Source organism: Polypterus senegalus, chromosome 5 (genome assembly GCF_016835505.1).
Source record: "Polypterus senegalus isolate Bchr_013 chromosome 5, ASM1683550v1, whole genome shotgun sequence".
Taxonomy (NCBI): Eukaryota; Metazoa; Chordata; class Cladistia; order Polypteriformes; family Polypteridae; genus Polypterus; species Polypterus senegalus.
In genome coordinates, this window is record NC_053158.1 from 69,345,431 (window position 1) to 69,489,609 (window position 144,179).

Here is a 144,179-nt window from a genome sequence, read left to right on the forward strand (position 1 = left end):
ATAAAAGGCAAAGCCCTCACTGACTCACTCACTCACTGACTCACTCACTCACTGACTCATCACTAATTCTCCAACTTCCCGTGTAGGTAGAAGGCTGAAATTTGGCAGGCTCATTCTTTACAGCTTACTTACAAAAGTTGGGCAGGTTTCATGTCGAAATTCTACACGTAATGGTCATAACTGGAACCTATTTTTTCGTCCATATACTATAATAGACTTCTGCTCGATGCCCGTGGGAGGCGTAATTTAGTGCCTGCCCATATAAGGCCGTCCGTCAGCGGCAATCCAATAGAAACACTGCCGCTAAATATTCACGGGTGAAGGACTGTGCTTATGCAGAGGAAGATGAGATGGTCAGGGTGGTGTTTGGTACAAACTCAGCGAAACTGCGAGAGAAACTTTTAAGTGCCGGGTCTTAGCTAACATTAAATACAACCGTTGACATCGCACGAGATGGCACCAGCACAGCTGGGAACCTTCGATGTATGTACACGTGAACTGACGCAGTGCACAGACAAAAAGCAGCAGTTCCAAAGAGTGCTGAACAAAAACCGAATTACACAACTGCGGAAACAAAGCACGGTGTGAACTGTAAGTTTAAATTAAGTTTATAGACACACTCCCGCTGCCGTTTGTCACGCCTGCGACGAGTATGGTATTCGCGAGATACAAGTTTAATGAGAAGACATGAGGTATAAATGAGACTTCGGGTCACTTTGTTGCGGAGTTAAAATTTCTGTAGCAAGAAACTTTGAAGTGCCGGGTCTTAGCTAACATTAAATAAAGTGGTGGACATTGCGAGATCGCATGAGCACAGCTGAGAAGCTTCGATGCATGTACTCCGAGCGGCTCACGTCAACTGACTTTGCAGGACTGGAAAAGATTAAATTAAGTTCATACACACGCTACCGCTAAATATTCACAGGCAATTTCCACAACTTACTACCGGGAATGCCTGTTGAACATCTTACATTCACGAGTTCCAATTTAGGTGGTGAACACTTCGATGAATGAAACCTGTAATCTTTACAACGGTTGACAAACACGGAATAAACTTGAACATAACGCGTCCTCCAAATACGAACCTGAATGAAAGAAATAATGATAATCAAATCCTTAATGACAGCAACACTCATAACGGTCACAAGGCTATTACATTGACAATCATGTTACGTTATTTTTAAAATGTTTCCTTTTCTTAGCACAAGCACAGCTGAGAAGCTTCGATGCATGTACTCCATAACGCGTTAAAAAATAACGCATTTAATCACACTTTGCATTCCAAGCAAAGGATAACTTTTGTCAATGCATGATTTCCTGGTACATCGATTACATTGATGCACACATAAGAGCTACAACAATGTAAGAGTCGGAAGAAAGCGCGTTGTTAGCACTGCTCGGAGGCAAATTTCATTTCAAAAGACTACCCGACGAAAGCCTTGATAAAAGCGCGGTTTGGTGCAAACTGTGCAAAAATGAATTTGCATACCACCGAGGCACTTCTACCTTACGGTTCCATCTAAATGCAAAACATGTTACAGCGAGCACAGAAACTGTGTATGCTGTTAGCACTAGCAGTACGGGTTCGAATACCAACAACAGGTGTCGGCAGCCCAAACCTCATGAAATGACTGGCTTCAGGACCAAAATTAGTAAGTCAACATTGGTCAAACTTACAAATTCTCTCGCAAAACACATTGCTTTGGACTGTAGACCACTAGTGCTGGAAGATAGGGGGTTAGAAAATGTGCTACAGTTAGTGTATTTCAAGTAAAATTCAACAGCTTTATGACATTGAAAAGCAAGCAAAATTAGATGCATTACAGAAAGCGGACTTTGTGGCTCTTACTGGGGATCACTGGACTTCCGTGACCGTTAGTAATTCTAATTATATCTAATTAAAAAATGTTCACTGATCACACTGTTTTAGCCTAATGTACAAAATAATTTTGGCTAAGGTTACTCACAGTTTAAAGGTGAAGCTGGTCAAATTACCTTTTATGTTTCTGCCTTATTTTTTTAAGAAGAAAAACTGCACTTTAATGTTGAAATTTTTGTTATTATTATTTAAAGACAATACCATTCTGAAAATGTACTTAAAGTACTTAAAATACCACTTTTTTTTTTTTTTTTAAGTCTGTCCAATTTTAGCCAGGGATCATATTTTTGTTTCTGTTTTGAAATGAAATGCAGTTTACTGCTGTTTACCATATTCATGTCCATGTCTATTATTTGATTCTGTCGCCCATTAAAACCCTTTTAAATTAAAAAACAACATTTGTGATTTGGGGCAAATTTTCATGTGTGATTACATACGATTATCAAGATTAATTATTACACAGCCTCTAATTAATTAGATTAATTTTTTTAATCGAGTCCCACCCCTAATATATATATGTATCTATATACAGTATATGTGTATGTGTGTATATATATGTTTATATGTGTGCGTGTATATATATATATATATATATATATACACATATACAGTATATATGTATATATATATATATATATGCCAGCAACACTCATGACAATGACAACACAATTACATTGTCAATCATGTTACGTTATTATTAAAATGTTTCCTTTTCTTTTTCATTACTTCTTTAACACAATACTTTTTAAAATTTTGCTAGTCAAGTGTAAATCTAAGGATTCTAAATGTGCAGAGAGTTGGAATATCATACATTTAATGTGTTCTGTGTGGTGATTTGTTGCTGTTTGCAGCTGCTGTCAGGTCAGGAGGAAGCCCCAGAAAAAAAAGATGGCACAAAAGACGGTATGTGAGACTTATAAAATGTATCGTGTCATTACGATTGGGAATATGCAACGCTTGAATATAAAAGCACCACGAATGCATCAGTATGTCGGCATTTTGCTTCACCACATCGAACCATTCATCAAACATCGAAGTGCGCACATTGATCCTACTAGGGGCCGCATAGAGGCTTTCTGTTACATGTAGATAGTAAACAGAGGCTCCGACGTCACGTTTCGACTTTTATAACAGTGCACCTGCTGGAGGATGCTGCACGTACCCCATCTTAAAGGCAAGTGTTGGCAAAGAGAGGTGCAAAGCGCTTTTAGGTAAGAGCGTGCATGCAAGAGTACGTGGAGGGAATTCCCAAAGAAAAGAAGTACTTACTTTTGTAGTGCGTATCGGCTCTTCCAAGGGAGCGTGTAGGGATGCGCTCCAGGTCACGCACGCAAGGCCGCTAGCCCTGTTTATTACAAGCCTTGCAAAGGTTGAGAGGAGCACCTGTGCAGAAAGCACCGGCATCTGCCGCCAGTGCTGGATTAACCAAATTAGCAAAGTAAGCACATGCTTAGGGCATCAAGGGTAAGGAGGGCACCACAAAAATTTTTCATTGCAGAATTTATCACATAAATTATTAAATTAATTAAATTTATACCCATTTTCAAAATTTAATGAAAAATGAATAATGCCTCCCTGTATCTCCCTATGCCGTCACTGTTCGTAGATGGCGCCTTACACAGTGCGTTCTGCATACTGGTGCTATCTCCGATGGGGAATTCCCATTTCATGGTGATTTCCTTAAACGTCATCTTATGTCAAAATATTGTGAAAATAATTCGATTCAGAACAATATGTTTTTAAATTTTTAAATAATAGTTGATTAAAAATTACTATCATGTAATTGTTGTGTTTCGTGAATTATCTGTTATTTAACTTAAAATAAATTTCTAGTGCGTAGAAAGCGTTATTTTCTGTTTTAAGCAAAAATAAAAAATTCACAGTTTGAGGAAAAAATATTCTGGTAAGTCTATTTAATTCTATTCTTGGATATTTTTAAATTCATTTACATTATGTAATAGTGAAAATCGTATGGCTGATTACCATTGGATAAAATTGCTTATAACTTTTTTACTAATAAAGATTTATTAACAAAATTTTCACAAAATATTCTTCAAATCTTGTACTAAGAATATGTGTACATAGCTTTGCTAAATTGACAAGATTCAGTCATGCAGAACTTTATAAAATAATTTTAAAAGACAATATTAAGTATGCTTTTCCAAATGTAGACATTGCCTTTCGTATATTTCTAACATTAATGGCCACAAACTGCTCAGCTGAGCGCTCATTTTCTCGGTTGAAATATATTAAAAATCCTCTCAGAACAACTATGCATCAAGGCAGGCTATTATGTATAGAAGCAGATGTGTTACGTAAGATTGATTATGAAGATCTAATCAAAGAGTTTGCAAGGAAAAAAAGTAGGAGAAAATTATTAAGACAAAAATAAAATGAAGCATACAAAAATAAATATTATTTTCCTTCTTACTATATATATGTTTTGTTTCATTTTGAATTTTCGATAATAAAATTTAATTTTATTTTCTAGTTTGTTATTGTTTTAATATTTTGAATTACTAGTGTAAGGGGGCACCAAAATTACTTAGTGCTTAGGGTATCTAAGGGTCTTAATCCGGCCCTGTCTGCCGCGATTGAATAAAGGGAGCAATGTGTCGCGGGATTGGGTGAAGACTTGTGCCCAGACTGTAAGAGGCACTTCTTGCCACGTAAAGGGGTGTTTTTAGGCTAGGTGGTGTGGTTGGTATAGCTTGTTTCATTTAGTTTACCAAACAGCCTTATTTTTGTAAATTTCTTGTAAATATATTATAGATATCTCCAAGTTTAGCTTTATTTTGGTGGAGTTATTTCTATAGATTTTGGGTTTTGGTGCACTTTGTTTTTGTTCTATAGACTTTCTTTTCCCCTTATAAATATTTTTCCCTTCTTTTGGACTTTGTTATTTGTGTAGCTTCTTCCTGAACTCCTTTTCTTCATTTAGGAAGTGTATAAATTTTTTTCGTTTATATACATTTTTGTCTGTATTTTTTATTTTTGGGACCAGAAACTTCACTGTATATATATTGCTCACTATTTTTAATCGGGACATTATTTTTGTTGTACCTGTAAATAAACCCACTCTTGTTTCGAAATACCATCTTTTTGTGTCTGTGTCTCCATGTCTGACTTCTCACAGATCTGATCCCGGTCAGTCCTGCACTACAAAACACCCACTGCATGGTCTGGTGCCAACTTTTCCACTACACAGGGTATCACACCAAGCTTTTCACTCTTAGGGCTGGGATATACTTCACATGCTGCAACACGGGTGCGTGAGGTTGCTGCTGCTACACAAGCCATGTATTGACTATACTTGTGTATGTACTTTATGTAAAACTGGAGGATTCCACTAGGTGGCAGTGTGAGAAATCATCACAGTGAGAAAACTATTCAATTTCACTGTGTTGTGAGTTGAGAAAGACTCTTTACATTCTCATGCTGTTGCAAAGGTGCAAAAAAGACGGCAACAGAGATACAGAAGATGGTATGTGAGACCTTTAAATGTATTGTGTCAATAAATGATTATTGTATTGCCTATGTGAGAAATGGAAGAGGAAAAGCAGCACAAATACATTCACATGTGTGCAGTTAAGTTTGATGATTTGCTTCACCGCCTTGAACCATTCATCAAATATTGAAGCACACAGATTTATTCTGTTGAGAGTTGCACTGCGGCCTGCTGTTACATTTTTATAGTAAATAACGATGCTGACGTCACATGCCAAAATTTGAATATTTTTGCTGGTACTGTACCTCATGCACACATCATGTTAATTTCTGATAATGTCCTCAGAGAATACGTCAAAAGAACACTAGGAACATGTGGCAGTCTTGCTGCGTGCGTGTACACATTCTGAGCTTGAAGTATATACTGGCCCTTAACTGGGTTTGTGCAACATACTTTTAGCTGGGTGGTCGTATTTTCATTTATTTTTAAAGCTCCCCAAAAGTGCACTCATTAAATCCACACAGGCTTACCCCTAAAGATATCCAATATCTGTAAACTTGCAGGAGAAGAAGACAGGAGGATGAATAAATAAAACACACACATCCTTAATACTCATTTAAGAAAATAATTCTACATACGGGAAAAACTAGAGAATCAAAGCAAGACCCCTGTACACTAAAAAATAACCTAATAATTCTTTGCATTTATATAGCGCTTTTCTTACTACTCAAAGCGCTCAGCAATTGCAGGTTAAGGGCCTTGCTCAAGGGCCCAACAGAGCAGAGTCCCTTTTGGCATTTACGGGATTCGAACCGGCAACCTCCACATAAACAACCTGGGAAAATTCCAGGTTAAAGGGTACATTAAAGATTTTTCAAGTCAAAGTTATTTTTTTACAATCTTGGTATATATTAATTTGCCACAACAAATTGTGTTTTAAAGTGAAACATTTCTCCCTATTATAAAAAACAGTCTTGGAAGGAGACGAGACATGATTTTCTCGGAGAGACACTTATACGTCCCATGAGACGAGTCCACGCCCGGAGCCAGAAATAAAGGACAAAGAGTAGATGACAAAGTAGAACGTCGTAAAGAATTAAAAAATGTTGGCACGGCACACATGCAGAGCCAGTTAGAGATAATGGAAGTACAAAAATTTGAAAGTCTGAAAAAAAAGGATAGGAAAGATTGCATTAGCACAAACAAACGGAAATTATTAGTCTGTGAAATAACGGAACAGCGAAAAGAGATCAAATATATTGTTCGGATTTAAACTTTAAGTTGGAGACTTGTAGATCGTCTAATTTGTGTTGCCAGCGAGAATTAAAAGATTCCAAAAACGTTTGCCTCGGTATGAAGTCCCGGGAGATGGAATTTTTTAACCTGAGATTCTTTCAAGTCACACCCTACTTACAACTATTTTCAAACTAGACCACGGTCATCTAACCTCAGTCGTGTGAAGGCTTTTGTTAGACACACTTCCTGTGCTCTCAGCTCTTATAAATTTTATCAGGACATTAATTTTATATGTTCTAGATGACACGTCAATGACGAAGCGAAGAAGAAACAGCATGGACAAACGTTCAAAAAAGTTGTTTTATTTATTAGCGAGAAAGATACGATTTTCACTCACAGGGAGTTATACGTTGCGTTGTTACAATGCAAGTCCAAGCACAGAATCAAAATTCAATGCGATCTTGAAAAAAAGTTAATTCCAAATATTGTTTTTACTGAAGTTTTGAAGTAAATGTGAAAATAATGCATATGTAACAATTCCCATGAAAATAACAATCTCTAAAAATTGTATATCTGGTTAAACAAACCCAGGGGTGGGTGAGCAAAGTGAGCAGGGAGCGGAGCCCCCTAGTTTTATAAACTTAAAAAAACACCTTGGCTCTTCTTGCATTTTAACATGGAGGACACAAACTTGAAAACAACAGCCATAAAACTGCATATCATCCTACTTTGCTCTCTGCAGTTCTGTTTCTTCAACTGTTCTGTTCTGCAATGGTTTGTAACTACATGCTTCCATTAGGTCAGGTTATCTCGAGGCACAATCTGAGTTACCAAAGCTATGCTGATGACACACAGCTGTATTTATCAATAGCACCTGATGACCCTGACTCTGTTGTTTCACTAACACACTGTCTTACTTGTGTTTCTAATTGGATGAATAGTAATCTTCTCAAGCTAAATAAAGAGAAAACAGAAATTTTAGTGATTGGCGATAATGGAGACAATGAGATTATTAGAAATAAACTTGATGCATTAGGATTAAAAGTCAAGACGGAGGTAAAGAACTTAGGGGTAACTGTTGACTGTAACCTAAATTTTAAATCACATATTAATCAGATCACTAGGACAGCATTTTTTCACTTAAGAAACATTGAAAAAGTTAGACCTCTTATATCATTGAAAGATGCTGAGAAATTAGTTCAGGCTTTTGTTTTCAGTCGTCTAGATTAGATAGATAGATAGATAGATAGATAGATAGATAGATAGATAGATAGATAGATAGATAGATAGATAGATAGATAGATAGATAGATACTTTATTAATCCCAAGGGGAAATTCACATAATTATTGTAACACACTCCTCTCAGGACTACCCCAAAAAGACATAAATCATTTGCAACGAGTGCAGAGTGCAGCTTCTAGAATGCTAACTAGGAAAAGAAAATCCGAGCACATTTTTCCAGTTTTAATGTCACTACATTGGTTACCTTTGTCATTCGGAATTGACTTTAAAATACTGCTTATGGTTTACAAAGCCTCCATCTTATATATCGGAGTGTCTGACATCTTATATTCCAAATTGTAAATCTTAGATCTTCAAATGAGTGTCTGCTTAGAATTCCAAAACCAAAACTTAAAAGAAGTGGTGAGGCGGCCTTCTGCGGTTATGCACCTAAAATATGGAACAGCCTGCCAATAAGAATTCACCAGGCTGATACAGTGGAGCACTTTAAAAAAAACTGCTAAAAACACATTACTGTAACATGGCTTTCTCATAACTTCACCTTCATCTAATCCTGATACTCTGTGTATTCAATTTATTATCATAACTATTCATGGTGGCGCTAAGATCCAAACTGACCTCTACTCTCTCTTCTGTTTCTTTTCCCGAGTTTTCTGTGGTGGCGATCTGCGCCATCACCACCTAATCAAAGCACCGTGATGTCCTACATTGATGAATTAAAAGCCAGAAGTCTACATGACCATCATTCCAAGAGAACCCTAAATCCAAAGAGGACTGTTTCATTTATGTTAGGTAGAATGCCCAGAGGGGACTGGGTGGTCCTGTGGTCTGGAACCCCTGCAGATTTTATTTCTTCTCTCCAGCCATCCACAGTTTTTTTCTGTCCTCCCTGGCCATCAGACCTTACTCTTATTCTATGTTAATTAGTGTTGTCTTATTCTAATTCTTACTTTGTCTCTTATTTCTCTTTTCTTCATCATACAAAGCACTTTGAGCTACATTATTTGTATGAAAATGTGCTATATAAATAAATGTTGTTGTTGTAGTAACAGGTGACATGCTACACATAGGTGTAACATCTGTCTGACAGAGCGGCACATCTGCCAGTATGTCCTGAAATCATCTTTTGTGATTCACAGTGTGTGTCAGCGGCACTTGCACCTTCAAGTCATATTTCCTTATGCCATATACTTAAAAAAATATTTAGATACTGAATGCTATATAAACAGTCTTAATGTGTTTTGATTGAATATTCAAAATGTGTGACTTATTCGAATTGCTTTATAAATACTTTCTGAATTCTTTCAGGAACTGATGTATTGCCTAACTCATAAAAATGGTATAAGAAGTTAAAGATATTTAAATTAAATTTTGACATTTACTTCAACCTCACATGAAACAGAAGCTCTGTTTTTTACTCTTCCTCAAAAAAGGGAAAACAACATTTTCAGGAAATTTGAATTAATGAAAGCTGAATATTAAACAAAAAAATGACTGTACCGTGGAGTGTGTTTTAGCCATTTCACGTTTTTGAGTTGTACCGCTTTTAAGAAACAAATGTAACAAACAAAATTATCATTAAAAAAATAAAGTTATTATGCATTTTTCATGTGGCATACTTAAAACTTGACTAACCTGCCAACTATGTAATTCACTAAAATATTAGTATTTGCATGTAACCTTACACACATCCTCACATATATTTAAATTAAGTCAAGTAACATCAATGATTTTTATTTTCACGTTGAGGGATTGCACTTTACGGTCTCTTTTAGCATTTAAAGGATTGCTTTGACTACTTGTTTTTTGAAATCATTTTCTCACAGAAACAAAGGGTGCAAATGTAACCCCCCTTTAACACGCACATGTGTGTAAACTCCAGATGGTGTAGCAGTCAACCACAACCACAGATCGCCATTCAAATCACCTTTTTCACTTTATGGCCTCTTTCAAGCGCAATTAGGAAGCAAGAAGCGAAGAAGAAAACATAACACCCAGAATCGACAGTGAGTTGCAAACCGCTTCACATCTTCTCTGCGTCTGTAGCGCTGATGCTTAAAATATCAAATAATAACTTAACTGCTACTTTTTGAAGCACAAGCAAATATGAAGCAACAAACACACACTTTAAGAAAACTGAACAGATAGAGCAAAATTTAGGAATGAATCTAGCTCACCTCAAAAGCAAACAGAAACAGCCAGAATCCGCAGCATGTTGCCAAATGATTTCCATCTACAGCGCTGCTGCTTCCAGTACGAGAGACAGAGAGAAAGCAAGCACTAGGCTATCTAAAAGAAAACATTTAAAACCCAATCTCTCTATGCTTGAACATTACATTATCCAGCCACACAAACAACACAAATAGCAAAAGAACAACACACAAGGCGAACAATGCTCAAACAGCAAGTGCTGCAGAGAGACTGAGGAGCTGTAAACTGTCTGGAGACTACAATGTGGTATGCCTATAAATTACTTCATTTGCATGGATTCAGCATAGAGTTGAAATCAAGTTTTGCCTTTTGAAACTTTATGGATTCTTTGTAAAATTTTTGATTGTTGATTAAATCCATGAATGCAGGGATGTATACTGCTCAAAAAAATTAAAGGAACACTTTTTAATGAGAGTATAGCATCAAGTCAATGAAATTTCTGGGATATTAATCTGGTCAGTTAAGTAGCAGAGGGGGTTGTTAATCAGTTTCAGCTGCTGTGGTGTTAATGAAATTAACAACAGATGCACTAGAGGGGCAACAATGAGATGACCCCCAAAACAGGAATGGTTTAATAGGTGGAGGCCACTGACATTTTTCCCTCCTCATCTTTTCTGACTGTTTCTTCACTAGTTTTGCATTTGGCTACAGTCAGTGTCACTACTGGTAGCATGAGACGATACCTGGACCCTACAGAGGTTGCACAGGTAGTCCAACTTCTCCAGGATGGCACATCAATACGTGTCATTGCCAGAAGGTTTGCTGTGTCTTCTAGGACAGTCTCAAGGGCATGGAGGAGATTCCAGGAGACAAGCAGTTACTGTAGGAGAGCTGGAGAGGGCCATAGAAGGTTCTTAACCCATTAGCAGAACCAGTATCTGATCCTTTGGGAAAAGCAGAACAGGATGAGCACTGCCAGAGCCCTACAAAATGACCTCCAGTAGGCCACTGGTGTGAATGTCTCTGACCAAACAACCAGAAAGACTTCATGAGGGTGACCCAAGGGCCCCATGTCCTCTAATGGGCCCTGAGCTCACTGCCCAGCAGCATGCAGCTCGATTGGCATTCGCCATATAATACCAGAATTGGCAGATGAACCACTGGTGCCCTGTGCTTTTTACAGATGAGAGCAGGTTCACCCTGAGCACGTGACAGAAGTGAAAGGGTCTGGAGAAGCCATGGAGAACATTATGCTGCCTGCAACATCATTCAGCATGAGCAGTTTGGTGGTGGGTTAATGATTGTCTGGGGAGGCATATCCATGGAGGGTCACACAGACCGCTACAGGTTTGACAAAGGCACATTGGCTGCCATTAGGTATCAGGATGAAATCCTTGGACACATTGTCAGACCCTATGCTGGTACAGTGGCTCCTGGTGCACGACAATTCCTGGCCTCATGTGGTGAGAGTATGCAGGCAGTTCCTGGAGGATGAAGGAATTGATACCATTGACTGGCCACCACACTTTCCTGACCTAAATCCAATAGAACACCTCTGGGACATTATGTTTTGGTCCATCCAATGCCACCAGGTTGCACCTCAGACTGTCCAGGAGCTCAGTGATGCCCTGGTCCAGATCTGGGAGGAGATCCCCCACAACACCATCTGTCATCTCATTAGAAGCATGCACCAATGTTGTCAGGCATGTATACAAGAACACGGGCCATACAAAGTGCTGCGTACAATTTTGAGTTGCTGCAATTTAATTTTGGCAAAATGGACTAGCCTGCCACATAATTTTTTCACTCTGATTTTTGGGGCGTCTTTGAATTCAGGGCTCTGTAGGTTGATCATTTTCATTTCCATCAAACGATGTGGCATCCTTTCGTTCCTAACACATTACCCAGTCTATATCAGTATAGATATCCAGGAGGATTTCTTTTTCCCATTGAGATCTGATGTGTTTTCAAAGTGTTCCTTTAATTTTTTTGAGCAGTTTAGTTTAAAAGAATTCAGTACAGTCAACCCTCGTTTATCACAGTTAATCCGTTCCAGACTCTGCCGCGATAAATGAACTTCCCCTTCTTTATTTATAAATCAAATATTTTCACAGTTAGAGCATAGAAAACATGTTTATGACCTTCTAAATACATTATCAAACATTATTAGAGCCCTCTAGACATGAAATAACACCCTTTAGTCAAAAGTTTAAACTGTGCTCCATGACAAGACAGAGATGACAGTTCCGTCTCACAATTAAAAGAATGCAAACATATCTTCCTCTTCAAAGAAGTGCACGTCAGGAGCAGAGAATGTCAGAGAGAGAGAAAAGCAAAAAATCAAAAATCAATACGTGCTGTTCGGGCTTTCAAGTATGCGAAGCACCGCACAGCGAGCATATTGTATATCATTGAGGAGTTTTATTTAATATGTAATACGTGCTCTGATTGGGTAGTTTCTCAGCCATCCGCCAATAGCGTCCCTTGTATGAAATCAACTGGGCAAAACAACTGAGGAAGCACGTACCATAAATTGAAAGATCAATTGTCCGCAGAAATCCGCGAACCAGCAAAAAATCTGTGATATATATTTAGATATGCTTACATTTAAAATCCGCAATAGAGCGAAGCCACGGAAGTAGAAGCACGATATAGTTAGGGATCACTGTATTAAATACTAGGGGGCTTTGCCCCCTGCTCATTTCGCTTGCCAACCCCGAGGCCTGTGCTACGCACCAACCACTTCACATCTGTGCCGCTCGCATATGTTAAATTCTACTCCGTACTTCTAATATTTTTATTTTTATACTGTATTGAGGATTTGTTCTGTTCTGTGTATTGTATTGTATTGTATTATATTGACCCCCTTCTTTTTGACACCCACTGTACGCCCAACCTACATGGAAAGGGGTCTCTCTTGGAAGAAACCTTGGGAAAGGCAGTTAAACTTTTTCCCTACAAGGGTTTTTTTGGGAGTTTTTCCCTTGTCTTCTTAGAGAGTTAAAGCTGGGGGGCTGTCAAGAGGCAGGGCCTGTTAAAGCCCATTGCGGCACTTCTTGTGTGATTTTGGGCTATACAAAAATAAATTGTATTGTATATGTGGATTTCATTTTCACCAAACAACAAATCTTTTAATTCTCACAGATATGCCTTTGCATTGGGAAGAAGCACCACTTTTCCCTGATGGCAACACAAATTAGACGATCTACAAGAGTCTCGGACTTAAAGTTTAAATCTGAACAATATATTTGATCTCTTTTTAATGCTCTGTTATTTCACCGAGTAATAATTTCTGTTTGTTTACTCTAATGCGATCTTTACTATCACTTTTTTTGAGACTTTCGAATTTCAGTACTTTATTCATTATCTCTAACCCGCTCTGCATGTGTATCACACCAACGTTTTTGAATTCTTTATGATGTTCTACTTTGTTATCTACTCTTTGTCTTTTATTTCCGGCCTCAGGCGTGATTAGATCTCTTGGCACAAAGTCTCATCTCGCGGGGCATAAAAGTATCTCTCTGAAAAAGTTTCGTCTCGTCCCAGGATTTTTTGTATTATAATAGAGAGATTATTGAGTAACGGTATTCTTGAATATGTCATTAGAAACAGACTGCAAGCTGAATCCTGAAAATGTATTTTCTATTCTGAATATGTAATGGTGGTACTTCCCAACCCAATGCTGACACACACACTGAATCACATAGAGACACAGTCGATTAATGATAGATGCACACTCAAATTGTAAGGTTGTTTCCTAAACAGCACATTTTTTCACCTATTGCAATCAGTGCTCTTTTACGTGGCCTACTGAGTAAGAATCACAAACGGCAGTGTGGTGCATGTTGGTAAAGCGTGCATAAAAGAGTTTCATTGTACTTTGCACATATAATAAATATGAAATTAACTGATTACACTACACTGCATTTTTATTATGAAAGCCTAAGATTTTTTTGAAAGAGTCAAGGCCACTCGCACTTCCATACTAAGTTCACACTGCCAATCAGCACACAACATTACACACTGTGTTGTGTGCACACACAATAAAAGAGAAAATGAAAACAATATGAGCCAAACCACAATGAAACAGACTGATGTGACACAAACTATTGAAGTTTATATTGCATGCTGAGTCACTCTTCCTGAGTATAAACCATATCTGATGTCATTCCAAATAAAAGTAAGGGCATTGCATAGGTCATTTCAAAAGATGGCACATCACAAACATTAACACTGCTTTTATGAATCCCATACCAAATGACATATAACAGACATGCATTGCATGGTGTGCTGCACACCTTAATGCCAAGGTCTACATTGATTACTTCGATTTCAATCCGTATTAGACAGTGTGGCCTGCAGAGGGTGTGCCAGCTTCCCAAAGCCAATACAAGGTCCAGTACAACACAGGATTTTTATTTTGCCGTGGGAAATTCTTCCTAATTGTTTCCCACACAATAAGCACAGTATAAAGCACAATACAGCACTTTCTCTTCTCTGTCCACCTCCAATCCTTTTCCAGCAAGCTTCATCACCTTCCTCCCGACTCTTGCTCCTGGAGTAGTGGCAGGCAGCTCCTTTTAAGTAATCCCTAGAAGTACAGGCCCAGGAGCACTTCCGGGTAAGACATGGAGCCCCATAAAGTAAGGTTTCCCCAGTCCCCACAGCACCCCATGGCAGCATCCTACCAGCTCAGTCAAAGAACTCCAATTCCCATGATACCCTATGGGAAACCGTGGCACCAATGCAACCAATGTTTGGACACCAGTCCCATCACCTCAATTTTAAAATGCAAAAGGCTATGGTATTTCTTAAAATTTATAAAGAATGCTTCACTTTAGAAAACAATTCGATAAATAACTTACTTGAAAAATGTCAAACCTATACTTTTAAGTAAAACAGGAAATTGATACATGTTTCTTTACACAGATTTACATGTGAACATTGTGGTGCCAAAAAATAGGTCCAAGATTGTAACAAAAAAGGTCTGTGATTTAATCAGTGAACAAAAAATAAACTGCACAGCAGCAGAGATTGTATGCTTTGTTTTATGATTTTACTTTACAGTAAATAAATGTAATTGTGTGACTTTAGTAAAGTGTGTAAACTCTGTTATAAGAAAATATAAAAGGTAAAGCCATATGCAATCATGACTCGGTCAACAGCATCCTGACTACTAATGCCATACTTTAATGGCAGAACTTTCATTGAGATACAATAAATGAAATGACACAAAGGCACGTTCCTGTCTTCTGCTGGCACGCGGCTAGACTAGATGTACAGAATGCAGCAACACAAATGTGGTTCTGTAAATGTTGAAAATGACACCAGACACATAGGCCCAACCTCGCCTCCTTAATATGAATCAATTCGCTTAACAACCAAATCGAGTAACGACACTCTGGTCAAAACCATATGCTGTCATTAAGCGAGATACGGCTGTACTTTAGAAGCGAGAAAGACCAAGATTTGCAAGATCCTGGCAATGGAGACAAACTTTGAGAACTTGGAACATTACCTCTTGTGTACAGAAGGAGCCTGAGCTGGAGCTGGAGCAGGAGGTGTAAAAGTACCAGCTAGATGTAACTGGCGTCTCCTCCACACATAGCACAAGTTCTTGGTGTCTCTCCTCTTCTGGAGTTCCTACAGTGCATCTGGAAAGTATTCACAGCGCATCACTTTTTCCACATTTTGTTATGTTGCAGCCTTTTTCAAAAATAAATTTAATTCATTTTTTTCCTCAGAATTCTACACACAACACCCCACAATGACAATGTGAAAGAAGTTTACTTGAGATTTTTGCAAATTTATTAAAAATAAAAAAATTGAGAAAGCACATGTACATAAGTATTCACAGCCTTTGCCATGAAGCTCAAAATTGAGCTCAGGTGCATCCTGTTTCCCCTGATCATCCTTGAGATGTTTCTGCAACTTAATTGGAGTCCACCTGTGGTAGGCATGGCAGTATGTACATGTGATTTCTCAGTTTTTTATTTTTAATAAATTTGCAAAAACCTCAAGTAAACTTTTTTCACGTTGTCATTATGGGGTGTTGTGTGTAGAATTCTGAGGGAAAAAATGCATTTTTAAGGCTGTAACATAACAAAATGTGGAAAAAGTGATGTGCTGTGAATACTTTCCGGATGCACTGTATGTGTGAAAGACCTCGGGGAGGTGGGGGGGATGCTCAAAAGCCCTCAATGGAAGTTCTTTCCAGTGGAGGAGAGGGTTAACTTAATGTGGCTTCAAATCACAGAGAGGAATACTGACTACTATTTGTGTGTTTGCAACAAACAGCTGCTCAGAGTATTCGGCCTTCTTAGAGAAGGTGTATGAGGTACTCGACTCACAAATTGATAGGCTGGATAGACTGGGGAAGCCTACACAAGCAGTTAGGACTTACTGAGAAAGTTTATGAGTTCATGACTTGTTCAACTCCTACCTCCCATGTGCAGAGTGAGGTTGGGGTCATTGACCCTGAATGGACACTGTTCAAGACCTCAGTTGAGGAAGCAGCTGCTAAACGTTGTGCTCTTAAAGTGGTCAGAGCACCTCATTGTGGCAACCCTAGGACCTGATGGTGGACACCACAGGGAAGCTGTCAGACTGAATAAGGTGTACTTCATGGAACTGCTCTCTGTGGAATTTTCTCACTTGTTTGACAGGTACAACAGGCTAAGAGGACTGCTGCAAAAGAGGTTCTGAAAGATACAGTTCAAATCTGGGAGGAGTCTGGAAAGCCCATAGAGAAGGACTATCTGATGGTCTCAAGGTTGTTCTGACAAACTGACACCTTAGTGGAGGAAGGTGTGACCCAAACTAGGATTAAGAAAGGAATCTGGAGGTGCTGACCTCTTCAGATAAACTGTTGAGTGGTGGAAGGTATAAACTGAGGAACTCCTTAACCCAGTGGACATAATCTCCTACCAGGAGGCAGTCTTGGAAATGTCTGGTATGGGATCCTATCACATTTACTGAAGTCAATAGGGTGGTGCAAGGACTCCACAGTGGTAAGGCGGCTGGGGTGGATGAAATTCAACCAGAGATGTTGAAAGTGCTGGACATTTTTGTGATAGCATGGTTAACATATCTATTCAATATTGCCTGCAAGGCAGGTAATGGCAGAATGTTGGAATTTTAGACTGTTGTGGTAATCCCCAAATTTCAGAAGAGGGACTAGAGGATGTGTTCCCACTACAGAAGGATCACACTTCTCAGCATTAGCTAGTCTCCTACTAGGTGCTTCACCAGTCTTGTTTAATGTACCTTTGTACACTAAACAGCTCCCTGTACATTTATTGCATATATATCAAGTTTTGTGTTGCAATTATGCTTCCAAAGCGTAGGTCAAGTCCTTCAGGCTCTAAGCCCAAGTGGGCAAAGACAGTGATGTGGCTTAAGGAGAAAATAAAGGTGCTCGGTAAGCTTCATGCTAGAATGTTGGCAGTCACCATTGGCCATTACTGGGGTCGGTGGGTAGGGCTGGCAATACAGAAAAAAAAAATGTAATAATCATTTTTTTCATATCAGTATAAATCAAATAACTATTTCTGTCAAGCTTAAAGTTTCCTTTTTACTCTTAAGTGAGATGTGAAGATATAAGGTTAATTTTGGTTTAAATATTATTTATTTTCTGTCAGAAGTTGAACATAACAAATGTACTGTAGAACATTATACAACTGTATTTCAAATAGGTAAAACAGGTATAATAAGCTCAAATCTCAATTTTGACCAGATAAAAGCTTCAAGTGTTACAAAAAGAACACAAACAAAATGCATAACTAAATTCATTTTTCAATTCCAAGTAAATAAAATAGGTAATACAAAATAAAAAGTCTCAATTCCAACCAGTCAAAAGCTTTCAAGTTTTACACAACACACTAAATTTGTTGGTCAAATTAAAAAAAATAATAAAATCTTATTTACAAAATTCTAAAATCTTAAATCTCAAACTAAAATTTTAACTTTCAAGTTTTACAGGAGAACACAAAGAAAAATTCTTTGGTCATTTCAAAACAAATAAAGCCGGTATTATTACAAAATAAAATCTCAAAAAAAACTAGCTCTGTGATGTATCCTTCTCTTTGTATAGACTCAAACTGTTTTAAATGGCTGGGAAACAAACCCACACAAACAGACAAAACACATTCTATATATATATATCCTCAGTACAAATTCAGGCAGCTTTCAAAATGTAAATGAAGAACAACATAAACAACAAACACGTATATGACTCAGAATAAACCAAACTGACATATATTCACTCAACTGTGGTCGGCTTCTGCACCAAGGCAAATGATGGCACTGCTTCATTCAGATGGTACAAAAGATTACTGGTATTACCTGTCTTTGTGGGAACATGCTTTCGACACAATTTGAAGTGCACGCTACTCTGGTTCTTGTCAGAGTTTAAATATCCAAAATATCTCCACACTACCGAATTCCTTGGAATCTTCTTTTCAACAATGTCCTCATCTTTGGATCCTTGGCTCGTGTCTGTTGGGGTGCCTTCTACAACACTGAGATTTTTCGAGTTTTTGTTGACATTTTCGGTCGTCGTTTTCTCTTTTTATCTTGCTCCCAACTCCGGATGTGAGTGGATGCTGCCAGCTCCGTGATGTGTGTCAGCCTAACCCAACGTGGCTGTAACTCTATTCTAGACACAAGATTGGATTGCTCTGGTGTTGTTGGTATTTTGTGAGAATTATCTTTGTTTTATTGCCCAATCCTACCAGAAGGATAGGGTCACTGAGGCTGCCAATCACAAAATTGACTGCAGCCTCTAGATTAAACATTGGCTTACCTACGCTATGCTCACATTACTCCAAGCCCATTATACATGAAGCAGGCAGTGTTGATGGATAATTTGAGGCTGGTGTGACCTTCATGATGTCCAAAACCATCCACCAGCCATAAAGGACAGAGTATCAAAGGTGATGTCGAGATTTCACCAGTCTCGGTATTTTCTGACAGAAGTGACTTTTTTTTTTTTTGTAATTGCGATATTAGCACAACAGGTCACATAACTATAGGGAATGGCTTGCGAGAAAAAAAGTTACTTATTTTATTTTGTGTACTGCATTTTAAGGGTTATTTCATTGTAACTTAAGAAAAAGTGCATATCAGGAATGTTTTCTTTTAAAGAATTATATGCAGAAAAGTGTATTTTAAGCCATTTCTAGCAAAAGATTACATTTTTTGATGGTCACTAGAACCACAGGTTTAATGAATTAATATTGCTGTCTTTTAACTTATGTACTGATTTCCAGCAACGTTACCTACACAAAAGTTAAGGATTGACTGTACTAACTTAGTGTATGTAAAGTCTGACATAGCAATTAAAAGTTGAAATAAATCTGTCTCTTAAACTCATTACTTTGTGGAAAATTTGTTATGAAAAACAAGTAACGAACTAATTGACTTGACATACAAATTGCTGGGTAAAGCAAATATGTGGATTTGTGGATTTTAAGTTTGAAAGTTTTTAGCGAAGGTGTATGTAAACTTATGGCCTCAACTATATGAATTGTAAAGGCGTAAACTAACTGCAATTTAGGGTTCCCAATGGCTGCATAAAGCTAAGTTTGTAGAAATGAGCACTACATGAGCACAGTGTAAACGCTGGCTGTAAAGTGTCAGTTTGTATGGCAGTAACCAAGGTTAATTTGCTTCTCAGTTTGGATTGAGAAGGATTCGAGATACTAGTTATTACCTTTCCCCAAACTTTTCAAAAAGCTTACCTTAGTAAATAAAACTATTAAATAGTAAAGCTAGTCACTCAGGTCTCTCATTACTGGATTGTGTCTGTTTTTTCTATGCTTCACCTTGCAATTTCCTGGCTTTTTCCACATATTAACCAAGGAAATTTCTGGGGCAGTTCCCCTGTGATTCTTGACTTGAACTTTTCTTAATACATGTATATGACCCAGAGAACTTCAGTAAACTCTTCTGAAAGTGAGCGTCTAATTTTGTTTGCCAAATGTCACTTTCATGGCATGTCAATGAATCATTTCCCTATCCAATTTTTTTTTGTTTCCCTTACAGAATGCAATATGCATTTCTAAAGCACTAAAATTAAGATTTCTTTTAACTTTACCTCAGCCTATAGATGCTATGCATTCCCATGCTGTGGGTAGAAGGAGGAAGGGTGAATGGGTGGGTTTTGGGGCAACGAAACACGTTTGTTTATTTGCTGGCACTCCTGTCCTATTGCCTCTAGCACTGTACTGTTGAAACAATACATGAAAATCCTGCCTCTAGCCAGCAGGCCATACCTGTGTAACTAAGGCTCAGATAACATTCCATTTTATAGTTCCAAATCAACAATAACTCTAAGCCTAGCTAGAATTTGCAAACTTTTTCAAATGTATGCAGCACAGGTTCAGAATTCAAAAAGGACAATAAAAACTCTACCAAGCAGAATATTTTTGTTTAACTTCTTTAATGTTAAATACCATGGGACAGGATTGTAAGAATGAATAGCTTTTATTCAGTCAACAATTGCCTCACAAAGGATATATAACCAGTGGCAAGAAAGAAAAAAAAGTCTGCATTGACAGGAGTAGAAAGGAATAAGGTGAGCAATTTACAATGAAGGAGGCACCATTTTCCCCGGCATACCTCTTGACATTCCCAGAGAAAGATTACAAAGTGGACTAACAAATTGAATATCAAGAGGCAAATCCAGCAACAGGTAGCAAAATTTGTTTTTAAAAGGATTAAAATAACATTTACAAGACACTTAACATTTCAATCAACTCTTATTAAAACCACAGAAAGAGAGGACGATTCTTTATTTACGACTTTCACCAAGGTCTTTGTATAACCTTGACATTCTGGTAACTGATGTTTGACAATATACATCTTTTAGATTTTCCCCTACCCAGAACTGAAAAAAGAATACCTTTATCTTTTTCTGTGTTAACTAACCGTGTGAGATCGTTAAAGGCAAGGCCTGTTGATGATGCTGTACACAAACATGTCACTGTGGGCCATACTACCAATGATATGGCAGATCAAAGAGGAATAAAGAAAAAAATCCCAGGCCCAATGACCACAGTTGCATGCTTTTTCCTCTACAAAATGAACTTCCCTAGGAAGAATCCAATGAAAATGGCCGCAATTACAACAAGGAGAGAAGGGAGTGAGTTACTGCTGTTGTCTCTACCCATCAATCCTCCTGTATTTGGTACCATGTTGTCCTGTCGGGTTACCTTCCTCATTCTCAAGCCTTCATCCTAAAAAAAGGAAAAAAACATTATCATCAATTTTCATATCCTTATGTATTTTATCATTTTTTTATTACCTGGATTTTGATATATTGCCACGTCAATGATCACCAAGTCTTCTAAAAAGAACTCTCCTTAGCATGATTGAAGATGACAACTTTGAAATCTTAATCCGTTTTCAGGCAGTAACAAAAAGCAAACTGATCAACAAATACAATAATAAGTTTAGTTTATTAAAAACTGCAGAACAGTAAATGACAGTTTTAAACGAATACAAATAAAAAATACTCAATTGTCACTGTTTACCAAGCACATAAATGCACGATTTGTGCATTAATTATTCTACATATAGCACACCTTGGCAACGTTAAACAAATCAGTTATATATTGGGATAGCTTGATTGTTTGCCGTAACTGTATCAAAACATCATTTTGGAATCAATTTTTTCAAATTAAAATATTCCTAAGGAAAAATAACTTAAGTTACTGTAGTCTGATACCTTGTCCATAAGGCTATAACCCATGCCTTCTGAATAGTTCATAAAACCAAGGCTGCATCATATAAAAACTGGATATAAATGTATGAAAGTGCATGAATACTATATCTAAGCATCAGAAAGACGTATATTAGTATTCATTTTGGACAATTTGACATTTTCAAATCCAAACTAACATTATTCTTTTACCATTTTTGTCATATACAGTGGAACCTCGGTTCACGACCATAATTCGTTCCAGAACTTTGGTCGTAAACCGAGTTGGTCGTGAACCGAAGCAGTTTTCCCCATAGGATTGTATGTAAATACAATTAATCCGTTCCAGACCGTACAAACTGTATGTAAATATGTAAAAATATGTAAAGATTAAGCACAAATATAGTTAATTACACCATAGAATCCACAGTGTAATAGTAAACTAATGTAAAAACATTGAATAACACTGACACAAAACACCCAGGCTCCCTGATCAGCTACACTCTCTCTCTGTAGCACACACACCACCAAAGCCCCTCCCTCCCTCCCTCAGCTACAGGAACAGGCTGGATCACGCTCTCTCTCTGTGTAGCGCGAGCGCGCGCACACACACACACACACACACACACACACACCTATCCTCCCCCCATCCCTTCCCTGTCAGCTGCCCGTGCTCTCTCTGCGCTTTGCTAGTGCTCTCTAATCTCTCTGTAGCACGTGCTCGCGCAGCATTTTTTTTTAAAATGAGTTTTAAGCACAGCAGAAAAAAAGGAAGAATTCCGAAGCGCTTGCAAAAAACAACTCACAAGCAAACAAGTCAGATTGCAGGAGATCGCGCTATTAAACCTAAAGCCTGATCGCTGTAAACAATGTTGTTCAAATGAGTTTTAAGCACAGCAGAAAAAAACATCGCACAAATCCGAACTTCATTTAAAAACCAACTCGCAAGCAACCAAAAAAGTAACATTGCAACAAATCACACGATGAAGTCCTCCATGTAAACAATTTTTAATGAGTTTTAAGCACAAGGAAAAAAGCGAACATTTGAAAAAGAGAAATGTAACATCGCACCTAATCGCGCTATGAAAAACTCCATCTGTAAACCTTTCATGAGTTTTAAGCACAAGGAAAAAGCGAACATTTGAAAAAGAGAAAAATAACATTGCAACAAATCGCATTATGAACTAAAAAATTAACTTTTGAAAAATCCGTAATACAAAAACCACCAAGAAAACTAACCTTGCATGAAACGAGTTCTGGCATGAAGTGTTTTCCTTCAGGTGTTTTCTCTCTTGTGATTTCTTGGGTTTCTGGTGCTTTTAGCTGTTTAGCTGGTGGGAGTGAAAGCCTCATGCAGCCATTCCAAAAAGAACGTTCTTGTGACCCTCCACATTACTGGCAGTCTGGCTTTGTTTACATTATGCTGCTTGAAAGCATGAGGGTTCTCCGATTGGTAAATGAGTAAACTGGTAAACATTTTTTCCACCTTTTGTAATTTCTTTCTTTACTTCGATTTCAATTTTCTTCAAAACTTTCTTCTGACAACTCTCCACTTGCTTAGAAGCCATAGTTAACTGCAAAAGCACACAAAATACTGTAGAGCACAAAGAGAGTGCACGTCTTATTGAAAACAATGATCAAGGAGCGGCTTTGCTTAAATGAAAAAGCATGGCCGCTCTCTTTCTCTCTCAGGCTGTCTGTGGGGGGAGGGGGATGTTTTCGCTTGCACTACAGCCTACAGATAGGCAGGCAAACACGTGCAGCAATCTCCTCCTCCCCCTTCCCAGCAGGCAAGTGCTCGCTCGCCCTTTCTCTCTCTCTCTTTCAGCTCAGCTTGCAGGCAGGCAAGGGAACCTGGCTTGTTCGTATACCGAGTGTGTGGTTGTGAACCGAGGCAAAAGTTTGGCGGTCTTTTTGGTCGTGAACCGAGTTGTACGTGAACCGGGACGTTCGTGAACCGAGGTTCCACTGTAATTGTTTTCATGTTTACTTCTTTCTTTGCAATAAAAATTTGATTTCAAATTTTGGGAAAATCTGAGTCCTTTTTACCTTGCTCATTGCACAGACTGCCCTAGGCAGCTATAGTAGCATGCACACAGGGAATAAAGGATGCAGTATGTATCAGGCTCAAATGCCGAACAATGTTATATTATACTGCCCATAACGGCTGGAAGATGATTAAGTATAGTTGACTGGATTAGTAAGCAAAAAGTTGACCCATTAAGTAAAACATTTTTAACATTTTACTTGTGTAGAGGCATGATGCATGAGGCAGCATACAAGGATGGTGTTAAGAATCTATACTTCTTAGTTTAAATGATGCAAGAGGGTCATGTCCAGCTCTTCTTTCTATGAATAATCTTGTTTTATTTATCCATATTTATATAAAATGTTTTAGTAGATCACTTTACATTTTTTAGCTGCTAGTTTAAGATCATATCAGCTCCTTTCAGATACAGCATTCAGAGATTCCTGTATTCATCATTCAAAAAATTCAGCTAGATTTGCAATTTAACTTTTCGGGACAACTTTGTTATATCCTACATTTGATAAGAGTTCACACAAAACACACAATACTTGAGATGGTTCCAGAAAAGTGTACAGGTAGTCTTCAATCTATGTCTCATGTCTTTTATTGTTTTAGTAAAATGGGCTTGCAAAGAGAATGAAATAATTCATATAAATTGGAGTTTTTAAATTACCTTTTTTTTTTTTTTAAATAAAAACTTCCACATATATGAGGCACAAAATGTTTTGCTAAGATAACAGTAAAAGCAAAAACATTTTTCTACACTACCTATACTGGTGTACCTACCCTTTACATATGCTGGCAAGTTTTACTACATGTAATGTGCAATGTGAGTAACTTGCAAGTAACTTCTGGCATCCTAGACGTCTGTTTAGGGAGAAGCCTGCACGTGAAAGACCCTCCTGTCCCTGGCTTTCCAAAGCACTACTCAGTCAATGGACTGAGCGCAAGACAGCCGAAAGGAAATGGAGGAAGTCAAAGGCTTAGGTAGACCTGGCTAAGTATCAATCCCTTCTTGCATCTTTTTCTTTTGACACCACTAATGCTAAGAGTGGACTACTCGATACTCACCAGTCCAGCTTCAATAGGAACCACTCGACTGAGAAGGCTCTGCTAATGTTAGACAACCAGTTATGACTTGCTACAGCTACAAACATAACATTGATCCTTATCCTGCTGGATTTCTCCTCTGCCTTTGACACAGTCAACCATGAGATCCTTCTTGCCACCTTTTCTGGCCTAGGCATTATTGGAACTGCTCTCAGATGGTTTGAGTCCTACATCTCAGACAGATTCTACAGTGTGCCCTGGTGAGGAGAGCTGTTAAAAGGCACAGCAGACATGCACAGGTATACCCCCATGTATTGGTGCTGGGTCCTCTACTTTTCTCTCTGTACACCAGCTATCTGGGCTCCATCATTCAATCCCATGGTTTCTCTTATTAGTGCTATGTGGATGACACACAACTGTACCTGTCATTCCCTTTGGAGGACAATACAGTATCAGTTATTGTTTCTGCATATCTTACTGATATCGCAATCTGGATGAAGGACGACCATCAACAGCTCAAACTAGCAAAAACCCGAGCTTCTTGTGACCCCAGCCAGCCAGTCTGTTCAACTCCCCATCTCTGTACAGCATGCCTCACTGCAGCTAATGGGGCTGGGTATCAGCGCTGATTAGGGAATCCATTCCCAGGAATTCGGGAATCCCGCATGTCATTCCACAGTGCACGGGCATCTCACATGTAAACGGTTTTAGAACGACCGGCAATTATTTTTAATAAAAATACTGCAATATGTTGACAGCTACTTTTAAAATGATCTACCTACATTAAATAATGTATATATACACACACACACAAACACACACACACACACACAGTGGGTACGGAAAGTATTCAGACCCCCTTCAATATTTCACTCTGTTATATTGCAGCCATTTGCTAAAATCATTTAAATTAATTTTTTCCCTCAATGTACACACAGCACTCAATATTGACAGACAAAAAAAGAATTTTTGAAATTGTTGCAGATTTTTTAAAAAAGAAAAACTGAAATATGACATGGTCCTAAGTATTCAGACCCTTTGTTCAGTATTTAGTAGAAGCACCCTTTTGAGCTAATACAGCTATGAGTCTTTTTGGGAAAGATGCAACAAGTTTTTCACACCTGGATTTGGGGATCCTCTGCCATTCCTCCTTGCAGATCCTCTCCAGTTCTGTCAGGTTGGATGGTAAACATTGGTGGACAGCCATTTATATATATATATATATATATATAAAAATATAATATAATATAATATAATATAATATTATATTATATTATATATAGATATAGATAGATAGATAGATAGATAGATAGATAGATAGATAGCATAGTTTTACTGTCATATAATGCAAAGAGTACGCGACACATGTTTCGCCCTAATTCTGGGCTCATCAGGCGTACACACTCACTGCAGGTCAGCGTCAGAGGCGAAGTTCGTTTATTTGACAGCATATAGATCGGTGTAATTACATTCATGGTATTCATAGTCTGAATCACAATCTGATTGTATAGGTGCAGGTGGGATGACCACTGTGTTAGAAGGAAAGAGATCTCAGACTGGCAAATGCCATAGGGAGGATATATGATAGACTAACGTTTTAAAAAAAAAAAAAAAACTTTTTTGAATGCAACACGATCTACCTGATCAGATACTGATACACTTGTTCTAAACAACTCCCGCGCTTGCCGTTGCTCTGAAACACCGCCATTTCAGCTTTTACTGATGCATCCAGTTTCTTGTCATCATTCTGTGATGGCAAATTTCTTGGCACAGATAATGAAGATGCAACAGACGCATTGCAATTTCAAGTTGCTGTTCAAAGCTGTTGTCTGACAGACGTCAATGAAGTCTGCCCTCTCTTGGCATTCGTGAGCTGACGAGTGCAGACTCTTCCCAGTCCACTGTGCTCAGTCTTAGTGGGAGGCGGGAGACTGACGACTGCTGCTGGTTGACTAAATTAATCTGCAAAAAACACTACACCGTGGGCCAAAAAACCGTGCCACTTAATTATTTTCAACTATAACTCGGTTATTTCTTGATCGATTTTTACACGCTATATATGCGAGCTTGGCCGTTCCCGGTTTCCTGGGAATTACAGCAGTTTCATTCCCGGGAATGAAAAATATCTAGTGAATGGATTCCCTAGCGCTGATGTCCCAAATCGATTTGATTCTGATTCACAATGTACCAAATCAATACAGATTTTATCTTGACTGAATAAGCATGCATTGATATATCTGAAGTGGTGGCTTTTTCAGAAATTACTTAATCAGTCATAGAGAACATTAATATAATGTGACAAATTTCAGTGACGCTTTATTTGATGGGTGTCCACATAGTCACTTCATAACATATGCCTAAGCATGGAATGACATTTAAGAAGAAATAATTGATTAGTAATGAATAGTTTACCAGTATTTGGAAGATGTGGAATAAAATAACCTTTGCTCTTTAAGAGAGAAAAAAAACAAAACAAAAGTTTTCACAGCACTGAACTCATTCAAATTCATCATAATTTAACATATGATTGCCACATCAGAGACCACACATTATGGGGGCCCCTTGTTTTAATACAATGTAATGACATCTTCTTTATAAAACATCTATATCATCTTGGAAATAAACTTTTATTATAAAATAATCAAATAGTGCTTTGTAAATGTTATTTAATAACTTACTTGTATGTTATGAATCTCCATGTAGACACCCTTCAACTAAATTGTTAGCCAAATTTATACCCCTATTGTACATTTAAAATAACCCTGAATTAGTAGAAATTAAAAATTCAGTGGGAAGACTTGTGTCCTTTTATAATTCTACAAGTTACACATATCTTCAGTTGCTAAATTGTAGCAATCACATTAATCAGACACGAAAATGCACCCTGACAATCCTTAGACAAAAAGGTAGCATTTTAAAACAAGGATCTAGACCTGATGCTTGTTGACAGAGGCAATGAATGAACGCAACATAAAAGAAAAAGAACCATTGTGTCTGAAAATGTCACTATTATGGAGCTACTTCAAGTCGGCTGTTTGGAACATATGCTCACTTTTGTATCGCAGGCTGCTCTGAAAATTATAATAATCGCCTGCTTGGTTTCCCCTGTGTGGCAAATTGTAGGGTTTCTTGTCTTTACAAATACAAATGCTATACATTCTGTTATTTTTTGGGCATGATGCGAATTAAACCAAAGCTTGGATCAAAAAGCTACCTACAGTATACACATCTGATTTAAGGGTCTATCTAACATTCCATTTCATTTAAAGAGGACACACCATTTTATGCGCAATAGTAAAGCGCTTTTCCCATAGAAAGCCTTAACAGGTGCATTCGTGCCATCTACTGGATTGGACGGCAAAAAAACGAAGATAAGCAAAAATCTGCATATAGTAGTTGAGCAGGATAGAGATTCACAAGATCAATCTTGAGACTTAAGCACTGATACCGAATTATTTAAATGAAAAAATATTAATCAGAAGATTTTTTTTTTACCTAGGCCTTGTCGCAAACACCTGCCAAATCAGGTAAATATTCAATCTTAAGATGGTGACTGATGAGCAGCTATCTTTTTCTGACCAAATTTCAATGGTTTCTCGTTCATGCAGGTTCATTCTGTACAACATCTGCAAGATCAGACCTTATCTGACGGAGTATACAGTACAACTTCTGGTTCAGGCTTTAGTCTTCTTGCGTCTGGACTTCTGCAAATCGCTTCAGGCAAGAGAACCCGCACGTGCTATCAAGCCTCTGCAGAATGTGGCAGTGAGTCTTGTATTTAACACATTTCTCTTCAGGTTACTACATTGGCTCTCTGTAGCAGCATGCATTAACTTCAAATCCCTGATGCTTGCCTACAAAGTATTCAATGACTCAGCACCTTAGTATATGAAGACACAAGTGAAGTGCTATACTCCTTCTTGCTTCTTGAATACAATGAGACCCGAGGGGGCACATTTGAGCACCCATCGCTTCTGTGAATATCTGTGTAATTGATGGAATTAAACCTTTACTCTGTGATATTTTATATGGTTGTTTAATTTGTTGTTAGACTAACTTTAATTGCTTTATTGATTGTAATCTATGGTTGTATCTTTTTTTACTTGTGGCAAACAACATTTTGTTACCTGTCCTACTAAACTTGCTGAACAGACAGTCCCCTAGCTTAAAGTTACTCGATTGCTTTCCTTACTTGTAAGTACCTTTAAAAAGTGCCTACTAAGTGTATACATGTAAATGAAATGATACTGCAATATTGCTGTTATCCAAAAATTCTACAGTAAAATACAAATTTTGTTATGAATGCATAAAATCAAAGGGTTATGACATCACTTGAATAATAGCAAAGAACTTTGTGCCATTTATAGCAAAGTTAATTTTAAAATCACAAGATCACAAAGCAGTAGGAAAGAGCTCATTGTGCTTTAAGTAGGTAGTGAAGGCAATTTTACCAGCTATTTATGTACACAGAAAAATGATCACTCTCAGAAAAATAACACTCCAATCCTTCTATTTTTAACATTTCAGCTGTGTAGTCTTCATTAGCCTATACAGAATCAGATTTATTGGCCAAGTATACAAACATACAAGAATTTTGACTCCTGTTTTTGTGTGATTCTCCAATTATAAGTTGCATAATTAACATACACACAACAGTTTATCACATAACTGAGATGCTTTTCTCTTGAAGATAGTAACATATACATCTTTTCTTTTACTGATACACACTGATACAGCCATTCACTATTTCATGTCAGATAAAGGTTTGCTTCCATACCCAAAGTATGGAATAAAAAAAAACTAAAGTATACACTGTACTCCCGAAGACAAAGGTTTGAAAAAATAATTTCAGGTTACCTTCAGTTGTCGGTTTTCATCTGACAATTTAACTACTTCTGACTGGAGCCGCTTGCACTCCTCCATAAGTTTCCTCATCTCAGTGTCATCCAGTGACATACTGGTTGGTTTTGGCATAGAAGGGCCATCTTGTTTAGAGGAGTTGAGTACTGGTGTTGCTTTACTAGGTTCAATATCATTCTATTAGAAACACACACAATGCAAATTAACAACTTATGCAATTACATAAGAACAATATCTTCTGTATAAAAGTTGAGATGGCCTCTGTATATGCGCATGTTTATTCTGGCATCACACAAAATTGGACAATAACTCTGGCATAGCAGTAGAATATCAGCTAAAGGGCAATACAACAATATAGGAATATTTTACATTTAAATATAACTTGAATGAAATAAAAACACAACTTGCTTAAATGCAAAAACTGACACTCGGATGTAAAACAGTGGTTGCTTGTTTACTTTACACTAACTCTGGCATCACATTATTTCACACACACTGTGTAGTACTGGATAATTTTATAGATCTTTTTCATATCACTTCCAGGATCTTTTCTGTCTAGGTTTTGAATGGTTTCCTTGTATCATCACTGGTAAAACAGACAGGCTTTTGCTTCTTACAGTACGCCTCTTCACAACACATTTTGGGCTTATTTATTTTAGTGAGCAAACTCACTATTTGCTGTTGGATTTACAGTTGTGAAATAGATATTAAGGTCACATGTATTACATTTGTGCTATAACCGTAAACCGGCAACATTTTTTTCCCCCATCAGTTATGTCAATTTGTGCAAACAGAGATTTTGGTTTGTGAAGAGCAGTGCTTTGAAAATGTTACCATTTGAAAGCTGCAGTTTTCACTGGCTGTTTTTTTTAAACATGACAAAAAACATTTATACTTAAGTTGTATGAACTGGTTTCAAAATGGAAGTGTGAACTGACTTTAAAGTCCTGGTGATATACCTATACATAGGTTACAGTACATGTTAAAGCTTTCAGACAACATTTAGTAATAGTAATAATAATCATGGATAATTAACTGTGCAAACCACAACTCAAAAATAAAACTACAGTATATATACATAATACACATTAGCACTTCATATGGAATATTTTTCTTTCTTCAGAAGAAGCTTTAAAATTAGCAGGTCTAACATTTCCAGATAACCTCTTATTTCAAAACAATGTTTTCTTTAATATAAATACTATTAATTTGAATTATTTTTAAATCTAAATGTATAGTGATTTTAGTTGTTAATTTCAACTTACATTGACTATTTTACACTGCTGACAGCAGGCTTTTACTATATATACTGCTCAAAAGAATTAAAGTAACACTTTTTAATCAGAGTACAGCATAAAGTCAATGAAACTTATGGGATATTAATCTGGCCAGTTAAGTAGCAGAGGGGGTTGTTAATCAGTTTCAGCTGCTGTGGTGTTAATTAAATTAACAACAGATGCACTAGAGGGGCAACAATGAGATGACCCCCAAAACAGGAATGGTTTAACAGGTGGAGGCCACTGACATTTTTCCCTCCTCATCTTTTCTGACTGTTTCTTCACTAGTTTTGCATTTGGCTACAGTCAGTGTCACTACTGGTAGCATGAGGCGATACCTGGACCCTACAGAGGTTGCACAGGTAGTCCAACTTCTCCAGGATGGCACATCAATACGTGTCATTGCCAGAAGGTTTGCTGTGTCTCCCTGCACAGTCTCAAGGGCATGGAGGAGATTCTAGGAGACAAGCAGTTACTCTAGGAGAGCTGGAGAGGGCCATAGAAGTTCCATAACCCATCAGCAGGACCAGTATCTGCTCCTTTGGGCAAGGAGGAACAGGATGAGCACTGCCAGAGCCCTACAAAATGACCTCCAGCAGGCCACTGGTGTGAATGTCTCTGACCAAACAACCAGAAAGACTTCATGAGGGTGACCCAAGGGCCCCATGTCCTCTAATGGGCCCTGAGCTCACTGCCCAGCAGCATGCAGCTCGATTGGAATTCGCCATAGAATACCAGAATTGGCAGATGCACCACTGGTGCCCTGTGGTTTTTACAGATGAGAGCAGGTTCACCCTGAGCACGTGACAGAAGTGAAAGGGTCTGGAGAAGCCATGGAGAACATTATGCTGCCTGTAACATCATTCAGCATGAGCAGTTTGGTGGTGGGTTAATGATTGTCTGGGGAGGCATATCCATGGAGGGTCACACAGACCGCTACAGGCTTGACAAAGGCACCTTGGCTGCCATTAGGTATCAGGATGAAATCCTTGGACCCATTGTCAAACCCTATGCTGGTACAGTGGCTCCTGGTGCACGACAATTCCTGGCCTCATGTGGTGAGAGTATGCAGGCAGTTCCTGGAGGATGAAGGAATTGATACCATTGACTGGCCACCACACTTTCCTGACCTAAATCCAATAGAACACCTCTGGGACATTATGTTTTGGTCCATCCAATGCCACCAGGTTGCACCTCAGACTGTCCAGGAGCTCAGTGATGCCCTGGTCCAGATCTGGGAGGAGATCCCCCACAACACCATCTGTCATCTCATTAGAAGCATGCACCGATGTTGTCAGGCATGTATACAAGAACACAGGGGCCATACAAAGTGCTGCGTACAATTTTGAGTTGCTGCAATTAAATTTTGGCAAAATAGACTAGCCTGCCACATAATTTTTTCATTCTGATTTTTGGGGCGTCTTTGAATTCAGGGCTCTGTAGGTTGATCATTTTCATTTCCATCAAACGATGTGGCATCCTTTCGTTCCTAACACATTACCCAGTCTATATCAGTATAGATATCCAGGAGGATTTCTTTTTCCCATTGAGATCTGATGTGTTTTCAAAGTGTTCCTTTAAATTTTTTGAGCAGTTTATGTAGGACAGCCTATGATTTATCCTGAAATTCTAGTACTTTACAAATTCACTTACCTATCTTCTAATGCAATGTTGTTCCTCAGTTTTAAATATCTGTTTGTTTTGTAAAATGTCACAAACTGATTACTTAACAAAATCAAGATACAGTTTGAGTTCCACTGAGAAAATAAAGGTTTGTTCCTCTACCTTGCAATTACTGAGAATAACAATTCATGTGACAGCCCAGAAGCTTATTTAAAAAACAATGAAAGCTTTAGTAAATGGCTGAAACGGTAATACATTACTCACCACTTTCTCATTTTCAGAAGGTAGCTCAAAAATGCATCTTAGTTTGGAATCCATTAAGTCATCAGATTTTGCATCTTTCCACTAGAGGACATGAAACACATGCACAGAATACAATTTAAAAATTGCAGATAGATAGATACCAAAAACTTAGAATGATCTTATACAGTTAGGTCCATAAATATTTGAGAGACAACTTTTTTCTAATTTTGGTTCTGTACATTACCATTAGGAATTTTATATGAAACAACTTAGATGCAGTTGAAGTGCAGACTTTCAGCTTTAATTCAGTTGGTTGAACAAAAAGGTTGCATAAAAATGTGACGGAACTAAAGTATTTTTTTTTAACAAAAATACCTTTATTTCAGGGGCTCAAAAGTAATTGGACAAATTAAATAACGGGAAATAAAATACTTGGTAGAAAACCCTTTGCTGGCAATGACAGCCTGAAGTCTTGAACTCATGGACATCACCAGATGCTGGGTTTCCTCCTTTTTAATGCTCTGCCAGGCCTTTACTGCAGCAGCTTTCAGTTGCTGTTTGTTTGTGGGCCTTTCTGATCGAAGTTTAGTCTTCAACAAGTGAAATGCATGCCGAGTTGGGTTAAGATCAGGTGAATGACTTGGCCATTCAAGAATTTTCCACTTCTTTGCTTTAATAAACTCCTGGGTTGCTTTGGCTGTATGTTTTGAGTGATTGTTCATCCGTATCATGAAACGCCGCCCAATCAATTTGACTGCATTTAGCTGGATTTGAGCAGACAGTATGTCTCTGAACACCACAGAATTCATTTGGCTGCTTCTGTCCTGTGTCACATCATCAATAAACACTAGTGTCCCAGAGCCACTGGCAGCCATGCACGCCCAAGCCATCACACTGCCTCCATCGGGTTTTTACAGATGATGTGGTATGCTTTGGATAATGAGCTGTTCCACGCCTTCTCCATACTTTTTTCTTGCCATCATTCTGGTAGAGGTTGATCTTGGTTTCATCTGTCCAAAGAATGTTTTTACAGAACTGTGCTGGCTTTTTTAGATGTTCTTTAGTAAAGTCCAATCTAGCCTTTCTATTCTTGAGGCTTATAAGTGGCTTGCACCTTGCAGTGCACCCTCTGTATTTACTTTCATGCAGTCTTCTCTTTATGGTAGACTTGGATATCGATACGCCTACCCTGGAGAGTGTTGTTCACTTGGTTGGCTGTTGTGAAGGGGTTTCTCTTCACCGTGGAAATGATTCTGCGATCATCCACCACTGTTGTCTTCCATGGACGTCCAGGTCTTTTTGCGTTGCAGAGTTCACCAGTGCGTGTTTTCTTTCTCAGGATGTACCAAACTGTAGATTTTGCCACTCGTAATATTGTAGCAATTTCTCGGTTGGGTTTTTTCTGTTTTCAAAGCTTAAGGATGGCTTCTTTCACCTGGATGGAGAGCTCCTTTGACCGCATGTTGTCTGTTAACAGCAAAATCTTTCACATGCAAGCACCACACCTCAAATCCACTCCAGGCTTTTTATCTGCTTAATTGATAATGACATAACGACGGACTTGCCCACACCTGCCCATGAAATAGCCTTTGAGTCAATTGTCCAATTACTTTTGAGCCCCTGAATTGAAGGGATTGTGTTAAAAAAAATGCTTTAGTTGCCTCAAAGTTTTATGCAATCATTTTGTTCACCTCACTGAATTAAAGATGAAAGTCTGCACTTCAACTGCATCTGAGTGGTTTCATTTAAAATTCATTGTACAGAACCAAAATTAAAAAAAGTTGTCTCTCAAATATTTATGGGCCTAACTGTATGTTCGTCCCATGTAAATAAACCTTACAAATAGCTGAAAATACTATCCAGGACCATACTAAACAAACTAAACATCTGTTCCATTAATAAGCATATTATTACATTCTTGAATATGGGATCATGTATATGAAAGCAAGCAAAATACTTCAGCTACTAACATTCAGTATTACTTCACCACTGGTTCAACAGTTCTACAGTTTACTTGTCCTTCACATTTTCTTACCCCTTAAACTTATCTTTGGATTTAAGTGGAAAAGAAGTGCACCACAGAAGCATTCAGTAAAAAATTTTATCCCTTAACTTACCAGTCCATGGTTTACAAATCAACAGTAAAAAACAAAAAGAATATTACAAATACAAAATGTTAGAAACCTTAATTTGGAAAAATTATATACTACATCCCCCAAAAGACATGCAGGTACTGACAAAATTCTATGAGAACTGACATAATGTAATGAGCTTCTGGTCACACATCACTGCTATAATTTACAAAAATGGCATTCATTCCTTATTAAATGCAAATGTTTTACATGCTTTGTCAAAAATGATTCTTGCACTTGTTTGAAATGCTGTTCTACTCTTCCTGTATTTTTTAATAGTTTTCAAAATATGTTAATAGGCCACCTCATTTCTTTCTACAGATTAAAAAAACCTCACCATACAAGAATGCAACTGTCTAAGGTCTTCAGTAACATCTTCAGTCTGTTATTGGCCCAGGCTGTCGTTCCTACATGTCTTAAGTCCATAACAATTATACCAGTGCCTAAGTATCCTCTCCAGGTAGTCTAAAGGACCACTGACCTGTTGCACTGACCCCTATCATCGCCAAGTGCTTTAAGAGACTGGTTCTGACCCACCTCAAATCTACTCTACTTTCCACGCTAAAATCCCTACCAATTTGCCTATCATACCAAAAAGGTCAACAGTGGATGCCATATCCTTGGTTCTTCACTCTACCCTGACAGACCTAAATAACAACTCCTCCTATGTCAGGATGTTACTGTTGTTCATTTTAACTCCATATTTAACACCAACAATCCCTCCCATCTGGTAAATAAACTCAGAAACCTCAGCATCAGCTACTCTCTTTGTAATTGGACATTGGACTTTCTAACCAACAGACCCCAGGTCTGTCAAGTTAAACAACCAGACATCCTCTACCCTGATCCTGAATACTGGCATTCTGCAGGGCTGTATACTCGGCCCACTCCTCTACACCCATGACTGCATCCCTTTATATGGCTCCAATTCCATCAAACTTCACAGATGACACCACGGTAATAGGACTGATCACTGACAATGATGAGTTGGCCTACAAAGTGGAGGTTCAGCACCTAGCAATATGGTGTGCTGACAATACCCTTGCCCTCAACACCAAGACCACCAAAGTGCTCATTGTGGATTACTGGAAAACTAAAGGCAGTAGACGTGCTCCCATCCACATAAATGAGGCTGAGGTGGAGTGTGCTTCCAGCTTCAAATTCCTGGGCATCCACATCTCTGTGGACCTTTCCTGGACAATAAACACTTCCGGTCTGGTTAAAAAAGCACAACAGCGACTTTACATCTGTGCAGGCTAAAGAAAGCCTGCCTGTCTCATTAGATTCTGTTGAACTTTTACTGCTGCACTGCTGAGAGCATATTGGACTATGGTGCATTACGGTGTGGTAGAACAACTGCTCTGTAGCGGACAGGAAGACCGTGCAACAAGTGGTGAAAACTGCCCAGCACATCATCAGCATCCCGATGCCGACTATCAATGACCGACCTGCAGCAGAAACAGCATCTGTAATGTGAATGTAGCATCATCAAGGATGCCTCACACTTCAAACATGGGCTATTGTTAGCCAGTATAGGACCCTTTAGTACCACACCAGCAGGCTCAAAAACAGTTTCTTTCATAACACTATCACCATTGTGACTCTCAACCCTTGCCATTAAATGGCTTACCTTTCTAAATGTCAATAACTTCTTATTGTACTCTATATTTTCACCTGTTTACAAATGTATTCTGTACATAAAAATATTTCATATATCTATATTTATTCAAATCATGTATCTGTACTTACTGATCAGTATTCATATCTATATACTCCTCCTTGTATATACTACTATTCAAATACTAATATATTACTCTACTATTTGCACTTTCTGTTTAGATGCTAAACTGCATTTCATTGTACCTGTTCAACAACAATATATTTGAATCAAATATAACCTAATGCCAAAAAAGACTACTGAGAACTGAGATTGAAAAAAGCACTATAATTTGAAATGTGGTGGGAATGTGTGGTATTGCATTTATAGCCAATGGCTATACATATGCATAAATCTTTGGAGCAGACTGCTTAAAAACTTCTGTAGCATATCTATTTGAACAATCAAACAAAATATACAAATGGCAGATCGCACATTGAATCAAATGAATTCAATGAAAATTATTACTAATTAGCCATCTTTACAATTTTCTTAATTACTTCTTAGAAATAAATATTCACATATGAATAAAAGTAACAGGGTATACAGACAAGACGTTCTTCAAATCACAATGCCATGCTATATTTTTAAAGCGAAAATGCACTATTAGGCATCGCAAGGTTGAGAATGTCACAAAAAGTTATTACATCAAACAATCTAATAAGCAAAAAAAAAATATGTAAAAGTAAGAAATGCAGCCCAACAAATGTATGTCTAACTTAATTATTCTGCCTTGGGTTTTCTAAATGTATAAAGTAGATGTATTGAGAGCTTTTTTAGTGCTGTTTAAGGATATGGTTAGTTTAGTTCAAGTGCAACGGGAATGGCCGATTTTAAAAATTTGTATTGGCGAGTACTATTGTAGAAGAGCTCAACATTTCTAGCATAGCACATTTTTTCGATTAGTAAAGAACACACATCTTAAATTGCATCAGTGATGCTTTGCCAATATAACATGAAGCAGTGTCACACACACATTCATATTTCAAATTTAGAAATCTGTCACATTATATTCCAAGAAATGCCCTAAAGCATTATCAAATTCTATTATCTTTATATAACATGTTTCTTAAAGGGCAGAATCAAGACAATTAGTATAATTAATGTAAAAAATGCTAGTTACTGCATACTTTTCAAATTGCCTTAACTTTTTGATTTATCCACACATTTGATATACAAGGTGTATAAATATCTATATAATTCACTAAGGCAAGACACCCATGGAAAGCACGCCAGAAGGGGTGTGGATTCACTAAGCCGCCAACAAGTAAGACACCTATGGCGCACGCATTTTCTTGCTGATTTATTACATTACCGATTTTTCAAATGATAATTTTCTCCCTGTGCTTAAAAATCATTAAAAAAACCAGCCTGATAATGCGGCGTATGGTACGCCGCGGGTTGGCTAGTATTATATACACACATAAATCTTTCTCATCGGGCCACTTTATTGGTACACCGGTTCAACTACTTGTTAATGGAAATAGCTAATCAGCTAATCGCATGGCAGCAACTCAAAGCATTTTAGGCATTAAAAGTTGTCAAGACGACCTACTGAAGTTCAATCCGAGCATCAGAATGGGAAGGAAAAAAGTGATTTAAGTGACTTTGAACATGGCATGTTTGTTGGAGATAGACAAACTGGTCTTTGTATTTCAGAAAGTGCTGATCTACTGGGATTTTCAATTACAACGAACCCCAGGGGTTAAAGAGAACAGAAAAATATCCAGTGAGTGGCAGTTCTTTGGGCAAAAACGCCCAGAGGTCAGAGGAGAATAGCCAGATGGGTTCGAGCAGATAGAAAGGCAACAGGAACTTAAATCACCACTCGTTACAACCAACGGATGCAGAAGAGCATCTCTGAAAGCATAACACGTCAAACCTTAAAGCAGATGGGATACAGCAGCAGAAGACCATATCTGGTTGCCACTCATTGAGGCTACAGTTTGCATGGGTTCATCAAAATGGGACAATAGAAGATTGGAAAAATGTTGCCTGGTCTACAGAGTCTCAGTTTCTGCTACGAGATTCGGATGGTAGGGTCAGAATTTGACATCAGCAAAATGAAAGAATGAATTGATCGTGCCTTGTATCAACGATTCCGGCTGGTGGTGTAATGATGTGGGGGATATTTTCTTGCCACACTTTGGGCCCATTTGTACCAATTAAGCACTGCTTAAATGCCACAGCCTACCTGAATATTGTTGCTGACCATGTCCATCCCTTTATGACCGCAGTTTACCAATCTTCTTATGGTTACTTCCAGTAGGATACCATGTCACAAAACTCAAGTTATCTTTTAACTGGTTTCTTGAACACGACAATGAGTTCACTGTACTCAAATGGCCTCCACAGTCACCAGATCTCAATCCAATAAAGCACCTTTGGGATGTGGAGGAATGGGAGAGTCACATCATGGATGTGCAGCCAACAAATCTGCAGCAATTGCATGATGCTATCATGTAAATATGGACCAAAATCCCAGAGGAATGTTTCCAGCACCTTATTCAACCTTTGCAATTCAGTTATTAAGTTTATATAATACTTTTATTTTCTCATTAAGCTGCATCACTGACTTTGCACACTTGGGCTTGGCGTCAGAAGAACTTGCACTACACTTTGGGTGCATAATTGCAACACAAAAGTTTATAATTTAAGCAAAAACACTGAAAATATGCAATAAATGCACCAAGAGCTCTATGCAAAGGCAGGGTGAACAAGACCAGTGAAGAATCTAGCAGGATACTAGGCACTCCTAAAACTTGCATGCATTGCGCCTTACATTTTATTCTCTACTGTATACAGTCATGAAAACCGCAAGGTTACTAGCACAAAAGCAAAAAACAGTTTATAAAAATAAATAAATTAGAAATCACATGAATATTTGAAGTCATTTTGGTTAAATGCAGGAATGATGACGACTGGTACGAATGAAGTAGTGGTAAAAAAAAAAACAAAAAAAAAAAAACTGCAATTTTTGATTAATAGCATGCTTTATGAAATTAAGTTTCAAAAAGTTTTTCTAAATTATATTCTTTGTCCATTTCAACATAAAAAAATACTTATAACTCTTGAGCAGCTTAATACAAATTTTAACAAAACAGACACTTCACTATTTACAGATTTATTTAAAAATTCATTCTCAGCTTTAATTATGGCTTTGGAAAACCTAAAATAACAACATGCAATATTTTAAACATAAATGTAAAGTCTACTGGTAGGAGAAGTATGTAAGCTAGGCAGTACAATGTTTCCCCCCAGCAGCTTCCTAAGCCATCACTCTCTTGAATAATGCTAGGTGATATATTGAGTTTTTAAAAAACAGACATTTTCATACAAGATATAGGATGAGGCAATAATCATTTATATCGATATAGTCTGTTGCATTAAAATTACACTTATACAGTCGCCAGTTCGCCTTTCTTTGCTCCCAGTTTGTCTCTCGCACTTCACCCTGCTCCACCTCTTTCTCACTCTGAACACAACTCACCCCACCACCACCACCCCACCACCACTTCAAGGTAAGTCCTGCAGGCAGCAACAGGATGGAGATGGATAAAGACACGAAGGAAGCTATCGAAGAAGAGCTGGTTGGTAAAAATGAAAACAATGGCTCAATTATTTGGAGATGGTTTGGGTTCAAAGTGTTAGATGAGCAGCAGAATAACCTATTCTGTAGAGAATGCCGAAAACAAGTCCTGACAAAAGCTTCAAGTACTACTAATCTTTTCCACCATTTACAACAGAGCCATAAATTGCAGTACAAAGAGTATGTGAAAATGCGTGCTGAAGCCCAGACCGTGAAGCCTTCCCAGCCTCCTGCCGCGAAACAAATCCTGTTACAAAACTCATACCCATGCTGTTCCATATGAGAGAAAAAGTGAAGCAAGGGGGAGACAATACTAAATCAGTGGCTTATCATATCGCTAAAGTCACACACCCTTGACTGAAGATACCAGCTAAAGTAAGAAGTAAAGTAGTACTGCCAAAATGCATACTTAAGATAGACAGAGTTTCACCGCCCAGCTCGCCAAGGTGTCTCACTTCACACTCACCACCAATATGTGGTCCAGCAGGACCAGCAAGCCATACATGAGTGCGACGAGGGATTTCATTGGAAAACTGGGAACTAAACAGTGCCTGTTTCCAAACCAACTACTTTCTCCAAGACCACAATGGGGAGCATATAGCTGAAGCCTTACAGGATGCCCTCACAAGCTGGAAGCTCAAACTGACAGGACTGGTTCCTATAACTACTAACAAGGGAACAAATGACATCAAGGCAGTGCAACTGAACAAGTGACTGAGCATACAGTGTTTTGGTCACAGACTTCATCTAGCCATTAGTAAGTGCAATATATTTAACCAGTTAATTTGAAACAAGAAAATATGCCATGCATAATGTACTCTTTTAGGGCCGATTTTTTGTCCCTTTTCCTCCCGGGGCTGAATATTTTTCCAGAAAACTCAGGTTTCTAAAAAGTACTCAAAGGCAATAGTTTCTCACATAAATCAACATAAAATGTTTGTTGCTGCATGCAGTGTGTTTTTGCTGCATGTCAGAGATGCGTCGGCTGGGGATTGATCAGTTGATACCATTACCTCACTTTCGTTTTAGATTTCGATCTCCAGATCACTTGCACCAAATTGTAGTCCTACAAGTCCAATTCAAAATAATAAAATATACGCAAAATGTCATCCACAGAGTATTTTCCTTTGCACATTCACTTCATTCTCTCACCCAATGTCGATGCCATTACAAACGTTTACTCTATGCTACTCACACACATGCAGGGACTCAATGTCAAGTCAACGAGTCTAACAGTCCTCCAAGCAAATAGGGTCTACCTACAACATAACAGTGACTTTTATCGACATTTGCATCTTTTTTTCACCCACTTACAGAACTAAATATGCCTATTGACAAAAAGATAATCTATTTAAAATGTTTAGGTTTATACAGCTACCACTTATGAAACTGAAACTTTGTTAGGTAAACTATCAGCCCTATTTGAGTGTGTGCATGTGTGTGTTAGACTGAGGATTGTGACACCGAATATGAGCCCTAGCTGAGAAAAGGCAGAAAAGGTAAAGGGAGCGTGCGCTGTGTACAGCACGTGGCCGCACCCGTCAAGCATGACGTGCAACGTGCGATGCCTCAGCACCACGCATCTCCTTGCAGAGCTGGGTGAAGGTTTTTTACAGTGGCTGAAGTGCCAATTCTGCCACCAACCCTCAAGTTTTCCCTGCAAGTTGGAGGACTGCTTGCAGGGCAAGATGCAGGTTAATGTCATACCCAGGATGAAGCAATTGTGGTTAAGGGTCTTGCTGAAGTACCCAAAGAAGTGTTCCGGCGGTTGCAGGATTCGAACCAGTGACCGCCAGCAAATTTTTACCACCAGAGTCACCACTCCACTTAACACTAGAATTACCAGAGCCAACAAAAAAACTCATAGATCTGTCCCACCTTAAAATCGCTTCTTAAAATCGTTCACAGCTCTCCACCAGCATCTTTTGTCATCTAAATGTGCTGATAAACTCAAGCTGCAAGCAGCTGGCTATTCTATCCCCACACTCGTGCCATGACTGAATTTCTCTTAGTGAAGTGGAGTTTTAGAGTGGAAATAATAGATCGTTGCTTGGAACATACGCATTTCATGTGAGTTCCGTTTCTACAGTAATCTATGTAAACACATTTTTAAAACAGAAACGTTTTGCATATTCTAGTAGTAAATGACAAAATGTAGGCATAAACTCTATAATGTATGAAGCCTGAAGTCCAAATATCAAAGAAATACTTTCACAAAAGGTACAAATATAACAGAACAAATGCGTTTTTATTCTAAAGTGTAACTACAGGAAAAAAAAAAAAAGGCGCTTTAGCAGGCCATACTGACACATATTCACTACAACTGGTGCGGTGGCGTAAATGTATCAGCTGCTGACTGGTAATCAAAAGATCATGAGTTCGATCCCTCATGACTCCGTTTTGAGAAGTAAACTGATCTTATTCTTACTATTTTAGAATAAAAACATACATTTGATTTCAGTCTGTAACAGCCGGTGTAATTTATGATACTTGTAAAGGTTTGCTTTGGTGTATTTTTATTCACTTTTTCATTCTCTCAGTCACGTTCAGGATCCTTTCCTATAAAACCATTCTGACTCTGCTGTTTTCACATAAAGACGCGCTACAGCTCTGCAGGGTATAACGATACATTCTCTTACCTAATGCTAGTGAAATTAAGTGTCTGCATGCACTTTTTGTGGCATTACACGTGTATTTTTGGGCATGTTCGTGCCAAATAAATAATATTTGAGCTATAGCGCGTCTACAAATAAATAACATTCGAGCTGTAGCGCGTATTTATGGAATACAATTTTTCACATAATGGCGCTCTATAGGTCAAATGTTATTTATTTGGAACACATATAGACGCGCTATAGCTGGAATGGTATTTATTTGGCTGGAACATGCTCAAAAAATACAATCTCAAGGACTCGGACACCATCTCTGCAATATATAAAATTATTTTACAGTCCCTCCCTTTCAAAGATCTAATAGGACACTGGGAAAATGATCGCTCAACTAATGTATCAGAAAAGGAGTGGAAAGTAGCAATGCAGAGAATTCACTCGAGCTCCATATGCGCAAAGCATACAATTATTCAACTCAAAATTATATATTGAGCACATCTGTCTCATCTAAAACTCTCCAAAATGTTTCCAGGGCAAGATCCAACCTGCGAACGCTGCAATCAAGTCCCAGCCTCACTGGGTCACATGTTCTGGGCCTGCACCAAATTAACATCATTCTGGACCAAAATTTTTAATTACCTTTCAGACAGCCTTGATCTCACAATTCCTACTAACCCATTAACAGCTGTGTTTGGGGTTCTTCCAGATGGGTTTAAAGTGGAGCTAGACAAACAAACTGTGATTGCATTCACTATACTTTTGGCACGCAGACTTATTCTGCTAAACTGGAAGAACCCAAACTCTCCTCTTTTAAGTCAGTGGGAAACCGATGTTTTATACTATTTGAAATTGGAAAAAATCAAATACTCAGAGGATCTGTACAGACTTTTTTCAAAACATGGCAGGATCTAATCGGTAATATTTTAAAATAACCTCTTAAAGCACAGAGGAAGCAATTATTTCTGTATTTCTTTGCCTTCTGCATTAATTTCTATTGGCTTATCAAACTTATTAATTTAGGTGTGTTTACAAGCCTTAAATTTTACGCCGTTTGCCTTGCTCTCTCTCTCAGGGGTGGGGGTCAACTTGTTCTTAATTTTACTTTTTGTAAAAATTGATTGATTTGTATGGAATGATTGCAATAAAATTTAAAAAAAAAAAAAAAAAAAATGAAAAAAGAAAAAAAAAAAAAAAAAAACCAAAAAAAAACCAACAACTCACCAAAGCTAACCTTTACAAGTATCATAAATTACACCAGCTGTTACAGACTGAAATCAAATGTATGTTTTTATTCTAAAATAGTAAGAATAAGATCAGTTTACTTCTCAAAACGGAGTCGTGAGGGATTGAACTTGTGATCTTTTGATTATTAGTCAGCAGCTGATACCTTTACGCCACTGCGCCAGTTGTAGTGAATATGCGTCAGTATGGCCTGCTAAGGCGGCTTTTTTTTCTGCAGTTACACTTTAGAATAAAAGCGTATTTGTTCTGTTATATTCGTACCTTTTGTTAAAGTGTTTTTTGGATATTTGGACTTCAGGCTTCATACATTATATAGTTTATGCCTACATTTTGTCATTTACCACTAGAATATGCAAAACGTTTCTGTTTTAAAGATGCGTTTACACAGATTACTGTAGAAACGGAACACACATGAAATGCGTATGTTCCAAACGATTTATTATTTCCACTCTAAAACTCATCTTCAATCCCAGAAAAACAATCAAGGCATGAGCTGGGAGAAGTTTCTAAGCACGTTCTAAGTCGGTGGGGGGATGGAATAGCCAGCTGCTTGCAGATTGAGTTTATCAGCACATTTAGGTGACAAAAGACGCTAACGGAGAGCTGTGAACGGTTTTAAGAAGCGATTTAAGGTGGTACGGATCTACGAGTTTTTTCGTAGACTCTGGTAATTCTAGTGTTAAGAGATAGGGTTACATTTTAACTTCAGATGTGTTAATGTATATCTGTTTCACTCATTTGCTGGTGATTTTACCAAAACGATTTAACTAAAACCATTTGCAAGTTACACATTTAACAACACAGGTTACACACGTAGTTAAATCTTATACACCCCTACTAAACACAGATGGATGTTAATTTGCCTTTGACCAATCTGCCTCTTTACACGGAAATGAAAATGATTTTAAAACGTTTTATTTTGTGTGTTACAGGTCATGGTATGGATGATGCCTGCATCACCTGTGCCATTTCTCTGTGTAAAAAAGTTGTCACTTCTGTTTTGTCAGTTGTTACATATTTTGTTATTTGCACAAAGTCGTAGATGTTTGTGCAGGACTACATACAGGAGGAAACACTTTGGTAAAGAAAGAACTCTCTACTTCAGTGGAAACCCATTTCTTAAAATTAGAATCCATGAAGCGTACGAAAAAACTCGTAATCCCAGCCCACCTTAAATTCCTTCGCACCTCTCCATCAGCATCTTTTGTTTAGGAAATGTCTCGATCAGCACAAGCAGCCTACTATCCCATTCCCCCACAGCCGGAGCCAAGTCTGGCACAAAATTCTCAGAGCTCAAGTTTCGTTATCTGAGAGCAAGTTGCCTGTAGTTGTATAGGGTAAATAATAATTATTTGCAATGAATACATTTCATGTGTGTTCTGTGTCTACAACTATCTGTGCAAGTGTAGGATGACAGGAACTGCTGAACACATAGCTAAAACAGAAAACATTTATCCATGTTATACTAATAATGACATGAAGTGTGTAATGCGAGAAGACTTTACTCCAAATATTAAATAAACACGTGTGCTTTTATTCAAGAATATAAGCAAAGAAAAAAACATTATGCAATTTACATATTGCTGTCAATGAGTTAAAAACCCAAGCTCTAATGTCAATTTTCAATCTTGGAGCATGATACTAAAAATGCAGTACAGGCAAGAACAAAACAAAATAAATGTTCAAATGGCATAGCTACAGGTGAAAGTCCCATTTTACTTATGGTACCAAGCAGAGTTGTGTCGTGGTGTAGAAGTCTATTAGCCAGCAAAATAACTATGAAGAAGCTGTCTGTTATTACGGTTCCAACTTTGTCAAGAAACGACTCCATCAGCTTTAAGACCACAGACTCAGAAAGTCTTTACCCTGCGTTGTAACTCAAAACACAGTTCTCAACAAAATATTGCCAGACGTCCGATATCGCAGAAAATCTGTTTTTCACATGTTCTGCATGGGTGTCTTTGTTGTCAAATCCAACTATTTTTAAAGGACAAACTTTTACATTGCATTAAAGATCTTTAACATAGTTTCATACTTCATAAATGATGGCAGGGTAACTAAGCTAGAATCTTTATGTATTAACGCGAGATAGAAGCAAGCAAGAAAAACACAGACTGAGCTCATTTTTACATTTGTCATGCGATGTAGGAAGATAACTGTAATAAACACTCCAAACTGAACTTGGTTCACAGATCCCTTGCTCCAAATTCAAAATGAGATGAAAGACTGTACTTATACATTGTGATGTTAACAATGGTTATTTCTTTAACTTGTATTTAAATGGAACAATATTGTCCAATATACAGTAAAATATAAAATGGGAAATTAAATTACCTTTATGAACTGCAATAGCTTCAGGATAACATTAAGAAATATTTTTCCATCTATGACAATAGGGCAATATTTAAGTAAATATTTAAGCCTGAAATTGACCAGGGCAGGTTTATAACTATTTTCTGAAACTGCTGGGGTAGGCTTCAGCTCTTTAAAACCCTGAACTGGATTAAGCAAATTTATTTTTGTTGTTGTTGGTTTACTGTTTAATTACATGGCCGCTTTCAACTACTTGTTATTAGATATTAGTGTTTGATCAAAGTTAAACACGTATATTAAACTAACAGAAAGAAGCTTTACAGATATGACAGGTGTGTTGTTGGGCTACGTGCCTGAGCAGTTACAGAAGGCTACTTGAATCTTCATTAAAATAAGTCTACCCAGCATGCGTCTACATGGGCTCAGGTATACAGAGCAGGATTATATTTTACTTGTTTTCCTAACACCACAAAAGGATGAAGGGACAAAAAGTAACAGAAAACAGAAGGTAAATGCCAAAAAGCTATTTCAATTCCATCTGTACAGAGGACTGTAGTTTTATAGATTTGATACATTGTGAGAATTGCGCTGGATGTTTGGCGTCCCGACCAGGATGGAAGTTGGGTCCTTGCCAGGGAAGAGACCATAATGGAGGGACAGAGATGGACTGGCATTCCACCACAGATGGATGCTCGTTCCTTGCCAGGATGGGAGACCTGCTCGGAAAGACAGTGAGTGGCTAATTTCTGGGGCTGTTATTCCCCCATGCAAACAATAGCAGAACCCCTCTGGTGGAATTTCAAAAAGGAATACAGTAATCCCTCGCTATATCGCGCTTCGATTTTCGCGGCTTCACTCTATCTATTTGGGGGAAACAGGCACATAGTGGGGGGAAAAAAAAGCACGAAATGTCTACTTTAATATTGAGATTTCCACTATTATCGCATAGTTTATTTTGTCATTAAAGTAGAACATCATAAACTTCATCTTAAAATCGTTTAATTTACTAGTTCCTCAAATCTCATCGTAACTAAAGTAACACATTAAATGCTTTGTTTTGGATTTGATTTTCTACGTGCTCTGTGTGTGTGAATCACTATGTGCTTCTGGGTTTTCTCTTCCTCTGTCAGGACACAGAATCCACTACATTCATAATATTACAGCTAACTGAATAATTAAAACACTGAGATGTACACTTGATGATATTTTCATGATGATAGGAGTTAAAGCATGTTATTAAATATGGGAACATAGTGGTGCAGTGATTGTTCATGTCTCACGCAAGATGCCTACTGCGCCATTTGCTACCTTCGATGAAATAATTTATTGTAGCAGTACTGTCTCTTTCAAATGTACTAACTCCCAATTCCTAACCTTACTTTTCTATCTCTAAATACCTAAACGCCACACAATCAGCTCTGTAATAGACGTTAAGCCATCTGTAAGCTTAGAACGCCGATTCTTCAAAACTTTTAAGGAACACTGAAATATCTTCGTAGTACATGTTAAATTATTCTATCCATCCAGTGTTGTGCCAGTCCCAGCAAGAATACACAGGGCTCCAGACACAAACAAAAAATTTGGGAGCCATTGGCTCCTAAACCCAAAATATTTAGGAGCCAAATGCTTTTTTTGGGAGCCATAATCTCTACCGCATGCCAAATGTGAAATAAACAAATAATATTTACTTGTATTGTTCATTTGTTTCTTCGGTCTACCTCACACTGCCTTTCCTTTCTCCTATCTGAGCTAACTGACCTGCCTACTAGTGTCATCTGCAATGTCTTATAGATGATAATAATAACAGAATAATAAATGACGCATAAATGTGAACAGTGCAAATGTTTGCTAATAAGCAATACTTCAAGTCCAGAGTCTTATACACAACATGTGTAAGGAACACTACAAATACAAACACTGCAAATGTCTTACACATAACACCACAAGAATTAACACAATAACAAACATTATAAACAATAATTTCTCAAATAATCATTTCGCAATGAGTGTACAAATATAACAAAATTAATTACTCTTCAAGTTCACTATCACTAACCATTACAATGTCAGCATCATTAGGCCAGCCAGTATACTTTGGTCTGCGCTTTTTTTTTTGCTGGCTGACAACCAGCACTTTACACTGGGCTCTGGGTCAAAACGTTCAAGTGTAGGGCCCTCTGTACTGATCCTTACCAAGTCTTCCAGTGTTTCTACACTTAGGGAGTTGCGTGCTTTTGATTTTATTCTGTTTTGTGCTGAAAATCCTCGCTCACACTGAGCTGCAGATATCAGAAGCACCAGCATTATTTCGACTAAGTGAAGCAAATTTTTAAAATCTGTACAGAACGGCTCCTTGCTCAGCATCACTGTCCATAGGTCACCATAAGTCTTATTCATAAACTGACCCTTCACTAATATTTTCAACGTTAGCCATTCCTTCTGCATAGCTGTGACATCACATCCATTGTTTGATAAGCGCTCCCTGTACCATTTAACAAGTGTGTCTATCTCACACTTGCCATAGCTATCAATGTCCTCTGGCCATGCATCATGACAAAACACTGAAAATGACTTGATGATTGCTGATCCCTCTGAAAGTCCGTGCAGTGTAACACTTGACATCATGTTTGCAAACCTGATCTCCAATTCTTTAACAGTAATGTCAACCTGGGGCCTTTCAATTTAAACATTTTGGAAGGTTATGACTGTGTGGCTACTTGCAGCCCTCTCACTCCTGCTTGTTGATGGCCCTTCCTGTTGCACTAAACCTTCAGGCTGAGAACCTATGTGCTGTAAGAATTCCCGCAGCTTCCCTTCTCTCAAAGCATTTTCCTTCAATCCTTTGTCACCACACAGCCCACAATTGCAGTAACTGCCTGAGGAAGTATATGAGAATTTTTTTGAAGCATAAGGCTCAGCTTTGAGCCCTTTGAAATAAGGTCATGTAAAAAGTGACAAAAGGCAACGAAAGACAGGCTTTCCATTTGCTGAACAATGTGTTTGGCTCTTCCCTTTATGTCTATGTTTTTGGACATGACTGCAAGGTCCTCCAAATGATGATGCACAGAAGTGTACTGCCCCTGACCTGTTGCATAATTTGAATAGAGAAAAACTGAGAGTGCCCGATAAATGTGTGGCAACCAACGCAGAGTTTTTACTGCTGATGGGTTTCGTACTGTGCATCCTAACTCTGCTCCTACAGCCTTCAGCTCCCGCTTGCTTTTGGGACTGAAATGATACGTTTTCTACACTAGTTGTAGAAGGTCATAACCGTTTTCAATCATTGGCACTGACCTTTGTGGGTTTAGCATTGCCAGTTCCAGCCGATGGGGTAGACAGTGGAAAGACAGAGCATGTTCACCTCTCTCTTTTCTGAAAAATGCCCCTATTCCCCCTGTTGCACCCATGTGCACGCTTGCACCGTCTGCTCCAAAAGCACTCATTTTATGTACCCACCAATTTGGGTTGGTTGGGTCAGCATTCTGAAGCAGTGAATTAATGGTGTTTTGAATCCCTTCTGCATGACCATAATCAATCTCAGCCAAACCTACTAGATGAGTCTTAGGTGTTCCATCAGACAAATTCCTACAGTATGTGATGACATTGTCTTTCCCTGGGACATCTGTTCCACAATCAGTTATAACAGAGATGTAGTTTACCTTTAAAGCTTCTTCCAGCACATTACTTTTTAATTCATCTACAATGCAACCTACACACTCTGCACATGCTGTATCATTATCATATGTTTTTGACACATCCATGCCATTCTTCATCAGCAGAATTTGAGATTTAAACTTTGTGAACGGTATGGTATTTCTTCCAGTGCAATCATATATGCTACATTGAATTTTATTTTTAATTCTTTCATCTTATTTTCTGTCACTTTCTCACAAGCACGTTGCACTGTCTTTCCTATGGGGGTGTCACGAAGAGCAGACCTAGCTATCACACAGTCTCTGGCATTCTTGTGTTTCTTACTCTCACCATGCTTTTTCACAGTTTCCTTTCTAAAATGGCTCGTACCACAAATTAATTCTGTTTTACCAGCAATTTCTTGTCCGGCTTGTGCACAAAAGCTGCAATAAACCAAGCGAACTCCTGTAACCAAGCCGCTTTAAACTGTCTTCCAGGCGTCGGAGCCGCGGGCGCAGAAGATTTTGCTAACGGGACGGAGTTGTCATCCTTTAATAACTGTACATTTCCGGACGCCGGTGGCTGTACCTCAGATAACCCACTGACTGAATTATCTTCGGTTCATTCAGAAGTAGACAAGGCTGGATTTGGACGAGTGGGCATTTAGAAAAAGTCAGAAATTTTTCGTTTGGCCATTTTGCGTGTTATATGGAAAGTTAGGACGGAATTCGAGAAGTAGTCGTGGCCCGATTCTCTTCTATTTCAGATCCCTATCCGCAGCAGTTAGCGAGATGACGTTTGAAGCAGAGTGGGCGTGTCAGATGATGCCTCGCTTCGGTTTGGCTTTAATCATGTGATAGTGTAATAGGAAAGGCAGACGCGGGCTGAGAGAGTTCGCACATAATTAAAAGCCGCTTCTGCTGCTTTAAATTTAAAACTTTTCTTAGATTGAGGGAGAGAGAGTCGCCACCGGTGACTGGAATGAAAAAACTAGTCGCAAAATAGAAAATCAAGTCGCATTTGGTGACCATTTTAGTCGCCATCTGGAGCCCTGATACAGCGCGAGGCAGGAACAATCCGCAAACACCAGCTTATTTATTAACAATATAGATCATTTTCATAAAGTGGCTCAGGTTGTGCAATATTATAACTGTATCGCAAGTTTACAGTGAGGTAATTGTACTTATAAGTACAAACAGTTCTACATGGAGCATTTGATGGACTGATTGAGTGCATTTATAGTTCTTGGGATGAAACGGTTTCTGAACCGCGAGGTCCGTACAGGATAGGCTCTGAAGCGTTTGCTGTATTAGAGCAGCTCAATAGACAGCATGGCTAAGGCAGCATGTGCTTGATGCTGTAAACTGATAATTCTCTTTCTGATCAGCTGCTGTACAGCTGTGATTCCCCACTCAGATACAGTGATATAAATACTCCGAGTGGTGCAGTGAGAGCAATATGGAAAAAGATGATCCACTGTGGCAACCCCTAACGGTAGCAGCTGAAAGAAAAAGAAGGTAGAGTGAGAGTAACAACGCTAAAGCAGCTATTGTATTTAGAATAGTTTAACCATTCTGTGGACCATTATATTGTTACAGGTTAATTACAATCAGATGCATTAAACTAACAAACAATATGCGGTTAATTTCAGTGTATTTATAAAGCCACGTCAGGGATGTGAATCTAAAAAAGAAAGGAAAACCACACTGGAACAGTAGCACTGCTTTGACGCTGGGTGCCGCCAGTCTGCAAAACCGAGCACAGAACCTGTGTACGCCAGGGTATGAGCTACCGTGAAAATGTGTGTGGCTTTATGCCAAGTTTAGGTTTTATACATCGCGATTTGAACGTGGAAATGTTCTTACCCTAAATTTTTGTGCGCATGCACCATTTATACATGAGGCCCCTGGTCTTTTACTAGGGATCTAGCCTTCTATGAATCTCTATCAGAAGATGAAAAATGAAAAAAATGATTACAATCGAGAATACTTAACATTTAAGCACACATTTTACATTGATTTAAAATACCACTTTTTAAAATTTTTCTATCATTTACACGGTTTCTCTCAAGATAAGAGTAACATTCCATTAGTGAAAATCTGCTTGCATAACAGACTGCAGAAGGGCACACAAACTACTTAAAAAAAATCTGCAGAGTCAGTCCTGAAGGGAGTGTTTTGCTTAAAAAAATTCATAAAAATCAGATATGCACATCACTGTTGTACCATGGGTTTTGAGTATATGCCTATTACCAAATCAACATAAACGGAGAGAAAAACAGACAGAACTATTATGCTTACGGGCTATTTTAAAAGCCTTGGGCTCATTCACAATAAAATAAAAAGGTAGTATATTTTTTAGTTTTTAACCTATCAGTAACTTTATTTAAAAGCAGTGTCAGCTTTAAACTAATTTGAAACTGAGTAAACACATCTACTCAGGTCTGCACTTGCTTTTCTTATTTCTCCTTTACAAAGCAACAGTTATTTTCGACTTGATGTGGTTAATACCTTCACTTATTATGGAACTAGCTATTGGCAGGCTAACCTTTCTATCGTTTTGGTATTCCTATCCACTGCTACTTTTATAAAATTATAGTTTGTTAACTTTGTCTTTATGGGTAGACATCAACACAGGCACTAAGCTTATGCAAAATTTTAAGGGCACCTCTGGAGGAATCACAAAAAATCTTTAAGTGACAAATCTTTTACTCTTCTTACAAGTGAAAGATATATATTCACAGAGTCACACTTCTAGTTCAGACTACCACTCTAAGCTTTGTCACCAAACAAGACCTGCACTTGTCAGGGAGAATACTGTGATACTAACTGCCCCTCTGACTGAGTTGGAAGTTTTGAAAATCATGAATGTATCCTTAAAAACAAAAAAAATCTATTTAAAGAGAAACTTTTTTTTGTACAGTGCAATAAACAAAAGTATTAAGTCTCAATGAAACCTCAAACGGTTAACTGGAAAGATATTATTTGATACCAGTAACAGCGCACTGCACGATTACGTGCAGTGAATACACTGGACTTGGGCATTCAGAGTTTTCATGCTCTTTCTCTGTACATTTAGCATTCATTTGCTCAGAGGTTGATATGCTTGCTGCTTCCCGAGCAGCTCTTCTTTTCTCCACCCTAGCAGCCCGCTTCTTGTCTTTTGTCGGGATCTTTTTGCATTAAAACTGAATAAGTCCGTGTTTGTGTTGCAAATACTCCGTATGTTTTCTTTAATTGGTTACTTAAGCTGGATCTTAAGTCTTCAATCTGCCTCAAGAATGATTTAAGATATGAAGAGGTAGGGAATGTGACGGCGAAGCCAGTAGGGATAAGAATGCTGCATGTAAAAAGAGGAATAACCTTGGAGGCCAATCATCACCCTGAAAGCGGACAGTAGACATCATGTGGTATATGTGTACCAAATTTCAGATCAATAGGTCAAACGGTTTGCGAGCTACGGGCGATTTAAAATCCCGGACAGACAAACGAACAGCCACAGTAGCATATTATATATAGAGATAATGTTGTTTCTATTAAAACAAAGCACTTCAATTATATAACAACCTGGGTAATTCCATAAATTCTGGCGACTGCTATTCAGTCTCGTAACAAAATAATCACCATGCATCTTATACACAATAAAAGTGATCTATTTATAAAAAAAAAAAAAAAAGCTCCCAATCCTGGACTTAGTTCAGTACAGCTAAAAACAAAAAATACATTATACAGAAATTCGAGAAAATGAATGGCATAATTAGTGCCAGTTTTGAACTGTTCATCATTAAGTGTAATTTAGCTTATATATCAAATATTTAAAAATGAAAAGGCAATTGTACAATTATTTTACCTAGAAAAACACAATTCCTTTAAATGTACCATGTTCTAAAAATGTATTTATTTTTTTAGGAAGTTAAATAAGATGTACTCACCACTGCCTCCATGTCTGTAATATTAGGAGGAGCAAAAATAGTCTGTACCATAAATTTGTGTTTACTTTTTTCATTCGGATCATAGTCGAATGGCTGTAGCATCACTGAGGGGGAAAGTATCAGAATATTATAATGTTAATAAGTGTAAACTGTTGAAAGATTTAGAAAAAGCATAAATTAGCACAATTTATCTTCAAAACTCAAAAAGCAAAAACACCATACTAGCATTTCACCATTAACTGCTAAGCTCCCTTGACAAAATCTTCTGAAGAGTCTAAGATAGTACGATTTCCCTATATTTACATTAACTTAAAAAAAAGTGGTATGCCTATTTAATAGATTATACTTCTCTGAACAGATCCTTGTTAATGACACAGGCTACACTGATGATTTATACCCAATGTTATACCCAGATGTAGTTTTTAGGTTGAATCTTTTACTGCTTTAAGTCTCTTGCTTCAGCTCAAAATACTAATCATTCAGTCAAGCATCAGCATTTTTGGTCTTCTTTTCAACTAGCTTTACCACTGATTTTCCTATCAGAAGATGTCCAACCTACATTTTCTGTAAATAACTAGGGACAATAGTGTTACAGAAAGTATTTGAAGACATTCTGTGTTTTATGCCAGGTCAGGCTGGTTTTCTACATTAACACTAAAGCCATCAGCACTACAAAGGCAACTTATATAGCTTTTAAAACTCCTCTTCACTGGTTCACACCTCTGGATCATACAAGACTACACTTGAAAATAATATGGATTAAACACTTCTTGTACATGAAGTGTCCAACTGCTGAGACATAAGCAGTATTTTTACATACCCAAGAAGGTCTTCGTTCAAACAAATCACATTTTATTGTGTTAACTGCTCTCTTTTATTATTAAAATATAAGCTTTGCACAGGTATATATGTTGTGTCTAGAGTAAATTATGTACACACATTTTCATTCAGGTTGTTCTAGTGCAGGGTTAAGAAGGTGGGAACAATGCCTTTGCTGGTGTAAGGCAGAAAACTGCCCTGGACAGGACCCAGAGATAGTTACACACCTAAACTATCCACTTTTCGATTGCAGGTGGCCATTGCTGGATTGCAAGCACATGAAACTTGTTCACAGTGTAACATGCAGCCGCTGCCAAAGGTATGGACAATGTATTCAGTTCGCTTTAATTATCCTGGATATATGACTAGAATTTGACTGGAGTTCACCTGTGGAAAACCAAATTGACTGGACATAGATCTGAAAGACAAAGACTTGTCTATGTACAGGTCCCATAATTCACACTGTAAGTCAGAACAAAACCAAGCCATTAAATGCAAAATAAGAAAATTTTACAACAAAACACAAAATGACTAGCCCTTAGAAAGTAACGAGTCAAGTCAAGTTGGGGAGCATGCATTGGTACAGTGCGTTGCCACACCCACTACACAATGAAACAACTTGGGATCCCGGTTTGCAACCCCCCAGGCAGACACACGGTCCAGTCCCATCCTCCAGAAATGACCCTCTATCTGCCGCAGCCAGGTGTTACGTGGGCGACCCCTTGGCTTGGTCCAGCCACTCGGGTCCCCAGCAATGAGGATTTTACGAGTCGGATCACCTTGGGTGAAACACGCCACATGGCTGTAGTGCCGTAACCGACACTCCCTCACAATGCAGGTAATGTGCCTCATTCAGGACTCCGTGAGGAACCGCTCATTCGACACAAAGTCAAACCAACGGTACCCAAGGATTTTCCGGGGGGAGACAGTACCAAAGGAGTGCAGTCTTCGCTTCAGTTCACTGGATAGCATCCACGTCTCGCAACCATGTAGCAAGACAGGAAGCACCAGGACTCTAAAGACTTGGACCTTCGTTCTTTTGCATAGCTATCGGGAGCGCCACACACCCCTTTCCAGCAACCTCATGACCCCTCCATGCTCTCCCAATCCATCTACCGACTTCATAGGAAGAGTCAACAGAGACATGAATGTCACTGCCAAGGTAAGTAAACCTCTCGACAAGGTCAACACTCTCTCCACAAACAGACACACTAAGTAACAAGTAACTAAGTAAGGCTAGATAAAAATTTACACTCTACTAATTCCATAGGTGAATGATGATTCGTAAGGGTTAGTGCAGGTGCATATCCAGTGGGGCAGAAAGCTGAAGTGGTCCCAAGGTGTTTTGCAGAGGGTACTTTAAACAGATGCCAATCATTTAGATCTGTTTCCTCAAGATATTTTTGATGTCCATCTTTAACTTAATTAAAACTGTTTTTTCTTCCCAAAAATATGTTTACTGTGCTTTTTTAGCTCAACAAAAGTAATAAATAAAATAAATGAATAAAATAAATAGAGAAAAATCACCTGAGACAACAACCGTGGTCCCTGGGTCAATTATTCCACTGTTTGGTCGTACACAATATCGACGTGGTGCTGTTGTCTTCACTTTAAAACATACTTTTCTGTCCGAGGGGTTTTTCAATTTTAAGTTTGTAGTAACAACATCTGTAAAGGGTCCTGTAAATTGAAGAATAAGAGTATAAGTGATCAATACAAAGAAAAAAAGCAAAATCTCCTTTTAACTATAAAATTTTAAACAAAAAAGGGCAAATTCTAAACTTTTTCTCTCACTGGTCATAATTGAGTAAGTGGTGCAGTAAATGGATTTTAAGGGTCACAGGGAATAACAGCATACACCGGAAGCAGCAGGCACAAAAAGGAAATTGGAATGGAAACTTATTCAGGGCTAGTACAGTGCACACACAGTCTCACTAATATACACTGAAGTAAACGCTTTAAAGAACATAGGTACACAAATTGTAAATGCACATGGCAGACTGCTGGGCTACCACCACTGCAAACCTAGTAGTTCAGGTACGCTTTCTAATAGCCCAGGTTTAACATATGGGGTGGATGATACCAGCAACCTTTTATAGTAATGCTCATTTGTAAAGTTTTGTTGTACATGAGTGCATAGCACCCTTCTGTCACATATAAATACCTTAATAGAGAATTTAGCAAACAAATGATTTTGAAAGAATTATGTCATACTGATGCATGGTCTTCTTTCCAATATAAACAAAAATATTTTATAAAAAAAAAAAATTACTGCTGGACCACTTATTACTAGGACAATGCAAGAAATAAACTATCAAAATTCATAAAGACATTTATTAGAAAGCAAAGCTTTCATCATCAACAGTTTGTCAAAAATATAAAGAAACTTAACTTCATTTTCATCAGAAATGTTTTTTTCTAAACATCTCCATTTGAATGAGAGTTCTAGAAGCACTGCACCATGCTTAACTCCAACGTTAACATTTAGAACATTTTCCACAAGTAACAGGTTTCTTTGTGTTGTCCACACTTGTTTAACACAACACATTTGGAAGTTGGTGGCTGTTTGCAGTCAGTGAGTGGCAGAAAGTCCATGTAGTGCTGTCCTGACAGCTGTGACAAGTCAGACATCTTGTGTTGAGAAAATGCCTTTGGGGTAGCTACACACGTGGACAAAATTGTTGGTACCCTTCAGTCAATGAAAGAAAAACTCAAAATGGTCACAGAAATAACTTTAATCTGACAAAAGTAAAAATAAATAAAAATTCTATGAAATTTAACTAATAAAAGTCAGACATTTCTTTTCAACCATGCTTCAAAAGAATTAATAAAAAAACACACCTCATGAAACAGGCCTGGACAAAAATGATGGTACCACTAGAAAAGACTGAAAATAATGTGCCCAAAGGGACATGTTAATCCAAGGTGTGTCCACTAATTAGCAACACAGGTGTCTACAATCTTGTAATCAGTCAGTGGACCTATATATAGGGCTCCAGGTAGTCACTGTGTTTGGTGACATGGTGTGTGCCACACTCAACATGGACCAGAGGAAGCGAAGGAAAGAGTTGTCTCAGGAGATTAGAAAGAAAATTATAGACAAGCATGTCAAAGGTAAAGGCTATAAGACCATCTCGAAGCAGCTTGATGTTCCTGTGACTACAGTTGCACATATTATTCAGAAATTTAAGATCCATGGGACTGTACCCAAACCTCCCTGGACGTGGCCACAGGAGGAAAATTGATGACAAATCAAAGAGACGGATAATACGAATGGTAACAAAAGAGCCCAGAAAAACTTCTAAAGAGATCCAAGGTGAACTTCAAGCTCAAGGAACATCAGTGTCAGATCGCACCATCCGTCATTGTTTGAGCCAAAGTGGACTTCATGGGAGACGACCAAGGAGGACACCATTGTTAAAAACAAATCATAAAAAGCCAGACTGGAATTTGCCAAACTACATGTGGACAAGCCACAAAGATTCTGGGAGAATGTCCTATGGACAGATGAGACAAAAATTGAACTTTTTGCCAAGGCACATCAGCTCTATGTTCACAGACGGAAAAATGAAGCATATCAAGAAAAGAACACTGTCCCTTCTGTGAAACATGGAGGAGGCTCTGTTATGTTCTGGGGCTGCTTTGCTGCATCTGGCACAGGGTGTCTTGAATCTGTGCAGGGTACAATGAAATCTCAAGACTATCAAGGGATTCTAGAGAGAAATGTGCTGGCCAGTGTCAGAAAGCTTGGTCTCAGTCGCAGGTCATGGGTCTTGCAACAGGACAATGACCCAAAACACACAGCTAAAAACACCCAAGAATGGCTAAGAGGAAAACATTGGACTATTCTAAAGTGGCCTTCTATGAGCCCTGACCTCAATCCTATTGAGCATCTTTGGAAAGAGCTGAAACATGCCGTCTGGAAAAGGCACCCTTCAAACCTGAGACAACTGGAGCAGTTTGCTCATGAGGAGTGGGCCAAAATACCTGCTGAGAAGTGCAGAAGTCTCATTGACAGTTACAGGAATCGTTTGATTGCAGTGATTGCCTCAAAAGGTTGTGCAACAAAATATTAAGTTAGGGGTACCATCATTTTTGTCCAGGCCTGTTTCATGAATTTATTTTTTTAAATAATTCTGTTGAAGCATGGTTGAAAATCAATGTCTGACTTTCATTGGTTAAATTTCATAGAATTTGTATTTATTATTACTTTTGTCAGATTAAAAGTTATTTCTGTGACCATTGTGAGTTTTTCTTTCATTGACTGAAGGGTACCAACAATTTTGTCCACGTGTGTCCAGTACCAGTGCCTAGAAGTTCCACTTTATAACTGATTGCCTCTATCTCATATACTGTCATGATCATCAAAATACAGCTTTTTACCTTTTTAGTAAGGCTGTCAACTTGGAACACTACTGTATATTTCACAAGTTGGATTAAAAAAAAAATAAATAAAGAAAAATAAAAATTCTATGGCTATCCACTAGGTGGCAGCACTGTAGTAGGTAACTGCCAAAACAGCAAAATCTCCAGTAAGCCTGCGATGTCTACAGTGGCTGTATGGCGAGTCCCTTAAATTTGAACGAGTTCCATTTTGAGAACATGTCCGCCAGTCCCATTTGTTCGTAAACCCAGGAAAGTTAGCCTAGGCATCCAACGAACATAATGCAACCCTCAACACCTATTTGTACATAAGAAAGTGCTTTTAAAAAGTTAATTTGTATTTTTTGTTATAGATTCTAGTGCATTTTAATAGCAATCCACTGAAAGCTATTTTTTATTCCCATTGTTTTCCATCAGTTGATTTTTGTACAGTAGACTTGCTCACCGCTAGCAAACGAGCCTACATATGCAGACCTACCATACCTTTCTCTACTCAACTCACATTGACATGTTATTTGAAATGTGCGTACAAGTGCAAATAGCTTTTGAAAGTCAATACTTTTACTGTGAGATTTGAGACCCCAACAACCAAACCAACTGAGATGTGCACCAAAACTGTTAATGCAGGCAGGAACATTTAAAACCAGCCACTGACTTGGCTGTGTGTTCACCAGCTGTTTTCTCACTTGTAAATGAAGTCTGAAAAGGAAGCGACTGCAAAATAAAGACAGCGTCACTGCATACATGCTATATTTTTTTTGTGAGTGCTGAAGAGACAGATCCTGTTTTGATAACTGAGATGACAATACAATTGATCTTTGTTTTTAGAAATATGGACTCCCCTTCTCTCTTGTGCAAGTCTGTGACCCACATGTTACTTACATAAAGTATTTTTGTACAACAACCACCAACCAAGTGTTTTGTCCCCATGTTTTCAGTCAGCTGATCTTAAGACGACTCGCTTATGCCTAGCAAACTGGCATATTTAGCAAAAATATGTTCCACAATCTTGTCCTTGTTTATTAGAATCGTGCCAATGGTTGAACCGTTCACTTATACAAATGAGCGACGTCAACCATCTTTTCACCTCGATCTACTCTCTCAATTATGTTCACTTTTGTTTCCATCCTTATCACCTGCGCTTCTTAGCAGCACATCACTGCTACTTTTACGCTAAATTGGGCTTGAAATAAAGCATGTTAACTCTGTGTAAACAGTGATACGGCCAAAAGCAAACAACTGAAGAGGATGCATGTATATGACTGAGAACGTATGTAATGATAGTGTTGGTTTTGCACTCCACCTAGCAGAAGACACATAAACCAACTTGCACACTGCCAGGAAATTTGAAGTCATGCTTAGACCATTAAGAGGGTCATCATGTTATTACAGATGAGGTTTAGGCCTGAAAATACATCTTCACAATGGAAGTTTTTACCTGTTACAACCCCAAAGTACTGTACACAGTTAATGGTGACAATCTTATTTTTAATCCTTTCACTGCCTTACTGCGACTGCGTATGACATAAGATCTTTTTCTATTGGAGTATAGCATTACAATTTCCAAAGGTTGATGTCCATTGCCTAAGGTTGAACATGAACGCTTCAAACATTTGTGAAAGGAGCACTGTTTGAACATTCAAGCCATCACAAGTGATTTAAAAGCTGCTCAATATTTTAGTTTATTTATTTAGAAGTAGTAATCCCTGTCAGTTGAAAAGAGATACCCATCGCTTCAATGTACATCTTTGTTTCCAAGTTGTACATTTCATGGAATGACTCAGAACTGCACATTTGTTAGATACTGAGGGTTTATCCATCCTTCCATCCATTTTCCAACCCGTTGAGTCCGAACACAGGGTCACGGGGGTCTGCTGGTGCCAATCCCAGCCAACACAGGGTGCAAGGCAGGAACCAATCCCGGGCAGGGCGCCAACCCACTGCAGGACACACACACCCACACCAAGCACACACGGGACAATTTAGAATCGCCAATCCACCTAACCTGCATGTCTTTGGACTATGGGAGGAAACCCACGCAGACACGGGGAGAACAAGCAAACTCCATGCAGGGAGGAGCCGGGAAGTGAACCCGGGTTTCCCAACTGCGAGGCAGCAGCGCTACCACTGCTACTGAAGGTTTACTAGTGTATTTTTACTGTCTTAATGCTTCTTTTAACTATGATTCCTTTTACTTGTAAATGATACTGAAGCAGCAGTAAAATAGTTTACCATGCCCCCAATATTTAACAAAGTACAGGCAGTCCCCAGGTTACATACGACATAGGGACTGTAGGTTTGTAATTAAGTTGAATTTGTATGCAAGTCGGAACAGGTACATAAATTTAATAAATGCGATTGTTGAGCAACTGTAACCAAGTGCTCTGCCAATGAATGAAGCGAGTTTCACCTCTCTCTGACCTTTTTATTATTTCTACTTTATTTTCAATGGTGATGGTTTTTCTCTTTTTCACTGTATCACCAGCACTTGCATCAGATTTGTTGTTTCAGAGACATTCTTGATGGGTGAAGACAAAAGATTAAGATGAGCTCTTCTGTACAGCGCTGTACACGCTATCACAGCAGGAAGGCACCAGTCGTCAATATGTCTGATGTACTAACAAGAGACAACTTCCTGGTATGTGTGTAACAGTACAAGTAGGCTTGCTAGGGCATAGACGGGTGGTTCATCACCAGCCCGCCCCACAGTCACCTCCACTACAGTATGTTGCCAGCAGCGTCCACCCACCGAGAACAAACACGGTGCGGCCAAAGGCAGGTAGTGAATCGCCCACATTCAATAGGCAGCCATCCGATGCACACTAAAATGCTACCCCCCGCCTCCCTGTTCACCCTGAATGACCTCCGTTCAGCCACAACCGGGTCACCGCTTGCAGCATTACCAGCCGCCCACCGAGAACTAACGGGGCAGTCGTGTGTGGGCAGGCAGTGAAACCACATGCTGCCGAGAGCCACCTGAGGGACACTACACTGCGCAGGCAGCGAAATCACCCCCCTCCAGGCTCCATCCAGCCACCGCTTGCAGCGCCCCCAGGCCGAAGATGATGTAGCGGCATGCTAAGGCACTGATGCGCAAGCGTCGCAGCTGCGGCACTGTTAGTGAGTCACAGGTTGGATGTTCAGAACCATTAGGGTAAACACTGCCACACCCACGTCACTGGGCAGTTAAAATCCAATGAAAACCTATCGCTGGTCACTACATTCAAAATCATTTCTGACACGCTGCCCTTGCAACCAGCACAGACATGTCAAGTAAACCAGGCTTTAGACTAAGGTTAAAGCAGTCTGGTAAAAGTGACATCAAAGTTAAGAGTGCATAAAGAACTGAACCGTTTATTATCAAATTATTTTTGATTAGGAAAATATTGCATGGACCAAACATCTGGAAGTCTGCTGGGTTTTGAGAGTGAGTAGTTTGGTTGCCTGGAATTAAACACTGGCAGTCCTAGATTTTTGTTCTACCAATTTGTCCTGAAGAGGCATTATGTACTATTAAAACAGCACTTTTTTTGAAAGCAATAAAGACAATTATCACTAGAGGGTCCAAAAAGTGATATATAAAATCAAACCAACACAATAGTATTAGGAAATCCATCTAATGCCACTTTATTGCCTGAGGAGAGGGAAAGATTATGCCAAGAATAAATCTATCCAAAAAAAGCATACTAATTAAAAATAGCATGAATAAATAAATAAAAATTTCACATTAAAAATGTGATGCATTTAGAGTGACAGATTAGAAGTAGTATCTTTTAGAAGCATTTTGGACAACTGAACAATTAATCTGCAATAAATAATAGTAACTTTTTTTTTTAACACAGACTGTACAATAAAGCAAACCATGCATAAAGCAATGCATGTTACTACCACAACTGACTTCTTAAGCACGTCTTTTCAGGTAACTAACTAGTCTTACATGACTAGTAAAGATCCCTATTTCAGAACAATGCCAACACTTTTTAAGAACATTCTAATTCTTCTTCTCAGCCAGTGCTTTGTTCTCAGGTGCATTCTGAACTTTGGAGAACATCCTTTCATGTTTTCTTTCAGAACTACTAGAGACAGTGATGAACCAACAAATGCAATGAATCAAATTATGCCCTGAATTGCAGGTAATGTCTCACATACAAAGTTTCAATCTTGCCATTAAATGTGAGTGAAGATAAATGCACAGTCCAAAAAAAAAAAATCTTGATTTTGCAAAAAACCAAACTGGTCCCTTCTGTGTTTTACACAAATATTAGAGAAAAATTCCAGGCAACAGATAACGTGATAAAATCCTACACTATCCTTCCTGATTATTTGATTAATAATCAATATGACACCCACCTCAGGACTGCAAATTAATGCAGGTAATAGGGTGCAGGATCTGTTTCATATTCCAGCCAGGATACCAGAAATATGAACAGATGTGTACAATTTATGAACAAGGTTCATAAATCAGCAAAAGTCTACATTAACACTTTTGCTTTGGCTTAGGAATGTGAGATTTCTGTGTCCTGGAATGATAGGTCAAGCCAAAGCCAAAATTCCTGATCTGAAACCTATTGAAATGTTGTGTCAGGACCTGAAAAGAGATAATCATGCAAGATATCCTTCAACAATTATAGAGTTGGTGGAGTTTTACAAACAAGAGTGGAGTTTTATAAACAGGAGTGGATAAAAAGACAAATAATTAGTTACTGACAGAATCAGTTATGCAAGGTACAATGATAGATACTGTACAAGACACAATTAGAAATTTGTCAACCATATGAAATTTTCATATATCATTTTTGCCATAGTTTAGCACATCAGAAGTGACACACGTAGTGCAGTAGCATGGTGGGGAGTTGGTGTCCTGTTATCGTCTGATGTAATGTGACATATGAAGGTACAACTTTGGAAACATGGTTAAGCAAAGACGGAGCACCCAAGGTTGCCTCACATTCACACAACAAACAATGAAGAGAAGATTAGGAAAACGGGTACGTTTCAGCACACACAGGCTTCAATTTTCTATAGCTAAACTTGAATATTCACAGTTAAGTTATATCCTTGCAATCCTTTGGTTTAAGGTCTTTTAATTGATTCATTTGTTTTGTGTGTGCAAAATACATATTTTTTTTGTTTAAAAATAGACTACTGTAATTAATCCTGCTTAATAAAAAAATTAAAGTTTTTTTTATGGCAAATCTTTGATTCAATATAGTAGGTATTTTCCACAAGGAATGCAACATCATATGCAGAGAATGCTATTAACTCTTTGAGGGCTGAATATTTTTTCCAAAAAAAGGATGGTTTCACACAGAAACCAACATAAAACATCTGTTGCTGCATGTTGTGGCTGCAAGTTTGCCAAGAATAAGTGGCAGGCTTGCTGCCAGGCTGTCTTCACATGGCTGGGACAGCAGCGATGGCGGTCACGGTCGCAGTGCATTACAATCTGGTTTCTACTTCTTATCGTTGTTAAGTGGCGATCGACCCTGGCGAACATTGTCAGTACCACGACTAGCTGGGGACCGATCAGCTCAAGCTGGAACCTCACATTCGTTTTCGATCGCTTTTATCAAAATCTGAGTGCAACAAGTTATAGTCCAGTTCATAAATAATAGACAAGACGTCATCAACGCATTATTTTGCTTTTTGCATTCGCTTTGATCTCTCGCTAGATGTTAGTTCCATTACTACCATTGTGTGTGCCTTGCTACTCCGTGAGTGCAGGGAAGCTCGGTCAAATCTAGCTTTCCTTCTAGCAACGAGAGTCCAAAATATCAGTTGGTTTTGTCACAGTTTACAGTTGATTACCATCGTCAATCCTCCTTTTGACAAAAGTCGACATCAGCCCTGAAAAAGTTAAGCATTCTTTTTCTCTAGTTAGTAACCAGTTAAAATGAAATAAGAGTGGTTAAATGATAGAGCAGGAATGTAAAAATGCCCTTTCTGTTAAGAGTGAACCAAAATGAAATTGTTTCAAATCCCCAAATACATTACATTTTTTTCTCATCAAAAAGTTCAAGGTATCGATTTTTGAAGGGGTGGATTCAAATTAATGTGCAACTATCGCATTATCAAATAAACTTCCTGCAGAATGCTCACATATGCACTTTATAAATGTTAAACAAGTGAGCAAATAAAAACACAGAGATAGGAAAAAATGGGGAAAAATTCAGTTCTTCATAGCAATAATTAAAATATTGTTAGGTTAGGGCACTGCCAACAGAAAATATATTTGTGATGGGATTTAATGTATGCTTACAAAAACTTTGAACAGTCTATGATAATGATAAGTTGGCCCTGGTTTAACCATTAAGCACCACCAAGTGAAAGGGGGCACAACAGAGTTTTTAGAAATAAGGAGTAAACCAAGTAGAACAAAAGCTTGAAGTAGGCAACAGTAAGCATTATTTTTACATCTTATGAACTATGTATATTTAAATGTTATACATCTTCAAGGTTAGAAAGCAATCAAACCTATGAGTTTTAGTACAAATAATTGTATTTCTTCAGTATACAATTAAAAACAGTAAACTAGTATATATTAAAAACTTGTTCACCAACATCAACTTCTTTAGAGAAAGAATTTTGAAAATTGAAAGTTATGCTTTCAGTATCACTTAATTTTAGAATGTAGTGTGACAACTGTGAAAGCTTGGTTTAGTAGGCTAGATTGTAGAACTTGTTTTGATAACCTCTGTTAAGGTAGTCTTTAGTCAATGCAGATTTACATTTTTGCCTTTAATTTTGCCTATCGGCTTTGTGAACATGAAGGAAAATGATTTAAAGTCTAGATATGCTTGCTTGTTTTTGTTCAATGTTGAAGCAAAGGAATTGGGAAGAATAACTGTTTGACTGCTTATGCTTATACTGTCAATATCATTATATTTTTACAGTATAGTCCATACAGTACATACACTTAAGATTCTATGTATTAAAACGCATGTGCAATATGTTTATTTCTTTTCTGTACATTTATTTTACACAATAAAGATGTTTTGGAATTGCTTCAATTAAAATGGCCCTTATGAAATACTTAAACAGGATTTAGTTTAAAAAGTGCACGTGCACAAAGATTATACCATCATACATACCATAAATATGATGATTTTTAATTTTATTGTAATAGACATTTTTGGCAATAGTGCCACTCCTAACTTGTTCTATTTAAAGGAGGTACCACAAGTTACTGACTAAAAAATGCTAATTTACATTTACCCACAAGAATCCAGTGATTTGCTAAATATCACAGTCTAATCATCTATGAGTTCAAATTCAAGTCTTCATGTAGCAGATTCATTATTTAAAATTTCCCCTTGAGGACAATAAAATAAAAATCTGTTAACAGTTCAGGTTCATTATCTTCATAACATCTAAAATAATGGACCAACTTAAGAATTAAACTTTTAAATATGATTATAAACACAGTCTACAATACAATGCAACACACAAGAAACGTTGAATATACAGAAGATCAGCATAGTTGTGATTTGGTATTAGATACAATGTCGGATGCCAAAGATATTCAACGCTATGCCATTATATGGTATTGCAGCACCACCTTTCGTGTGACAATGTTTTTATACAGCTTCGCCATGCACATCATCTGAAAAATAACAACAGAAGACATTGTTTTTTCTGATATATTCACCACCACCAAAAAAGTTCTTGAATTCCAAACAAAAAAAGCCTTGACAAGCAACACATAGTGACCTAACACTTATGTAACCAAAGGTTGTATATAAACAGCTGACAGCGGAGTGATTCTTAAGGTAAACATTCTAGTGCCATGTTACTGTATTAAGTTATCAGCACTTAAGGAACACCTCTTGTCCAATAACTAACTTTTGCATAAGGATCAATAAATAAAGTGAGTGCCTAGTGTGTAAGGCTTAGTCTACTTAGGACAATGATCAGTGTTGTCAAGGGGAGGCATAACCTTGGAGGGTCGCACAGACCTACACGTGCTAGGCAAAAGTACCCTGAACGCTATTAGGTAATGGGATGAAATCCTCAGAGCCACCATCAGACATTATGCAGGTGCAGTGGGCCCTGGGTTCCTCCTGGTGCAGGACAATTTCCGGTCTAATATGGCCTCATACGTGTAGGCAGTTCCTGGATGAATCCAACTGAGAACCTATGGGACATGATGTATCGATACATCTGATACCACAACTAGTGCCACAGACTCTCCAGGAGTTCACCATGCAAGTTGGATCAGTCAATTTGTGACTTTTATTTTCAGTGTGATGTTGAATTTAGCCCTCAGTGGGTTAGTGATTTTGGATTCCATTGACCGTGTGATTTAAATGTTCCCTTTCATTTTTTAGAGTAGTGTATATTTTGTTTATGATTTCTAAAGCACCTTATTGGAAATTTGAGGATATTTACTACTTTAGGTTAAAGTAACTAAAATTGTACTGTTAGTCGAGTATATTTTTTTAGAATGCACTTTTTTTTTTACTTTTACTGGAGTAGTTTCAATGAGTAAAATTATTTTAATATTCTTTATACCTCTGGAAATGATGTGCAAACACTGCATTACAGAAGACAGGGTGTTAGTTGAAAACAATTTCAGACTCTCCTATTTCAAACCAGTATCTTGATACATCACAAAAAGAACTCTGATAACAAAGTCATTATGGCCTAATTAAAGGAAAAGTATGGTGATCCTGCCACTCAGTGCTACTGGTAGTAGTGACATGCCACACTGTATGTCTTTTGCCTCCATAAGAAGTTACTCTGCCTGTATTTCTCTTTTTTATATTTTTATTGATTTTAATTAGAAATGGGTAATATTCCATACAGTCAAGACAAACTTAACAAATCAAAGCAAAATTCAACCGCCACCCAAGAGAAAGAGAGAGGATCCAGCAACCAATAAAATGCCAGCACCTATTCAATGGAGTAAGAAAAGGGTATCGGTTTCCCCGGAAATAAAAGCTTATTCTAAAATGTTATTGATTAGGTCCTGCCATATTTTCAAAACGTTTTGAACAGATCCTCTAAGTGAGAATTAGATTTTTTTTTTTAACACTTTCATGTAGTATAGAACATTGGTCACCCACTGACTGGGGTGGGGGACTTTTCTCAGGTTCTTATATAGTAAGCTAGGCTCTACTCTAGTAAAAAATATCATTGTTGCTTAATATTTATTTTTTGTTTGTGAGAAAGCTTTAATGTTACTACAATTACCATCAGTCTACGTTTATTCTGGCACACCCAGATCACTGGAAGGATTATTTCTCCCAAATGGCCTGTAAATATCTTGGGAGTTCACAGGTTTGAGATGGCAAGAGTGGCCGGTGGTAGAGATGTATGGGCCTCGCTGCTAAAATTGTTGCTGCCGTAACCTGGCTTCAGTAAAGCGGTAGAAAATGAATTAATTCATTACTTAACCAGATAAAACATTCCATACCTCCTGGCCAACACAAGTAAACTTGTGCATGTACAGTAACCATCAAATCCAACTTTTTTTTTTTTAATCTTCTGCTTTACTAATAATTAGTGTTGATCAGCATAATTTGCTGCTTTCACCCTGGTTCGTAAAATTATTTACTGATAATTTGGCCAGTTTAGGAGAATTTTTTTCTTTATTAAATACCAGTGCCCCATAATTCTTTCAAAGGCCAGTGCAACATCCTCTTCAGCTGTAACAGCCAACTTTGATGGGACTGTCCCAGGGGTATGATCATTTGTATTACAGACTCTGTGGGAGGAATTATCTTTGCTAGTAGACCTTACAACCCCCCTTCATAACAACAACTAAAGATATATTACTATTTACAAGACATGTCCATCTTTTTGGTAGAATAAAAAGTGCAAAGCATCAGCACAGACAGTTTGAAGTTGCAATGAAGGCTCTCCAAACAACAGAACAAACCAGGGGCTTCAATCATTAAAAGGCAAATCTGAATTTTCTGCCTTTAAAAAACCTACATATTTTATCTAAATTTTGACTACAATTTCGGCATTTCCACTTTGTTTTGAACAAATATATGATTGCGCATCTCTGTCTGCAGTCTTTCTTCTTTGATCTAACTGTGGCATGGTAGTGTCGTGGTTGGCACTGCTGCCACACAGCTCAGATAACCTTTAAGGCCACAATCAGTCCAGTGTGGTTGGCAGACATTTCCCTAGCCCTCAGGGACACTTTAAAGATGATTGCACTGTTATAAACCAGGCAAATCAAGTTCAGTTAGTCCTTCTCCACTGACTTTAATGCAGTTCACCAAGTTTAGCGAAAATTTCCGTGACTTCGGAGAACTAATGCCAAAGCAATCTCAGGAATATTCACTCATCACTGTTAATAGTGACAGCTGCCAAACAAATAAATGTACAGTCAACCCTCGTTTATCGCGGTTAATCCGTTCCAGACTCTGCCGCGATAAATGAATTTCCGCGAAGTAGAATTCTTTATTTATAAATCGAATATTTTCGCAGTTAGAGCATAGAAAACCTGTTTACGACCTTCTAAATACAGTAATCCCTCCTCGATCGCAGGGGTTGCGTTCCAGACCCCCATAGATAGGTGAAAATCCGCGAAGTAGAAACCATATGTTTGTATGGTTATTTTTATATATTTTAAGCCCTTATAAACTCTCCCACACTGTTAACATTATTAGAGCCCTCTAGACATGAAATAACACCCTTTAGTCAAACGTTTAAACTGTGCTTCATTACAAGACAGAGATGGCAGTTCTTTCTCACAATTAAAAGAATGCAAACATATCTTATCTTCAAAGGAGCACCGTGAAGAGCAGATAATGTCAGAGAGAGCGCTTGCTAAGAAAAGCAAACAATCAAAAAATCAATACGTGCTTGCTAATTAAGCAACCAGGTCAGAACAAAAACCTGCAGCCACTGCGGCTCTCCAGGACTGGGATTGAGGACCCCTATTCTGGAGTAATGTTCTATGGACAGAGGAGTCCAAAGTAGACCCCTTTGGATGACACAGGTCCCAGTACACCTACTGTAAATTGAGAACATAATACAAGGGACTCTAAACTTTTCACTACACCAGCAGCTCAACCAGAAGCAGACTGTAAAAGTGCATTTTGCCCGACCCAACTAAAAGTAATACTTTATTAACTACATTAAACAAAACTCTTATGAATGGTGATTTTATAGTGATTGTAACAAACATAGGAAAATCCTGAATATGCCATTTATTTTTCACTTTGGGTAATGCACCAATGTTCAAGGACAAACTAACTGGCATTAACAACAAACAAAACTTTGTAGGGGGTGTACCAATAGCACTAGTAAGCACCTGAAGGTTGTGTTTAGCAGTGTTGAATAATAAATAATTTGATACCAATTTATTTTTTTATTGATGTGAATTTGAAGCAGATAACATTCAATACTATCAACTCAAACTTAAAACAGAATACAACACCTACCCAAAAGAAATAGAGGAGAGCCAACAACCGAAGCTAAACTTTAAAAGCAGCAAGAAAGGAAGAGTATCCTTTTCCCCGAAATGGAAGCTTATTCTAAAACTAGCAAAATACCCGCGCTTCGCAGTGGAGTAGTGTGTTAGAGAAGTAATGAAAAAGAAAAGAACGTAACATGATTGTCAATGTAATTGTTTTGTCACTGTTGTGAGTGATGAGTGTTGCTGTCATATATCCATACATACACACACACACTCATCTAAAGGATTATTAGGAACACCTGGTCAATTTCTCATTAATGCAATTATCTAATCAACCAATCACATGGCAGTTGCTTCAATGCATTTATGGGTGTGGTCCTGGTCAAGATAATCTCCTGAACTCCAAACTGAATGTCAGAATGGGAAAGAAAGGTGATTTAAGCAATTTTGAGCGTGGCATGGTTGTTGCTGCCAGACGGGCCAGTCTGAGTATTTCACAATCTGCTCAGTTACTGGGATTTTCACGCACAACCATTTCTAGGGTTTACAAAGAATGGTGTGAAAAGGGAAAAACATCCAGTATGCGGCAGTCCTGTGGGCGAAAATGCCTTGTTGATGCTAGAGGTCAGAGGAGAATGGGCCGACTGATTCAAGCTGATAGAAGAGCAACTTTGACTGAAATAACCACTCGTTACAACCGAGGTATGCAGCAAAGCATTTGTGAAGCCACAACACGCACAACCTTAAGGCGGATGGGCTACAACAGCAGAAGACCCCACCGGGTACCACTCATCTCCACTACAAATAGGAAAAAGAGGCTACAATTTGCACGAGCTCACCACAATTGGACAGTTGAAGACTGGAAAAATGTTGCCTGGTCTGATGAGTCAGAATTTGGCGTAAACAGAATGAGAACATGGATCCATCATGCCTTGTTACCACTGTGCAGGCTGGTGGTGTAATGGTGTGGGGGATGCTTTCTTGGCACACTTTAGGCCCCTTAGTGCCAATTGGGCATCATTTAAATGCCACGGGCTACCTGAGTATTGTTTCTGACCATGTCCATCCCTTCATGACCACCATGTACCCATCCTCTGATGGCTACTTCCAGCAGGATAATGCACCATGTCACAAAGCTCGAATCATTTCAAATTGGTTTCATGAACATGACAATGAGTTCACTGTACTAAAATGGCCCCCACAGTCACCAGATCTCAACCCAATAGAGCATCTTTGGGATGTGGTGGAACGGGAGCTTCGTGCCCTGGATGTGCATCCCACAAATCTCCATCAACTGCAAGATGCTATCCTATCAATATGGGCCAACATTTCTAAAGAATGCTTTCAGCACCTTGTTGAATCAATGCCACGTACAATTAAGGCAGTTCTGAAGGCGAAAGGGGGTCAAACATCGTATTAATATGGTGTTCCTAATAATCCTTTAGGAGAGTGTATATTGAAATAGTTTTACTGTGAAATAATGCAGAGAGTACGCGACACGTGTTTCGCCCCAATTTTGGGGTCATCAGGCGTACATACTCAGTGCACCCCCTCTCGGGAATCGAACCCCGGCACTAGAGGCGAAGCCTCTTCACAATGCGCCACGGCGTGTGGTTTGTCTATTTGAGAGTATGTAGATCGGGAGATAGATATATATATATATATATATGTATATATACACACACACACATATACACACACACACACACGCACACTACGCTTCGCAGCAGAGAAGTAGTGTGTTAAAGAAGTTATGAAAAAGAAAAGGGAACATTTTAATAATAACGTAACATGATTGTCAATATACAGTAATTGTTTTGTGAGTGTTATGAGTGTTGTCATCAAGGATTTGATTATCATTATTTCTTTCAATCAGGTTCGTATTTGTAGGATGTGTTGTGTTCAAGTTACATTCCGTGTTTGTCAATCGTTGTAAAGATAAGAGGTTTCATTCATCGATTCGTTTCTTACTGCATCAATAAACAGCTCGTCTTCCTCTTTATCTGAGACGTGACACACTGCATGCACGGGTTTTTTTTGGACACTGTCTTCCTTTAGCGGGACATTGGCTTTTTCCACTGTGTGCTTTGTTTCCGCACTAGTTGCACTTATGCTTGTGTGTGTCAGACGCTTCATATTTTTTTGCTTTTTTTTTTTTTTTGTCTAAATTCTTAAGACAAACACTATTTCACTTGTCCCTTTTTTCATTTTGCTGCCTTCTCAATTGGGTAATTCGGTTTTTGTTCTATAGATTCTATATCCCTAGTCTTCAGCACTCTTTGGAACTGTTGCTTTTTGTCTGTGCACTGCGTCAGTTCACGTGAGCCGCTCAGTGTACATGCATCAAAGGTTCCCAGCTGTGCTGGTGCCATCTTGTGCGATGTCCACGGCTGTATGTAATGTTAGCTAAGACCCGGCACTTAAAAGTTTCTCTCGCAGTTTCGCTGAGTTTGTACCAAACACCACCCTGACCATCTCATCTTCGTCTGCATAAGCACAGTCCTTCACCCGTGAATGTTTAGCGGCAGTGTTTCTATTGGATTGCCGCTGACGGACGGCCTTATATGGGCAGGCACTAAATTACATCGAGCAGAAGTCTATTATAGTATATGGACGAAAAAATAGGTTTCAGTTAAGACCATTACGCGTAGAATTTCGAAATGAAGCCTGCCCAACTTGTGTTAAGTAAGCTGTAAGGAATGAGCCTGCCAAATTTCAGCCTTCCACCTACATGGGAAGTTGGAGAATTAGTGATGAGTCAGTGAGTGAGTCAGTAAGGGCTTTGCCTTTTATTAGTATAGATGTTATTGATTAAATCCAGCCATATTTTAAAGAGGTTTTGAACAGATCCTCCAAGTGAGAATTTTATTTTTACCAATTTCAAATAATATAGAACATCAATTACCCACCGACTTGAAAGTGGTGGGGTGGGGTTCTTCCAGTTGAGCAAGAGAAGTCTACATGCTAGTAGTGAGGTAAAGGCAATTACAGTTTGTTTGTCCTTCCACTTTAAGATCATCTGGGAGTACATCAAACACAGCTTTTAATTGACTCGGGAGTGATTGCTGAAGCGTAATTGTTCATAGGATGTAAATGCATCATCTGCGTACAAGTCTGAGTATTCTAATCCCAGACATTAAATACTGTATACGTTTGAGAGGGTGGAAAAAGGTGGTTGTAATGTAGAAGTGCAACAGAAAAAAGCTTCTCTGTCTCAAAATGGTTCCTATATTGGTTCCATATTCTGAAAGAATGAAGGGCAATTGGATTATTAGTGAATTGACAATAATTTGTATTTACTAGGGCACAGAGCATGGAATTTAAGGAAGTACTGCAAGATTTTATTTCTATTGCAGACCAGTCTTATATTCATTGTTTTGCGTTGATTTCCAGGTCTTTATAGCTTACATATTTACTGCCCAGTAATAAAACTGAAAGCTAGGTAATGCCATACCTCCTTATGGTTTAGGTCATTGTAGAGTCGCCCTTTGAATGCATGGATGTGTTGTGATAGAATCTAATTTCTTAAATTATTTGTTAATGCATATAGGGATGCTTTGAAAAAGGAAAAGCATAGGAAGGATGTTATTCTTAATAAATGTTGATTCACCATACTAATGCAAGATGGAGGGTAAACCATCTATTAAACTGCAGTTTAAAAATGCATGCTGAGGGGCCGAAATTTATAATGATTGGCGAGTATTCAAGAACAACATGAACCTTTATAGGTATCAAAGTACAAGTGCAAAATTGTCTCATCAGAACCTAGCATTATTGGCCAAACGGGTATTTCAGATCTGTTACATTTACAATATTGTGATATACCCATCCATTACAAAACTGTTTACTCGGTTCAGAATATTTCTGATAACCCAAGAAAAGGCATACTCTTTTTTTTCTTTTTCTTTTTCAAAGCTGCAACCTGGTAAACCGCATAATCTCAAATACTCTACCGCATACTTAAAGACATTCTTGATAACTGGTGACTAAACTGGCCCAGTGAGTACAAATGGTTCCCTATTTGTGCTCTTTGCTGTCAAACAAACCCCAGCCTCTGAATTGGTTTGGGTGGATCCGAGAAGGTTATAAAATTGAGTAGTGTTGCTTAATTTCTCACTTTAATAATCAGTTTTGTCAGACCTTCCTGTACTTCAAAATAAAACATGCTTTTCTACCAAAATGTATAGTGATGTTCGCTTCCATTAGTCCAGAAAAACAGAAATTGTAGTTTCATCTGCATTTTCAGCAGATTACTAAATAGCCATTTTTCTTTTATGCCAGGAGGTAAACCAATATATTCTATCCTTTTGAAACCTACAGGTTGTGATCAGATAACCCATCTTTTTCCTGTTAGGTCAGTTAACAGTAAGCAAAGCCAGATGCTAAAATAATTGTATACCAAATTAACCATTCACCAGGACAGAGATTAAGATTAATCTTACTGTGTAAAAATAAAAATCCATGACAATGTGAATGATTCACTTTCAAATATTATAGCTTACCATTAGCGATTTACATGCTTACTAATCAAGAGGTTGTGAAACCATCCTTTTGTTACAACGGAACAAAAGCTTCATTAATGTCATTAGTAACACCTGTGCTTGCCATACTATTTCATTTCAAAATGGCTGCTGTGAAAGGTGCCCATTCCAATGTGGCTAATAAATGCCAATGCTCCACCCTGCATTAATCAGAGGGGAGTGAGGTGTGCAAATCAGTCAGGTGTAATCAATCAATAGCAGATGCTGGCAATTGCCTGGTGCAGATAAAAGCACTGCCTTTACTGCAGCAGCATACATTTTCACAATGTCTTCGGTAGGTTGTTTAGATTAAACCAGAAATTCTGTTGTGACCCTTTCAAATGTCACCTCAAGAAGATAACATGCTTTAAAAGATGTGCCTCAGACAGCATTACAGGATCACCCAATTCTCAATTTAAGGTCAGGTCAGCGCCTTAGTAGCAATTGCTGTTTGAGACTATCAAAAGTCACACCCGAGAACAAACAGATCTGTCAGTCTGACTCTTCCAGTAGTGAGATGAAGATGCATGGCTAGGATGTGTTGAAGAAATTATGTCCAGCACTGGAAAGTTGAGACTAACTTTTTATATCCTCATGGAACATTTCCATCCTACTTATTCCCATAATGTCCGGATACACTTGTCACGAAATCATCAAGATGTGCTTTTAGTAATTGAACCTGCGATGGAAACAGTGCAGACATTCACAATTTCAAGCAAAGACACAGTTGCTGCATCAAAGGCTCTGATGAGAGTATAAATTGAGACTGTAGGCATTGTTTATGTTCTTACATTCCCACCTTACCATTCAAAGAGTATAGCTTGTACTTAAACTTATTCATGATTCCACCAAACCTGAATTTCTTTCCTCATTCTAGTGGTCTAAGAGCCAATCTAGCTTCAGTTCAGCTTTTGTGTTAGTTTTTCAGGTTTATGAGGAAAGGCTCGAACTATATTTTCTAAAAACAATGAAAGAGTGCATGATCTCAAATATGACTTACCTAATTCAAGGCCCTTTTTAGTAGAACAATGTCTTTCAAGAAGTCAAAACTGTGAACTGAAGAGAAAAACAAACTATACCGATTATACCATTATATTTTGTTTTAGTTACTTTGGAATTATTGTCTTTCTGTACTCATTTTTATTGGTAATTTTTATTTCAAGTAAAATTATATTTTCACTGCTACAGTAGTTCTGGCTTTAGTCTTAGTTTTCATGAACCCTAATAGCCCTGTACCATTCACTGATCACTAACTGCTATTCAACAGCATAATGAATTGTGGTTTTGATGCACACTTCAAATAAGTAATGATACCTCAGCAACAACTCAAAAAGTTGGAAAAGAGCTTTAAAATAATACTGGAACCATTTCTGTGTAACTTATATTTAGGGAGATGGCCTCCACTGATGACCTTGCTCCATGTGAAGCATTCTCCTCTTATCTGTACGCTTGGTCTCCTTCTGGTTAACCAACTTGATATCCACTTTTGTAGGTCACCTCTGTTGCCTACACCTTCTGCTTTCAGAATTAATCTTTGATGTGAAACTGTATGAAATGCTTTTTAAAAGTCTAGGTAAATTGTGTCATATGCTTTTGTTTTAGTCAACTATTCCTAAAAAAATAAATAAATAAAAAGATTGGTTTGGCAAGACCTTCCACTAATAAACCCACGCTGGCTGCTCTTTAGAATACTTTTATTTAGGTCATTTTCTAATTTACTTCTTATTATACTTTCCATAATTTTCCATGACACAGAAGTAAGACTAATTGGTCTGTAATTATTAGGATCCATTTTGTCTCTCTTGTTGAAGAGGACAGTCCTTGGGTTCTATTACTTTCTAAAATAACATCTCTGGAATATGCCCAATAAGAGTTTTTAGGTGGCGTCTCATTTCTTTCAATACAACTGGTAACAGCCCATCAGGTTCAGGTGTTTTATTAGTCTTCAACATAGTCTTGAAGTAGACTCTATTTTATAGTTTAACAACTCGGAATTTGTTTGTACTTCTGCATGAGGCAATCCACTTGTTTCTTCCTTTATAAATACTTTGGTGAAATATTTCTACAGCTCATTTGCCATTTCCTTCTCATTTTCAATGATTTCTCCATTTGTGTCTCTAATGCTTCTTAACCTTTATCATCTTTGTACTGGAATTGAACAGAAAAAATTACTTCCTGCTCATTTTAGCTTCTCTAGCAATTTTTACTTTGGTTTCTCATTGGACGTTTCAAATGCTATTTTCAATCGTTTGCTGTAGTTGCTGGCATTACTCTATATCAGAATTAGGACTTTTTTTTGTACAGAGATCTTTTCAGTTTTATATTTTTTAATAATGGTCCCATAAAGCAGTCATACCATGTGCACATCAGAGCGCGCCATCCAGCTTAAGCTAAACATGTTTGGGCCCAGCCAGTACCTGGACAAGAAAGCTTGGCTTGCTGCTGGAAGAAGTGTAGGTGAGGTCGACAAGGGGCGCTTATCCTATGGTTTGTGTGGGGAACCAAATGCCCCAAATGCAGCGACGAGTCCACTGTGCTGTAAAACAGGCACCACCATCCTTTGGATGAGACTGAACACAGAGGTCCCGACTCTCTGTGGTCATAAAAGATCCCTGGGCATCCTTCATAAAGTACAGGATGTATCCCAATGTCCAGGCTAAATTGCTCACCACAGCCTAGTCATTCTGGCCCCTAATCATTCCCAATCTCTAATGATCTTGCTCTCTTACCACTTCACCAGCTAACAGCTAATGTATTATGAGTGTAATGGTGCAAAAACGCATCATCCTAGTGGATGCTACACATTAGTGGTGGCTAAAGTGGCTCCCCACTCACTGAAGCACTTTGAATAGTGAGAAAAAGTACTACATAAATGTAGAAAATTACTTCTTATCATATTTCTCTCTTTTTGTTTTAATGATTTTCCAGAATAAAAACTTATTGGGTATGGATCAAATGATCTCTGAAGTGAAACCAACTGTCCTTTATAGATGCTGAGCTTTAGCTTTCCCATCTGATGTTTTGTAAATACTTTTTTATCACCATAAATTCTGCTTTCCTCAAGTTGTAAATCTTTGTTTAGATGTACATTTGTGTGTTTTCAAAGATTATTTCAAATTTACCATGTTGTGATCACTATTGCTTAAAGTATCAGTAACTCCTGTTCATGTTACCCTGTCTGTATTGTTTGAAAAAAATAAATGAGATCTAGACGGGTGTCAATTGTTGGGCTTTAGAGGAATTGGATGAAAAAAGTTATTTGCCATCTGCACTATTTCAAATTTTCACCTTTGTATATCTTAAAAGGGGCTTCCCAACCAATGTTCGGAAAGTTAAAATCACCCCTTACCACTACGTCCTCTTTGTTGCAGGTCTTATTTGATTAAATAACATTATCTAACATACAAGAATTTGGTGGCCTGTAGCAGATTCCAATAACCATTTCTCTGATTTTCTTCCTTACTACCTTAACGCACAATGATTTGGACGTGTTTCCTACTTCCATCTTGAAGATGTACGTGAAAAGTAATATTCAGGTTTACATCACAACACCCCCTCCTTTCCTTCCTTGTCAATCTAACCTGAAGCATGTGTAGATGTTAATATTATATTCCTCTCCTATTAATTTTTGTAAAAATAAATCCACTTTCTGTTGACAGTTGGGCCTTGTCCCCTTTTTCTATGGCATATAATCATATAGGTCTCTTATTCACTTAATAAATGGCCCCATAAACACAGTATTTTATAAAAGGAAATAGCTACTACTGTGCTTAGAAAGGCACCTACGAATAAATAAAATTTCCTATGTTGTGGCATGCTGGGCTGGTAAACCCTCTTCAAGAGAGGTCCATAAAAAATTAAGTTGATTAAGAAGGCAGTTATAGAATGCATTCTTGACCCACTGGAATATATACATCCTCTCTCTGAAACACTATTTACAGGTGGAATCGTGTTGTAATGAAATTTATTGGGCCATAAAAATATTATAATGGAAATCAAGTTCTAACAAATATGGGTAAATTACATATACCATTGTGACCAGGATTGCCAGTGATTCACCATCGCTCAACGCAAGGAGAGCTCCATAGCTGCTCTGCGGTGTCTGATAAACAGTTAACCAGTGACAAAGTAATTGTTTGTGCTCTGAAGGATCAGGCTTACCACGTAGCATGCTTGTCGCATTATGTTTTGAACATTTAAACACCAGTCTTTGACCTGCTCTTCCTCATACTATCCTGGTCTGCCACATCAGTGATTCCAAGCCACTGGTGTACTTCTGATCTGAAGATGGGTGGTAAAGCAGGACGATTACCTCTGTCACAGCTTCTATCCTGAGTGCTGAAGTAACAGCTCCTATTGGTAAATTAAGTATTGAGATGGTACCTGCCTTCTCTATACAATGATAAAGTACCTACATTTTATTTAATCTGAAAAGGAGACATTAGATTAACTATAACAGAAACACAGTTATGAATACAGAACATTACAGCATCTGCAAACGACACAACTGTAGTAGTATTCAGTACTCTTTCAACCTCTGCTAAGCAAAGATACGAAAAACAAAATATCAGCACATAAGACCAACTTTAATTCTAACTCAATTTATGCTCATCACTGTTGTAAGATGTGTAAGACCTTACTTAAAACAACTTTAGAATAACATCCGCACGTGTAAGCAACTGCATTTCTATTTCAGAGCAAGAGTGTGTGTATGCTGAAATCTCTCTAGCATAACTGTCCCTGACCTTGTTTTTATCTTGTCAACTCCACTGCTCTGCAGTTGCAGAAATTAAAATGTTCTTCAGTGAGAAACAACTTTAAAACATGCCAACCGCGCAGACTGAAACACTTAAGTGACCTACTGCCATGCAATATGATACTCAACTGAAATGTTTATATTGAGAACATAAAACCTTGAACCAGAATAAAAGAAAATGGCATCATCTGCTTATTCCAACTCAGGATTAAGGGAACAGAAGCCTCAAGTTTAACAGCTATTTTTCAAGAATACCCAGATTACTGCCGATTTTTTTAAATTACACTTACTCCATAAGCATTTTGCATCTTTCACACACTTCTACAAACATTTTACTCTCTGCCTATATACCACTACAAATTTTATGTGCCCACTTCAGACAACCCATATATTGAATGGAGTTTCCCTCAACACTACTGCCACACATACTATACAACCACACACCCACCTCTTCCATGCCACCAGCACCTTAGCCTTCAACCACCACCATAGTGCTTCTTACAATTACCTTAAGACCTTTTGCTTGCAAAGTATCTCCTCATTTGATTATTTTCTCTTTCAGCCATGTTTCACTTCTGCCACAGACACAAGGTTATCACTGGATAGGAGCTCCCACAGAAATCTTTCACATTTCTCTGGTCAGCACCTCTAGCACAATCAAAAAACAATGAACTCAGAAGGCATCTCTTGTGCAGGCCTACATTCACCTCAAATCCCCTCTACTGTCCTGAAAAAATGTGTGCTTCTTCACATACCAACACCACCAGAGACAACGCCGCTCATCTACACCAACAGTACCATCTTTCATGGCACCCTATCTACAATTGCATAATGCAGCTTCTTTCCCTTTACCTGATTTTTTTTCCACATTTGCTTAATTTAAAGCCAACATCTGACATTTTCTTCTCAAGCATGAAACCAAACTGCATTTTGCTAATCTAAACAAGGTTTAAATATTACACTACCTGTTGTGTTATAAAAAGCAACTAAATTAGACTAAGGTCAGGAAGGGCATTTAGCCTTAATTTCTGCTCCAATACCCCCTTGTTGTTGATACTGTATTTCCCATTTTAATACGGAAAAATCTGATGATTAGAATAATATCTTTTCTTCATTTGAAACACTGCACATGCCCCACCCACAAAAGGAAGTGAAAGTGCTATAACAAAGAAAGTGGAATCATAAATCAAGCAGCACTGGTTCACAAGATCTCACCCCAAGATCTTGTACCTTGCACTCACAAAGTAGCATGGCAGAAGAAAATGCCAATAGCACAATAACATACAGTCCAAATCATTAGATACACAGCAACACATACACTGCAAAAAAAAAAAAAAAAAAAAAAATTAAACACCTTGCTTTAACAAAAAAAGGAAAAAACAACACGGTCCAAATAAGTTGTCACGCAATTTTCCAAACATGAAAGTGCTTTAACCTTTACAATACATTCATATGCTGCGACTTACAGGTCTTTTTCGAGCAGATTCCGACACTTCCTCTTAGGTGTCCTGGACATCACATTCTTCACCCAAACACTACTTCATATTGATTGATCATCTTAACTAGCAGTGGCAATGAACACTTTTAGAACAAATGACATTTAGGACAATTTTATGAAATGAACAGATGACACTTAAGGTGCTTTCATGGATTTCAAACCCAAAACGGAGTTACTTTTGATACTTTTTGAAAGATAGATAAACTGATGGAGGGTTAAAGAATCACCTACAAGAGAATAATGCAGACTAGTCAAATTTAAGAAACTAAAATTGTGACGGGGAGAGCCCCTTTTGAAAAATGAATAACCATTTCAAAATTAGATATCCTGCTAAGTAATCATGAAAGGGAAAAAAAAAACCTTTCCTGAGAAAATTCTATCAGAAGTGACAATACGCTTAAAAGATAAAAAAAATGTGCATCATGTACAGTTTCTTTACAATATAGAAAGTTGTATGCATTTCTCTTTAGAAATAGGTGATTAAGAGTCTACATACAAGTTGATGGAAGTCTCCATTAATAATCTGCTAAAAGATTAATCGGCTCAAGAGTCTGGCAATCTCCTGGGCATATCAGCTCAGTCATGTCACTCAGGTTCCGGTCCTGTAGTGGGGGCACAACTTAAACCAATTTAAGTCCATTCTATACTAGTTTTAACCAAATCAGTCCAGTTTCTGTAAAGAAAACATAAAAATTTAAATAAGGACAAAAATAAATTCTCATGACTGAAGTACCCCTTGACCTAATTTCAAGTATAGTTATATCACAAGCAGGTGAAAAGTGCCATATACTGTAGAAATGCATATCTATAACTTGCTACTAATTTAAATACTAAATTTTAAGTCAAGTTTATTGTCATGTCTACTTATTACACTGAAATTCTCACTTGCAGGTCTCCTCAGAATAGAAGATAATAGAACGGTGCAAACAAAAGACACACAATATATACACATACTTTATACTCTCACACACACTGTATACACAATGTTTATGTTGCAGTGTTTGTTTATATGATTGGGTGCTTAGCAACCTTACAACATAACATACATTGGTAGGAACTGTCCCTAAATCTACTGGTTTGAGTGTCAAAGGTCCGGTACCATTTGCCAGAAACAAGAAAAATGGTGGAGTGGGATTGCCGAGGTCCTTAATTAACTGGTTTGCCCTTTTAAAGCAATGTGGATGTCAATAATATTCTAAATCGCGTTCAGCAATCTGTTACGTGCTTTACAATCTTGAACACAACAGGTGATATGCCAGGATGTGATGCAGCCAATGAGGATGGACTATACCATGCACCTGTAGAGTTTGGTGAAAATAAATACAGAAGTATGAGCTGTACTCAAAAGGTCTTAGAAAGCAGAGGTGCTGGTGAGCCCTTTTGACAAGGGCCAAAATATGTTGTGCTTACTCTGGATAACTGAGTACTGAATTACAGTACCCAGTGAAGTGCCCACATTCAGCATTAAGTGTGGAAGTTGTGATGCTTCCGGTCTGCTCATGTGGAGGTCAGTGAGGAAGTCCAAAATCCAGATGTAGGGTGTGGTACAGATTCCTAAAATGAGGAATCTGGTGGTTAGCTTTGAAGGCACAACAGTGCTAAATGCTGAGCAGCAGTCTATAAATAGGACCCAGCTTTTATTATCTATACCTGTATATGCTAGGATGGTATGGAGGGCAAAGGTTATGGCATCTTCTCTGGACTAGCAGTAATTACTGTATGCAAACTGGAGGTGATCATGACTACCTGAAATATTCTGTTTAATGTGTTTCAGCATCAGTCTCTCAAAACACCATCAAAATTGAAATTTTCATAGGCACATGGACAACTGTTTACTTTTAAAAGCAGAAAGAAAACACTCTGTAATAGATATTAAAGATGTCACCCAGCTAGATAGGTGCTACTGTTTTTTGAAAGGCATCAAAATTCCAACCGGACTGGATGACTTTGGACATTAACTAGTTTCAAAGTCCTCTTTCTGGCTTGAACAGAAACAAAGAAGTCTGAATCATATGGTGCTCCAGGCTAACTGTTAACGAGGATGAAAGACACAAAAGTATTAATCTGGTCAGGAAGGATACGTGCAGATGAGACTCTTATTAGGTTTTAGTTTGTAGTCCATAAGCATCCCAATTCCTTTTAAAGCTTGAGGGAATCATTACAGCTGCTAAATTCCATATCTAGTTTACTCTTGTACTGACATTCAGTCACTTAGAATGCTTTTCTCGTATGTTTCAATATCACCGTTTTGAAAAATATCGTTGAATGTTTTCAGTGAATTCCGGATATCAGCTGTGAATCCAGTTTCTTATTAGGAAACAATGCAGATTGATTCTATTGGCTCACATTCATTGATGCATTTTGTTATGCATATATCCTGTGTTGCTGACTGGATACTTAATTCTCGCACTGTACCACTTTTCTTGTGGGCGGCTCTTGTTTTATTCTCTGCTTGTATGCTGCCACCAAGAGAACCTCAGATGACCTCAGGTGTGGGCAAATTATCCAGCGAAAGGCATCTTTTCTCAGAATGTAACAGTGATCAAAAGCATTAGCACCCCTTTGTGGTGTAGGCGATATGTTGATGATATGTAGGATAAACATGCCTTAGGTTTGCATTGTTGAGTTTTCCGAAAAACCTAAAACGAAGCAGTTTCCGATATCTTTCCATGTAGCCAGCCTTGCCTGAATCTGGTCTAGTTTATTATCCAACATCATCATGCTGGGCTGAAAAATGCTGGGCAGAGAGGGTTGGCTGCTGCAGAGTTTTGCCCTCACTTTGAGCACATACCCTTCCCCCTCATTTCATACTCCTTGTCCAGTTATTCTTAGTAGAGTTATGCCATTTGTGTTCTCTGGATACATCTGCAGTGCTGTATTTAAACAGGCCAAGTGTCAAATTCGAACTACCTGGTCCTCAATTTAGAGGCATTTGTCAATCATAATAAAATATTACTGCACAAACAACTAAAAAAATTCCATTAGCTTTGGGATACAGTCCTCTGCAAATGTTGGATTACAGGAGATTCATGGAGTTAACATTTTCAAAAAAATATTTACAGTTAATGTACAGTTCACTTGACCAAATAAACTCCTAAAAAAACATGTTCATTGTAAAAATATCTATCCAACATGGAATCCTAATAAAATACAAAATGATCAAAACTCGGCACTAATTTAAATTAATAGCAAAAAGGCTTCACTTGACCACTGCTAAACTTTTAGAAGCAAGGCTGACCCCAAACAAAACTACCTGGGTGTAGAGAGTTCTTTCACAGTAAACTAGGCACTACAATATAGGCAGTTATATTTCTAAGATGCCTATCAATTTCTAATTTAAAACGCATTCGTAGGATTTACCCATAATTAAAAACTGCAGTTAACATAAACTTAAGTATTGCATAATGTCAGTTTATATATTTTTTGCAAAACTAACCCCCATTTTTCTCTAGAACTATTTGAAATAATGTAAATAAAACCTACCCAACTTTGCATCCAAAACCATTCAATTTTTGTAAAATGCAACATGAAAAATCTTATTTTGCCTGAAGATACAGAATATACAAAAATAAATACAAACAAATAAATTTATTGTGAAATAATTACAAGAAAATAGAACACAAATCCACCTTAAAAGCAAAATCACATTGGGAAGCTTCAAAACCAAACATTTTCATTGACTATTGTTCCAACACCATTTCCTTTTCTTAATGAAATGAAAATGAGCATACTCTCAGCTTTCTCAGTATGAATTATTAATTAAACAAAGCACTTAATACATTTCAATGTACTGTAACTACTTGAAGTTTTTAAACAGCACACCAAATCTTGCATTTACTTTACATTTTTACAAATACTTTCAAATTACTAAATATTTCCACTTATAAACAGACAACATTCATCATGATTACTGCATTAAGTTTTACAAACTTCTCCTATTGATCTTTCAGATTGTTCAGTTTCACACTGTTCTCTACAGATATAGTGGGAAAACCTCTCTGCAGGTGATTAGACTAGATATGTGCAATGACAGCCATTCTAACAAAAAAATAATTATTCAGTATTAACCTTCTTGACATTTTTGACCTCTTGCTCAAGAAAGATACACATTTATTCAATTATCTAGTCTTTACAGCTCTGATCAATCTTTTCACATAACAGTGTCAAATAAAACTGAGCGCATGTCCAATTTTCTTAATACATTACAACTTTGTAAATATACCTCAGATCACAACTAGAATGCTTGAATGAGAAAAGAAAAAAATACACAGAAATCTCAGTAATTAAAAGCATTTCAATCACAACTTTGTGCAATTGTTTTCTTACAGTTAGACAACTGTTTGACAGGAAGAAACTGGAATAAAAAAAACTGCTCCATATAATCATGAGTTCTACAATATGTAAAGCGTGCATTCCAAAATGCAGTACGAAAAGTAATAGGAGAGTAGTATTTGAGACAACTAAAATGGGGTTGGTGTGTTGGGGACTACGGGTAGAGGCAGAATTTGCAAATGACAGACACTTCCTCCCATCAACACACATTCACTGGAACATAATGATAATGCTCATATTTGAATTCACTTACTGACATACAGAAGCAGACAAGGCAAAACTACTTCTGCGTAAATGATGTAGCTAACAAGAAGCTATGCATTAACAGTATCAAAGGCTAAAAATAAGAATTAAGTACTGTATGTAATCTTGTCTGATGTATTGCATATATTCAAATATTTTAGACTCCAATAACTAATATATTGTACCACCTGTGAAGAAATTTTGCATCACCCCTTCCCTCTGTTAAACAGGAATTTCTCTATCATAGTCCGTTTCCAAGATTTACTGACCACAGTCACAAGATCTTCCATCAGAATAATGAAAAAGAATATGCTACAGTAAACAAATATTTTTAAATTTGGCTGCTAAGACTTTTTTTATAGCAGAATCATATTTTGAGTAACAGATGCTCAAGGCAGACAAATGAAACTTTACGAGTTAAGTCACAGCCTCAAGTTAAAAATGAGTCTTAATTAGTAAGAATCTGGTCATCATGCGTCATTGGCTCTATGAAGGACAAAACAGGAACACGCCTTGAACTGGACATCAGCTTATACAAGGCACTGACAAACCATGGCCACACGCACACACTAGATTTTCATACAATTCTGATTCTACATACGATTTGGCAGCATGCTCTGGAACACCTAGTTTTGTTAATGTCAATAACTGGAACCTACAAAGAAAGCGTCCGATCCAGTAAAGGTGCTTTGAGTAAATGAGATCAATAAAATACCTATGAATAATCAACATGAACCTCTTTTGACTAGCTGCTCAAAAGAAAGTGCGGCATTCCATTTTCAAACAAGAATTGTGTACTTAAGAAACGATTTAACTTGCAATGTGTTTAAAAGAAGTTGCAAAAGCCACAAGACTAAAACAAAATACGGAACACTGTCAAGAATTTCGAAAACTGCCTCCAGGTTAAGTGGTTTCAAAGTTGAATGCATGTACTCTGCGGTATTTACTGGTGTGCATTTGAAAGCCACGTGTGAATGGTATATTTGTGCAAACTAAAAACCTTCAGCAGGGAAAGAAATGCGTTCCCTGAACATTCACGCGCATTATCGGCGCACCTTCACCTTTATACAGGATATCCAGCCCAGCAAAAACGAGGGCGTGCAAGGCAGTGGCGCTCAAAGCCAACGTGGAAGACGGACGACGCTACGCGTTAAAGGAAAAACAAGTGTTCTCTTCCTAGTGTTATTTTGCAATGAACACAAACGCAACTCTGAATAGGGTGGGCACAAGTCTGAGGCCAACTCACGATTGCCAATTCATTCAATCGAAAGAGTGTAACAGCGGGACTCTAACAACACACGATGCAAGGCGCTCGTTATAGTTTTAACGTCATCTTTAATGCCTCTGCTAATCTCAATTTGGAGACGGGACTTGAGGATAATCGTCTGCTAACGTAGCCGACTCTCATATCGCACGCCAACAGTGCTGTATGAGAGGTTTCTAGTTTTGCGGTGGCCTGTCACCTAAACTGCCACCTCGTGTGTCAAATGCACCAACTGGCACTGCAACGCCTCCCTCTTGGCCGCTTGCTCAACTGCCCGTTCTCGAACTACACCGTCAATTCCTCTGGAGATTAGGGTATCCTTAGCGGCCTGCTCACGGTTCCTTTGCTTCACCCGAGTCCGAGGCTTCCATGCGGCCCACTAACTGTCGCTCCCCTGTTCAAAATGGCGACGGAGGCTTACCCGGAGTAACCGGTGGGGGGCTTTGCATTTCTCCCCACTTTCGGGTACCGAGGCCAAGGTAGCTGTTGTGTCATGACAGCTCCTGTGGTCGCTTACCTTTGAATTTAAGATCGTTCGGTGGGTCAAGAATAAGGATTTGCTCCAGTTTGGACATTCTTTTCAATTAATTCTTCACGCCGGGAAGAGTCGCTAAATGTAGTGCCGAAAGTGCAGAGCAACCGATCCCGAGAGCAGTACTGAGTCACTGAACACGCGGGGCCCCGCAAGGACGAGCACACGCGCACAACTCGAAGGGATGCGCAGCAAAGAGGTGTGCACAAGACAACTGGGACGCGCGCCACCGCCTTTGCCATAAAGCGTGCGCAGACGTCCACGAATGCGTCTGGGGAGGCGGGGCTTCCGTGTACGCGCATTGAGGAAGAAATAGGCAGCCTGAAAAAGAGATTGGAGAAGCGCGTACTCGTGACAGCACCAGGAATTATTAGCCCAAGTTAGAAATGGCCTTGTTATAGAGAAAAATAATTACGTGTAACCACATTTTCTCAGTCATTTATCTTAATTCATGCAATAACATAGCTAGGATTTGTTTTACAATGTACTCAAATCGAGCGTTACTTTTTATTTATCGGTAAGCTATTTTCATATCATCACTGGCAGTTTAAAAATGAGTGTATCACTTCAAAGTAAAATGTTTATTTCTGTAATTCGAGTAGAGTTGTATTAACAAATTTTCTGCACAGCACAAGTCGGATTTTATAGTTACTTTTTTCGCTTTTGGCAATTCTTACTATTTATTTGAAGTCTTTACACGTTTTACTCTTAAACCCTTCGTGCTTTTGTATTTTCCAATGATAAGGATATTAATTTTAGCTGCATTTGAGAGCTGCCTTGTTTCCTGAATACCAAGGCATACATGAGCAAAGAGTTCAACAGAAGGTCACAATGCATTGTAAATTTAATTTTCGGCGTCTGTTTTCTGCTGTGCAGAAAAAACGCAATGTAGTGTGGCTTACTGTGGTTGAAAGTCCAGTTTTGCTATTGTAGCAACAGAACCAACAGTAAGGGTCACACTACTTTACAATTTATTTTTGTTTAGATTTCATTTTTGTTGGCTTTGTAATTTAAAGTGTCTCAATGTTATTCACTAAGTGTTAATGAGAGTGTTATATTTTTGCTTCAAGGCATACAGGAGGGAAAAAAGTTTGAGTAAGATTGCATTGAACATAATAGGCTATGATGGTATAGATTAAACTTTAGAATCAGTTAAGTGTTTCAGAAAAGTAAAATTTAGGCTTTAATTGTACACTAGAAATAACTTCCTTTTGAGTACAGGCAAGTGGATTTACTCACTTTTATCAAATTTTGTTGTGTGTCACATGGCACTGTGACTGAGACAATGAGCCCATGATTTTAACCCACCTTCTCTTCCTGTCTATTAAGGTTTTGCTGAGGTATTTTTAAGATATCTGACCTTAGTTACAAGGAATAAAAGCCATCCTATTGGATTGCTCTTTCTATTTTATATTTGGCTGACTCCATTTTATAGGATTACTTCATGCAGGTTTAGTAACATGCTCAAGGTCACGCATTGATGTCATAGTGACCTCATGGTTTAAAGTTCAATATGTATACATTCAGCTGAATTAACAATCCCTCTGAATTGATATAATGTGGGTGTGTTTGTCAGTGTCCCTAACAATGGAACAATGTCCTGTCCAGAAGTACTGTACCTTCCTTGTGTAAAAGTGCTTCCTGGCTTCCATTTTGAAAACCCATCTCCTTGTATTCAAACAGTGTTACTGAGTATGCAATTCTCTATGTAACTGAACAAATTCTACTTGATGAACTTTATCGATCCCCCTTAGCAATTCTGAAAAACCTTTCCTCTTTAGGAGTAAAGACTTTTAATTAACCTGTTGTCACGCCAACCCGGACACAGACAGGCAGGAGACAGGTTTTGTCACAGCACACCCATTTATTTATATAATACAGTGCCCAAATTACCAGTCCTGCAAACCATAATTCCACCTTGTTGTTAGTCCTTCTACCTCCAGTCCTCGTCGTTGTCGTTGTCGTCGTCCTCCTCCTCCTCCTCTTCCTCCTGACTCTGGCCAACTAATGGAATGAGGTGGCTCCTTTTTATAGGGCACCCGGAAGGTGCCTCACATATGTTAATACACATCATTAACCCAAAAGGATTGCACCCCTACAAAGTATATGCTTATACTCTAATAGAATTAAATATATAGTATTGTAATACCAAAAAGAACAATGGAAACAGTCCAATTGACAGAGCCATCAACGTTCATAGAAACCATCATTTTTAAATCAAGAAATGTATCAAAAGCATGTGTGAAATAGAGATTGGGTAGTCGTTCTTTTTCAATATTGTAGCACTGTGCAGTGCATGTCAGCACTGACTCAATGGATTATTGTATTTTGTATTGCTCTTTTACGAAGTTTTCTATACTAAAAACGACGGCTTACTTTTGCCACATTAGGATTGTAACTGTGGCATATTTGCTTTTTTTATAGACAAGGCGCTCATTTAAATAATGGAATGACAGCTCATGCTACTTCTGCTGCTGTCTAAGTGCTGATACTGGTCTTGTTCCTGATTTCTCTTGCAGACACAAGAGTCTGAGCTGCTACAATATAAAGACATTTTAACCCTTCAGCCAGGAAACAACCACGAGATGCCAGTATGGAAGTGGGTACAATTGCATCCCTGCCAGGACAGGGGGAAACAACCTGTCAGGACCACATGTTCCCTGATACGTTAGAAGGCAACATCTCTGGGCTAGAATCCCCATATGGACACCCGAAAGGACTTGGACTTGTAGTCCCATGGCGCAGCCCTGTTGGTTTCCATGCGTGTGCCACCAGGGGAGCTGCTGAGACTAGTCACCTGTACTTTTTAAGATTTCTGTTTCACCCAGAAATCATTCCATTAGACTATTCCCTTGCACCAGAAGTACACCTGGGTCCAAAATAAATGAAGCTGCTCGTCCTCATCTAAGCCAGTTGGAGTCAGGTGGAAGAAGGTCAGAGCTCACCTGGATAAGTGGAAGGAGAGAGAAGAACAGAACTGTGGTATTTGTGATCTTCAAAGTCTTTTTTAATAAGGTATTTGTACAAATAAATCTTCTTATTGTACTGGTATTTGTGCTGTGGTGGTTGTGTCTGAGGTGTGGGGTGCTGCAGCACCTCCTAGTGGTCACAGTTGATTTGAGCATGACTGCAGCAGGTCTCAATTTACGAATGATGGTTTGTATGATATGGTGGATTGTTAGAGTCATCATCCAGTTGTAGTCTAATGATCACTTCTTTGAACTGTATTCAGTAGATGGCAGTAGTGTAGTGATAGAGGAAAAGTTGTAGAATGATGGCACCAAGAGTGATTGCCATATGATTTGGAGTGAGCAATGTACATATTGTTTGGTCAGTTTATAGGATTATGGTGAATAGAGTCTCCAAGAACTGATTGAGGAGAGCAGATATTTGCAACACCTTTTATAATAATATAGGTAGATAGATATAGATACATAAGGTATTACGGGGCATTAGAAAAATCATCGCAGTAAAGAAAATACGTGAATTATAAAATAATTAATTAATTAAACAAAATAAATTGGATAACTTTTTTAATAAAGGGGGAAAAGCAAACATCCTGTATTGTTTATTCCAGGATATTTCACGTTATCCGGGTGAGTACAGCGACTTACTCATGAATTTTCCAATAACAGGATGATGCTGGTGATACGTTGTCATACATTGATGTATCAACAAGACAGTGTATGTAACAAAATGCATAGTGCATTGCCAGCATAATTAAATTTGTTGATAAATTAGTCTGAAATAAAATAGACAAAATTAAAGATTTTTTTAGGAAAAAGTTGCAACTAATGTATTGGACCCACAAAACACATACTGTAACAACTCTTCAGCCACTACACAGTATAAATAGTGGATTTGCATTGTTTTGTTTTTACAAATTTTCTTCTGTTATAATTCAAGTCTAGGTTTTTAGCATAATCCCATCTATATACTGGTCAGCTGAATACTTCAAATCTTTGATGTATGCAAGTATCAACCATTTAACTGTAATATATAATGGCCGAACTAAAGGAATTTTATTCTGCTGACTTTAAGTTATTTCAGTGTTGACCTTTCTGTCTAACACAACCGTGTTCTGAGGAGCTATATTATGAGCAGAAAAATGACCCTGTATCCTCATCCATGGCTGGATTGTTTTTTAATGTGTGTGGTTTTCACTTACGGCACATGACTCTTAACAGTGGAGTGTTTCCAAGTTATCATACACACTGGCATTTTACATTAAATATTTAGAGTTATGGTATACAGTGGTGTGAAAAACTATTTGCCCCCTTCCTGATTTCTTATTCTTTTGCATGTTTGTCACACAAAATGTTTCTGATCATCAAACACATTTAACCATTAGTCAAATATAACACAAGTAAACACAAAATGCAGTTTTTAAATGATGGTTTTATTATTTAGGGAGAAAAAATCCAAACCTACATGGCCCTGTGTGAAAAAGTAATTGCCCCCTTGTTAAAAAATAACCTAAGTGTGGTGTATCACACCTGAGTTCAATTTCCGTAGCCACCCCCAGGCCTGATTACTGCCACACCTGTTTCAATCAAGAAATCCCTTCAATAGGAGCTGCCTGACACAGAGAAGTAGACCAAAAGCACCTCAAAAGCTAGACATCATGCCAAGATCCAAAGAAATTCAGGAACAAATGAGAACAGAAGTAATTGAGATCTATCAGTCTGGTAAAGGTTATAAAGCCATTTCTAAAGCTTTGGGACTCCAGCGAACCACAGTGAGAGCCATTATCCACAAATAGCAAAAACATGGAACAGTGGTGAACCTTCCCAGGAGTGGCCGGCCAACCAAAATTACACCAAGAGCGCAGAGACGACTCATCCGAGAGGTCACAAAAGTCCCCAGGACAACGTCTAAAGAACTGCAGGCCTCACTTGCCTCAATTAAGGTCAGTGTTCACGACTCCACCATAAGAAAGAGACTGGGCAAAAATGGCCTGCATGGCAGATTTCCAAGACGCAAACCACTGTTAAACAAAAGAACATTAGGGCTCGTCTCAATTTTGCTAAGAAACATCTCAATGATTGCCAAGACTTTTGGGAAAATACCTTGTGGACTGATGAGACAAAAGTTGAACTTTTTGGAAGGCAAATGTCCCGTTACATCTGGCGTAAAAGGAACACAGCATTTCAGAAAAAGAACATCATACCAACAGTAAAATATGGTTGTGGTAGTGTGATGGTCTGGGGTTGTTTTGCTGCTTCAGGACCTGGAAGGCTTGCTGTGATAGATGGAACCATGAATTCTACTGTCTACCAAAAATCCTGAAGGAGAATGTCCGGCCATCTGTTCGTCAACTCAAACTGAAGCGATCTTGGGTGCTGCAACAGGACAATGACCCAAAACACACCAGCAAATCCACCTCTGAATGGCTGAAGAAAAACAAAATGAAGACTTTGGAGTGGCCTAGTCAAAGTCCTGACCTGAATCCAATTGAGATGCTATGGCATGACCTTAAAAAGGCGGTTCATGGTAGAAACCCCTCAAATAAAGCTGAATTACAACAATTCTGTAAAGATGAGTGGGCCATAGTTCCTCCAGAGCACTGTAAAAGACTCATTGCAAGTTATCGCAAACGCTTGATTGTAGTTATTGCTGCTAAGGGTGGACCAACTAGTTATTAGGTTCAGGGGGCAATTACTTTTTCACACAGGGCCATGTAGGTTTGGATTTTTTTTCTCCCTAAATAAAAAAACCATCATTTAAAAACTGCATTTTGTGTTTACTTGTGTTATATTTGACTAATGGTTAAATGAGTTTGATGATCAGAAACATTTTGTGTGACACACATGCAAAAGAATAAGAAATCTGGAAGGAGGCAAATAGTTTTTCACACCACTGTATGTAAAGCCAGCATAATGTCTAAGAAAATACAATGCCAAAGAGAAGAGATTTACTACAGAAAAAAATACATGGAAAGCGTAAAAAAAAAAAATGAAACATCCGTGTGAGAGCAGGAGGACATGATGAGCATAAAATGCCTCCTGAGGCCTTCCGACACAGATCTTCTGTGGGTCAAACTGGGTCTTACCCAACTTTGTTAGACTTTCAGTGATGCACAAGGCATTCCCTGTAAAACAGAACAGACTTAACAAAGATCCAGAAAGCCATTTCCTTGTCCCTGTCTGCATTCTGTTTTTAGTTCCTGAAATATCTTGTGGCTCTACCTGCACTTTACCAGCTTGATTTCTGAGTTTTATCTCTTAACAAAAAGTGTTAATCAAGGTTGAGTTAACATGTCTGCAGAGACTCCTTCAAGTAAAAGGGCTCTTAAAAATGGACAAATCATTTTAACTTTGTAACTATAAGGTGAACAACCTAATGGACAAAATAGGAAAGTGATTAGTTTGGCTAAAAGATTGTTAACATGGACAGACTGGAGTGTTAACTAATATATTCTGGCTCAAAATCATTAAAAAGTTTATAGGTTAACTACTGGTTCCTGTGCTAAGTTCTAGAAGAGTCAAAGATATAGCAGAGATTGAACAGATGAAGTATAAAGTGCTTGCTGCTGTAAGTCCAAGTGAGAACTCTTTCAGCAGTCTCTTTACAAATTGGAACTAAGATAGCATAATAATTGTTGGTTCTCTTTGTGTTAATATTCCTGCCTTTGATCTCTTATTTAAACTCACATTTAATTGCAGTACTCGAATAGTACTAAAGGGGAAAAAGTATGTGAGTTGAATACGTCCTCTTATTTGATAATTCAATAAGATTTATATTATAAAAAGGCCTGAATCAGCAGTATTCTTGGTTATTTTCCAGATGGGATCAGTAAATATTATATGATCCACAAAGCTGAATTTTAGTTTGTGCAAATGGTGTCTCAAATGCATGAATGGTAGACAACTTTGGGGCTTATTATCTTGTAATTCCACTCCATGTTGAGGGTTGTTGCTGTCTTTTAATGTCCCTAGTTTTTAATTTCCCTCAAAGTAACAGATCCACTGCACAAAGAACTGTGATATCACTTTCAGTTCAATTTCTTTAGACCCACCCCTTCCTCCTGGGCCAATATAAATAGCACATCATCACCAGCAGCTCAGTGTCAGGAAAGACCTCACCCGAAGAAGACGCAATATGGCAGGGCTAGCTGTAGTTCTTGTTTTTGTAACCAACATTTTTTTGCTGTTTTTTTCAATTAATTAAATAGGTTTCACCATTGGTTCCCCAACTCATTATTGTTATCTTGACATTTTATTATAGTGGCATAGTCGACAGGATTTTTACTGGAAATGTTGGATGTAGTAAGACCTGACAGTGGTGGTGGTGGTGGTGGTGGCCCAATCAGAACAACTTCAAGCTCCCTGGGTCAGGTCACCAACCAAAAGATTAATTTTGTAGAATCGAAGGTTTGAAGGACACCAAGGCAGGCTCTTTCGGAAGCACGCACATTTGGACCATCTCAGGTGCTTGTTCTGCTTTGACCAAACGAGAACACTGAAGCTCAATTCTTAATATTTGGGCACATAGCCACTAGACATCATTGAGAATGAGTGGACTGAGCAAATGCTATGTTATTGCACCCTTCCTGAGTGTGTGAACTCCTGGAACCTTGAGCTTTATTGCATACAGAAACTGGAAAATAGCTCCAAACTTGTAATTTTTTACTATTTGCTTTACATTTCAAAATGGATCTTTTTGTTACATTCCACTGTTTCTGTTTCAAGTAACAGTTATTCTTTATGCAAAGTAATGGATGAAGCACTCAGTATATAACTGTGCCCAGTTTGATGCTGTCTGTTTTTATTGAGACTTTCAAACCAATTAATTTTTAAGTACACAAAAAACAAAGTGAGGTATGTAGGGCACCCCAAGGTTATCATCATCCTCTCCAGCCACTTTCACACATTCTTTTCCCATTTAGATTTATTTACCTTTACAGTATTCATTATTTCCTTTTTGAAAGCTTGCTGGTCTAAGCTCGTTCTACTTTATTCTCTCCTTTGGGACTGTTACCTACCTACAGTGTATTCATGGATTGATAGATTCTCTATTTTCCGCTCATGTAATTTTTTTTAAGTTTAAAAATGCATTACTTCTAATTAGTATTAAACATCTCTAGTTCCACTGTAATTTAATATATTTATTCATCTGTTTTCTAATGGAATTAGCCACATTCTCCAATCTCATTTTTTGTCAAATTATTACCCTTCAGTTCATCCTATGCTGTGTTCATCTTCTCTTTTTGGTTGCTACTCAGAGTGGTTTCTTTACTTAATTCCTAAAAATTCTTACATTTTTCCATCCTGTAAAGTTCTTCCATTTGATATTTCCTTCAGTTCATAAAGTTTTACTTTATTTGTACATTATTGACTCTACATCTATTTTTTTCCCGTTTTCTTAGTACCCCATTCCTTGCCTACATGAAAGCTTTCTTGTCATTTTTCATTTCCTCAGGTTCTCTCTATTTACTGTACATACTCGAATATAAGCCAAGTTTTTCAGCACCCAAAATGTGCCGAAAAAGTCACCATTGGCTTATATTCGAGTCAGGTCCCGCTGCCCCCACCAACCCGACAGAAAGCTGGAGTGTAAAGTACAGTACCTGGTTTGGTCTGCGGGCAGAAGAAAAACTGCTGTGGGCTCTGTGTGGTGCTGTGCAGCCTCTGTGAGACTCATTCCAGGCTGTGTGCTCAATTAATGTACAGTAATTTTATTGGTGTTTATTTTGATTATTGAAACTTACTAGTAGCTGCTGCATTTCCCACCCTAGGCTTATACTCGGGTCAATAAGTTTTTCCAGTTTTTCCAATTTTTGTAGGTAAAATTAGGTATCTCATCTTATATTCGGGTCGGCTTATACTCGAGTATATACGGTACCTCTTTCCATCCCATGCATTACTGGAGTGTTTACTTCAACAATTACTCTGCCTCAAATTGTTTCTACATTATACAACACTCCCAGGGGTCTTATATAGCCCGGAAGAACATTTTCTGCTGATTTCTTCTCTCAACATTTTTACATTTTGGTCTTTTTGGCAATTTTTTTTTACATTGTGTTGATAATTCTTCATGAAAAGTCAATCACCCAATATCTTTATAAACACACTTTAATGTTTTTGTCTGTTGTTTGATTGCATTTTTAATGATTCTGTACAGAAATTCACTTTTTATTATTAGTACATGCTCTTCCATTTTGTTAACTTTTTCAGATTTCAAAATATACCTTTTTGTTGACTTTTCCTGTTATAGATTTTCAAAAATATACTTTTATATTGATTCAGTATTTCATAAGCAATCGGCTTATCTCTGGCTGGATTATACAGCTGTCTCTTCTTAATATATCCCAATTAAATATGTTGACATACAGTACTCACTCATTTCCCATTTCCGTTTTAATAGCTTGTTTACCACTGTGTCATGTATGATTTGATCTTTTCATAAACATTTAATTATTTATTGTGAGTGAATGATTTCTTCGTGGCTAAGGTACATATTGTATATAGTGTGCCACAGGGATCAATTTTCAGCCGCTGTTATTCAGCTGCTGTTATTTATTAGACCAGATGACCATGAGGCTGTAATGCTGTATTCATGTGCTATTGCACAGATCAGAAATCCATGTTTTCAGGATGGAAATTCTTGTAAATGCATTTACTATGAAGAGCTCTGAGCTGGACAGTTCAGAGAAAATAATGCTATCTGATTCTTTGAGTTAAAAATAATAATAATAATAATAATACATTTTATTTATTTATCTTGTTATGTAACACTAACATTTCACTTTGATGAACTGCATAAAATGAAAAATATAACAAGGTTAGCCAGAAATGGCCTAATTGCATTTAAAGTGACATGATACCCCTTTAATTTTAGTTTGCTCATTATTTTCATGCAAAATATGGTTTAACATCTATGTGTTTTAATTTTTTTTTTTTGCGGCAACCTTGTCAATTCCTTGCCATTGTTTTTTTTTTCCTGCCCTCTTCTAAGTGAACCCGTTTCTCTTCTAATTTCATTTTCTCTCCTTATGTATTCTTTAGTTCACCAAACTTAAGAATGGTGAAAAACTATTTTGAGGGTTTTGTCTTTTTTTGCCCCACTTACATTATTATCACCCCTCATTATGAACCACTATTGCAGACAAATATAATATATGTATCTATTTATTAAAAACTATTAAAAAAGATACAAATAATAACCTAACCAATATAAATATATCTGTCTTCATATTTGGTTACAAATTACTATAATGTAATATTTAATTTTATTTAACATATTTGCTTTTGAGAATACATTATAGTAAATTATTTGGAAATCTTTATATTAATTTATTTTGATGATTTTGAATGGATCTTATCACCATAAGAAGATTATACTTTGTTAATTTACAGGTTCCCTTTTTCTCTTACTTTTTGTTGTTATTACTGCATTTTAAAGAATAAACGACTGCTCATCGGGGACGTTTAATCTGGAAATAACTAATCCACACACTATTTAATTTCTGGAAGATGGCCAAGGATAAGGAAAGTCTGGCTACAAAGAAAAATGAGCCCCTTGCTAGAAAACAGGAGCTCTATGTAGTAGTCCTTAAAATGCATGATGGCTCAAAAAGTGAAACTTCAAGGGTACCAAAGAAAATGTTACAGAGGCAGAAGGAGAATAGCATTCTGGGAACAGATGATTCAACAGATGTCAGAGATGAATGGCCCTCTACTATATTCAATAGCAGATCAGTTATTTAAGTTTTACATTTCGGAAATTATTTTACTCATTTTAGTCTGAATCAGTTTAAAACATGACCCATGTTAATTACAGAAGTGTGCAATTTTATCTGAAGGGCAAGCTGAAATAGAAACATGGACTCTGACCTTAGGTAAGTGGAAATTAGCCAGCCTTCTGTAGCCTGTCATTTTTGTTATCTTTCACTTTCTTTGACAGTTCTAACTTAGTATTTTTTATTTGTTCATACCCATTATAAAACAAATGTTCACAGTGCCCATAACAAGTATTCACATCCTTAGAAGTTTTTGTGTGACATTATCACGCCTCCCACGTAATCACGTGAACTGTCAACGCGGTACGTAGAAAACAAGGAAGAGCTCCAAAAAGCGCTGAAGAAAACATGCATTATACAATTGAGAAGCCAGCGAAACAATAAGAAGCGAGCGACTGACACATACAACCATATTCATGAGTGCAGCTACTTCAGAAACAAAGCACGGTGTAAACTTAAAGTTTAAATTAAGTTCATAGACAGGCTGCCCCTGGCATTTGTCATGCCCATGGCTAATGCGGGATACAAGTTTAATGAGAGGATGCAGGATATAAACGAGAGTTTTGATCACTTTGTAACTAAGTTAAAATTACTGGTGAAGGGCTGCGCTTACGCAAATTCCGAGAGACTGTCTTTGTGGGGGGATTGACAGTTAAGGCGGGTGGGGGAGTCACGTCATCATCTCCTCTCCCATTCACCTCATTTCGCTCTGAGCTGAGCTCCGCAGCTAACGCAGTCTTGCAGAACCAACTTTCTCACAGAAAAATCCACAAGTTCATACACACGCTGTCTCTAGAGTTTCTCCACGGCACCGTGTTGAGCCAAAGCGTCGATGGTGTCCAGCACCCCGTAATGTATTTAAGCCGGGACCGGGAGACCAGGTATGCGGCAGTGGAGAGGGAAGCCTTGGCCATTAAGTGGGCGGTGACTCATCTCCGTTACTACCTGTTGGGTCGAGAATTCACTCTGGTGATTGATCACGCTGCTCTTCAGTGGATGTCCCTACACAAAGAGTTGAATCCCCGGGTCACCAGGTGGTTTCTGGATCTGCAACCATACAAGTTTGCCGTCACTTATCATCGCGGCAACCTTCAGGCCAATGCCGATGCCCTCTCTCGTATTCACGACCTCTTGGTTAGGTCCGCCCGACCCGACGGTTCTGGGCTAAGGTGGGGGGGTCGTGTCACGCATGCGCGAGTAGGGGACCGCGGACGGACCTTAATACGCTCAGAAAGACATTTGCCGACAGGGAGTGGCGGGGTACTAACCTTTCTCCTCTTATTTCCTACAGATAAAAGACGCTTCGCCGCCATAAGCCTCCTTCTTCCCGCAGCACGTTACTTCCGCCCTTCCTCCGTCCACTACTCCTGACGTCATCAGTCCCATCTTCCACCACGGTTCCTTCCCAGCATTCCTCCACTTCTGGCTCCTCCTCCATAAAATGGCTGCCGACGCCATCACTGGTGTCGTGCATTGAGAAACTGTTTTGTTATGTTGCATATGACCTGTTTTTTTGTTGGCTGTGGCAAATACTACAGTATACGGGGCCAGAAGCCCCAAACCTTTATGTTGTCTCTTGCTTCATCTTTTACAATATATATATATATGTATGTACTGTATATGTGTGTGTCTATATATGTAGACATGTATGTGTATATATATATATATATATATATATATATATATGCCAGCAACACTCATGACAATAACAATTACATTGTCAATCATGTTACATTATTATTAAAATGTTTACTTTTCTTTTTCATTACTTCTTTAACACACTACTTCTCCGCTGCGAAGCGCGGGTATTTTGCTAGTTAAAATATAAAACACAAAATTATTGATCACATAAATATTCACTACTAAATTACTACTGATGCATCCATTTGGTTTCAGAAGTCACATAATTAGTTACATGGAAATGATCTGTCTGGGGTGTCAATTGATTATAGTATAAATGCACCTACATCTGAAAGGTCCAACTTTGGTCAGTCAGTACTGTGGCCTAACCTACACAGTGAAGACAAAAGAACACTCCAAGCAACTCTGTGAAAAGGGGATTACAAAACACAATTCAGGGGATGGATACAAGAAAATAAACAATTACTGACTATCCCTTGGAGTCCAGTCAAATCAATCATTAGAAAAGAAAAGAGTATGGTGCAGCTGTACATCTGCCTACAGTAGGTGTCCACAAAAACTGAAGTGGCCATGCAAGAAGAAGAGTATTGAGGATAATGCTCAAGTAGTTACAAGCTGCAGTGGATGAGACTGGAGAGAAGGTAAATAAACAAACTATTGCCTGGGTGTTTCACCAGTTACAGCTTTATGAAAGGGGCAAAGAGAAAGCCACTGTAAATAAATGCACAGCATCTTGACTAGAGCTTGCCAGAATGCACACAAGAGGCTCTGAAGTCATCTGGATGATGAAATATTGCTTTTTGGCTATCAGACCTATTTCCTCCCCATCCAAATGTTTGAACAATGCATATTATCAAAAACACACCATTCCTACTCTGAAGCATTGTGTTGGCAGCCTCATGCTGAGGGGCCCTTCTTTGCAGCAGACACCGGAAGGCTTGCGGGGATATCAGAATCAGAACAACTTTATTAATCCCGAAGGAATGCAGCAAAATACAGGGAAATCCTGGAGGTAAACCTGATACAGTCTGCAAGAAATCTTCACCTTGAGAGAAGATTTCTTTACCTGCAAGACAATGACCCCAAGCATAAAGCCACACCTATACAGGAACAGCTTAAAAACATCAATGTTAATGTACTGGAGTGGCTGGGTCGAAGCCCAGCTCTCAACTGAATGGAGAATTTGTGGCTGGACTGGAAAAAGGCATTTCACTCACAATCCCCATGCAACCTGACAGAGCTTGAAACATTTTGGAAAAAAGAATGGGGAAAAATTGTAGCGTCTAGTTGTGCAAAGCTGATAGAGAGAAACCTGTACACACAGACTCAAGACTGTCATGTCTGCCAAAGATGCATCTACTAATAGTGACTGGAAGGGGGTGAGTACTTATCCAATCAATTATTTAATGTTTTATATTTGTAATAAGTTCAGACCACTTACAAAGATCTTTTTTAACATTAAACAGCCCTTTGCTGTTGATCAATGTTTTATATATATAGTTTTATATGTAAAGTTGACTGACTGATTCACTCATCAACAAAAATGCTAGTTCTTGATTAGCTAAAATACTGAAATTAGGCGCATAGTACAATTAGAGCAATAGGCATCCACTAAGAAAGGACATTTTGATACATTAATATTTAGGGGGGTAATCCCCCCAACAATAGAAAAACTAAATACCTCAAAAATGCCTTGACAGATTTAACTGAAATTTAGTGACATTGCAGAAAAGAGAAAATCAGCCATCATGTTTGTTTTTTTAATTTGTTGATATTTGTTGTTAATAATGCTCTAACATGCAAGACATTCTAATGCACCACATCCCCTTTAAGAAACAGCCCTGACAGTGATCGCACTGAGAAATGAGGTGTACTGGTTTATTCAAAAGAAGGCCACCTGTAGAAGCAAAGTGAAAGAGGTGAAGCTTGAAGAGGACAGCCTTATAAAGCTCAAGTGCTTGTTAGGTCATGTTGCTACCTTGTAACAGCAGCCACTGTTAGAAGAGAGAGAGAAGGGATTAGAAGGAAAAGAGTGCTTTAGTGGGGTACTGTGGTTGTTAGACACCCGACCAAATACACAGATGTCAAATATCTGTTTGTTAGGCCCAGAGGGTAACTAGTTTTGCTATTTTATCTCTGTAAATTATTATTCTGAGCTTATATTTTATGTATTTTTTTAAAGTTATTTTTTTACAAAGGTTTCTTTTTTTTGCACATTTTCCTTCTTGCATGTGCCCTGTGTATGAACACCTGATTTTAGGATTCGTTAATATTTTATCTTTCTTATAAATGTTATAATGTTTTAGATTCTGCAGGTTTTTTTTAATCATATGACTCCCACACATAGTATAGCTGTGTTATCCTGCTCCTGGCACAAAATTGTTCTGCATTTTATGAAGTACTTGTTAAAATCAATACAATTATCTCTAATATCTCTATTGTATTGTATTACTTTTCCACATCCCCTCAATGATTTGCATTTTGAAAATTACATTTTACATATTTTTCTCCAGTTCAAATAGTCAGGAATGTGGAACTTGTAACTGGACAGGTATCATTTCTTCACAGATTTATAATTTGTGTATTTTGACACAATACTGGAACATCACAATGAACAGCCCTGTCACCTTTTCTGTTTAACCTGTACACCTTGGTCTACAGATATAACACCAGGTCATGTAATTTGTAGAAATTCTCAGATGATTCTGCACTTATGGGATGTGTTTGTAAGGAGGATGAGATAGACCACAGGAATCAAGTAAAGAATTTGTTTCTTGGTGCAGACATTTGTTGCAACTAACAAAACCACAAAACCAAGTACTGGATATTGAATGTGGGGGTGGGGGGTGTGAAAGTGGTTTACTGCTTCAGGTACATTTGGGTTCATATCAATGACAGATTCAACTGGTCTATTAACATAGATGAACAACATAAAAGATGATTTATCTATCTAATCACATCCTGAAGGATAAAAATAGTAAGCAAGAAAAGGAAGGTACATAAATATGCAAAGTAAAGAATGGTTAATGAAAACTGCAGTCTAAACCATGAAGTCAAAGGCATTTTTTTCATATTTCATGTTTCCATCGAAGATGACCAGGTAAAATTTCTTTGTGCTGTTATTATGGCTTAATTAATATATAATAATCATTTACACTTTTATAAGTGTATATATATATATATATATATATATATATATATATATATATATATATATATTGTCACACACGTGTGCATGGGAGGAAGCTAAAGGGCTTGAGTGCACTGACTCTTTTTCTCCCTTTCCTGCAGACCATTCACAGGAGATTACACCCGGCCCTCTTGACATTACTTCCAGGACCAAGTCTATGGAAGAAGACCTTGCTGGCTCCAGCCCCTGTGATGTTACATCCAGCCTTGAACCTATGGTTGAACACCTTCATGAGTCCGACCCCTTTGATCTCACTTCCTGTCTTCCCCTTTAAAAGCCTCCACCTTTTCCCTATTCCCTCAGTTCTGTTTTGGACAGCAGTGCTATCATTTAAACTACAATTTGCAGCCAGGAAACCAAATATATGGGTTCACAAAAGCCATTGTGAACTGGATGCTGTATAATGCCCGATCCGGTACAGACTCACACTGAGGCACGTGCAAAAACACAAGAAGACTTTATTTTCCTTCAGCTGGAGGGTACGTCTTCCCCGTGAACCCTCCAGCCACAACACAGTCCCAAATGTGCTAACAGAAACAACACAACACTCCCGTTTGGCACCACCACTCCTCCCAGGCAACCTTGTCCTCTTCCTCCCAATTCTGGCCACTGAGTGGTGGTGGCTAGCCCCTTTTATAGCCCACCCGGAAGTGTTCCAGGTGCTTGACCACTTGGTTCCAATTGCACTTCCGGGTTGGGCTAAAGAGTTGTCCAGCTGGGCTGTGGAATCCATGCAGTACCCCTTGGAGGCCAACCCAGCTCCCATCCGGGCTGTTGAGGACTCCATCTCCCATGGAGCCCTGCGGGAGGTTGAGGCATCACCGCTGGCCAGGAAGGCTGTCACCAAGCGTACAGGGGGAGGTATTGAGTTGCCCATGGTTGCTCCCCCGGAACATATGCAGCAGGGGTGTCCTATATATATATATATATATATAATACAGTAATCCCTCGCTATATCGCGCTTCGACTTTCGCGGCTTCACTCTATCGCGTTTTAAATGTAAGCATATCTAAATATATATCACAGATTTTTCGCTGGTTCGCAGATTTCTGCGGACAATGGGTCTTTTAATTTATGGTACATGCTTCCTCAGTTTGTTGGCCCAGTTGATTTCATACAAGGGACGCTATTGGCGGAAGGCTTAGAAGCTACACAATCAGAACATGTATTACATATTAACTAAAACTCCTCAATGATATAAGATATGCTTCATGCGCGGTGCTTGATTGTTTGCTTTTCTCTCTCTCTCTCTCTGACATTCTCTGCGCCTGACAGAGGGGGTGTGAGCAGAGGGGCTGTTTGCACATAAGCTGTTTGCCTAGAGGATACGGACACTGCCGCTTTATCGCGATGCTTCGGCATACTTAAAAGCACGTATTGATTTTTTGATTGTTTGCTTTTTTCTCGCTCTCTCTCTCTGACATTCTCTGTTCCTGACGGCGCTCCTTTGAAGAGAAGATATGTTTGCATCCTTTTAATTGTGAGAAAGAACTGTCATCTCTGTCTTGTCATGGAGCACAGTTTAAACTTTTGACTAAAAGGTGTTATTTCATGTCTAGAGGGCTCTAATAATGTTAACAGTGTGGGAGAGTTTATAAGGGCTTAAAATATATAAAAATAACCATATAAACATATGGTTTCTACTTTGCGGATTTCATCTATCGCGGGGTTCTGGAACATAACCCCCGATCGAGGAGGGATTACTGTATATATATATATATATTTATATATATATATATATATATATATTGTGACGGACAGCCGGGTCCCATGCCCGGCCGGGACGCCTTTGCTGCATACGTCCCGGGGGAGCCACTATGGACTGTGCAATACCTTCCCCGGGGCACCTGGGGCAGTCTCCCTGGCCGTGGGTCCTTCCTCAGTCTCCCCTGTGGCTTCATGGGACATGGAGTCCACCACAGCCCGCTTGGGAGATGGGGTGGCTGCTCGGGGGTGCTGAGGAGAGCCAGCCGCCACATCGGACGACTTACCAGCCCCACCTGGAGGTGCAATTAAGGCCAGCTGGTCAGGCACCTGGAGCACTTCCGGGTGGGCTATAAAGCAGGCAACCTCCCTTCATTCGGGGCCAGAATCGGGAGGAAGAGGACGAGGTTGCCTGGGAGGAGTGGTGGTGCCAGAAAGGCTTGTATATAGTGTGAGTTTTGTGCTTTGGGACTGTGTATTGCCTGTGGGTCACGGGAAGACGATGCACGGTGAAGAAAAAAGAATAAAGCCTGTGTGTTTTATACACGTGCCTCTGCGTGGTCTGTGCCGGGTCGGGCGCTATACAGTGCCTTTTACATATATATATATATATATATATATGTATATATATATATGTATATATATATATATATATATAGTGGGGAACAGCCCGGACGCAGACAGTCAGACATAGTTAAAGCCACCACACATGCTTTATTTACACAATGAATACCACGCACAACCCAGTGCTCCCGCACCAATCACCCTCAGTCCAGGCCTCTGTTACAATGCCTTTCCTTCACTGCCTCCACTCCTCTCCTCCAGGCTTCGTCCTCTTCCACCCAACTCCAGCTATCAAATGGGGGGAAGCAGCCCCTTTTATATCCCCCCAGATGTGCTCCAGGTGCCTCCTGATGAGTTTCTGCCGGCACTCCCTGGTGTGGCGGAAGTGCAGGCTGTGCACCCGGAAGCAGTCTGGGTGTCCCTGGTCTTCATCTCCCCAGCACTTCCGGGTGTGGCGGAAGTGCTGAGGACTAGGGCTTCTTAGGCACCTGGGTGCCCCCTGGCGGTGACCACAGGCCCCTACAGGCCCCTATGCTCTGATCCCATGGTCCCCATACCAACCAGGACAGCTGCCATCTCATGGTCCGAAGGAGGCATACTCCCTCTTCCAGTTCCACCGGGCGTCCCAGCTGGGTACCGACCCCAGCCGCTTGCCACAATATATATATGAAGACTGCGCTGGGCTGGCACCCTGCCCGGGGTTTGTTTCCTTCTTTGCGCCCTGTGTTGGCTGGAATTGGCTCCAGCAGACCCCCGTGACCCTGTAGTTAGGATATAGCGGGTTGGATAATGGATGGATGGAAGGATATATATGAAGAAATAACAGAATGAATTATTAAGGAAAAGGATTGCATGTAACTCAAGAGTTAACTAGATGTAACTTAAGTGCCTGAGGTTTTCTGATTGTTTTAGAGAAGCTACCAAGTAGGTTAGAATGAGGTAAATGAGTAACGGAAAACCCCTCCAGAAAGCAGAAATAAACTGAAAGCCTATGAAGCTCCTATGAAGCGGTGCTAAGATCAATTGAACAATCTGCTAAGCACCCCTCTTAACGAAGTGGTGTCCTGTCAGTCAGTGTCCAACCCACTATATCCTAACACAGGGTCATGGGGATCTGCTGGAGCCAATCCCAGACAACACAGGGTGCAAGGCAGGAACAAACCCTGGGCAGGGTGCCAGCCCACCGCAGGGCACACCCACACACCAAGCGCACACTAGGGATAATTTAGGATCACCAGTGCACCTTACCTGCATGTCTTTGAACTGTGGGAGGAAACCGGAGCACCCAGAGGAAACCCACGCAGACACGGGAAGAACATGCAAACTCCACTCAGGGAGAACCCGGGAAACAAACCCAGGTCTCCTTACTGCAAGGTAGCAGCACTACCACTGCGTCCCCATGCTGCCCCAAGCATAGAATTATTCGACTCAAAATTATATATCAAGCACACCTATCTCGCTTAAAATTGTTCAAAATGTTTCCAGGGCAAGATCCAACCTGCGAACGATGCAATCAAGTTCCAGCCTCACTGGGTGTCGTTTTGGGCATACACCAAATTAGAATCATTCTGGACCAAAATCTTTAAATGCCTTTCAAACAGCCTCGGAGTCACAATCTCTCCTAACCCATTAACAGCTGTGTTTGGTGTACTTCCAAATGGGCTTACAGTGGACAAGGACAAACAAACTGTAATTTCCTTTACTACACCATTGGCACGTAGACTTATCTTGTTCAACTGGAAGAATCCTAACTCAATTATTCTAAGTCAGTGGGTAATTGGTGTTTTATACTGTTTGAACTTGGAACCAATCAAATTTATACTTTGAGGATCTGTACAAAACTTTTTCAAAACCTGGCAGGATCTAATCAATAACATTTTATAACAATCATTTAAATTAAATAAGCAGTTTCTCTCATCTCTTTTACTCCATTTATCTTTATTCATTTATTAATGTATCTATTTACTTATTTTTACTAGCTTAAAGTTTTACTCTGCTGGCCTAGCTCTCTTTCTCAGGGTTGGGGGTTGATTTGTTTCAAACCTGTTTTTGTAAAACTTGATTTATTTGTATGGAACGCTATTTGATTTTAATAAAATCAATAAAATAAAAAAAATAAGCTTTCAGTAAAAATAGTGAAGAGGAACTATTTATTATTCACAATACTCATGCTGAAGCAGTGCCCGTTTTACAAAATCTTCCTGTGTCTAAATTGTGTTTTCTTATGGTATTCCACTTTTCCTCCAACATCCTAAAAATATACAATGTAAATTTATTGGAAAATCTAAACTGGCCCAATGTGAGTATGGATGTATGTGTGAGAGGGTCCAGCTGGTGCCCTGTTGGAGTATGGTTTGTTAACCTGAGCCCAGTGCTGCCAGGATAGGCTCCACTTCTCAATGACATTTGATTGAGCAGGCTTGAGAATGTTATGTCATGTTATTATGCATTACATCAGTGTTTCCCAAGCTCGGTCCTGGGGCACACTGTGGCTACAAGTTTTTGTCCCAACCAGATTCCTAATCAGTGACAACACCTGATAACACTGATCTCATTTAATTAGCTGTTATTATTTTTCTTTTATTCTACATTCAGAAAAGCACAGCAGCATGAGTTATACATTTATAAGACATTTAGAAATATTTCTGCTTTTGCTATATATTTGAATGCTTAACTCTCTTCTGTTGATTTCATTATATTTTGTCCTTTCTCTGTGCAGTTTTTCCCCTTCGTTGTATCTTATTAATGACAATTAAAAATGAGCAGAGCAGACATGCTGGCAAACAATACTGAAAAGACTGCAACTACTTTAGCATCAGACCCACTAATTAGTAAATAACGGATTAATTAAACAATTAGAACACCTAGAAAAGCAGAATGAAAATCAAGATGAAAATATTGTTAAAAAGAAAAAAATACATTATTCCCATATAACTGCTTGGTACGTTTTATTATATATATATATTTTCTTTACCAAACGTAGTTTTCTAATTTCTGTCAGTCAGTCAGTCATTGTCCAAACCGCTACATCCTAACACTCTGTATTGTTCCCAAAACACAGAACTTGAAAAATAACACATCACTTAATTAGCCCAGGAGTCCAACTAAAAACAGAAGCTGGTTGGAACAAAAACCTGCAGCCACAGTGTGCCCCCAGGACCGATGTTGGGAAACACTGCATTACATAACTCAGTTAATCTCACTTTTTTGGTGTGACAGATTTTGCTGTTGCTAGATGTATTTTTAAATGATTGTTTTTGTATTATGTATACAATTTTGAGTCAACTTATGTACAGTATATGCTGAAAACATTCCTCATGGATTTTGGTCAATATTGACATGATAGCATCACACAGTTGCTGACGATTTGTTGGCGGCATATCAATGATGTGAATCTCCCATTCTACTACATCCCAAAAGTGCCTTTTTGGATTGAGATGTGGTGACTGTGGAGGCCATTTGAGAACAGTGACATCACTGTCATGTTCAAGAAACCAGTTTAAGATTATATGAGCTTTGGGACAAGGTGAGTTGTAATACTGGAAGCAGCTGTCAGAAGATAGGTGCACTGCTCTCATAAAGGGATAGACATGGTCAACAACAATACTCAGGTACATCGTGGCATTTAAACTATGCTAAGTTGGTACTAAGGGCCCAAAGTGTCCCAAGAAAATAACACCCACACCATTACATCACCACTAGCAGCTGGAACCATTGATACAAGTCAGGATGGATCCATACATTTATGTTGTTGATGTGACATTCTGACCCTACTATCCGATTATTGCAACAGAAATGAAGATTCATCAGACCAGGCAACATTTTTCAGTCTTCTATTACCCAATTTTGGTGAGGCAGTGCAAATGGTAGCCTCAGTTGCCAGATCTTGTTCTGGTGAAAGGAGTGTCACCCGGTGTGGTCTGCTGCTGCTGTAGCCCATCTGTTTCTAGGGTGCTGTGCATTCAAAGATGCTCTTCTGCATACCTTAGTTGTAACAAGTGGTTATTTGACTTACTGCTGCCATTCAATCAGCTCAAACCATTCTCCTTTAACCTCTGGCATCAACAAGTCATTTTCACCAAGAGAACTGTTGCTCACTTGAAATTTTTCCACTTTCGGACCATACTCCGTAAAACTAAAGATAATTGTGTGTGGAAATCCCAGTACGTCACCAGTTTCTGAAATACTCAGACCAGCCTGCCTGGTACCAACAATCATGCCATATTCAAAAGGACAATGTCTACATGCCTAAATGCATTGAGTGTATATACTGTATGTGGGCCTGAGAAAGTAAATGCAGTAATTGCTGCGATTAATGTGGTCTGGTCTGGCAGCTATTTGATCAGGGTGTCATTTTCATGTTTTTTTTCCTAAACATTACAAAATAATAATACAGATTAGTTAAGTGTGTACCAACACCTCAGTGCCACATATATCTGTCTATCTATCTATCTAAGAAATTATTTGTGTCTCTTTCTTTTGTTAACGTGTGTCAGAGATGAGAAAAGGAGTATTCCTTGGCACAAGCTTCATTGTGCTCCAATTAATAAAGCTTATCTGTTTTTAAAAAATAAGAACTCTAGGTCAGAGTAGGTCATGCAGTCCATATGGGCTAGCACTGTGTTGTCCAGATTATTTCCCAACTGTGGGTCCATCTGCTTGTTGTAGTACAGCCAGTATGAGCTCTCTGGAGATGAAATTACAAATTCCTACATTAATTGTAGGGAAACCCTTTTCGGAGGTCCTGAGCAACAGATTCCCCTGCTTTTGAACCTCTGAAGAGTTTTCTTTTTTCTTTTGCCACTTTTTTGCTTTCTCTTCACATTCCCTGTCAATGTGCAACTATATGAAAAAAATATAGTTTGTTTAATTTGTATATGGCTTTTATCTGGCTCATAGTAAAATGTATGTTTAGGTAAAATGATAAATAGTGGGAATTGTTTTTTCACCACTGGAAATGACAATGAGCACAATTTATATATATATTGTGACACTGCCTTTCTCTTACTTTCTCTCAGGTCCTAGAATAAACAGTGTCAGGCACTGTGTATGAAAACAACATGACTCTGTATTATGTGACAGATAGTATGGTAGATGTGGGTTAAAGTGGCATAAAATGCCAGTGGGGGAACAGACAAAGAACGTGAACACCACCAAGATGGACTAGGGTGCCATTAGGTCACTGTTCTTCTCTGAATACTCCAATAAGTGGAAATTTCTTGACTGTTGTAATTTTAAATTTTCTTTTCCTGATAGAGAAGGCTCAACATGCAGACCTACATGATGACATATCCCTTAAACAGTAAGCAGAAAACAAGGAAAGACACAACAAATGAAAACCAACAGGATCAGTAGCATTCTACTTGAATTCCTGATGTCTTTTTAGGCATTTGTATTTAAAATATGTTCGAAGAAGGTCAAGCCCTTGACTGATATTTTGCTTAAAGTTATTGAGACATACTGTAGGCTTTTGTCCAGGCTGTTACTTTTGGATGTGCAGTGTCACATTTGAGCTCTGAACATTCTTGTCTTATCTTGTATCATTAAGGTGCCTATAGCAAAAAATATTTTAGATGTGAGAGTTGACACAGAAAATGTTACAATGGCTAAGGACAAGGACCTGTAATTGTAAAGTCCATACAAGACATACTGAGCGTTTAGCTCTCTTAACCTACCAGTCCTTTAATTTGGTAATTTTAATTTTCTTTCTTTATACAGTATGCATATTATATGTATATTGATTTTGAATCACAGAGATGACAAATATACAGTATTTTCATTTTATAATTATTTTTTCATTTGAGCTTTGTTAATTAAATTTACTAGTGTAGTTTGACATTCATTATAATTACACTGTTGTTTAAGCAGACACTGGCCTTTGGAAGTCCCATTGCTCTGACATGAGGAAACCAATAAATTCTCTATTACCTTTTTACAAGTTCTTTGTTCTGACTCCTTATTTATTAACCAAATTATAAATCTTTGACTCTAAGTATTGGTTGTCATTTTGGCTTTATTGCATGTTAGTTAAGTCTTTCTAATTTTGACCCCCTGCTTGTTTATAAATAAACATTGTGACAGATAGGGGGCGCTGTCACCCTCTTGAACCCTCAGACTAGACGCCAGGCACCAGGTAAAAGTCCAATAATTGAATTTATTACAATTATAATGTGCACAAAGCACCCTACACTTCACAATACACATAAATCTCAATCATTAATCAATAATACAATTCCTCCACTCTCCTAGATTTGTTGCCACCCTGCCACCCAGCTCAGCTCGTCATCATATAGTCTGTGACCCGGAAGTGCTTCTGAACCCGAAGTCCACGTGACTTCCTAGCACTTCTGGGTCAGATCAAAAGTCCTCTTCTTCATCTCGAAAGTACGTTGTTTCCCCTGTCGCTGTGACTAAGACGTACTTCCTGGTTATAGGGCACGTAACAGTCCTTGGGCCTCCCTGTAGCGTCCTCTAGGGGCCCCTGTGGTATCCAGCAGGTTTCTGGATGAAGACTCCAATGTCCATAATTCCCTGCTGGCATTCGGGGCACCTCGATGCTGCAGGGAGGGCTCCACCTGGCGGCCTGGGGGTATTGGCCGGGATGACTGGCCGACCAGAGTCCACAACATTTCACCTCTAAGTCCACTGTGCTCACCACCCACTGCCAGTTCCTCACTGTGACAGTACAGACGTTCTGACCAATTAAAATGAGCAAACCCAAGTTAAAACATGTTTTCAAACAAACTAGACATTCTCATTCAAGGTTAAAAAATCAAATCAGGTAAATTAGTTGAAGAGTTTAATCAGTTAAGGAATTAGCCAGACCAATGGAATTAGGGAAGATGGGCCTAAGTCATAAAGAATGTAAGAGAAACACTGAGGAAGATTTTTTTTTCGATGTATGTGGCAGTTCAGGACACATGGTGTCTAGCTGTCTGAAGCTTCAGGGGAAATAAACACTCACCTTAATTAGGTGTCGATAGGGTATTTGTAGTCAAATCTATTGTGATAATTCAGTAGATGTGCTAGTAAATATTTATTCCCAAGATACTTCCACTATTGTTGATTTTGGTGCAGAAGATTTTTTTTCAGGTCTATGTTAGAAGAATTAAAAATTAAAATCATTCCTTTAAAATACTAAACTAGGAATTTTATCTATTGATGGAAAACACATTAGGACTGAAATTCTTATATTAACCCCCTTGAATTTACATGTTGGCCTGCTTCATTCAGAACAAACAACATTTTTTCTTCATCAGTATCACCTCTCACTAATCATATTAGGTTATTCTTGGCTCAAAAACCATAATCCCTGTACAACTTGAATTATAAAAGAATGTTGGAGTATTTAAGTCACTGTCCCTTTATAATTTGCCTTTGGATCATTCTTTGTCTCACCATTAACTTGTTACCCATCTATTATCCAGTATTTGCTTGTGTTTTAGTAAGCAAAATTCCCAAAAATATCATCCTAGTAAAGATTGAGACCGTTCTATTGAATAATTGCGTAAGGATAAATTATGTATCAGATTTCATCCATAGTCTTTAGAAATTGAAGATTACATTCAGGAAAATTTAAAATATTGTTTTATGTAACATTTCAATAATGATCCAATTACCACAATTACCATGTTTAAACAAAATTCTGCTAATTAATCAAATAACAAGCTTCTTGTTCCCTTAGAATTTAGGGATGAAGTCTTGATCAGTCTTAATTTAATTGGTCACCATTTATTGTTACTACCAAAGAATTATAGAAATTTAATGGAAAAACATGTATCAGGATGTCTCTGATTATGTATTTGCTCATGAAATGTGCACCTGAGTCAAACCTGTCCATAGTTGTTCAACTGGACTTTTATAAGTTATTTCTCTTGCAGGTTAACCTTAGCAATCTGCATGTATTTTATAAAGGATCTTCCCCATCTCAGCCCTATACTACCATTTTGGTAATTGTTGATTGCATCTCCAAATGTGCACCTCATTTCTTTGAAGAATTTACCCATCACTAAAGAACTGGTGGATATTTTGATTTCTGAAATACATACTTGATGATGTTCCTTCTGGAGATTCTTCTGTGTAAAATCAATTTGCTCTCTTAGTTTTGCCTTATGTTATGGAATGTAATAGTCAGATGGAAATGGTTAATAGTGATTTAAAAATGTTCATGTCGTAATTTTCATTGTTAAATATTCATTGCTTCTCAGAACAATTGGAAATACATTTTACAACTGGTGGAATTTGCTCACAATGTGTTCTATCACTCTGCTAAGATATCCATCCATCCATTATCCAACCCGCTATATCCTAACTGCAGGGTCACAGGGGTCTGTTGGAGCCAATCCCAGCCAACACAGGGCGCAAGACAGGAAACAAACCCCGGGAAGGGCGCCAGTCCACCGCAGTCTGCTAAGATATCCATATTGAAACGCCAGTATAGGGTTAAACCGCCATTGCTGGAATTAGGCTTAAGTTCCTCTTTGAAATCTACTCTGACACAGTTCCTTTCTAGGCTGCACTATAATGGAAAGACTGTTAGAAAATCAGTAGTCATACCACATGCAATTCTGAACATGTCATCCACCTGTTCGGGCCTAGTCAGTATTTGAATGGGAGACCTTCTAGGAAATTCTTGGGCTGCTGCTGGAAGATGTATTGGTGAGGCCAGCAGTTGGCACTTACCCTGTGGTCTGAATGTGGATTCCAATGCCCTAGTGCAGTTATAGGGGCACTATGCTGTAAATATGTTGCCATCCTTTGGATGAGATGTAAAATCGAAGTTCTGCCTTTCTGTAGTCTTTAAAGATCCCTGGGCATCTTTCAAAAAGAGCAGATGTCCTGGCTAAATTGCCCTCCATGGCCTAATCATTTTAGCACCCTAATCATCCCCTTTCTCTAATTGGCTATCTCTCTTTCACAATTTCACCACCTAATAGCTCATGTGTGGTGAGTGTACTGGCACAATAATGGCTGCCATCACATTAGGTGGGTGCTACACCTTTGGTGGTGGTTACTTTGCACATCACCACTCCACAGATCTTGATTTAAGTATCTGCTATAATCTTCAACAAACTTCAACAAAGAGCATGTTATGAAGTGATTAGAAAGTGTGGCCTTAGGTATTGTGAGTAGAGAGCTGAAACTATGTATACGTTTGAGTATGAGGCCTTTGTATACTCTACAAGACAACACTCAACATGGTAACTTGTTGCTCCAACATACACACTTGAAAGAGGAATTGTAATTAGGAATTGTATGTCTCTTTTGTTTTGTTGGCAGTTACTATTGCAGCTTATAATAATTTCCTCCTCTTCCTTGAGTGTGGTGGGGCTGGTCTGGTCTGTATCATGTCACTCCAGGGCTGAATCTCAGTCCCACTCCATCATTGGACCATGTGAAATAATACTAATAATGATAATAAAAGATTTATAACTAAGGCTGGTTTTTGGAATTTCTAGAACATTATTACCATATTGTTCTCGTATGGCCCTTGGCTGTATGTACAAATCACCTCAACTCAGTCAGGTGTAAATCAGCGCATGGCAGATTTTATATGATACCTAAATTATATTATCCAAATGTATTTTTCATTTAATAAGGTTTGCATTTCCAAAGGGGCAATGTGAACCCAATTGTCTCCATTACTGAAATAGTGAATCTTGGATCTTATCTTCCCACCTGCCTTTCCTGTGAATTCTGCATCATAAACTTATACTCTCTTTGAATTTATATTTAGGAAAGAGTTAACTCCTCAAGTTCAGAAAAACCTAAGTCATATACATTTGCTTTTCTGATAAATACATTTTTTTTAATTAAAATGTTTAAGGTGGCACGGTGGCACAGTGGGTAGCGCTGCTGCTTCGCTGTTTCAAAATGGTAACACACATGAACAGAAGCACACAAAATGGCAGTGCCGCAGAAATAATGATGTGGGCAAAATGGAAAAACATCTAAACAAAATACATAAAAAATTAAACACTCAAAATGAATAATAACACATTCCTAATACTAACAAACTGTAGAACTAAATAACGTTTTTATTAGTTTTGCGTCTTTGTTTAATGTTTTTCATTTACTGAACATGGGCGGCATGGTGGCACAGTGGTAGCGCTGCTGCCTCGCAGTTAGGAGACCTGGGTTCGCTTCCTGGGTCCTCCCTGCATGGAGTTTGCATGTTCTCCCTGTGTTCTCCCCGGGTGCTCCGGTTTCCTCCCACGGTCTAAAGACATGCAGGTTTAGATGCATTGGCGATTCTAAATTGTGCTTGGTGTGTTTGTGTGCGTGCCCTGCGGTGGGCTGGCACTCTGCCCAGGGTTTGTTTCCTGCCTTGCGCCCTGTGTTGGCTGGGATTGGCTCCAGCAGACCCCCATGACCCTGTAGTTAGGATATAGCGGAATGGATGGATGAGTTAAATTGTTTGTAAACTGTTATACTTTTAGAAATATTTTTATTTGTTTGAAACTTGTATATTTTTGGAGAAACTTGACAACATGAGCATGTAGACTTATAATCCAGTTTAAAATCCACTTATTGTAAAACAATTAGAAAGCGCATATCTATAACTTTTAACTTTTTCATATTACTACACCAACTGGGGGTCCCGTCCCCAAGTGGTTTTGCTATTTGCATGCAATGACCTACCAACTCATTCATTGGACAAATCACTAACAACATCAGTTGATTTTATCATATGGGCTGTGCATGGTCTCTACATAGTTACCACACTCTGGTGTGTTTTCTCTGGAATATTTTATTTGTCCCAGCTAGTCGAATGACAACTCTAACTTAAGCATTTATTAAATTAGATGGTAGTATTCAAAGAAATTAGAAAATCTGCCTTAAACATTTCAATTACTTACTTAAATATTTCTGGCAATGTCTGTTCATTGTTAACAAATCAATCCATTATTCAAATTACCATCATCTACTTCAGAGTAAGAGAGCTGAGAGCCTTTCTGTATTTCATCAAGTCTAAATCACATACCCTATCCTGGATGTGGGTCTTCCGACCTTCATAGTGTTCTGCTTCTGAATATAGTAGTGAAATTTAATTGGGAACCAGACGAAGAAAAGTAACCAAAGTCAAAATATCTAGTTGTCAATCCCATGCAAAACCCAAAACTCTTAGTCAAAACCTATGTAGCAAAATGTTGCTTAAAGCAAGAAAATCGAAACAAATAGTTAAAAGTAATATTCATGGGATTCTGTATAATTTGGATGACCAGAAAGCAGATGTGCTAACTTTTTATCCTGTTGTGTGTGACATCAGACTTTGGTTTGAATTCCATGGTGACACAATGTGCCCACCACAAAACTGTGGTGGTCAATCATTATAAACTAAATGACATTATAAACTAAAAGACAAAATATTTGACAACTTTATCAAAATGATCTTTGACAAAAAAGTAATGGTAGGAGTGAATTCTGCTGCACCAAAAAAAAATACACACTGTGGTGTATTGCTGGCCGTTCATCCCGGCCAATACCCCAAGCCGTCAGGTGGAGCCCTCCCTGAAGTATGGAGGTGCCCCGAAGACCAGCAGGGTATCATGGACATTGGAGTCTTTATGCACACCCCTGCTGGATACCATGGGGACCACTAGGAGAGGCTGCAGGGAGGAAAGACGATTATTTGCCTTACGCCACGGAAGTACGTCCGAGTCACATGGACAAGGGGAATGACGTGCTTCCGGGGTGAAGAAAAGGACTTTTGATCTGACCCGGAAGTGATAGAAGATCACATGGACTGGGGATTGGAACACTTCTGGGTCGGGGAGGATAAAAGGATTGTGGGAGCTCCCAGACGGCGAGCTGAGCTGGGTGGAAGGGTGGCAATGCGTCTGGGAGTGGAGGATTGTATTATTGAGTGTTTGTATTGTATATTAATGAGTATTGTGGAGAGGAGGGTTCTTGGTACACTGTGCAGAATAAATATAGTCTACTTTTGGACTTTTATCTGGTGTCTGGCATCTTGGAAAAGGGTTCAAGGGAGCGATAGCGCCCCCTATCTGTCACAACATGAAAATGTAGACAAAAACCTGTTTAAAAAATGAGTAAAACATTAGTAAAGTAACACAATCAGAACACACACACACTCACCCACTTGAGGCCATTTTAGAGTTGATAATTAACTTAACATATGCTGCTTCAAGATATAAGAGAAAACTGGTGGACCTGAAAGGGAAAAAAATATTCAGATATGATGAGAATGTAAAGACAATGAAGCTGTGATGACAAGTACGGGCTTTTTTTTAAAACCTTGCTCTGTTGAAACTTGTCAAAAGTTACTTCATTAAGGTAATGTTTAATAATTCCCTTGTTTGTTAAATTGACGTGCTAGGCAGATATGTTGATAAGACTTTAAAATTACATGTAATTGAATTTGGCAAAACAGGCAGTAGAGAGCACCAAATAATAAAAAGTGTACAACATGAATAAATCTTCAAGTTGTGGAAGACTGCCGGCTTCCGAGGCCGGTCCGCACCCCCAGGCCGACAGGAGGAGCTCTCCAGACAGCGGGATCGTGCTCCGAGGTCCAGCAGGGCCTTATGGACTCTGTGGTGTTTATACACAGCCCTGCTGGATACCTTGGGCGCCACCAGAGTCGCTGTGGGGGACTTATGGGCTCCGTTGTGCCTTATGACCGGGAGTACGTCACGGTCATGTGACAGGAAGGTATGCGTGCTCGGGTTGAAGTAATGGACTGATTGCCTGACCGGAAGGAGTAGGGAACTGTGGACTCCTGGGACAGGAACACCTCGGGTCAGGGGCTATAAAGGACTGCCTCAGTCCAGACACTGAGCTGTGCTGGGTGGGAGAGGAGCAAAGTGTCTGGGCGAGGAGGAGTGGTTATTGAGTTTATTGGAGTGTGTGTATTTGAGAAGAGTGTGGAAGGTGCTTGGTGCACTGTAAGAAAATAATAAAAGGTCTTGGACTGTTACCTGGTGTCAGGAGTGGTACCTGAGGGTTGAGGGTGCACTACTGCCCCTACTGCCACAAAGTCCACATGGGACAAATCTTGGGGTTGGTCTAATTTCCATAAACAGCTATTGCAGTCTTTCATAAATTATGTTTAACACCTCATAGTGATACAGCTGCTGGTGGTTAAAAATGCATTACTCATAACTCATAATATAAAAGATACAGCAGAACAGTTATCCTTTGCATACTTTGGAGAATAGACAGCATGCCATAAAACAAATTCTGGTGCACAGAGTTTGCGTATATTTTGGAAGGTCATTCATTCCTCAACTGAATCACTTGTAAGGCAATCCTAAGGTTGTAGAAAATCTCTTATGTCAAGTCAGAAACGTCTATGCATGTTCTGAACATCTGATTCAGGGTGGGGGGGGGTAGGGGTTTCTTATAACATTAGGTTACTTAGATGATGCCCAGCATAGCAGACAAAAAAAAAACTGTTTCAGCCAGGCTTGAAGCCTTTAAATAACCATGCCTGATGTTTAATGTTCAGTAAATCCATCCATCCATTATCCAACCCACTATATCCTAACTACAGGGTCACGGGGGTCTACTGGAGGCAATCCCAGCCAACATAGGGTGCAAGGCAGGAAACAAACTCCGGGCAGGGCGCCAGCCCACCGCAGAACAGCAGACCAGTTAATCATTATATTTCATTAGTGGGTAGAAATACCGTAAAATAAGGCAATACTGTCAATTACAAACTCAGATGTGACAAATCTGCTCAGACTTGAAGTAATTTCTTCAACACTGATATAACCTTGGGTGGCACGGTGGCTCAGTGGGTAGTGCTGCTGCCTTGGAGTTAGGAGACCCGGGTTTGCATTTCCGGGTCCTCCCTGCGTGGAGTTTGCATGTTCTCCCTGTGTCTGCGTGGGTTTCCTCCAGGTACTCCAGTTTCCTCACACAGTCCACAGACATGCAGGTTACGTGCATTGGTGATTGTAAATTGTCCCTAGTGTGTGCTTGGTGTGTGTGTGCCCTGTGGTGGGCTGGCGCCCTGCATGGGGTTTGTTTCCTGTCTTGCACCCTGTGTTGCCTGGGATTGGCTCCAGCAGACCCCCTTGACCCTGTAGTTAGGATATAGTGGGTTGGATGATGGATGGATTATCCATCCATCCATCCATCCTCTTCCGCTTATCCGAGGTCGGGTCACGGGGGCAGCAGCTTAAGCAGAGAGGCCCAGACTTCCCTTTCCCCGGCCACTTCTTCCAGCTCTTCCGGAAGAATCCCAAGGCGTTCCTAGGCCAGCCGGGAGACATAGTCCCTCCAGTGTGTCCTGGGTCTTCCCCGGGGCCTCCTCTCGGTTGGACGTGCCCGGAACACCTCACCAGGGAGGCCTCCAGGAGGCATCCTGATCAGATGCCCGAGCCACCTCATCTGACTCCTCTCAATGCGGAGGAGCAGCGGCTCTACTCTGAGCCCCTCCCAGATGACTGAGCTTCTCACCCTATCTTTAAGGGAAAGCCCAGACACCCTGCGGAGGAAACTCATTTCAGCCGCTTGTATTCGCGATCTCGTTCTTTCGGTCACTACCCATAGCTCATGACCATAGGTGAGGGTAGGAGCGTAGATCGACTGGTAAATTGAGAGCTTTGCCTTACGGCTCAGCTCCTTTTTCACCACAAAAGACCGATGCAGAGCCCGCATCACTGCGGATGCCGCACCGATCCGCCTTTCGATCTCACGCTCCATTCTTCCCTCACTCGTGAACAAGACCCCGAGATACTTGAACTCCTCCACTTGGGGCAGGATCTCTCCCCCAACCCTGAGAGGGCACTCCACCCTTTTCCGGCTGAGGACCATGCTCTCGGATTTGGAGGTGCTGATTCTCATACAGTACCAGCCGCTTCACACTCAGCTGCGAACCGATCATAAAAGTTATGAACAGAATCGGTGACAAAGGGCAGCCCTGGCGGAGTCCAACTCTCACTGGAAATGGGCTCGACTTACTGCCGGCAATGCGGACCAGGCTCTGACACCGGTTGTACAGAGACCGAACAGCTCTTATCAGGGGGTCCGGTACCCCATACTCCCGAGCACCCCCACAGGATTCCCGAGGGACACGGTCAATGCCTTTTCCAAGTCCACAAAACACATGTAGACTGGTCGGGCAAACTCCCATGCACCCTCCAGGACTCTGCTAAGGGTGAAGAGCTGGTCCACTGTTCGCGACCAGGGCGAAAACCACACTGTTCCTCCTGAATCCGAGGTTGACTATCCGACGGACCCTCCTCTCCAGAACCCCCGAATAGACTTTTCCAGGGAGGCTGAGGAGTGTGATCCCTCTATAGTTGGAACCCCCCCTCCGGTCCCCCTTTTTAAAGAGGGGGACCACCACCCCGGTCTGCCAATCCAGAGGCACTGTCCCGATGTCCATGCGATGTTGCAGAGGCGTGTCAACCAAGACAGTCCTACAACATCCAGAGCCTTAAGGAACTCCGGTATCTCATCCACCCCGGGGCCCTGCCACCAAGGAGTTTTGTGACCACCTCGGTGACTTCAGTCCCAGAGATGGGAGAGCCCACCTCAGAGTCCCCAGGCTCTACTTCCTCATTGGAAGGCATGTTAGTGGGATTGAGGAGGTCTTGAAGTACTCCTCCCACCGACCCACGTCAGTGAGGTCAGCAGCGCACCATCCCCACCATATACGGTGTTGACACTGCACTGCTTCCCCTCCTGAGACGCGGACGGTGGACCAGAATCTCCTCGAAGCCGTTCTCCATGGCCTCTCAAACTCCTCCCATGCCCGAGTTTTGCCTCAGCAACAACCGAAGCCGCGTTCGCTTGGCCTGCGGTACCTATCAGCTGCCTCCAGAGACCCACAGGACAAAAAGTCCTATAGGACTCCTTCTTCAGCTTGACGGCATCCCTCACGCGGTGTCCACCAGCGGGTTCGGGATTGCCGCCACGACAGGCACCGACCACCTTGCGGCCACAGCTCCGGTCAGCCGCCTCAACAATAGAGGCACGGAACATGGCCCATTCGGACTCAATGTCCCCCACCTCCCTCGGGGCGTGGTTGGGAGTTGAAGCTACTTCTGACAGGGGACTCTGCCAGCCGTTCCCAGCAGACCCTCACAACACGTTTGGGCCTACCAGGTCTGACCGCATCTTCCCCACCATCGAAGCCAACTCACCACCAGGTGGTGATCAGTTGACAGCTCCGCCCCTCTCTTCACCCGAGTGTCCAAGACATATGGCGCAAGTCCGGTGACACGACCACAAAGTCGATCATCGACCTGAGGCCTAGGGTGTCCTGGTGCCAAGTGCACATATGAACACCCTTATGCTTGAACATGGTGTTCGTTATGGACAATCCGTGACGAGCACAGAAGTCCAATAACAAAACACCGCTCGGGTTCAGATCGGGGGGGCCATTCCTCCCAATCACGCCCTTCCAGGTCTCACTGTCATTGCCCACGAGCATTGAAGTCTCCCAGCAAAACGAGGGAATCCCAGAAGGTATGCCCTCTAGCAACCCCTCAGAGACTCCAAAAGGGTGGATACTCCAAACTGCTGTTGCATATGCACAAACAACAGTCAGGACCCTTCCCCACCCGAAGGCGGAGGGAGGCCACCCTCTCGTCCACCGGGGTAAACCCCAATGCACAGGCTCCGAGTCGGGGGGCAATAAGTATGCCCACACCTGCTCGCCGCCTCTCACCGGGGCAACTCCAGAGTGGTAGAGAGTCCAGCCCCTCTCAAGGAGATTGGTTCCAGAGTCCAAGCTGTGCGTCGAGGTGAGTCCGACTATATCTAGCCGGAACCTCTCGACCTCACGCACTAGCTCAGGCTCCTTCCCTTCAGAGAGTGACATTCCACGTCCCAAGAGCCAGTTTCTGTAGCCGAGGATCAGACCGCCAAGGTCCCGCCTCGCCACCACCCAACTCACACTGCACCCAACCTCCTTGGCCCCTCCCATAGGTGGTGAGCCCATGGGGAGGAGGACCCACGTTACCTCTTCAGGCTGTGTCCGGCCGAGCCCCATGGGTGCAGGCCCGGCCACCAGGCGCTCGCCATTGAGCCCCACCTCCAGGCCTGGCTCCAGAGGGGCCCGGTGACCAGCGTCCGGCAAGGGAAAGCGTTGTCCAAGTTTTATTCTTCATTGGAGGTTTGTTGAACCGCTCTTTGTCTCATCCCTCACCTAGGACCAGTTTGCCTTGGGTGGCCCTACCAGGGGCATAAAGCCCCAGACAACATAGCTCCTAGGATCATTGGGACACGCAAACCCCTCCACCACGATAAGGTGACTGTTCAAGGAGGGGATGGATTATATAACCCTGAATTACAATGAGAACAACAACATTTAATTCTATAGCACATTTTCATACACAGGGTGTAGCTCAAAATGCAATGTCAAAGAAACATTAACATTGCACAAAAAATGAAATTAGGTAAGAATAAAAATAGTAAATAAGTAACAACAAAATAAATCAAGACAGGCTTATATAACATACATATATAATTAGCAGAAAAGTAGAGTTGTAAAATATTGTGCTATAATTCTCTGAAATGATGATAAGGTCAGATGGCCAGGAGGACAAAAGACCACCTGGCCATCACCAAGCATTCTACCCAGGGTTGCCAACCATTTGTAAATTTATGAATAGTATTAAAAACAATGACTAAATTCACCTTGTCCATAACTCTGTGAAAAAAAATTCACTGTCCATAGATAGCTGTCTCACTTTCAGCGAACTAATCATTCCAATGAATGCTTGTGTCAAGACATTCGTGCAGATCTATTGATCCTTAAATTTATTCTAAGAGGTTATTTGAATATTACTTCTGATATGTAGATTAATTAATCTGCATTGTGGCTGCCTACACAGAACACAACATGTTCTAATAGGTCAATGTCATCATTCAGTCATCAGGGATTATGAGAAAAAGGTCACTGAAGTGGAAAAATGGAACCTAACAATGTGAGTGACGATGACAATTCCCCCAAAAAAGTTAAGACAGTGCTCATTATAGTCAGCTTGGACAAAGAACCCTGAAGTTTTGCAATGGATATGATTGGAAAAGCAAAACAGTAAAATTGCATTCTGCATATGGCACAAAAAATAATTTTCTGTTGCATCTGGTGGTGTGAGAGATGTGCATAGCCACACTAGTAGTATGATGCATTGCACAATTGTAAAGGCCAGGCTCATTTTCTTACAAAAGAGCACCCTAAAAAGAATGACACTTTGAAGCACAAGGTAACAAAGACAGAACTGAAGATAGTCAACTTTGTTATAAAGAACAGTTTACCTTTCAGTGTAATGGATGGCCTCAGTGAATGTTTTGGCAACTGGTTTCCTGACTCAGAAATACAGTAGCTAAGAATGTGAAGTGTTAATGCACCAAGTCCTCTATGCTAGTAAAGAATGTGATTTAGCAAATAGGTTTAGAAAATGGCCATTTACAGTACTCTTCTATTGGATGAATCTATAGATATTAGTACATTGCAGAAACTTGCAGTGGTTATATTTTTTTTACCATGAACCGGGTAAAGTGCAATATTGCTTTTATTGTACGATAGATGCTGAAAAAGCTAACTCTGAAAACATTTTCAATGAGATATTAATATGCTTTCAGGAAGACACTATTCCATGAACAAATGTTGTTGTAATTGGAACTGATGGAGCTAATGTCATGATATGGACGTCAAACTTGGTACTTACACAAATGAAGACTATGCAATCCAGTGTGCTTCACATACAGGACACTGCTGATGTCATGTTGCAGCATTAAGCTCATCTGATGCTTGTAAAGCTTTGCCCTAAACATTAGAGCAGCTCTGTACCGATATATTCAGCCATTTTTCAAACAGTTGCAAATGAAAGAAGCTTTGCAGAGAGTTGCAGGCTTTCACAAAGGTTTATGAACTGAAAATTCACTAGATGACTCAGTTATCTTGATTTTGTGAAAAGGATCAGTAAAATGTCCTGATAAGTTACTTTAATTCATCAGATGAAAATGACAGATTGGTTACCGTAGAACAGATATCTTAGCAACTGCCTGATCCAACGACAAAATGTCAATTACTTCTTTTACCCTCAGTGTTACTAACGTCTACACGATTTGCCAGAAGAACTCTTGTACTATCCCTGAATTATATGATGAGTGTGTTACCTTACTGAAACCACTGCTCTCATATTTAATTAAATATTATGCAATAGCTAATCTGTCTGCTGAAGATCTTACAGACTCAAAAAACTATAAGGAGAAGCAATGCATTCTTGTTGGAATACAAACCAGAAGAGCCACTACTGGAGGTTCAGGGTAAGCAAGCAGTTGATAGGTATATGGATGATGTAATACAGTTCTATGTCAATTTAGTGACCAGTATTGTGAATGAAAAAGAACTTCACCAACAGGGAAGGGAGTCCCTGGAGTATCAAGTCATAGACATGTCTAATATCAACCAAGATGTGACAGTTGACCAGTACTAGCACCGTGTATCTCTTGTCCAAACCTTTGGTGTGGAAACAAATTTTCCCACTCTGTCAAGGTTTACAAAGAGTGTTCTTCCTTTGCCACACAGCACAGCTGGAGTGGAATGTATATTTTCACAGATGAATTTGGTAAATGCTGACATTAGAAATCAGTTGTCAGCTGAAATGTGGAATAGGATACTAGCAGTGAAGACAATTAAAGACAGTTAAAGCTTTCACCCCTCTGAAAACATGATTGATGCTATAAATGTGACCATGTACGGCCATAAATGCCAAACTGGCAGCTCTGCACGACAGAGTACATTCATATTTTAAACTTTTTTAACATCAAAAAATCCATCCATCATCCAACCCTCTATATCCTTTAAAAGGTGCTATATAGCGCCCGACCTGGCACAGACCACGCAGAGGCAACGTGTACAAAACACTCAGGCTTTATTATTTTTCTTCAGCTGTGTGACACGTCTTCCCCGTGCCACACAGCCCAAACACAGTCCCAAAAGCACAAAGCCACAAAACTCACTTCTCCACCTTCTCTTCCACCACTCCTCGCAAGCTTAGTCCTCCTCCTCCCAACCCTGGCTCTCCGAGTGGTGGTGGCTGGGCCCTTTTATAGCCCACCCGGAAGCATTCCAGGTGATTAACCACCTGGTCCTAATTGAACTTCCGGGTGGGGCTGAAAGCTCGTCCAGCCGGGCTGTGGGAAGCAGGCAGCTCCCCCTAGCGGCCATGCCGGGCCCCAACCAAGCTGTGGAGGACTCCATCTCCCATGGAGCCCTGCGGGCGGTTGGGGAATCACCGTCGGCCAGGAGGCTGCCACCAAGCGTCCCGGGGGAGGTATTGGACTGCCCATGGCGACTCCCCCGGAACAGAAGCAGCAGGGGCGTCCCTGCCGGGCATGGGACCCGGCTGTCCATCACAATCCTAACTATAGGGTCACGGGGTCTGCTGGAGCCATTCCCAGCCAACACAGGGCACAAGGCAGGAAACAAACCCTGGGCAGAGTGCCAGCCCACCGCAGAACATCAAAAAATGGTGTCACTTAAAAATATGGCATGTCAGTAAAACTACAAATGTCAGGTTTGCAACCCTGATTCTACCAAACATAAATTGGGCTTTGTCCAAGAAGATTCAAATCAGTAGATATTGTGGATAGAAAGGGCACCCACATTCATTTAGGCATCGTAGACGGCTGCACAGTGCAATGGTGAGCAGGTGGTGGAACAAAACACCACCACAAACAAAAGCAGAGAAAAGTAGAGATTAATAAAGATTGCAGATCCATGGGGAATATGATAAATCTGTGCATGTACAGTCTATTAAGAGTACAACTAAAATGTAGCTATGAAAAAGCCAAATCAAAATATATTACCTTGGTGTATCTCTATCAGTAAAGCATTCCAAATTTGTAGTGCATAACAGTAAAAGTCCGCCTCACCACTTCTCTGCTGCTTGGTTCTTGGAGGAATAAGCAAACTACTATTAGAAGATCTAAAGTTACAACTTGAAATGTAAGGGGACAGGCGCTTCAAAATAAAGGAAGGAGCAAGATTATTTAAAGTTTTTTATATCATTAGTAGTATTTTAAAGTCAGTTCTACATGACACAGGTAACCAATGTAATGATGCCAACACAGGTGAGATGAGCTCAGATTTTCTTTTTGTAGACAGGGCGCTCTGCCCCCCGCTCAGTTCGCTCGCCAACACCCAGGCGGCTGCTATGTACCAGCCAATTCACGTCTCTTCCGTTCGCATATTTGGATTTGACTTTCACCTAACAACTTTCATAATCTCGAACCTGTTCTGCATGTGTATCGTGCCAATGTTTTTGAACCTCTTTACAACGTTCTACTTTGTCTTCTACTCTTTCTCTTTTATTTCTGACCCCATCTGACAATAGCATTCACACGAATGAGATGTGAGTGGACTGTGGGCATGGCCAACCTCCGGGCGGGCCCTATGCAACAGTCACATAATAAATTGAAAGAAAAATATGTTTTATATTGTGTTTTGAGGTATTTGTTGATTTAGTTCTGTTTGGCTCTGAAATTAACAAGCAAATGCTTAAACTTGAGTAAAAATAATATTTGGAATTAACTTTTGTCAATATCGCATTGAATTTTGATTCCGTGTTTGGACTTACATCGTGACAATGCAACATATAACTTCCCATGAGTGAATATTGTTTCTTTCTCTCTAAAAAATAAACAGACTTTTTTGAATGTTTGACCCTGGGATTTGTTAATTGTCATTGCAAAAGCTATTCTAACGGGAAACTGTAAACGTTTTAATATGAATGGCATATCAAGATCTCCTTTGGTGTCTAATTTATTTGTGGAATATGTACTACATTACCTTTCTTGTCGCCTGTTAAAATTTTACATGTTAGAATTGTTCAACCAATTTTCAATATAACTAATCTTGTCCCATTGCATAGCCCATCACTCATACATAAATTACACAATAATAGTATGATACAACCTTCTTTCAACAGTAATTCAGCCAGTGGAAGACTGGACGGTGTTAATGCTTGTAGATATTCTACAGGATATTGTAATTTGATGTTTTCATATTCCGCACTATCACCACCAACTGCTTCAGCATAGTCTATTGATACGCATTTAATCAATTTGCCTTATAACCAATCGACAATTTTCTTGTTAATTCATTTGACTTCATTGTTTCTCATTGCTAGGATTGCTCATGTACACTTTTCTTCTGTTGATAACCCCTTGGGGTAAAATTCTTCAGTAAGATTTGGACATAATAAGGGACTTGTCAAAATCTCTTTGCAAAAAATCTGGACTTGAAATGATCTCTCACGGGACTTCAAATTATCTCCGAGAAAGTCTCGTCTGAGGTCAAAAGTCTTATCTCGTGGGACTTGAAATTATCTTTGGCAGGACTTGAAATTATCTCTGAGAATGTCTTGTCTCAGGATTTCCTTTTATAATAGTAAGATAAGATTCTTGCTGGTGCATTCTGGACTAATTGCAACTGGTTGATGTCCATTTTAGGTAGCCCCTTTAACAAGTGCATTACAGTTGACTATAAACAAAAGTGTAAATACATTTTTCAGCATCTTACCATATTCAGCATCTAGCATGTTAATGCCTAACAATAAACCTGTATGTTAAGTTTTATTTGTACACTGTACTTTTGTTTCTCCTTTGTTTTTGTATGATCCACATTTTAGTATGTTTTGTTAGTTAATGGCCAGATTCACACCGTAAAGACACTGGTGAGCAAAGTAAACCTTTGAGGGTTAGTCTTAAGCCAACTACTTTTTTTCGAAATGTTTAGGCCCTAACCAAAATATCCCTGCCACTATAGCACATAAGAAGACTCAACAGCATGCCTAGCACTTTTATAAAATGTTGTTTTTTTGTACCAAATCATGATAAATTGCATTTTGTTATGTTTATTACGCTGAGCTAAGATGATTTACTTCAACATTCTTTTACAGTAGATCAGGTGTGGGAAACCTTTCTCCCATCAAGAGCCATTTAATTTTTATAACATCCTTCAATTAAATTACACTGAAATTACACTAAACACATATCACACTACCTTCTCTAATGTGTTGGCTGGATCTGCTTTTCTTTGGTGGGGCATCTGATGTCAGATGATACTGATGATGATGCTACCCGCAGGTGATTTTCCAGGTTTTGGTCAGTTGAGACTTTGCAAGAGTCAGTTTTGAAAAGAACTGCTCACAGGAGTATCGCAAACAGAGATGGAAATTTCAGAGCACGTCTCCTCAGAATGGGAAAATCCTCAGGACATATATACAGTTTATAGAGCTCATGCAGGGGGATGTTGTGCTTTGCAGCTCAATGATTTCATGTTGCATGTTGTCAGGTACATCAACTGGTTCCACATTAAATGGCATAGCAAATATGTTTAGTTTGTTGTGTTTACTTTTTATGTCCTCAAACCTCTCACCAAATGCCTGATGGGGTTTGGCACAAACTCACCTGACGTCTTAGCAGGTTTTTGTTCTTGCAGAGTAGGAAAATGCACAGTGTTACTCTTTCCCAGTTGCACTTGCCAACAGCTTTAATTTAATTTCAAATTATTTCATATTTGAAAACAGAGAGCTGAGAAGCTGGCTGGGACCTTAGAGCTTGACATTCAGCTCTAAGAGGTACTTGTAATGCCCACCATGAAGGCCAAATCACATAGCCACTTTCTTTTTTTGAGTTCCATGATAGACTTTCCCTTCATTTCCATGAACTCTTTTACTTCTTCCCTCAGTTTGTAAAACCGTGACAGTGTACCTGCAAGACTCATTGAACCTCGCAATGGTAGATCAGATCTCCATACTCCGACTCATGCTCACTGAGTAGCTCCTTGAACTGGTAGCTGTTTAGACCTCTGATTTTGATTAAATTTATGGACGAAACAACAGTTGTTGTTGAGCTTCAGAGAATGTACACACAGGCTTTTGTGATGTATGATACAGTGGCATACAGATAAATCACTTGGATCGAGACTGAAACAACTCATTTCATTTTTAACCACTGCAGTCAAATAGGCAAGCCAGCCATGGCAGGGGCTCTATCTGTGGCAAGGCCACTTAATTTCTCAAATGGTAGTTCAAATTTGCTATTCGCTAAAACAACTTGCTTGAACAAATCCTCACCTTTAATAGTGCTATGCATAGCTTGCAAAGACAGCAATTCCTTCCTCGTATCAAATTCAGCATTAAATCCTTGCACAGTGGCTAATTGGGCACTATCTGTTATGTCTATTGTTTCGCTGCAGAGGAGAGAGAAGTTGGAGGCATGCATTGATAATGCATTGCCACACCTACCATATGACAAACCACCTGGATTGGGACCCAAGTGCAGCCATGGGTGACACCTCAGAATCCATGAGGTGCTGGAACAGCATGAGATTTTTTACAGTGACTGGAGTGCCATTCCTTCCAAAAACCCTCAAGTTTTCCTGGTAAATTGGAGGACCTGCTTGCAGGGCTGGATGCAGATTAACATCATACCCAAGACAAAACAATTGCAGGTTAAGGGCCTTGCTCAAGTTCCCAACAGAGTAGAGACACTTCTGGTGTTTACAGCAATCAAACCAGCAACCTTCCGATTGCCAGCACAGATCCCTCGCCTCAGAGCCACCACTCTTCGTCATAGGCTGGAGAAAAAAATGTCCTTCAGTGAGTTTTCAATATCTTCTGCAATATCAGTAATACACTCTGCAATGGTTCTTCAAGACTAACAGACACTTTTTAAACAATTTTACTTTGCCTGGTGCTAGCAGCTCCACAGCAACAACAAGGTACTCCTTCATAAATTCTCCCTTTGCATGAGGTTTTAGCTTCTTAACAATTAGCTTGCTTACCACAAAACTTGCCTACATGACAGTTTCCTTGTCAGAATGCGGTCTTGTGAAAGCGGCCTGCTGGGCATCCAAACTCAGCCAAAAAGTATTAACTTTATCCAAGTGCTTGTCCTTTCAGCTCATCCAGTTTAGTATATTTCAACCTGTAATGACACTCGATACTTTCCAGATTACTCTCACTGCACCACTCGGAGTATTTATATCACTGTATCTGAGTGGGGAATCACAGCTGTACAGCAGCTGATTGGAAAGAGAATTATCGGTATACAGCATCAAGCACACACTGCCTCAGCCATTCGCTATTTGAACTGCTCTCATCCGACAAACGCTTCAGAGTCTTTCTTGTACGGACCTTGCAGTTCAGGAACAGTTTCATCCCAAGAACTCTAAACACATTCAATCAGTCCATCAAGTGCTCCTTATAGAACTGTTTGTACTTATAAGTACAATCACCTCACTGTAAACTTGCGATACAGTTATAATATTGCACAACCTGAGCCACTTATAAAGCACATATTACATATGATGGCAATATCATTTTTAAGATGAAATGCAGCAAAATATGTTTTTGTTATATTATACAGATAAAACTTTAACTACACGGTGCTGCAGCGCTAGCAAAGAGCTGGAGCTTCGTTCACGGATTGTTCCTGCCTCACGCTGTGTTCTTGCTGTGGCTGGCACGACACTGGAAGGATAGAATAATTAAACATGTACTACGAAGATATTTACATTTTCCTTAAAAGTTTTGAAGAATCGCGTTCTAAGCTTACAGATGGCTTAACGTCTATTACAGAACTGATTGTGTGGCAAATGGGTATTTAGAGATAGAAAAGTAAGGTTAGGAATTGGGGGTTAGTACGTTTGAAAGAGACAGTACTGCTGCAATAAATTATTTCATCGAAGGTCATGCACAATCACTGCACCACTGTGTTCCCATGTTTAATAACATGATTTAACTGCGATCATCATGAAAATTATATCAAGTATACATTTCAGTATTTTAATTATTTAGAGAGCTGTAATATTACAAATGTAATGGATTATGTGTCCTGTTGGAGGAAGTGAAAGCCCGTTTAAGAATCACATAGTGATTCACACACATAGAGCACATAGAAAATCAAATACAAAACAAAGCATTTAACATGCTACTTTAGTCACAATGGGATCTGAGAAACTAGTAAATTAAACGATTTTGAGATGAAGTTTATGATGTTCCTCTTTAATGACAAAATAAACTACACGATTAAAGTGGAAATTTCGAGATTAGAGTTGACATTGCATGCTTTTTTTCCCACTGTGTGCCTATGTTTTTTTCTCTGTGCCGTAATAAGCTTTCGTATGAAACTCAGACTCGCCTTTTAACGGAGACTTTGATATGTGACAACTTCTTTTTTATTTTGGCACTGTGCGACTATTTGAACTTGAGCTTTCGAGTTTCTCCAACACTCTATGTCACTCGATCATCTTCCTTTTGTTGTTTATACCACTGTTTAAATGAACAAATAGTACATTTTTCTTTGCCTCCACTCTGTATTCGCTGAACTTCTTCTATTTCCCCCTGTGCTTTTGCCATTGCCTTTTCACAGAACGCTGAGCTTAAAGGGATATTTATATTGATTTGCATATTCAAAGAGACGTAATTCTGGGAGGAGATGGGGCGGGACAGCAGGCGCGTGCACGTGCATTACTTTTCACGCTGACTAGGATTTATGTAGTGGAAGAACGTGGAAGTGGGTGAAAGCACAGCTTTATGCATCTGGATTTTTTTGTGCATAAGCACATTTCCACTTTTGTGCTTACGCCATGTTATAGTGTGAATTCTACACACGGCATTATACATGAGGCCCCCTGTCAGTTGAGGCTGGCGGTGCCAGTCATTCAAGTATTTTAAACGGTATTACTCTCTAGTGGAAGGGATGGCCTTTGTTTCAAGTGTAAGGTTATTGATCTAAAGAACTGTCTGCTAAGTGTATAGCACTGTATCTTCTAGCTGAAAAGCGAAACACTGGTTCACTGGGAGGTTGCATGCTGTGGACACAAGGGATATACTGAAATGTAGAGAGTGAAAGGAGGAATCGGAAGGGAGAGCGTAAAGTGAAGAGAAAATGAAGGCATGAAATGAACAGTACAAGCATAGAACGTTGAATGAAGAAACTGGCACAAGGCAAAAGTGACATTAACAGTGCAAAATGTGAGATAAATAATTGGCTTTCAAAATGAAATGTTAGAAATGAAGACCGGGTGGAGAACGCAGGGGATACGATGTTGGATGCTTTGAACAGCAAGCAGCAGCGGTTGCTCGTCGCCGGCAGGACTTAAAGAGTAATCTTCGAGAGTGTGAACTTGATATTAGAGCGTGCATTTGAAAAGTTGGTTTAAAGATTTCAAGATTGAAAAAATATCAGCATGAAGTATTGTTTAAAACATGTCAGCTCGAACTGACCAGGCTCTGTGCAGTGGCACCCTGCCATCCGAAGTCATCAACGGGCTTACGTAGGGAGCCTTGGGAGCCTGTTTAAATTATTTTTGACAAACGTTTGCAGGTTTGTCTGAGGCTAAATTTAAACAGGGTAGTTTTGCTGGACCTCATAGTAGAACACAGATTTCAAATCCAGAACTGGATGGTTCGATAAATGGTGCAGATCCAGTCACACACACGGATCGCTCAGGTGTCCCCATATAAATCAATGGTGTTCAATTACTTCAGAACAACAACACTGCCAATGCAGTATAATACAGTGAGTAGTGAAAATGTCTGTACATGGGAGAGATGAAACAACCACTAAACAAAGTCATGGCCCATAAAAAGAAGGGCTAAATCCTGCGGTCCGCACTCCTTTCGGCCTAGTAAAGTTGCTGTCACCTTACTTAAGTTGAAATGAATTAGAGTTAGAGGGCCTGTCATATTTAATGATGGCAACTGCTGAATCTTGCAATCTCTGACAGTGTTGAACTATCCGACTAGGAATCACCAGGAGTGACTGATGGCCACACATTTTTATTACAACTCCAAGTGTTCTATTTATGCCACAAAAGTATCACAGCTTTGACTTATTTTGACAGACAATCAGAGACAACTTCAGTAGATACCCTGGAGACTAAACGGCTTATACCGGACATGCTGAGTTTGTGGGAAATGCATACATTCCAGTTCCAATTCAGTTTTCCCTCTCCATCCGGTCCGGCGCACACAGGAGGCCACCTCTGTGTCCAGCAACTCAACACCATTAAGTCAAATCAGACTGGTTTTGCCGTAGTGAGTCACAGAGCCCTAGGAGTGGGGTGGTCTGGGTGCCTCACTACCCAAAGGAGCTTGTGCAGTGGCTGTCCACAATAAGATATCATTTTCTTATTATATAAATGAAGCCCACAACAGAAAAGTGGTATGGTGATGTCGGCTTATGGAATGCAGTAGGGACAGTTTAAAAGCGTTTTCACCCTCAGTTCATTGTAGTTTTTTTTAAGATCAGTGGAGAAATTTCCCTGCAGACAGGTTTAATTTGGCAGATGTGAACACAACATTCGCTCTGTAGTGTGTTTGTACAATATAAAAGGATCAAACTCTTCTGGACACTTTTACAGTCCTGTACATGGGTTGAGAGTTTATTATATAGGTAGCTTTTACCTGCAGAATTTCCAAATTCTAAAAGGGTCAACGTCCCCTTTAACCTATTCGTCACAATCTCTGGAGAACAGTCCTTAAGCAGACCTAGACAAAATCTCTCAGAAGTTTACTTCTCCATGCTACTGTCATAATCCTTGAAGGGCCGACAAATGTAAACCGTTTAACTGGAGACAGAAGTCGTATCGTACGCTAATTTCACACTGTACGCATGGCTCGTCATCTTCCTTGTCATGAAGTAGTCTTTCATGAGACCGTGGAAGGTTTATGCTGGTTTTCCAAGTTGCCGGTCCCTTAATGATCAGCAGTTAGTTGACACATCAATACCTTGAGGAGTGTCTCTCTGAGAGGTGCTGGTTTAAATCCTACATCATTGTCCAGTAATGATGCGTAAACATCTCTCAAAATCTCCTTTCATGTTTCAATGGTTATTCTGACACAGTCTAGACACAGCTGAGTGGGAAACAGCCCGAACTGGTTAAATCTCCTTCAATATGACCTGCCTAGAAATGGAGGTGGATGAAAAAGAAAGGTTTTTCTGAGCACTTTAGAATTCAGTCCATCGATCCGTGCTTTATATTACAGAGCACCGTTATGCCAGGCTCATGCTACACAACATTCTTTTTTTGCGATCAATTGCCTTGTCCTGGTGGTAGAGTGCACACTACACAATGAAATGCAGATGCCTTCATGAACTGTAACATCTTTTCCCCAACAAAGAGCACCCGATTCCAAAACTCCCTTGTTTCAGGAAAACGCAGGTGAGACATGACTGTTCTGTTGACGTGACTTTTCTAATATGCAGCCAGGAGAGAGGCTTGCAGAACGAGCTGTCCATGCTGTCAGTAATCCAGAGAGAAAATGCGTGATTTAATCAAAGACAGGTAGATATTATCAGTAAAGAATAAGTCAAGTCATTCATTCTGTATGATTTGGAGGACACTTGCGGACATCCAGACGCTGAGGTTATAAACTTTGGCAGCTTTTCAGAGACAGTTGCGCATTGAGCGGCGCTATCCTTGTAAACGAGAGTGTCTCAAGTGAATGGCTTTCAAGAGTATTGCAACATATAATTTTCAAAGCCACTTTTTAACACAACATTCTCAAATTCAAATTTGGAGTCGGTGGTAATGGGGAGCACATGCAGTCAGCATTGGGTGCAAGGGAGGAAGCAGTATAGGACAGGGGACCACTTCATCGCAGGACCCATTCATGCATGTGTTGAAACTCACGCAAAGCTGCTTTGCTTTCACTCATGTAACCTACGTGCCCTTGCAGACTCAGGGACATGGAAGAGTTAAAGTGACAACTTTAAATTCAAGCCCTATTTTTCTGGCAGCCTTTGGAGGAATATTACAGAGAAAACAAAATACTATATGTGAATTAAAAATAAACAAACAAAAATATATATCCTGTGGCACGTGTATTTATTACGTTCAGATCTAAAGTCCTTCTCTTGATTTATTGTCACATTTATCATTACTTTTATTATTTGCGTATTTGCTTATGCATTTATTCACATTTTCCCTGAAATATTCACACATACAAGGAGGGGCTCCGAAAACCCAATTCGAGCGGGTAAGGAATGAAGATTCAGTTTCAGTTGTTTCAGTGACCACGTGTCAGCACTGTTCTATGAGAAAAAAACAAATCAGAAAGGATAATGAAAAAATGATAAAGGAAGGAGAAGTAACGAAACATTGTGGCAAAGTGGCAGAAAGCAATGTAAGGTAAGACGCTCGGTCTGTGTATTGAACAGATGACACCCCCCCCAAGCAATTTAAAAAAAAAATTAAATCATAGACGTATATGTATTTTAATGAACGTGTTTTGCATAATAAAAAGCAAGTAACAAAAATGATCGGACTGAAAATTGCTTCTTGACGATGGGTAAATGTGACATTTTTTCCTGGTGAGAATTTTCCTGAGATTCTGGAGAGGGCACATTTAAGAGCGCTGGATAAGAAGCATTTGGTTTTATGTGTTACTGCTACTAAGGCGATCGAATATTCATTGTATGTGAATAAGAAAAATACAAAATTAATTCGAGAGAAAGTACCAATAGAAAAACATATCACACTACCGACATTATTAAAACCTGAAAATAAAGTCCAGTAGCAAATTATGTAAAGCTCTTGAAGTTGCCTCACTTTATATTGATGACGTATGAGTCCATCTTATATCTGCCAGATTTTAATTGTCCAAGTCACCCATTTACATGTAATATGCGGTAGCATAAGATATTATCACAAGTAAATTTACTTTCTTCATTTAATCTAAAATGCAATAAATTAAATAATCATGCGTATTTACTCATGAAGGGCGGCATGATGGCGCAGTGGTAGCGCTGCTGCCTCGCAGTTAGGAGACCTGAGTTCGCTTCCCCTGTCCTGACTGAGTGGAGTTTGCATGTTCTCCCCGTGTCTGCGTGGGTTTCCTCCCACAGTCCAAAGACTTGCAGGTTAGGTGCATTGGCGATTCTAAATTGTCTCTAGTATGTGCCTGGTGTGTGCCTTGAGGTGGGCTGACGCCCTGCCCAGGGTTTGTTTCCTCCCTTGCACCCTGGATTGGCTCAGCAGACCCACGTGACCCTGTGTTGGCGACTGACTGAAAGTTAGAATATGAAGGGAGTGTGTAAGGTTTGAAACTAACACTAAAAGCTGAGAGCACGGAATGAAGAAAATTGCCTGAAGATGGGTCGTCAGCTTAAGTTTAAGAAATAAATCAGTAAACGATCCACTGTGCTAATGTTTTCGGCCTGAAAATTTTAGTTCCACACCCAATCAATTGGAAATTGTATTCCTGTATACTGAGGAATTGAAACAACTGATGTAAGTCCAATTACAAGTAGGTGACAACCTGTTAAACATCACACACTTCATTAAAAGAACTCAACAAACGTCACTTACTCCAAACTCTTCCAACCTCACAAGATCCATCCATCCATTATCCAACCCGCTATATCCTAACTACAGGGTCATGGGGGTCTGCTGGAGCCAATCCCAGCCAACACAGGGCTCATGGCAGGAAACAAACCCCGGGCACCACAGAACCTCACAAGATTCATCCCAAAAACCTGAAACAACCAGGAATGTTTGAAGAGCATACAACCCAGATTTTCTTTTACCGTGAAATGTGTTTAGCAACAACTGTTGTGTGTTATCTGTGGTATAGTACTGCCAAATAAAAGCATGAAGCCTTCAGCTATAAAGAAGTTTGGAAAGAATGGATGCTACATACAGAAGTAAACTGTTCAGCCCTTCTTAATGAATAAATGACAATCTTGGAGGCTTCACAAAAAACATTCTAGTGTGCTTGTACAAAAAGCCAGCAGGCACTCAAGTCATCATCTTCACTGCACATTGAGCTACTAAGTATAAGAAAGCTCACACACAATCACAAAACAGCTCAGCTTATCTTGTGCAATAGATATGTGAACTACAATTCTACACGAGTCAGCTGCCTGGAAACTAAAACAGACTCCTTTCTGCACTCTCTTCACTTACCCCTGAATTTGACTAACTTGTGAAAATCTGACAAGCCCAGGTTTCCATTTAAAAAGATAAATGCATGCTACATTTGATTCAGTATTAAATACCCATGTGACATGGAGTTACTTTGGATCAGTACTGTGAGTATTTCATCAATTATGAACATTCACATTGCAATAAGGGTACCTAGCAAGAATGAAGCTGCTTTCTTAACCATGAGCAGTTCCTGTTCCATTAACACACAGTCAGCTGTGATGCCAAGAATAGACTGACTGATACTGTGGTTCTGTGGAAGGGGTCAACCTGTAATTCATTCATTTTGAGGCAAGTAGCTGGGCGAGCCCTCGAGCGGCGTTTTGTTGCAACAGTTTTAACGGTTAACAAATTAGCCTATAGAGAACACTAAAAAAACTACTCTAGAGCACTGACCACCGGCAGATAGGTAGATACCATCCGCTCCTCATTGTCTGTCTCCAGCCTTCCATCACTGGATGTTTCCACACCAAAGCCAATTGGCTGCCTTTCCCAGTTCCCCTGTACTACAGGTAAAGAAGTTGAGGGCATCATCCAGAGGATGAGGCCTTCAACATGTTCATTGGACCCTTTTCCTACTCCTCTGGTAAAAGCTAATGTATCGGACATAAGCCCTCTCATTACTGTTATCATTAATCACTCTCTCCAGAGCGTCTCAGTCCCACTGGCCTTGAAAACTGCAAAAATTAGACCTCATTTAACAAAATTTTCATTGGATCCTGAAGTGATAGCAAACTATCGTCCAATTTCCAACCTTCCATGTTTGCCAGTCTGGCTTTCGCACTGGTCATAGTACAGAAACGGCACTAATACGGGTTGTAAATGACATTCTGATATCCTCTGATGAAGGAAACTCCACTGTAATTATGTTGTTCGACTTAAGTGCAGCATTTGACACCATTGACCATTCTATTTTACTGCACAGGCTAGAAAACGATGTTGGGTTTACAAGCCCCGTGCTCGCTTGGTTTAGTTCTTATTTATCAAATCGATTCCAATATGTACAGAAATGTGCTGATAGTACTCAATCATTATACACAGAAGTTCAATATGGTGTCTCGCAGGGCTCAGTACTGGGACCTTTACTGTTTTCACTTTACATGCTTCCACTGGGATCTCTCATTAGGAAACATAATGTTAATTTTCACTCGTATGCAGATGACACCCAGTTATACCTTTCTTTTAAATCAAGTGAAGTTTCTCCGATGTTGTCTTTAATTAGTTGTGTTAGTGAATTAAAGGAATGGATGAATGAGAACTACTTGTCTTTAAATACAGATAAAACAGAGATGTTAATTGTTGGAGGGAATGACGCTGATCACAGCAATATTTTGTTCTAATTTAACTCAGTTGGAATCCCAATTAATTTTACTGAATCAGCCCGCAATTTAGGAGTTATCTTTGATTCTAGCATGCCATTTAAAGCACATATTACAAAGTTGTCCAAAACATGTTTCTTCCACCTTAAAAATGCTAGGAAATTAAGGCGCTTTCTAAATAAACAGGATTGTGAGAAATTAATTCATACATTTATCTCTAGTAGGATTGACTACTGCAATCCGGTGTTCACTGGCTGTTCAAACTGTTCTTTATACAGCCTCCAGTTAATCCAGAATGCGGCTGCAAGAATTATTACAAGAACAAGAAAATATGAATACATAACTCCAGTTCTTAAATCCGTACACTGGCTCCCGGTTAAGTTTAGGCCTGATTTCAAAATCCTCCTTTTAACATATAAAGCATTAAATGGCCAAGGTCCGGCTTACTTGTCTGAACTTATCATGACTTACAAATCTGAGCGCACATTAAGATCTCAAGATGCCGGTCTACTTAGGATTCCAAGGATTAATAAAATAACAGTGGGAGTTCGAGCTTTTAGTTACAGGGCCCCTAAACTGTGGAATGGTCTTCCTGCTTCTATAAGAGATGCCCCTTCAGTCTCAGCCTTTAAATCCCGGCTGAAGACTCACTACTTCAGTTTAGCATATCCTGACTAGAGCTGCTGATTAACTGTACAGACTGTATCACTGTTGTCAGTCATTAGCACTAAAACATAAGTAACATGATAGTTAGAATTGAATACTAACCCTCACCTATTCTGTTTCTGTTCTCGGTACCCAAATGTGGCAATTGGTGCCACGGCCCACCTGCCAAGTTGTTTGCCTGCCTATGGTAAAGTCATCCTTGATGGAGGATCACAGGAATCATGGGAAAGATGGGGTCCTTTCATCGGAGCAACGTTTCAGCCGTGGAATGGCCAAATGGGGAGGCAGCTAGATGGATGAGGTCTCCAGGACTCTAAAAATATCCAAATCTTATTATGTGATATCATCTACTGTTAAATTCTGCTCCGTACTTATAAAATTTTTATTATTATGCTGTATTAAGGATTTGTTCTGTTCTGTGTATTGTGTTGTATTGACCCCCTTCTTTTGACACCTACTGCACGCCAAACCTACCTGGAAAGGGGTCTCTTATTGAACTGCCTTTCCCAAGGTTTCTCCCATTTTTCCCTACAAGGTTTTTTTGGGAGTTTTTCCTTGTCTTCTCAGAGAGTCAAGGCTGGGGGGCTGTCAAGAGGCAGGGCCTGTTAAAGCCCATTGCAGCACTTCCTGTGTGATTTTGGGCTATACAAAAATAAACTGTATTGTATTGTATTGTATTGTAATGTTTTGGAAAATGTTGTTTTAGTCCAGCTTCAGTATCACCTCCAAAAATTCAATCTGTTTGAAAAATTTCAATCCGGTTTCCGATCTTCTCATAGTACAGAGACAGCCCTGGTCAGAGTCACCAAGAGACGTTATGATGGCTGCTGAGGAGGACTCTCCATTACTCCTTATCCTCCTGGACCTCACAGCTACATTTGATACAGTAGACCATGATATTCTTCTCTATCGTCTCCACTATATAATTGGACTTTCTGGCACTGCTCTGGAGTGGTTTGAGTCCTATCTCACAGATAGGGCTGAATATGTTGCCCAGGGGGATGCTAAATCTCACACCCACACTGTCACCTGTGGGGTCCCACAAGGATCAGTCCTTGGGCTGACCCTTTTTAACATCTATATGCTACCCCTGGGTCACATCATCTGCAAGCATAGAGTATCATTCCATTGCTATGCCGATGATACGCAGCTCTATGTGAGATTGGATTCAACTTCTCTTACACCTCCATCGACCCTTTCCTACTGCTTGGTTGAGATTGAGGCCTGGATGTCCAAGAACTTCTTTAAGCTGAACAGCACCAAAACTGAAGCTCTTTTAATTGGTACCCCCCATCAACTTCATTCCTCTGTAAATTGTATTACCTTTTCTGGTCATACCATTACCATATCTCCCTCTGTTACAAATTTAGGTGTCAAATTAGACTCCCATCTGTCATTTCATACACATGTCCATCACCTCTGTAAAATTGCATTCCTTCATCTTCGAAACATAGCCAAACTCCGTCCTTGCCTCTCCCTTTGTGATGCTGAAAAGCTGGTTCATGCCTTTGTCTCCTCCAGGCTGGACTATTGTAATGCACTCCTCCCAATGCCCAACAGGAGCCTTCAAAAGCTCCAACAAATTCAAAATAGTGCTGCAAGGATCCTGATGAGGGTGCGGAAATATGAAGATATTTCACCAATCCTTCTGTCACTCCGTATTGAATACAAACTCTGTTTGCTCACTCATCAGTGTATTCATGCAAATGCTTCACAATATCTTAAGGAACTCCTTATATTACAATTCACTACAAGAAACCTCCGTTTTGCAAATACCTACCGCCTTCGCCCCACTATGACAAAACTTTGTACAATGGGTGACTGAGTCTTTGCAGGTGCTGCTCTATGGCTCTGGAATGTCCTACCAGAGAACCTGAGAACACAGCAAATTGTGGGCTGTTTTAAAAAACAGCGAAAGACTTTTCTATTTAGGAAAGCATATTAATAGGAATAACAACAACAACAACATTTATTTATATAGCACATTTTCATACAAAAAAATGTAGCTCAAAGTGCTTTACAAAATGAAGAATAGAAAAATAAAAGACACAGCAAGAAAACAAAATAAGTCAACATTAATTAACATAGAATAAGTAAGGTCCGATGGCCAGGGTGGACAGAAAAAATTAAAAAAAAACTCAAGACGATTGGAGAAAAAAAATAAAATCTGTAGGGATTCCAGACCATTAGACTGCCCAGTCCCCTCTGGGCAATCTACCTAACATAAATGAAACAGTCCTCATTGTTTTTAGGGTTCTCACGGAAGGACTTGATGATGATGGTCACGTAGACTTCTGGCTTTCATAATATTATATACCAGTATACTTGTTACTTATTAGATACCAGTATACTTGTCCCAGAAGAAAACAAAATGATTCTTAAACTTCCTCAGAAAGGCCCACACTGTTAAATGTATCCAAAAATGAGCTTTTATTAACTCTAAAATACTCCAAAAGTGAAAAATATTATGAAATACCACTAATTATTGTTGTTTTATCTCTTGTTTTTATCTTGTTTTGTCTTTGTTAAATTTTTTTATGTAGCACTTTGAGATTTAATACAAATGTAAAGTGTCTTATAAATAAAATGTATTATTATTGTAATTATTATTATTTTTTATAAGTGGCTTTGACAGACATGATTGTACTGTATGTGGTGACTGGCTTGTTGGTAAGGTAACTGGCTGAACCTTCAGTATTTCACATGGCCTGTACTCTTCATTGTAACAGCAATCACATCATCACTTGTTCCAGGTGATAGTGGCTCTACCTGTTCAGATGCTTATGCCTTTCCTGGACTCCCAGAGCATAGAGAAGAGATGCTATAGTACTGCGCATGATCTTGCACTTTCTGTTGCAAACCACAACTAGATAGTCTTAAATGCAAGTGGTGGGGTTTCAATATGTTAGAAAGGAGTTGCTCTGCCAGCCAATGAAGAGCTACAGCATCATGACTGTATATGTATGAAGTTGATTAGCATGCTCAATATATACTGTAGATATTTCAATGTACATTGACATAAGCATATTTCCAATGTGATTTTGATTTATAAATGGTAAACTGTGTGGAAATGTGTGTATGCCACATTTTATAAATCAGATTTTTTTTGACATACACACTTTTTTTGTTTTTGTGCCATGTACATACATTCATGCTTAAATCCACTCAAAGATTTATAACAGATGCCTCAGAAGATAAAAAAACAAGAGACAAAATTCATAGTGAAAGCCAGGCAAGGTCAAAACCAGTAGAGTAAAGAATGTAACTGAGCCAAAGAAGGGCAGCAGCAAACAAAAACTCTAAGTCAAAGTCAAAAACCTGGGGTTTGGAATACCTGAGTCAAAGCTAACTACCACTACAGAAGTTGTTGTTTATTCAACCAAGGGACTACCAGTATACTTGTACCAGAAGAAAACAAAATGATTCTTAAACTTCCTCAGAAAGGCCCACACTGTAAAATATATCCAAAAATGAGCTTATATTAACTCTAAAATACTCCAAAAATAAAAAATATTATGTCATTGACAAAATGTATTAGTAACAGAAAAGGACAGTAAAATAACCAAAAAAATTTAAGTGTTAGAAATTACTATTAAAATATAAACATTATAAATTAAATCAGCTGAGCACCTTGCATTTTGATTGCTACAGTATTGACTGCCACCCTCCAAAAAGCTTTAGTTTTTCCCTAGACTTCATTTTAAAATGTCAACATTTTTCTTCTGCCACCATCAATGCTATGATAAGGTTCTACCAGACCAGAATTAACAGCACCACTGACACATGCTGTTTGTTCTCTGCTTTCACTTCCCTTCATAACCCTCCTCTACCTCCTCCCCAACCTCCTTGTCTGCTGATGACTTTGCCACCTTTTTCCAGGGTTGGGTTGGGCTGCCATCAGCAATCAGTTTTCACTCTCACTGCCATCCATTATGCTTCCTTCCAAGCAACAACCAGCATTCTTCACATTCTCTCCACTGTCTGCCACTGATGTTTCCAACCTCCTCTCCAATCACCCCACTACCTACCTGTCCATTTGATCCTATTCCCTCACATCCCCTTCAGGCCATCTCCCTCTTATTAATTCATCATTAACACCCCACTCAGCTCAGGAACATTACCTAACATCTTCAGACACATTCTGGTAACCCCACTTCTCAAAATGTCAACACTCAATCCATCCCAAGGTAACAACTATAGGTCTGTCTCTCTCCTGATTTATATAAATATATATACACAAATTATGTATATCCTAACACAGGGTAATGGGGGTCCGCTAGAGCCAGTCCCAGCCAACACAGGAACAAATCCCAGGCAGGGCACCAGCCCACACACACTAGGGACAATTCAGGATCACCAATGCACCTAACCTGCATGTCTTTGGACTGCGGGAGCAAACCGGAGCACCCAGAGAAAACCCACACAGACACGGGGAGAACGTGCAAACTCCACGCACGGAGGACATGGGAAGCAAACCCAGGTCTCCTTACTGCGAGGCAGCAGTGCTACCACTGTGCCACCATGCCACCTGAAATGCTTATTATATATATATAGATAGATAGATAGATAGATTGATTGATTGATAGATAGATAGATAGATAGATAGATAGATAGATAGATAGATAGATAGATAGATAGATAGATAGATAGAGTAGATACTTTATTAATCCCTAGGGGAAATTCACATAATCCAGCAGCAGTATACTGATAAAAAGAAACAATATTAAATTAAATAGTAATAAAAATGAAAAAATGAAAAAAAATAAAAATAAAATGAATGTTTGCATTTACTCCCCCGGGTGGAATTGAAGAGTCGTATAGTGTGGGGGAGGAACGATCTCCTCAGTCTGTCAGTGGAGC

General features: G+C 39.1%; 1 protein-coding gene across 2 annotated transcripts; it reads right to left on the reverse strand.

The window, feature by feature from the left end:
- Positions 1 to 20,381: 20,381 nt before the first annotated feature.
- LOC120530345 (vesicle-associated membrane protein-associated protein A-like) lies at positions 20,382 to 87,748 on the reverse strand. 2 transcript variants are annotated; one of them, XM_039754766.1, is made up of 6 exons: positions 87,553 to 87,748; positions 56,193 to 56,345; positions 53,847 to 53,950; positions 32,762 to 32,842; positions 29,595 to 29,774; positions 20,382 to 21,194 (listed from the first exon to the last, which is right to left on the reverse strand). In XM_039754766.1, exons 1-6 carry the CDS (start codon positions 87,608 to 87,610, stop codon positions 21,033 to 21,035), a joined length of 738 nt encoding a protein of 245 aa, XP_039610700.1. In that variant the 5' UTR covers positions 87,611 to 87,748; the 3' UTR covers positions 20,382 to 21,032. The 2 variants fall into 2 exon arrangements, with proteins under 2 accessions (XP_039610700.1, XP_039610699.1); XM_039754765.1 differs by lacking the exon at positions 87,553 to 87,748 and adding an exon at positions 57,057 to 57,228.
- Positions 87,749 to 144,179: the final 56,431 nt, after the last annotated feature.

What these genes read in the sequence shown, in the direction of transcription:
- LOC120530345 (XM_039754765.1), bottom strand. Translation starts at nt 57,213, where the DNA reads ATGTGTTGTGTTAAACAAGTGTGGACAACACAAAGAAACCTGTTACTT. An exon ending in GACCACGGTTGTTGTCTCAG is followed by an intron (nt 53,951 to 56,192) that starts GTGATTTTTCTC and finishes TTTCCCCCTCAG; the next exon opens with TGATGCTACAGCCATTCGAC. An exon ending in CTTCTGAAAATGAGAAAGTG is followed by an intron (nt 29,775 to 32,761) that starts GTGAGTAATGTA and finishes TGTTTCTAATAG; the next exon opens with AATGATATTGAACCTAGTAA.